This window comes from Haemaphysalis longicornis, unplaced genomic scaffold, assembly GCF_048455015.1.
Source record: "Haemaphysalis longicornis isolate Haplotype H1 unplaced genomic scaffold, Haemaphysalis longicornis Haplotype H1 scaffold_8, whole genome shotgun sequence".
In the NCBI taxonomy this organism is placed as follows: domain Eukaryota; kingdom Metazoa; phylum Arthropoda; class Arachnida; order Ixodida; family Ixodidae; genus Haemaphysalis; species Haemaphysalis longicornis.
The window spans coordinates 124,295,173-124,438,926 of record NW_027526445.1 but is presented as its reverse complement, the minus strand read 5'-3'; the positions used below and the strand labels follow the sequence as shown (position 1 = coordinate 124,438,926).

Here is a 143,754-nt window from a genome sequence, read left to right as displayed (position 1 = left end):
CAAAAGCAAACACAAATTAGGCAGAGCTTATAAGCTTGCCGAACGAGCTATTTGCGCCTAAATGTAATGCATATAAGAATTGTGCGGGAAACAGCAAAGTTACAAAAATACACGTAAACATAGAAGTATCGACGAGCACTGCTGTTGGTACTGGGCGCACTATGCCTTTTTTAGCTGCACAGCAGTCCGGCGCTTCGGAGATGTCTTACACTACGCTGGCCGATTGGCGTAAGGGACGTTGCCTTGCGTGACCCTGTTTTTCAAGCATACCCCACGTTTCACGAAGCGATTACTTTCTACCGTAACAAAAACAACCCAGGTGTAAATACGGTCAAAACCAAAGCAACGGCGGAAGGCTGCGTATGGTAGCGCCATCTGGGAGGTTTGACGGCAGCAAGGCTGCAGAGCCGAATGGCCCAGTGTAAGTTTGTATACGCGCCGTTATGACTTCATTGCAGACGTAACCAAAACACACGATTTGACGGGTGAATCAATATTTTAACCTAAATTGATTAATTTCTCACTGAATACGGCATCATTTGCTGCCGCGCAAGCGCTGGGGACGCTGTAAAACACGAAATCTTTCGAATAAAACAAACTTGTATTTTGTCTTCATGACTCCTTTAACATTTTACGCCACACGGTTTACAAACGGCGGGGTACGGGTAGCGAGTAGGTGAGGCAATACCGTCAAATAGACAAATTGAGCGCAATGAAAGGACGCGAATCAAGCACCGAATCGCAAGTCCGTTGCCTGCTTAGATGTGTAACATGACACAGTCGCACACACGTTGCACGGCCCAAATATTTACGTAAGAACGTCACTGGCTGTGTTGTTATCTTCTAGTGCAGGGGTCGTCGCCGAACGCCGATTGATTGGTTGTAGGGTTTAAAGGAGCCATGAAGAGAAAATACAACTTCGTGTAATTTGAAAGAACTAGGATTCAGTATCTCACTCAGCTCCATTACAGCCCCAAAGATGTTTTTTAACGACAAGAAAGCAAGAAGTATTTAAAAACTTTCAAATTTTGCGCCACAGTGACGTGTTATGAGCACGAATCACGTCATACGGGCCAACAATAAAACATAATTTCCAGTGCGTTAACTGCACGTTAGCATTCAAGTGATGCGGTCAAATGGAACTAGAGGCCCCATTACAGACGTCCAGTCATGTGTCGTCGCGACAGGTCAGTTAGGCGGCCGCCAATCGCAAAAACAAGGCTCCGTGACGTCATCGAAAAGTTGCGGGAAATTGGCTAGGGGATCGCGACTGCTTCACACGTTTTCTTTAATATCTCCGTTATTTGTTCGAAGATTGCGATGATATTGGTATCATTGTTATCGGGACTAAGCAGTCTTTCTAATAAACCTAACTTGTATTTTGTCTTCATGGCTCCTTTGACGCGCCGACGCAACGCAGGCGATGAGGCGCGCCGTAGTGGAGGGCTCCGGATTCATTTTGACCACCTGGGGATCTTTAACGTGCGCCGAAATATCGTACACACGGGCGTTTTTGCTTTTCGCCTCCATCAGAAAAGCGGCCGCCGTGGCCGGGAATCAAACCCGCGACCTCGTGCTCAGCAGCGCAACGCCTTAGCCACTGAGCCACTGCGGCGGGTCGTCGCTGAACGCCGACACGACAGTTTTGTCTCAAAAGGGATTGGACGGCGAGACAATAACAGATCAGAATTCATCACTTCCAGTTGCATGGTCCCCCATCTTCGCACTTCACCAGATTATTGTCAATTCGCTGATTTTTTGCTTTTTCCTTCAAAGCCACCCCCCCCCTCTCCTACCTGATTTTGCCGTCCAGCCTTCTGCCGTGTCGACTTAAAGAGACACTGAAGTGAATTTGTCAAGCTCCCGTTTTTGCTTGCACTGCGTAGACTGGCTCAAATTAGCACACTTTTCATCGTTTATTCGGTTGACAAATCGGTAATTATTTTACAAAGCGCGAAAGAAGAAAAACTACCATGCGCGGTTTGCGGCGGCCGCACCAACTAAAGCTGTGACGTTAGGAGGAGCGGGCACTGTGATTGGACGATGCCCAAGGTGAGCAACCAAACAAGTTTCGGTTTCGGTTTCGGTTTCGGTTCTGTAAAACACAACCGTTGGCGTTGTTGGATGGGCATTCTCAATAACTCAGTAATCATCGTACCGCGCTTCTGCCATGTTGTCAGCTGTAAAAATGCATAAAGATAAGCCTCCTAGGACGGATTGGAATCGTAGCATTCACTAGCCGAAACTTACGCAGTGCATGAACGCCCTCCGCGTACCCGCAGACGCCCAAATGTCATGCGCTTTTCCCCCATATTTGGAGCTTGCCTCCCTCATGCCTGTGTCGTAAAAAGCGTGTTCGCACTAGGCCAAGGGTCTGTTCATTCTGGCCTGTGCCCAGTGCCTGCAAGCAGTCGGTGCTTATGGCAACAGCACGCCAACGAGAACTCGCTAGCGCGCCAGTGCCAGCCTGCGCGCGTTTTGTGAACTAGTTCGTGGAGCCATGAACGTTGCGGCCCTTACAAAAATGGATTTTGAGTTTCAATTCTTTTCCTGTTGAGTTTTAATTGAATCAACAGAAACTTAATTCAAACTCAATTGGCTATTGAGATGTGTCAGTAGAAACTCAAAAGGATTTGTATTGAGAAAACGCAATACAAAAATAATTGACACCAGTCTATTGAAACTCTTTGGAGAACCAATTGACAAAACTCATCAGGCTGAAACATACACTTTGAAGGGCTATTTTTTTCAGCGCTGCCCACTGTGTCTGCTGAATTAAGACTACTAGGTTACTTTTATGTTTTTTTTATTATACATTGACATTTCTATTGAGTGCAGTCAATAAAAAGTCAACAAGGTTTCAATGGACAAAACTCAACAGAATATCAAATGACTTCGTTTAATTGAAACTCAATAGAGTTTCTACTGACAAAAATCAAGTAAAATTGAGAGTCGAGCTAGTTGGTGCTACGTTGTTTAAATATATACCAGTGTCCTTCTTTTTGTCCATGTTTTATGGTTCGAGCTTAATTTTCAAAGCTGATAAAACTCCTTAGGCCAGTAGCCTTTACCAGCAGCATCTTCGATTGATTGATTGATTGTAGGGTTTAACCAACACCACCTAGAACTGTTTAACGCGCCGACGCAACGCAGACGATGAGGCGCGCCGTAGTGGAGGGCTCCGGATTAATTTTGACCACCTGGGGATCTTTAACGTGCGCCGAAATCTCGCACACACGGGCGTTTTTGCTTTTCGCCTCCATCAGAGAAGCGGCCGCCGCGTCCGGGAATCGAACCCGCGACCTCGTGCTCAGCAGCGCAACGCCTGGCAGCATCTTCGCCCAAATAATAATTATACCTGCTAAGTGGGGAAATCAATTATATTGGACAATTTTTGACTGCATTTCCTCAAATACTGCCGCAACATGCTTTGCACAAAACAATGGAAATAAACATTGACAAAACTCTAGTGACTCATCTCTTCTGGCACGTGACTCCCGCGGAATCGTTTCCTTGCTATAGCAGCGCATTTTCTTCTTTATACCTTAGCACGCATTGACATAATGAGTGAGCAATCTCCACTACTGCTGCTAAGCTTCCGCTTTAGCGGCAGTGGACATATTCGAAGTCAGTCTTCCGGGAAAGTTGGAGCGGAATCATGTGAAGCATGCATATCTCGCCGGGAAAAAACGGAAAAGCGGGGGGGGGGGGGGGGGGGGGGGGGGGAGGCTACACATTCGGGTCCCAGTTCTGGGGACAAAAAAAAGTCGTCACTCCCCCTACCTCCTTTTCACACATACAATGCTGTGATACCTTGTGTTCCGGGAAGGTAGGTGGGGAGGAGGTACATTTAAAACGCGATTCAATCTGCTACATCTACAAAAGGCATATGTGACATCGCATCCTAGTGCGATGATTCAGTGTTTTTCTGTGGAGGCACGATACTAACAGCGCTGTTTTGCAGAAATGAATACTTATCTCACAAACCCAAACGCACAAGAATATTCCAGTGACGAAATTGTGCCTATAAACACTCAGAAAAAAAACAGCAAAACTTTGGTGTAAATCCCTAAACTTCGAAAAAAGAACAATTAAATTTTTGTACACAGCGAACTTTTGAAACAAGCGAACGCAGGCTTGGCCTCATCGTCGTTCACTCGTGAACTTCATTACTCCAGTTATCACTCGCGCACCCCGCCGTGGTCTGAGCCCAAGGACGCGAGTTCTATTCCCCGTCATACATAACTTTCCTTGAGGATACCGTGAACTGTCTATGATAACAACAGTAGAACAGCAATGTGGAATGCAGAGAATTCCACAAGGAGCAAACGCGCATCTACGCTCTATTAAAACAGGTGAAAACAGTTCTTTCACTGCAAAAGAACTCCGTACGCCAGTCCAAGGCGCCGCCGCTCACACGAACTGAACGAACGAACAAACGAAGAAAACAATGAAGAAAGACAAACTGAAGCGCTGATTAACAACTCATCTTTACTGCACAGGGTCACAAAAAGAAAGAACGAGCCTGACACTGCTTCACGCCACTACAAAAAAAAAAAGAGAAACCGAACAAATTAGTGGGCTGGCGTGCCGCTTGTTACACTCCGAACCGCTCTCTCGCTAACGATGTCAACACGTCCGCGGACTACGTTTCTCAAACACAAGCGCCTAGCAAATATCTTGCGCCCGCAAGCAGATCAAGAACTTTGAAGCTGTTTTCAAAGATTGGACTTTCCAGAATTCTTCCGTCCTCTCTCCTGCTGCAGTTCGCCGAAGCGGGCGCCCGGACACAAAAGACGTGCCATCCACCTCCACACCCGGCGATAACCAGTTCTTTTGGTTCCTCTGCACCCTCCCCCGCTAAGCGAAGTGACCACGCTGTCACGAATGTCTAGTACGCGGCGTTGCCACTGCCGCCAGTGGCGCTGACAGCCAACATTGCGACCTCGGCGGAGTTCGGTTATCTGCAATATAATATTATTACTGCTGCTAGAGGGGTTGGTAATAATTCTATAAAAGATTATTCTAAATATTAACATAGGACTCACAAGCCGCCGTAGGTTTTTTTGATATCTCGTGTCAATGTTTTCACGCTCAGTTTTCACAAGAATGCGTAGCTGTGGCATAGCCATCGCAAACCGACTTGAAACCAAGCCAATGTCGCTTGGTCGCAATCCCGGATGTGCGGGGTCCGGCGTGGTGCGGTCGTGCGGTCGTTCTCGCTGTTCTGTGCAAATTTATAGCTTTCCTCGTGTTGTTGGCGATTTATGTGCCGTGTGCGAATCTTTTCAACCAGCATCGAAGGTCAGACATTGCAGTGCAGCTGGCGATACATCGAATTTATTGAAGGAAAAGCCATCGTATGCGCTCTTCTACCGCCGGTGAACATCCTTTGTGTGTCGTGTTGTGTTTGTGCGCTGTGATCGTACGGTGAAGAAGCTTGCGAAGTGAGGTGTTACCATCCCTGTTAGCCACGCTTTGGAATCCGTCAATTTCACCACGTTGGGGCCCCGCTGGGAGCGACGTTGTTATAAGGTAAGTTCATTCTTTCCGAGCGCTCTTGTGCAGTGCGCGTCAGGCTTGTCAAGGGCAAGCGAGCACGCGGCTTCGGAGCATGCTGGCGACATCTGCTGATAGCTGCTGGGTTAGAAATAGCTTGCCATTGCGCGTGCGTGGATCTCGGACAGGCCCTGGCCGGTCGTCGTTCAGCTTTGGCCTCTAAAATTTGGAGACACCACCACCCGCAACGGGTGCTTCTTTTCTTCGTGCCAGCCGTGAGCGGTGACGCCGGAGATCAGTGCGTTATTTGACGCGGTGCATTATCACCCCAGGGACTTACCCAGGGACTTACGTAATCGCACAACAGGTTCGACCGAAATCCCTGCAGTGAATTCTTGTTGCGTGCTTTCCGTTTGGTGCGCTTGAGATGCAGAAGATTGGCGCTCGTTGCTTTATGCGATTACGTAACTGCCTGCGATAAACGCGTCAAACGGCGCGTCTATCTGGCCTGTCACCGCTCATGGCTGGCACTGGGGAAGACCAGTGCCCCTCGTGGGTGGTGGCGTCTGCAAATAACAGTGGCCCATGCGAAATGACGACCGGCCCGACCCTGTCCGAGATCCGCGCACGCGCAATGGCAAGCTATCTCTAACCCAGCAGTTATCAGCAGATGTCGCCAGCACGCTCCGGAGCCGTGCGCTCGCTTGCCCTAGACAAGCCTGACGCACACTGTACATTTCATCATGACAAATGTTGTGCAGACCTTCCTGAATGGCGATACTCACGACTTGGTTATTTGTCGGTATATGAACAGTGTTTTTATTCCCGCCGTCTCCAGATCGACCTAAAGGGTATGATTTCACTTCAGCCTTGCAAAAATACTGTACGTAAGTGTAACAAATTGAAGGGGGAGGCTATTGTACCGGCACACAACATTTTGACATCAATCAGTGTTTTATTGTCTTCCGCGCTGCTGTATTGCTTTCGCGTGTTCTATATTTGTATGTATCTTAAGCTAAAGATCTAACAAAACCTTTGAAGGCTATTGACGAATGAATAAAATCCCAGATGCAGTGCCGCTACAGAACGGAGCAGCAGCCATGAATTACCTAGTACGAAGTGTCATAAAAAAAGAAAGAACACCATGATGAAGATAAATAAAATGTTTGACGAACGAAGTTAACGAAAATGAAAAAAAAAAATGAAGGAGGTTGAATCAAACAAGTGCCTGTCGGATCAATAACAAACGCACGAATACTGTGCCATGCAAGCACACCTGACAGCGCTAGGCTGAGAGGCAGATCTACCAGTCACAAACAGGATAGTGTGTTCAACCAGTTAGGAGACATGGCGGTAAAATATACTTGCAAGCTAAAGTGCTGGCAGCCAGCAATATATTTGCGTATTAATTTGAACGATTGCTTGGAGAAAGAGCGTTCCCTGAGTGCAGAGCAGTGACAAATGTGGCCTAAACCGTATTTCATCCCAGCTAAAAAAATAATGCCCAAGAATATAACAAATTCATTGATTGCTTTTGGAAAATAGAGACTATGTATCCGCAGAAGGTAGGGTTTAAACCCAAAACATCTTTACACAAGTCTGATGTGTTACCTCGGCACCCTAAAGGCAAGCAGACACTTTGGCTTTAAAACCAATGCAGAAAAAAACCTGCTGCGTTAGTAGTAGTTGGAAACAGACTGCACACTGTTGTCATATATTAGTCTTTTACCACTAAGTGCCAATTCTCTCCATGTATCTTTCTGTGAATTTCTCATTTGCCAATTTTTGTCACAGGTGCTAGGCAGCTTGCGCTAGAACATGCACAGGCGTCAAACTTTCAAACTGATGAATACCAGTTTTGACTTAAGCACTTGCTCGACTTGCTAGCGTAAATTGAAATTTGCCATTGCTTCTAATCACAACCTGCTGACTGCCTTTCTCGGAGCAGTTTTGAATAAGTTGGGCTGAATGTGGTGTGAGTAATAGCAAAATCACTGAATAACATTTTGGCTGAATGTGGCATCAGACGTGCCACTGACTGATGCTACACCGGCATTGCGCGAGGGCTTAGTCAATCTGTTTTGACAGATGTTCAGCCTCTAGGAATTACCCAAATGATTGGTCGGCATGGTATCACTATACTGTTTTAGTGCTGCTAGTGTATAGAAAATCTCGCCAAGCAAAGGGATACAATCTTTTAAATTATTTCTCATTTACAGAAACTGATGTTTTTCCCCTCACCAAACAAAACTGTTTCGTGTTCTCCTTGTGTGTAAACTGGCATTAGACGGCCTTGTTATACTGGTATACCCCTCTGGCATTGTTATGATGAAGGCAAAAATGTGGATATACCCATGTCTCATATGATCCCTTTAAGCTGCTGCTTAGTGCTACTTGTTTGGTAAACGTACTGCAAGGCACACACCATACTTCAGCGTTACAAGAGTGTAAAAGACAGCGAAATTCAAGTTATGTATTTTTCCTGTCACGTTCTTTTTGCCACGTCTTTTTTCCATCACGGTTCATGTATTTTTTTCCACTAGTCGGTAAGCACAAAGTATTATGTGCTCATCCATTCATAAAGCCATTTGCGATGATTGCCTGATGTAGTAACTTTAGATTACAGTACCATCTGATCCTAGTTTTTTTTAATCAAGGCTTGTTTTGTAAACAAGTTCATGCAAGTTGACAATTTTCTAATTTTGTTTTACGAGATTTCAAGCATTAAAATTTCAAAAAACAAAATCCACAGGTTGACAGGTATGCTTTTGCACAGGTTTGGGGTTTCTCCTGTCAGGTAGTGGCTCTACCAGTCTTTATAGGCCTATTTGGATTTCTTTTGTGCCTGAAAGATGTGGAAGACATGATTACGGACCCATGCGGGTGATTTTTTGGCTCCCTGCCGCCTTGAAACATAGTCGTTCCTGTAGATTTCAGGTGCCTTAATGCGGAAGGCATTCAACTAAAGGCATTCCACTCCCTACCAATTGTAGAATTAATTGATGCGGCTAGCTTGGCTTACGGCATTAAAATCTGAGGAAAGCTTATACATTTGTTGAACTGCTATCTCCCTGCTTTCCAAACATACAAGCCAGGTAACTTTTAAAATAGCCAGGTACTTAAACCAGCATGCTTAATGAGAAGGGATGCAATCATCATTTCGTACTTGACTGGTGCAAACAAACAAGTCTGTTTCTTATATTTTGCAGGCTACACAGTCAAGTAGGCAAGTGGACCCTGCGAGGCTCCAGCCCTCCCGTGATGCTTTCGTGAGCAATAAAGCAAGCTTTGCCATGCAACACCTCACTATTTCGCCTGCTCATTGGACACCTTGACGACAGTTTTTAGAATGTTTTTGCAATATTGAAGCAGACTTAGTATATATTTAGTACAGTTAACTGAACTTTACTATGCAATTGTTGAAATAACTTGACAAAAAACTAACAGGAAATCAAACGGGCTGTCTTGAATATGCTCAGTAGGTTTTCATTTGACATTTCTCAACAGGAACTCAACAGGAGAATGAATAGAGAGTCAACACAGACTCAACTGGAACTCAACAGGCTTTTCTCAATAGACTTTCAATTGACACGTCACAACAGGAACTCAACAGGAAAAGTGTATTGAGACTCAACAGACAGTCAATTGAAAATCAACAGACATGTTGACTATAGTCAATAGACTTTCAATTGAAACTCAGCGTTGAGTTTCAATTGAAACGCGGCGGCCAATTTTCAACGAGAACTCAATACAAAATTTCTATTCAAAGTCAATTGACTGTCAACACAATGTACTGAGTAAAGTCAATTGACTTTCAATTCAATCTCAATAACCATTTTTGTAAGGGGGCCCAAAAAAAAGGTGAACTCAATATAGAAAACATCGGCGGAAAACGAAAAAGTTAACTTAAAAAAAAGCACGTACCCGCGGGGATTCGAACTCGTGACTTGCAAAATACTTGCGGTGGCATACCTAGCAACCCAGACCGCTCGGCCACGGAGCGGGCTCCGCTGGCAATGGTAATATAGGGTATATATTGTACAACCAGTTTACACTTTTAGTTAGTTTTGGCATTTCAAGCAGCTTAGGTGACTATTTGTTGTATTGCGCTCGTGCAGTAAGCGTCGCCCGAGTTTCCACAATAGCTCACGTCTAGCAATTGCATTCCGTAGACGGAAAAGCGTTCGCAGATGCGTAGTCGTGCTGCTGACCGCTGTGCTTGTTCGCCCAGCGCAAAAAAGTGCTTCCCGCACCCTAGTTTTACGCTGTACGGTAAAAATATCAGTTGATTTTATTTCCTTAGTACCTATATTGACTTCGCTGACTCTTCTCCCGCCTTCAAGAGGCCTTATATTTTCCTACTGGCATACCAGTCAGCGAAGCGTCGCATGTGCGCTTGTGCAGCGCTTGTGTGAAGCGACCTTGACTTGGAGCTAGATGCAGTGTACAAACTAACCAAGTAAAGAAAGGCAAATTCTACCATTCACAAACGTGTCCTGGCTTCGTTTCAACTGAGCGAACGAATTGCCGTCGGCGGCCGGCGGACGAAACGCTGGGCCGACTGACTGTCTGAAGGCCGGGGAGCCGTGCAGTAGCGCAGCCAATTGCAAGCTTATCCCCTCCTGATGTCACACGAAAACGCCGCAGAAAATGGGCGAGCGTAAAGAGAGGAGGACAGCATTTTCGAATTAATTTTTCTACTAAATAAAATCGCGTAAACGCGCCCAGGGTGGTCGAAACATGTCCTGGGGACTCCGGACTACGATTTGCGCAAGTAATCCCGCAATGTTTACATATCACTTCAGTGTCCCTATAAAGGGGCACTGACACAAAAATTTTGCATCTTGTTTTTTTTTTTTTTTTTTTGTTGCGATAAGTAGCTAGTGACCTACTTATAACCTGTAGAAACCTCATTTGCTTCAGCGTGCGACGGTTGTTTAATTAGAGGCATTTTCAATGCGGCCAGTCGCAGTTTCGGTTTCAGCGAGTGCCGCGAAACGATGGATTTTGTGTGAACAAAGCTGACCACGTGACCGTCGGAGGGATATCACAGAGCAGAGCCGCCATAGCACTGTCGAATCCGCATCGACGGCAGTTTCTGCGAATGCCCCCACGTACTGATCTCGTGAGGCACCTAATTAAAAAGCGACCGTGGATGTGACGCAGGCGCTGCGAGGGCAAATGCTACCGCGGTTAAAGAACGACGCGCGACGCTCGAGACGGTGGGAGAGAGAGAGAGAAATCGACTTTATTGGATCAAAAATCCTACGGAGGCTGCAGGCGGACCACGCAGGATCGCCCACAGCCCGACTATTCTAGGCCTGTCGTCAAGGCGCGGTGTCCCCCCGACCTCCACTCGGGCCGGCCGGACCGCCGGCGGTCCCCAGGGCTCGCATCCCTCGGTCCCGCGCGGCATCAGCCCGCCCTCGGGATTGCCGGGCGAGAGCCGCCTCGACCCGCTGGACTACCTGCAACTGCACTTCATAGTCTCTTGACTGCATAGCCCACACCACGTCCGTCGTTAAGCCCCCCGGGTGTGACCCGGGTGGACACAGGTCCGTAGTGCAGTCCCAGAGAATGTGGGTAAGAGTCGCTGTTGCACTTCCACACACACTGCACTGCTCACTGTCAAACACCTCCGGGCACACGTAGCGCGCCAGCGCCGGCGTGAGCACAGAGTTGGTTTGCAGCTGCCTAAACCGCACTGCCTGCTCTCGCGTGAGTCTTGGATGAGGCGGTGGCATGGTCTGGCGACCGGCACGGTACCAGTCCAACATCTCGGCGTATCCCAGCAGCGGGTCCGCCTCCTCTTCGTCCTCGCTCACCTCACTGGGGCCCGACATTTCGCTACACCGAACACTCGCACTCGCTGCACGCACCACACCGCCACTCACACGCCCCCCGGTCCGGCCTTCGTGCGGTTCCTCGGAGGCGTTCAGCGGGCCCGTCCCTCCGGCCGCCTCCGCGCGGTGGGTGAGAGCACGCGCGGCGGCGTCCGCCGTCTCGTTGCGGTTGGGGTGCGGGCCGCTGGTCGCGGGGGTGTGCGCCGGGAACCACTGAAGGTAGGTGGCCGGCACAGTGTCCGCTGCATTGGAGTCACTGCACTGCACTTCACAGATTTTCGCAGCACTTTTGCACACACGGTTGCGGGCGTAGCTCCTGATGGCAGAGCGGGAGTCGCTCGACACCGTGGAACACCTCTGGTCCGTAAGGGCGAGCGCTATTGCCGCTTCCTCAGCTTGCTACGCCGATCGCACTCGCACGCTGCACGCGCTGTAGATTTCCCCGGTGGTGGCCTTTACCACCACCGCCACGAACTTGTCTCTTGATCCGGCGTACCGTGCCGCGTCCACGAAGAGCGCGCCGGTGTCGCTAGCGTACGTGTCCGTAAGGGTTCTCGCTCTTGCCGCACGTCTTTCCGGGTTGTAGTTGGGGTTGACGTTGCGAGGTAGAGGCGTTACCCTCAGTCTCTGCAGGGTCCTCGACGGGAGCGCATGCTCCGCCTCTCGTAGCATAACCGCCTCGCTAGGTACACTTCGCCCATCGAGTCCCAGCCGGACGAGGATGTTCCTGCCCGTTCTGGTGGTCGAGAGTCGCTCCAGTTGCGCGGTCCTTTGCGCCTCGGCAATCTCTTCCATGGAGTTGTGAACGCCCAGCTCGAAGAGCCTTGCCGTGCTGGTACAGTCCAATAGACCCAGGGCCGCTTTGTAAGCCTTCCGTATTGCCGCATTGATTCGTTCTCGCTCTTGGACCTTCCACACGTGGAAGGCCCCCACGTACGCGACGTGGCTAATGGCAAACGACTGTACTAGCCGAAGCAAGCTGGCTTCTCTCATGCCCCGGTGTCTCGTCGCCACTCTCTTTATGAGGCGGCTGGCTGCCCCAATCTTGGTGGTCAGCCGGTTCACTGTGGCAGTATTGCCGCCGCTGGCTTCCAGAAGCATTCCGAGGACCCTGAGTACCTGCACTCTCGGTATGACTGTGCCGTCCCTCGTGCGGAGGGTAATTCCCTCGGCGCCGACGAGCGCTTGCTTTCGGTTCCTGCCAGGCGGAGGAATGACTAGTAGTTCCGACTTCTGTGGGGAGCACACGAGGCCAGTGCCGTCGAGGTGGTCCTCTATGGTATTGATGGCCGCCTGCAGCGTGTCCTCGATGTGACCGTCGCTCCCCCCGGGGACCCACAGCGTGATGTCGTCCGCATAGATGCTGTGGCGGACCTGCGGGACCTCCGAGAGCAGCTTGTTGGCCACCCCGATCATAACGAGATTGAATAGCAGGGGCGAGATGACCGAGCCCTGCGGCGTGCCAACGCTGCCCAGCTCTCGCTGTTCCAGTTGTAGGCCCCCGGCCTGGATCTTCGCAGTTCTCCCAGTCAGGAATTCTCGAATGTAGTCGTACGAGCGCTGGCCCAAGCCGAGGCTAGACACCTGCGCCAGGATAGCAGAATGCTTCACCTTATCGAAGGCGCTCTGTAGGTCGAGGCCCAGCACCGCCCTGTTGTCTTGCGAGTGGACGGGTCTGTCGATTATCTCGTGTCGCAGCATTAGCATGGCGTCTTGTGTGCTGAGCCTCTCCCTGAACCCCAGCATGGTTTCGGGGTAGAGGCCTTCGGACTGCAGGTAGCGTTGCCATCTGTTCTTTAGTACGTGTTCCAGGATCTTCCCCACGCAGGACGTGAGGGAGATCGGGCGCAGGTTGTCGATGCTTGGTGGCTTGCCCGGCTTGGGGATCAGCACGGTACGCGCGGTCTTCCATTGCTGGGGCAGCTTCCCGGCTAGCCAACAGCGGTTGTAGTACCGGGTGAGGTCGGCAATCGCCCCGTCGTTTAGGTTGCGTAGGGCTTTGTTTGGTATGAGGTCTGGGCCCGCCGCCGATTTGCAGTTCAACTCCTGCAGTACTGCCCGCACCTCCCATTCCTCGATGCAACTGTCGAGGCCTGGGTTGGGTGTGCCGCAATAGTCAGCATGTTTCTCCGTCGCCGTGCGTGGGAGGTACTTTTCGTTAATCTTTCTCACGGTCTCTCGTTCGCCGATCGACTTGACCGTAGTGGCCATGATCTGCGAGAGCCTGTGTTGTTGAAACCCTCGGGTGGAAGTGCTGTCGAGGAGGTGACGCAGGAGCTTCCAGGTCCGCCCGGTGTGCAGCTGCCCGTCCGCGGCGTTACAGACCGCGTGCCACTGCTGGGAGCTCAGCTCTTTGCTGTACTGCTCGATGGCTCTCCCCAGCTCCGCAACCCTCTTTCGAAGCTTACGATTGCCTCTCTGGCGCTTCCATCTGTTCTGTAGCGACCTCCTGGCCTCCAGCATATGAGCCAGGCGGCTGTCCATTTGCTGCGTGTCCTCGCTCGTCTCGACAGTATCGGTCGCTTCCTCGACCGCCTTCTTCAGTGACTCGGTCCACGCCTCGATGGCGGTGATATCCCCTACAGACGCATCCTGCATGACGGTGCGGAAGCGAGGCCAGTCCGTGACCCGGTGTTGGCGTACTCCTCTCCCGCGTGCGGGGGTCTGGCTGGTAGGGAGGATCATCTCAATAATGTAGTGGTCACTGCCCAAGTTTAGCCCAGTGTTTCTCCAGGTTACGAGGCCGCCAGCCCCTCGTACAAAGGAGAGGTCCGGGTTAGAGTCCCTCGTGATCGACGTGCCTATGCGCGTAGGGGTCTTCGGGTTCGTGAGCAGTGTAAAGCCCGCATTCATAGCGTCCTCGAGGAGCTCTCTGCCTTTAACGGTCGTGCGGCCATATCCCAACTCCTCGTGAGGCGCGTTGAAATCCCCGCAGACTACGGTCGTTGCATTGGGAGCAACCCTCGAGGCCTTGTAGAGAGGGGTCTTGAATTTCTGTTGAGTGTGTTTCGGATTACTGTAGATATTAAGCAGGAGGAAGGCCTCCTTTCGCTTCTTCCCGATCAGCACTTCAGTGGCGCAGTACTCGATGTTGCTCCTCCCCAGCAGGTTCCCGTGTTCGATGTAGATGAGGCCCTTCCTAATGAACGTGCACACCGCCTGCGCGGCTCCCTTTCCACACTCTCGAGCGCTCGGCGGGCTCGCGTGTACCCGGTAGCCAGGCAAGGACGGCGGGTTCTCCATATGTGTCTCCTGCACCATTATAACATCGGGCTGCCTATCGATGCCCTTCAAAAGCTGCTGCAGGACCGCCCTCCGGCACCGGAAGCCGTTGGCGTTCCAGTGCCAGACAACCAGACCGGAGCCCGGCCTCACTACTTTTGCGGGTTTTGCTGCCATGTCGATTGGACTGGTTGCTCAACGGTTGGGTTGCAGGTACTCGGTGCGGGTCCATCTTGCCCGAACTTCTTGTATAGGAAATCCCGTATCTCGGCGACTGCCAATTTCACCTCCTTCAGCTCCTTTTCGACTTTGTCTATCCGTGCCATGCAGCGCCTAATGCGCACTGCGTTGCTGACTCGCGATACCCTCCTGTTGCCAGATTTGACTCCCCTGTTTCGCTCTGTTTCGTCCATGTCCTCTTCCGAGTCCGATATTTCTGTCTCCGGGGATGCCGCCTCTTCATCCACTCGCTCGTCTGTGTCGGACACCGGCGGGGGCGTGGGTAGCCTGGGCTTTCTCTTCGGTTCTGGGGCCTTGCTCGACTTTTGTGGAACCGTCTTGCTCGTCTGTTGGGGTGGTTGTGCGGGTCCCGCCTCTGGAGACGCCGGCGGCACTGCCTGCACGTCTTGTTCCTGTCGACCCTTCTGTAGGTGACTCGGCGTCAGGGTGGGGGGGCACGCGGCTTGCCACGGGACCGCGACCGGCGGTTTCGTCCGCCCCTGAAGCTGCTGCTGTAGCAGGTTACTCAGATGCTTCACTTGCTTTTCCAAGCTTTCCATTCGTAGGTCCTGCTGCCTTCTCTCTTCCATCAACCTGGCGTTCGTCTCCCGTAGCGCTTGCATAGCGTCCGTTGGCTGCGGTTGCGGCCTTCCGTCTCGACTGTGTTGTCTCGCAGAGCGCTGAACCACGTCTGCCCACTGTACTCTCTCTCCCGATTGTGAACGCGAGCTTCGGCGACGACTGCCACTTGCACTGCGGCGCCTTCTGCTGTTGCTTCTACTGCGGCGCCTCACCGGCGCCGTTGGGTCGGCGCGCTCGGTGCTGGCGCGCGTGCAGCTGTCGTTCCTGCCCCTTTGACCTTTCGTTTCGAGAGGCGGGAAGCTAACGGTGCTCTTCCGAGGCACGTGTTCCGTTCTATGTGGAGCCGGCTGCGAGCGTTCCCAACGCCGCCTCTTCACCTCGTACGGCATCTTGAACCGGTTCGCACACCCCGGTGCGCCGGTCGGGTGTTTTCCGCCGCACAGCTTACAGTAAGGTTTGCAGTTCGCCTCGTGGTCTGCCTCGGGGTTGGGTTTGCCACACGCAAAGCATATACGCGTTTGCGGGTGCGGGCAGACGTCCTGACGGTGCCCGAGCTTACCACACCGGTGACACACTTGGTGGTGTTGACGATACAGGCAGCAGCGCACCACCGAGCTGCCGAACATGACCGTGTCGGGGACTCTGTGCCCCTGAAAGAGTATGATCACCACGGTGGAGCCTCCTATTCTCTGGGCGTCCACCACCATGGGGTTGCGTGCATTCACCACTCTTTCTCTGATCTCCTCGGGCGTGAGCTCGATCGCTATGTTATGTATTACCCCTTTGACCGTGCCCTTGGGCGCAGCCTCGTAAGCTCGGATCTCGTACGACCGGCCCTCAATGGGCAGTCTCTGTATCCTCGTATACTTCGCTATCCTCTGCGCATTCGGGGTGCTCAGTACTACTACGTTCTGCGCCGCGTTGACGCACACCGTGTCTTGCATGGATTCTTCCCTCGGAATGCCTGCCTCCGTCATGATCGCCTTCTCCAACTTGTACGCGTCGATGCGGCTCGCGTCCAAGCCGCCACGTGGCCTGAGTATAACCTTCCGCTCGTCGCGTGGAATGCTAGCCGGCATGCGTGCAGCCCTGGCCATGCTTTCGGTGACCTTCCGCGCAAAGTGCGCCTTAGAGTTAGGTGGGTCCTTCCTCTTACCGGTGCTGTCGCCGCCGACCCTCAGTCGCGAAGCCTCTCTTTGCCGTTGTATCTTCTCCACGGCGCGGGTCCATCCTGCCGTGTCTCCCGGTTGTAGGTCTTCACCCTCGACTCGGACGGCTAGGCGGCCGCCCGTCCGGTCGAGCATCTCGTCGGTGTTTTCTTGCACCTCTCCCTCAGTCGTCTCGAACTCACACTCCGTCTCCATCGCCGAGGCCATCCTCGCACGAACGGCCGCTGGTGCAGGGAACGGCGAACCCACCACCGCCTCGCTTAGGCTTAGCGAAGCGGCGGTTCGGGCTTGGCTTGAAGCGTCGATAGCGTGGTCACGGGTGGCCCTGGAAGCGTTAGGCGTACCTCCTCGGATGCCGAAACACCCCAGGAACGTCGTACACTTCTCAGGTAGGCGATAACTCGCGAGTATTCGGAGTTAGGTCATGAAAACCACGGAGCCGATGTGGAGATAGACTATTCGCTCCTAGGCGCACGTGCGCTCCGCCCTCGAGACGGTGGGTGGCAAGACGCGCGCTGGGAGCAGCCGGCCGGTCTGCCTGCAGGTCCGCCTACAGATGTGTTCGGCTTAGCACTGCGTCGGATATTCGAGTGCCGCTCTCGTAAGCGGTGCAGATGACAATTTTTAATGCAACCCGTCATCGCATCATTAACTCCATTCTCATGTAAGCCACCATGGTCGGGACTTGGGGACAATTTCGTGCAGCGGTAACAAGCTATCACTCGAGCTACCTGCGCCGGCCTGGGCCACTTCGCGGCCGTGGCCGCCGCCTGCACAGCGACCGTGCGGCTAGCTCAGTGGGCTTTTCGTGCCTCCGGCGCGTTTTCGCATCCAATGGTAATAAACAGTAATAGAAACAGAGTGCCTGGAATCGCTGAAGAACTTTGGTCGCGGCCAGCTGCCCGATTAGCTGACGAAATCACGGCGCCTCCGCCGCCAACGATCGGGTCGTTCGTTCTCGAGAGCAGAAGCTCCGCCCTCCGGCCCTCCGATTGGAGCGGCGAGCCGGGCGAGCCAGCGAAAAACGCCGGTAGTGCGGAAGCGGCAAACACAAACTCGTGACGTGTTTGGATGTTGTTTATTTACAATTGCGCGTGGTCCTCTTCTGGCTGCTCGGTTGCGTTTCGCACACTTCAAAATTGATTTTAAATATGTTCTAGGCTGTATTCGCCACTGATATTTTGCAGATGATGTATATGTGTTCCCACCAATCTATCGCCGAAGTTATCTCGCCTTCAAAATTTTGTGTTAGTGCCCCTTTAATGAAACTCGGCACTACACCTAGACACGTTGTCGATCCTTAGTTTAGTCTATTAAAGGGGCACTGACACAAAATTTTGAAGGCGAGATAACTCCGGAGATATATTGGTGGGAACACATATACATCATCTGCAAAATATCAGCGGTGAATACAGCCTAGAACATATTTAAAATCAATTTTGAAGTGTGCGAAACGCAACCGAGCGGCCAGCAGAGGACCACGCGCAAGTGTAAATAAACAACATCCAAGCACGTCACGAGTTTGTGTTTGCCGCTTCCGCACTGCCGGCTCGCCGCTCCAATCGGAGGGCCGGAGGGCGGAGCTTCTGCTCTCGAGAACGAACGACCCGATCGTTGGCGGCGGAGGCACTGGTCGGCGACTTTGGCTAGTTTCGGTTTCCGAAATTGTGGCGATCCTAGCGGCACGGTGCTGCGGCGTGGCCCTTCCCTTTCCCTCAGTGTTTCTATCTTTCCACACCGTCAACGCTTCCGCGCCTCCTCACGCATGCGCAACAGCTCACCGGCGCCAATATTTTTTTTTCTTTCTCTCGGCGCGCACGGCGGGCCAGTTCGGTACGTGCGTGAGCGAGCCGGCGTGCGAAGGGTTGCGCGGGTTGCCTAAACGCTTCCACGGGCGGAAAGTTTCGCTGCATTATAAAATACATTCGAATGTATTCTAAATATGGGGCAGCGGAGGAAGGAGTGTTACCACTCCTGCGCAGCTCTGTGGTGCAGCAACACAGGGCGGTACAGTTCGACCAAGTTTCTCGCCTTCTCCAAAGACGACAGGTAAGCAAATTAGCTTTGTACAAGTTATAGTGAATTCCTTAAAAGCCGACTGATTGCACTATTCTGTTTTCAAAATAATTCGCGCATGTAACGTGAAGTTAATGAGACATGTCACTCGTCTTGGAGTGGAAACTAATGTGCAAATATATCCCAGCTGTGCAGGTACGCAAAGTTTTAGTAGAAGTAAACGCGTCTTCGGCACGCACACACTTGCTCGCAAGATCAATTTGTGGTGGCATTGCCGCTTTTTGATGATTGCCTTAGTAACTGCTGGAACGTCGATTCAGTATACTTATCAAGGTATTTTTTGTTGTTTCGTGCAGCAGGTATGAGTCTAGGTTTGGGCCCCAAGTCGAGGATGGTTTGCGACTTCATTGGACGTTTCCTCCGGTGACTCTCCTCAATCCATCCAATGTCATCACGACGCACCTGCTCACAAAGAAGGCAAGCTCAACTGTACGCGCTTCTTGCCTTTCAGTGCGTACATACTACCACATCGATTGATGGCGTGGAGGTGCTGCGCCCTAAGCATTTTTTCCTCCCCCGTCTTGCTCCAAAACGTATATTTGCGGCGAAACTACTGCCAAGCGTTGCTTCAGAGCTCCGAAAAATCTGACGTAACTCCGCGGTGTTCAATGCAAGTCGATTTTCACATGAAGCAGTGGAAGGCCAAACCGAAATACATGCGTTGTCTGCAGCCGCCATTGCAAGCGTTTCGCTCATTAAAAAATAAATAAAACCAAGTAGCATTGCCGGCTTTGCTGTTCAATCTAAACTGCGCGCCCGCGCCTTGTCATCTTATCGCGAATGGGTTTGGTGTTCCATAGTTCTGAAGTTAGAATGGTCATGCCGTATCGGACAGGATGAGATAAGAGGCGCTGCCCAGACGCGAGTTAGAGGGTAGCTTGTAACAACCTGGCCGATATCTGCGGCTTAAAATACAGGAAAGCTTCTTTTTTTTTTCTGGGTGTCTTCTCCCCCCCCCCCCCCGCCTTCCCTCCCACCCCCGGTAAGCAGACTGTTAATTCACGGGCCATTAAAAGAAAAGACGGGTGCGTTCGATTTGTGTTCTGTGTTCTACGACGTGCACATGGTTGAGCATTGTTTTTGTACGTAGATATAATCCAGCAAAGAGTGTCTACAGTGCGGTCATTGTGTTGCAACAGTTTTTTATGGCTGCATTTTGTTGGTGTGAACATGATTTCTCGGAAGTGTATGCAGGTTAATGGGCGGGTCAACGCTTTCTTTCAGAGTTTGCGTTAACTCGCCCGAAAGGCAGGGCTTGAAGCATACGTGTGCGTGCTTTCTTTTAACATATAGATTCCCAATTATTGTGTCTCTGAACTGAAACGAATTTTTTTAATGTCTAAAGAACATTCCTGTCTCGAGGTGAGCCCAAGAAATAAGTATACACTAAGTGGAACTTTCAAGTTCTTTTCTTCTCCCGCCGCGGTGTGCGCGAAAAAAAAAATATGTGTAGGGACTAGAACTTTCGAAGTTCTTCTTTCGTAATCAAGTATTGTGTACCTAAATGTGTATTCATGGCTGTAACTTTTGCGCAACTTTAGACGGAGACCGATACAAAAAGGGACTCGAAGACCTATACCTGTCACCGTGTAAAGTTGCGCAAAAGTTACAGCCATGAATTAAGAATACCAACTAGCCCGCCTAACCGTGTTATTGTAAATGTGTATGTAGCACGTTTTCCCTATTGTACAATGTTGTATGCCTAAATTTGCATATGTCATATTTTTGCTTAGTCCAATACTGTGTACATAAAATGTATGTGCAATATATTGGTGTAGTACATGTGTTTTCATGACTTCGAATCAAAGACGTCCTCATATGAATTTTGAATAAATGCATAGCAAAAATAATGTTTGTGTAACACTCCAATTATTATCGCCACAAAGACAACAATTTGACACCAGAAAACGTACTATTACCTACATGTTTTCTTCGTTCAATTATTAAACACGTTACTGCACACATAACAAATGACGGGCGGCGGCCATTTCGAGTCATCGGCGCCGCTCGTCCAACTTTCGCGCCTGGTGCCATTGCCGAGCGGCCAATGAGGCAGCGACCGGCGGCAGACGCGAAAGTTGGACGAGCGTACGCCTGGCTGCCCCGGGATAAATGACGTCAGCAGCGTCCGCGACGTCAGCAAACGCCCTTTCCCCCTCACCACTCGTTGCCATGGCGATTAATGCAACGTTTCTCAGAGGCCACGTACTACTAGGGGAGGATTTGGCGCTGCTGGCGCGAATTACGTGGGACCACGGTGGATGCGAGAGAGGCCTCCCCGTGGCGGAGGCGCCGTGATTTCATCAGCTCATCGGGCAGCTGGCCGCGACCAAAGTTCTACAGCGATTCCAGGCACTCTGTTTCTATTACTTTTTATTACCATTGGATGCGGAAACGCGCCGGAAGCACGAAAAGCCCACTGAGCAAGCCGCACGGTCGCTGTGCAGGCGGCGGCCACGGCCGCGAAGTGGCCCACGCCGGCGCAGGTAGCTCGAGTGATAGCTTGTTACCGCTGCACGAAATTGTCCCCAAGTCCCGACCATGGTGGCTTACACAAGAAGGGAGTTAATGATGCCATGGCGGGTTGCATTAAAAATTGTCATCTGCACCGCTTACGAGAGCGGCACTCGAATATCCGCCGCAGTGCTAAGCCGAACACATCTGTAGGCGGACCTGTAGGCAGACCGGCCGGCTGCTCCCAGCGCGCGTCTTGCCACCCACCGTCTCGAGCGTCGCGCGTCGTTCGTTAGCCGCGGTAGCATTTGCACTCGCAGCGCCTGCGTCACATCCACGGTCGCTTTTTAATTAGGCGCCTCACGAGATCAGTACGGGGGGGCATTCGCAGAAACTGCCGTCGATGCGGATTCGACAGTGCTACGGCGGCTCTGCTCTGTAACTGTGATATCCCTCCGACGGTCACGTGGTCAGCTTTGTTCACACAAAATCCACAAAATCCATCGTTTCGCGGCACTCGCTGAAACCGAAACTGCGAATGGCCGCATTGAAAATGCCTCTAATTAAACAACCGTCGCACGCTGAAGCAAATTAGGTTTCTACAGGTTATAAGTAGGTCACTAGCTACTTATCGCAACAAAAAAAAACAAGATGCAAAAGTTTTGTGTCAGTGCCCCTTTAAGAGCGAACTTGGCTTATATGATGCAAGAGCGTAACTAAATACGGAGAGAGCATCAAGAAAACGCAACGGCGACAGTTCGCCCGACCACTTTGTTTTACAGCCACTACTTTCAGAATCACAAACATATTTGACGCTTATGACGCTCGCTGAATTATGTGACTGAGCCACGGAAAAAACGGCAAGCTAGCGCTGCAATATGTATTCGTAACGATGACGCAAATCAGCAGTGTTTATTGAAAATGCACGCATAAGTGCGCAGGTGCGCAAAAGTACGGCTCACCGGAGCGGACGAGCCTGCGGTCCGCGAGACTCGTTGGCATTTACGCGCGATCATCGCCGAGTGCGTTGCTCATCTTGTTTGATCAGCTGTTGTTGAAAAGTCCTTGTCACTAAGCGTATTATGATAAACAAGAAGCTTTCACTTCAAATTTCACTTCATACGACCATCGATCAGTGAATCTGCGAGTGGCAGAGCTCCGTCACCGCCCCAGCACTTTCTCGACACTGTAAACGTATTTAGCGCTGCAAAGCTTTTTTCCCTAAAGCGAAGGTGATCGCCGGCCGCGATCAGACGCGTCGGGGATGGTCTGGAGACTCTGTAGCAAAACAATCGGCAGCATCGAGCTCATCTTGCTTCTGTCAACACGGGATCCTATGGGACCCCCGCAGCTTTGTACCGTACTACACGGAAGTACTGCCCGAAAGCTCGGCATATTGCGGGGTTCGGCGTGCTATCTCTTGATTAGATCAGAGCGCGGGTCTGCGCGGCAGTGACGTAGTTGTGCGCTGGTTTTATCCGCGGGGAGCCGTATCTGTGTGTGCTTCTTTACTTGTATTACCTTGTCCAGATGCAAGTCCCTGCGTCGAATTTTCAAAAGTAGAAGGTAGAGCGCGCTTTCCTGCTCGCTCTAACTTCGGTGTCCTCTTCGTTTCAGTTGCAATAGGCCGACAGTGAGGGTCGACGCGAAGCCACATGAGCGAGCGTATGGGAGCTGCGCTCTAAAATTGATGTTACTGCAATAAAACATATTTCCAACTACCTATTCTCCTGTTACACTGCATCATTTTATGAATATGCGTTATTCGCAGTTTGGTTTACTACCGCCGATCAACACTTGAGCTTTTAAGGCCACCAAACATTTTTTTACCGTATTGACTCCCCTAACCCATATAGTTTCTCACTAGTAATATTGAGAAACTATGCACTAACCCATCTGCACGCATCCACAAATAGACAGACATACTCTATGCGTGATTATTCTTTGCCAACATGAAATCGCCCTTGATGGTTTCTCCGCGGCAATATTTTTCTTACGGCCGGAAGTCATCCCGTCAACACCTGGACCCCCATTTAAATACTATGGCCCATTACTATTAGTGCGTTTTAGTAGAGTATATATTTACGCTTAAATTTTGCATTCTTCTCATTATTATTATTCTTAGTTCAATATATGTATCAGTGGTAAACTAATATGCAGGTGCTTATTACCGTATTAAGGGAATGATTTGAATCAACGAAAGTGTTAAATAACACTGCTTCTCTCAACCTCCCTTAAATAGAATTTCAAGCCCGTGAACATACAACAAATTAAATGCGAAGAAACGGAATTCCTGGCTTTCGGAAGCGCTGCAACAAAACATTGGCTCCAATCCGCGCTGTGAAAGTGACCGGAAAGCAAAGCTTCAACGTTTTCGTTACCGCGGGAAATTGATTGATTTTGAGGGGTATAACAAAACATTTTTTCTGTGCCATACATATCCATTACGCACACAATGCAGTGACATGAAATGCAGATGATTCCACGCGCTTTCCAACGACACCAGTTTTAATAATGTTTTCATAAATAACGACTGCAAAAAAATTATCAAAATCAAAATTTTTGTCCCCGCGTTAGAGAAAATAAAAAATCGGAAGTTGTGTATAACAAACCACCAGCAGTAGAAAAAATTTAGAATATACATTTTGTAGGTAAACATTTCAAAAATCCGTCACAGAAAACAAATTGAATTTCGCTGTACAATTTGTCAAATATAAAATAAAAAGTTAGCACGTGGCGTGTCCGTGTCTTGCGGTGAAGCCCAACTTCCATTTCAAATTTTGCTATTTTGGATGGTTCTCTGAAAGAAATCTGGTGATTTGACATCATTAAAGGCCCCAATTAGCCTCCACGCGATGTAAAAACACCTTGTCAATGATTATGACCTGCATAATATTGAAGGCAAGCAAGCGATGCGAAAAAATCCGCTTGGAGTTGAAAATCAAACTCTGTGGTGGATGCTTGTTGACGTTCTGATCATCACTTATCAGTCAGAACTTTGATTTGCGGTTATTATCATGTTCTGACTCGTTATGGTAGCCATGCTTGCAGGGATAAGGTACGATGCGCTAGAATCGTGCCCAGCAAGCTTTCACCAAGCCGCCGTCGTGCTATAAAGCGAGTTTAGCACTACGAGCCTACTACATTGCAGCTCCACCTAACAATTTTGAAAACAAACAATTACAAAGCTGTTGGAGACTGTCAGAATAGATAGCTCTACTAAAAGCGACACTACACTTCCGGAAATACCCTCGGACAAACACGAAACTGGCCGGTGAGCAGCTGGGCTCCTATTCTCGACTGTAGAAATTTATTCCCAGGCAATTCACTATTTTTTTTTTTTTTTTGCGTAAGCACGACTTAAGCAATAAGCGACAGCGTAATTTGACGCTTCACTCATAAAGATCACAACCAAGATATCAAATATTGCCCATAAAAGATACAAAAATCCTTGGCATCTATTACAAAAATTTAGTTGGTAGCTGAGGTTGGCAAGGGATACACATTTCGGCAGGTCAAAATTGGCGTCAACACCAGAAGGCGATCGAGTAATGTTGATCCAAAAGCGAGCAAAAGGAGGATGTTGAGCTACAGAACATTACACAATCTTTTTAACTTATCTATTTATTTATTTCAATCGCTTTTAGTGACATAGTTGAGCTCTCTGCTTCAATGCAAGCTTTGCTGCGTTATCACCTTCCCGTCCGCCACGGCCGCCACGCTATCGTCTGCTGCTATGTTACAAGTTTATGGCGTGATCATATAAAAAGACAGCCGCGACCATCGCTTGTATGACACATAAGAGCAGCGAAGCGCTACGCCTGATAACCGCGGAGCGTACCGATGTCGCCCATTCACTCATTCGTCAAGCTCAACTTCAATCAGGGCTGTAATGAACAAAACAGCCACTTTCATTTGTTATTTTTCTCTTGAGTTCGATCATGTGACCCAGCAGCTTACTAGGACGAGTGTGGACAAATGCCATGCTTTGGGTTTTCTTTGTCATGGAGATGCTTGTACTGCCCTCATATGTTGTGGCTACGCCAAACAAATAATTTTTACTTTATTGCCAAACATTAAAGCGAAAGACTGCCCGTTATGCTCTCCGTGATCGCTGACTTGGAAAAAGTCGAAACTATTCTTTCTTTACGTATAAAACATGATTTAAACCGCGCGTCATGCGAAACTACGCCTGATGCAAATTCACCCAAATTTCGCGGTGCCGAAGGTCAGAGAAATTTTTTGCCCTATTTCGTGGCAAACGCAGCCGTCATTTTCGAGCTGTTACGTTACATTACGCCACTTTTACGCAGGCTGAAGTTGCCAATGACGGGTAGTTCCCGCCAGCTGTTTAAATTACGTCACGCCTTCTCAACCAATCACAGAGAGGGCGTGTATTACAAGCATTATTGTTGTTGAATTGCAAAGACATTAAGTCTAGTTTTTAATTGCCGGCCAAGAATTATGCGCTTTCAGCAAAGAGAAATACGGCAAACTTTAAAAACGGGTACCCGTAAACGTCATAAAACGTTAAAATGACGAAGGCACACACAACCGCTTTGTCAACGAGACGCACGTGAGCAAAACTGAAAGCCAATCAGAAACTACTTCCGCCAAATTCCTATTAAAGACTATATGGTCTTTCTTGGGCTACTTAAAACCAGAAATTTTGGTCTGTATGTCTGTCTGTCTGTCCGTCTGTCTGTCTGGGACTCGATTCAGCCACCTTGCCAAAGTTGTTGTTGTTTGAGGTTATTGGAGAGGAAATGGAGTGAGGAAAAAGCCCGGTAACTGTCTCTCAGAGCGGACACCTTAACTGGGTTTTGGTTAGGAGGGGGTAGGAGGAGGAGTGTAGGGGGTGGAAGGTGGTAGGAGGTAGAGGGAGGGTAGGTAGGGTTGAGCTTAGAGGAGCTCAGAGAGGCCGGAGGCTTCGACGAATTTGACGATGAGGGATGCTACTTTGAGGCGGGTGGAGTCCGGTCCATTTGGGAACTGCACATCTTGAAGTGTGGAGTGTGGTAGTCTGAGTCTTCTCAGTGCGTTGACGAGAGAGGTGCGAGGGGCGTCAAGGTGAGGGAATTCGCAGAGGAGGTGTTGAATTGCCTCATTTGCGCCTTGGAATAGGTGGCACAAGGGGGAACCTGTCTTTTCTAGTCGATGTCTGCGTTCGGCGGTCCAGGAGTAGCCTGTCCTGAGGCGGAGAAGGAGAGAGCGGTCTTTTCTGGAGAGGCCGTGGGCTGTGAGGGGGCGCGGAGGGCTTGTGTGGGAGACTCGGGGGTCGGGGTGGGATGTACTGAGTTAAAGGGGCCCTGAAAGGCATTTTGAGCACACTAAATGAAGTAGCGCAATCGTTAGATTGGGTCGTCAAGGTCATCTGGACCAAGTATTACTCTTTTACGCGCAGCGGAAAGCTCACACTTTTGTTGCAAAGTTTGTCGCTTTTTTCTCACCCTTTCCTTCGTGTTTTTGGACGCCGCCATCTTCACATGTCTACATCATCGATTCCCCGATGTTCGTCATGAGCTAGACATCCTGCTATTGGGCGGCTTTTTCACGCACTTCCGGCAAAGAGATGAGTCGTCTGCTCAGCGTCGACTCGCCGGCTGATCTGCCAGCGTAGTGCCGGAGTGCTTGGACATTTTACGACAAACGAAACAAGTGTAAACAAACGCTTAACCGTTCGTATTGAATGTAACACGGCCATAACACGACATGGATTACCGGAGTACGTTCCATAAAGAAAGCGTTGAAGCCCGTGGCACTTCTTTCGTGCAATCGCAGAGAACGCCCTGAGCCGAATGCCCTGGTTTGACGAATACATTTTTTTCCACTTCAAAACAATCCAGAGATGCGTTTCGAACGAACACAACGTCACAACATGCGTTGCAAGTCTGAACCGCGATTGACAGACGATGGGTTGCCTCCTCCTGCCCGTCGTAAATTCGGCACTCACCTCGCGCGCGGTTTGCGGGGACGAACAGCAAGTCACTTAACTCTGGCGCGCAAGCCGAGATGGCTTTTAGCCACGCACACTGCACATACCCCATGCGAGGTTGAGTCGTACGTCGCTCGAGAAAGATAATCCAGACCATGGGAAGCACTATCCACCCGCAGAAGCACAACGTCGCATTTCATCGCGAAACAAAGGCGTCCACAACACACACACCATCGCCTCCTGTAATGCCAAACGCATCTCACACTTCCTAATGAGAGTGAGTGGTACGTCTGCAGTGCCCACATGTCGCGAGGTGGGGCCCCGAGCTGAACCGGGATCACGCAAGCGTAACTGACCTCTGGGGCGGTTTGTGCCTTGTTGCCAAGGCAACCGATGTTGGAGATCGTCAAAGAAAGGCGCTCGCTCCAGCGCTAGAAAGCTCAGAGCCGCGCCGGAGCATGTTTTGCCAACGTTGCCGCTCTCCACCACGCGTCGCCCCAAGCTGAACTGGTCACATGATTGAAGCGTTTTGTGCACGGGTTCTGTATCGGTTTAAAATGTCTTTTTCACATGGCGCCGGCAGGAATTACCACCACCACAAAATAAGACCCGGCACCAACGGGGCCACTTCTGATACGGCGCTTTTTGGATAAACAGTGCGCGGTGCATGAAAGGGACCGAGCGCAAGATCCTCCCCAGCGGCTGCGAGTTCGCCGCCGATTAAAAGTCACGTGCTGCACTGCAGCAACGCACACCGCGAAAGGGCAAGGCCAGGCCACCGCACACATGCGGCCAGATTTTTCGTTCATTATCCATCCTTGAGCGGAGTGCGGAATTCATGGTGTCAACAAAACATGCCCGTAGCAGACGGCAGTCGGAGGAGCGTAATGCGGAAGTACGTCACCGCTGACTAGCACAGCATCATGGGAGGGAGTGCTCGCGCGCCGTCAACAGTTGAAAAGAGGAGGAAACGCGGCGCGACGATAATGCGCGGTTTTTGATTTACGATTTCTCAGCTAATACTCATCGCTTTAACAAAATTCTTGCGGGAGGAGATTGCTAATACATTGTCTTGTTTGGTTACATGTACATCCATGCATCGACGGAAGGTATTTCAGGACCCCTTTAATAATGTTGCGGGCCTCGTCGATTGGGAAGACGTCGAAGGACTGCTGGTGAGAGTTATGGGCAGCGCGGGCCAGGGCATCCGCTTTTAAACGCAGAGCATTTCAGTAACTCTCGATGTCACCCGCGTTGTCCCGTCGTAGTCCGCACCGTCGTTGTCCACACCCCTCCCCCTACACTATATAAAAGAAAATACTATCCGGCGCCAGGTTTCGATCCCTCGACCCTGCGGGCGGAACGCCATGTACATGGTGCTCTACCCCCTGCGCCACAAAGCCGACACAGAATGGGACGCTACGAACGCGCCTTATATCGTTGACTCGTTCAAATTACTGCTGACGAGCGCTCTCTCGTCAGCAGTTGCCACAAGTGCAACAACATTAACGTAACGCAAACTACTTAACGTCGTGCGCCCCCGGGAAATGCTCTACATTTGATCGTGCCCCTCGCGAGGGGGATGTTTCACTGCGTCGCCATGGGAACAGTTTGCCACGCTTTAGTTTCAGTTCTTTCTTTGCTGGGGTGCCGACGAGCGGCGCCACCTCCTCGCACTTCGCCACGGGAGGATCCGCGGCGGGGGCGAGAGATGGCGCTGGCGTCTCCGCGGCTGCGTCTGCGTCCTCCGCGGGCACCGGCGCCGGCGCGGGGTCATCGCCCTTCTTTAAAAAAATCCGTCCTCGTGAAGAAGAATTTCTGTCCCGGAACGAGAACCAATTATTTGCTAGGCAGTGGCTTCAAGGCAGCTAGATTGGAGCTCAGGCCCCGTCTACGTGAAGTGTTGTATGGGAGCTGTGTGTGGTGTGTAGGCATTCATGTTTTTGTGCATAGCTAAGCCCTCATTTACCCCTCATTTTCACCTCTGCCATCATATATACAGGCTTTTTTCCCCTTCCCCTTTCCACACATAAAGTAGCTGCGAGCTTGTGCCATGGGGGCGACCTATCTGCTTTTTTACTTAGAATTTGCTCTCCCTCCCTCCCTCCCTCCCTCCCTCTTCCCCCCTTTCTCTCTCTCTCTCTCTCTCTCTCCCCCCTGTACTTGCAACCTAGCAAGAGTATGGTAGGAGGACTAAGAGGTGTATGTCTCTGTAACCAGGCTCGACAACTAGAATGCACGTTTCACCGGAGAAACATGAACTCTACCAGGAACGGACCTAGAAAGAACAAAGCTCTGCAATTTCGGAGAAACTTAGGCCACCCACTCGCAAGGCAACTCATGGCGTGAATGTCAGCAGAGCGGCCTAGTGCTTTCAAGAGCACCGCAGTAGTCCACGTTCTCAGCGAAAATTCTGTAGAAGTGGTACATGTCACCATGAAAGCTAACGCACGATCCAAAAGATGCTAACACGCCTGGCTGTGCTCAAGCGTTTGGGTAGGGTAAGGAATTGCGGGAACGCCCGAGTAACAAGAATCCGGGCGCCGGAAATCAGAACGAAACATCACACATCCTAGCACTTTGCAGCGACCCAAACTGCTATCACCCAAATACGTACAGAAGCAAAGCAGCCCTGTTAAGACGACCAAAGACTAACACCACCCACCTGATAACTATAGGTCGCATGCTTTATCTATAAAAGCAATTGAGATTCGACACTCTATGCATTGTGGGAATACCTCAACCAATACCATGTACTGTATACATCTGCCCAGGTTTGGCTAAGAGCGGCCACTTTCTACTAGGAGCAACTATTCCTAATGTCACTCAGAGTGACTAAAGGATGCTGAAAACCTGTAATAGGGTCGTCTAGATCTATATTAACGCGAGAGAATTCCTACGCTCATTAAGCGATTTTCCGTGGGCGCTAGGCATACGCTGTGGTCGTGGGCCTCAGCCGTACTTATGAGTCCTGCTTATCACGCGTCCGCGGAAACGAGTCATCACTGTCAAGTGGAAACTACAACGGCGACACCGGGGAGCGTATGCCCCCATGCAGCTGGTACAGGGCCTAAAAAGGTAAAAAAAAATGAACATAGAGCTCTAAGTTGAACTGGGAGATGATAGTCACAAATGAGCTTAATGCACACTGCGCAATAATTTTAAATACTCACCGCCAAATGTGACCGTCTAAACCCGGTTTATATGTTCATACTTGTCAACTTTGTTGAACATGAACAAGACATTACGCAAATATAAGACCAAAATTGATACGCAAGGAATAGTTACAGTGTTCCTTTATTAAACATTTATGGATGCTAGGTTTTTCAATAGCAAATGATATTCTACATTTACTGCAGAAAACCAACCGCGGCCTGCTGTTGCCCGCGCCACCTACTGGCGACATATAAAAAATCACGCGGCAACAACAACGAAAGGTTCCACTAGCTAGGTTCTAGGTGCTGCTTGGAACGCACGTGAAGCACGGCCACGCGGTTCGATAAACCTTGAAGTCGGCCGCCTCGATTCACGGGCGTCTCCGCAGCGCTGGCATCGAGGAACCAGGCCTGTAGCAGTGGAACGCGGTAAATTCAAATCGCCTTGAGCAAACCTTTAGTGTGTTTACCTTTGGATGAGCGCGACGGAACAGGAACCGCATCGCATGAGAGGTAAGCGGGAAAGCAAAGTGGGGTATTTCCTTAGCAAATGTCTATAAAGACTATCGTCTTTTGACGACATTTGCAACGAAAGGAGCAGATACGCGGCCAATTTTTTTCCCCTGGGAATTTGTGAAGTCGAGAGTAGGCCCCTGGCGGTGTTCAAGGCCGACTGGAAGCGTTCTCCTCGTCTGAACTGATATCCGCCGACTCGGTGTTATATTTCGATTTCAGCGGAAGCTGTTATCGCAGAAGTAAGGCGTGGGTAAAGTGGGAGCACGAGCGGCATGCTTGTTTCGAGGAACAGGTTTCTCTATGGTAGCGGGCATGTAGCGGGCAACGGAGGTGCCATGGCAAATGAGCTTGTAGTTGGGTAACTGAATTTCGCAACGCAAAAACGAAACCGAAACTGTTGGAAATTGCCTGAAAATGCCAGGCATGCGGGGGACCGTCAAAAATAAATTTTGGGAGAATAAAGCGACCCTTTCTCCGAACCGAAGATCACTAGTGAATAGCTCGTGTCATTTCCAAATAATTATCTCCTCTCAACGCTAACTAATTACAAAGCTGACAATATTATCTGGTACTTGACTTGCCAGGAGCCTTTTGATAAAAAAAAAATGTGGTAATGCTGCCTAACCACGAGCGGCATGTTTTTTTTGTCTAGTGCAGCAGCCACGCCCCCTTCCACAAAAACACACGCTCCTCAGCTGGCAAAAAACACCGTAAGAAATCTCAATGTCGCCGGAGCAGGAAAATTTAAATTGATCCTAAAAGGGCAGTGCCTAGACTAACCACTGGCCGCATTAGGTGTACGATAAACTACTACAACATGTCCAATTGGCAATATGAATCATCGATCACCGGTGATCGATTTCAATAGGCGTGGTAACAAAAGAGCTAAAAGATATCCACAACAATTGCCCATGTGACGTCACCTGAATCTACACACGTGGCTCTGCAAAGAGTGAAACCAGAGATTCTGCCAGCCGTTACCTACAATTCACGGGTCGGCTTCCCGAACACAGCAGCAGCGTCGGCCACGGCTGGGCTAGAGCGGCGGACGCCGCCGTTGTAGCCCGGCCGAGCGTCGGCAGAAAGAAAACGGAGAGGAGCGTCTTTCGAAGGGTGAGACAGCGGAACCTAGCCATCCTGATGTGCTGGCTCGGTGCTACACCACCGCGCGACACGAGTGCGGACACCGAAACAATTCGGCATGTGAGCTTAGTGATTTCCATTTATGCCGATTAAAACTAGTTGGTTTAGTAATTAAGTTTGAGAATTGCGAGAAAACTCAGGGAACTTTTATAATCGCTACTTATCAAAACCAGTTGCTCCTTCGCCTTTTTGTAATACCTCTTAACTCCAATTTATAAAACGAAGTCTCATTCATTGCAAGCAGTGCGCAAAAGGTAGCGTTTCTCTGTCGAACAAGGTAATGAAGCTGTGCGAAGGAAGTGCGCAATGGACGTGAAGCTGCGCCAAAACAGGCCTAAAACAACCGATGCGTCCGCCGGCGAGCAGGCACTTTCGCGCGGGGAACGCTGGGTAAATTCGCCGCGCCATCTACAGTGTGCTCCGTGAGTGAAACCGTCTGCCCCCCCCCCCCCGCCCAGCCCTCCCCCCCCCCCTTTCCGCCTCCGCCGCGTCGAAAGTTTATTGTCCCGCACGCCGCGAAAGAACCGTTGGCTGATAAGAGAGAAAGCTTTGCTTTAAACGGGAGACAATTGCCTTATAATCAACAGCACACGGGATTATTGTCATGAGGCTGTGGCATGCGCAAAAAGAACCGCAATAGAACCGAACAAAACCGCGTGTCTGCCACGGGGCCAAGTCACACGTCGCTCAAGGGATAGTCAGGACGCTATCATCATCATCATCATCACCAGCCTGTCTACGCCCACTGCAGGGCAAAGGCCTCTCCCATATTTCTCCAATTAGCGCAGTCCTGTGCCAACTGTGACCAATTTATCCCTGTAAACCTCTTGATCTCATCTGCCCATCTAACTTTCTGTCGCCCCCTGCAACGCTTGCCTTCTCTAGGGATCCACTCTGTTACCCTTAAAGGGACCCTGCAACACTTGCCATCGACTACTAGTAATGTATTTAGGATAAAGTCTATTGTCCCAGAAATCTCCTAACGCAAGAATTACGAAAATCCGTTCACAATTAACGAACCTACGCGCGATGAGAAATCGCGCATAATCGTTCCCTCTCAACTCGACCGCGACAGCGCGACGAAAGCTGCGCGCTCTCTCCCGGAGAGGGGGGCGGCTCGCGGCGTTCTCTTCGGGGGCCTTCGATATATCACATGCCGGGTAGTTTTCTTCTTTGCTCCGCAACGCGGAGGGGCCTATTTCCGGTCTGGTGCCACAAAAAAGCAGGCATAGGTGCCTGCTCGCAAGTGCGCGCTCGGGCTGGTAGGGCGTTTTTGAAGCAATAAACGTTTGTAGTCGAGTGGTCCCGTTGAAAGGGAAGTATTGAGCTCATCACTCAAACTCCGCGCGCACTCAAAACACAAAAGAAACGGCAAAACTGTGCCTACAGGTTCAGGCATACAAGAGGTTCGTACACAGTGATGACGACGACGGAAATGGGAGAATCTAGCCGCGAAGTTGACCAGTGACAGCCGATCGGGCAGCCATGGCCTATGTGACGTCCCTTAGGCCATGCATAATGAGGACAACTGAAGAGAGAGCGGTTGGTTTTTCCGCGTCTTTCACATCGATTTGCGCGCTCACCGCTTCACGTGCACGTGTAATATTTGGCTCAGGTATTCCTGGCAGTGTAATCTAAACGTCGCGCAGGTTTACTTGCACTGCTCAAAGAGTGTTGCAGGGTCCCTTTAACGACCAACGGTTATCTTGCCTTCGCATTACATGCCCGGCCCACGTCCATTTCTTCTTCTTAATTTCTACTAGTATGTCCTTAACACGCGTTTGTTCCCTGACCCACCCTGCTCTCTTCTTGTCCCTTAATGTTACACCTATCATTTTCCGCTCCATTGCCCGCTGAGTCGTTCTCAATTTAAGTTGAACCCTCTTAGTGAGCCTCCAAGTTTCTGCCCCGTAGGTGAGTACCGGTAAGATGCAGATGTCATACACTTTCTTTTTCAAGGACAATGGAAGGCTGCCATTCATTATCTGAGAATGCCTGCCGTATGCACTCCACCCCATTCTGATCCTTCTAATTATCTCTGCCTCATGGTTGGGATCTGGGGTCACCACTTGGCCTAAGTAGATATATTCGCTTACGACTTCCATTGCCTCGCCACCTATCTCAAACCGCTGTGCTTTCCCGAGGTTATTGATCATTGCTTTAGTTTTCTGCATATTAATTTTCAGGCCCACGGTTCTACTCTGTTCACCCAGTGTGGAAAGCATGCTTTGCAATTCGTCCCCCGAGTTACTTAGCAAGGCAGCGTCATCAGCAAATCTGAGGTTACTGAGGTATTATCCATTAACCCTTACTCCCACCTGTTCCCAATCCAACGTTTTGAATACTTCTTGTAAACATGCTGTGAATAACATTGGAGAGATAGCGTCTCCTTGTCTGACGCCCTTCCTTATAGGTATTTTACTGCTCTCCTTATGGATGATGATGGTAGCTGTGGACCCCTTGAAGATATTTTGTAGACACCCTGGTTCCGTAGTGCCTGAATAGATTGTCCCAATTATCTCGTTAGTGGCAGCGTATGAATCCGTGTGCTGAGTGGTTTAAAAAATCAGTCGATGACGGCGTTTACGCGAAGAGCTAGTGACCGCGTACTCTAGAACAGCAGAATTTTGTTGGTACCCGAGGTGGCAACCCCCCCCCTCCCCCCAATCCTTTCATCTATCGTATGCCTAGAAGTCGCGACGTTTTCAGTCGTGATGAACAACTCAGAGGTTTTATGCGTGACAGCTTACGCTCATGAAAGGGCCGTAAAAGGCACTATATCCCTCACCATATCGGCCCTCGTATACCAGCTGCGTTGTCTTGGTGTTGGTCCGGGCCGCCTTGGCGTGCGCCCCAGGTCCGCCGTGGCCTCCCCTGGTCCGTCGTGGCCTGCGCCCCTGTTCCGCCGTTGGTTGGTTGGTTGGTTGGATCCTGAAGTCACGGCGCGTACCCACGCGGGGTATTGGCCAAGAAACTGTCTGTAATGATTATACTGTGACCCGGTTTATTTTAGAGAGAGACAAAAAGTGAAGTACGAGAAAAATATTGAGCGAAGAAAAATAAATCTTTGGATAGAACAGGATTGTCAGGAAAAGAAATTGCGAATGAAGACATAGCTGACTATACTCGGTTACAACTCAAGAACGGCACCACCTCATGTAGTGTATCACTCCGCCAAAGCGCCGGACCCGTGACGTCAGTGCGCGCGCGTTTTGAAAGGGGTTTGCTATGAATGCGTGATATCGTCTGCCTTGTCTCACGCAGCTTGTTTGTCGTCACCGGAGTCGTTTATAAGCATATTAAGTCCAAAAAATGACGGGAACAGCTCACGCCATGTTCAAAATATTCCCAGTAACGCCCTACTTGCGCCGCGCTGAGAAACATCCGGCTACGGTGATAAGGCACAGCGGCAACTTCCGGTGCCGTTCTTCAGTTGTCACCGAGTATAGCAGGGCATCCGGCCTGTCGCCGCAACAAAGGAGTGAGAGGCGATCACATCTCTGTGGCAATATCCTAGGACGGAAGCACCCAGGGAAAGAATAACGGTGAAAGATAAATGGAGATTCGGCCGAGTAAACGTGTATTCAATGTGCGTGCGTCGCATCGAAGAAAAGCTGCGGCAACTTAAAAGAAAGTGTTGTATAGTTTCGGGGGCCTTGCAGAAAGGGCATTGAGGAGATAAAGCCTGACCAGCTTTGTGTAAATAAAAATTTGTTGTTGTTGTTGTTCCTGGCGACTTGCCTCATACCCACGTGGGGGATTGGCCAGGAATCGGTCGTGAGAAGGGCTTCAATAAGTCGTTTCTTTGCTGCTGGCCCTTCGTTCGTTTCTTTTCCTTGCTGATGCTTGGTTGGTCTGTCAGTTGCTGCCTGTCAGTCAACTCTCTCTTGAGGCTGTTCACGCTTTGGGTGAGTTGCTGAATCATCGCTCTCAGCTCCGCATTTTCTTTGCGGATGTCCTCGTTCTCTTTGCGTAGTATACCTATCATGTCCTCTTCCTTGCTCTGGATTCGCTGTTTCTTGTGTCCCGCGCCCTTCTCTGGGTTTCCCCTCTTGCCGCCGGTGACGCGCACCGTGTCTGCCCAGCTCACTTTTTCTCCGGATGGCGATCGTCCGTGTCGAGTGCTGTTGTCGCGTCTTTGCCTTCTTTGTTTGCTAGTGTCCCGTGATTGCGAGCGGTTCCGAGAAGGCGTCCTTGGATTGTGCGCAGCTGGAGTGTCGAGCGGTGTAAAATTCCACGCTTGCGTCAGCTGTTCCTGTTCTTCTGCTTTGTGCCTTTCCCACTGCCGCTTACGCACCACGTACGGGGTCTTATATCTTGCACGACACTGTTTATCTCCTGTGAGGTGCTTATGCACCACAAAGCTTGCACTTAGGCGTGCACGTATGATCTTCTTTGGGGTTTTTCTCACCGCAGCCTCTGCATGCCCGCTCGTTTGGTGTTGGGCACACATCTTGACGATGTCCTACTCGGCCGCATTGGTGGCACACGTCTACTTGTTTACGATAAAGCTGACACTTGATGAGGGCGTTTCCATACCTGACATAGTTGGCAACCTTGCCTCCGCTGAAGGCTACGATGACTGTTGTTGACGTTCCGATGCATTTAGCGCCCAAGGCTAGCGGGTTCAGTTTGTTGACGATTCTTGCGTCTATGTCTCTCGGCGTTTCGCTGAGCGGGATGCCTCTAATTGCTCCTTTAACTGTGTCGTGCGGGGTCGTGCGATAGGCGCTTACCTCGTGTGGGTTTCCGCTGACGACGATGCCTTAAAGGGGGCCTGAGATGGTTTTCAAAGTGTTTTTGTTTGTGTCAGAAATCTACTCTATAGTTCTTGTAGAAACAAGTCCAAAAATAGTAATCATATTCGCTCACGCTAACAAAAGTTATTACCCCGACGAGACAGAACTATTTGTTGGCTCGGCGGCTTGCGATGACGACATAGTCCGACCTCGTCCGAGGCGAAGCACTCATTTCGTGGTTGGCCGCCGGAATGTCCGCGATTGTTGACGGCGGCGGTTTGGTTTAGAGCGTCGTCGTTACCATGGTTACTTCAGCGAGTGGGTCGCACATGAGACGACGACGTCCTTTTTTTTTTTTTAAGCTACGTTTTCAGTCTTTACGGACTTTGAGCAGGAGATACTGGTGATTGCGGAAGTCGACCTTGCATGCGCGAGAGTTTCCGTGAACGGTAACTTATTTTTGCCGTCGCTACATAGCGATACAGAGGCTAGAATTTCTACCGACTGTAGTAGCTAGCCCCCTGCGCCGGCGAAATGTACGTTCGCGTTTTGATTAGATTACCGGAAAGTTCCGAGTGAACGCCCTCCCCCGAAACATCGCCCACCCCCTTTTACGGGTGAAATATTCAATTTACTGAAAGACGCGCGCCCACCCCGTAAAATCCATGGCTTTAGCGCCGATGAGTGAACAAAACAAACCCGAATCATCTCTTCATGTGTAGATGCGGTCACTTAAGGCCGACCTCCATGCAGCGAAGTTTCTCGGCGAACTTGGCGCGGCGGACGCCGTGGTTTGACGCGCCGCTCAGTTTTCGTCCACCCCAACCTCCATGCAACGTGACCCGGCGAACGCCGCCGATGGAAGACAGGACAGGAAGTACAACGAAGTACGAGGCTGTGATTGGCTGCGGCCTCAAAATGCAGTTTGCCGCTTCCGGTCGCGTTCGCCGCCGCGCGTTCGACATCTAGCTTGCGTAGATCGCCGACGAACAGCCGTATTTTCGACGCCGGCGGCGGAGCGGCCGCCGCCGGGCGACGTTCGCCGCCTTTTCGCCTACATTTCGCTGCATGGAGGTCGGCCGTCCTTTCCGCACTTGACCCGAAATTTCGCCCATCTCGTATTTTTCACTTGATATCACTGTACTTAAATTTGGGTGGGCGTTCTTCCGGAACTTTACGGCACAGCAAATGCGCTGTGCTCTGCGCTTCATGCAAGCAATCTTAGTTGATGTTGTTTACTACATTCTTGCTAAATGATGATCAGGAGCACGATAAATGACAATTTTTTTTAGAATGAGTGAGCAAAATTTCCGCCCCTACTCCAGCTTCCCATGGTTCAGATGCCTTTATGAACTAGCATAGCTCTTTTATGCTTTCAAAATCGTCTTGGGCAAGGTAATATAGGTAACTGCGGAATCATTACAATATATCTTACTCATTTTATATCGAAATATTTAGCGGTGGCGTGAATTCTGGTTAATGCAATACTTGGTCCTAATTCTTCCCACTAGATGGCGGCGTCAACGTCATGTTTTCGTTTTTTTAAGCTCTACAGTAGAAGTATACGGCTCTTTTAAAAAAAAATTATTGTATTGTGAGAGTTCAATTTAAGAAGTCTAAGATTCAAGCCATTTCAAGCGTAAGCTATGGTCCCTAGAAATATGTGCTAGTCTGCCGTCCGCCGGCCGCAAAGGGGGCTCCTCCGTGATGCATGCAGCGGCGGCGCTGCAGTCAATCGGAGCGCGGTGGCCGGCCGGCGCGATGGGCAGCGGCGGACGGCGCTCTGCCGTGCCGCTGCTGCCTTCGTATTTCTGCCCTATTTCTGGGCGGGTTCAGCCAATTTTAACTGCCCCTTTTCGAACCCTATCCCTTTCTGTCGACAAACCAGATTAGCCAAATAAGTTGGTTCTTACCAGTACGAAGAGTTTTAACCGAAGCGTGAAGTGACAGGAGTACGTTTTCGCGTATTATGAAGGATCGAGTTTTCTAAAAACCGCGGAATCGTGTCGCTACGCTATTTCGATTTCGACGCATACTCGGGGGCTTCGGGAACACTGCCGGCACGGCATCGTTTTCCAGCTTGGAAACATCATGCGGGACTTCAGCTACATTACCAAGCAAACAACCGTTCTTTGTGAATATCCCCGCCGTTGTTAACTGATTGATTAGTCAGCGCCTGAAAATGTGTGTGTGGTGTGTCGGCGCTCCGCTTTTTTGTATGGCTCTTTGGAACCGTCTTTCTTTGCAAGTTTCCCAAGATGTTGTCCCCTGTACGCGTATGTAAATAAAGCAGCTCGAACCGGTGCCTTCTGACCTTTCGCATCGTTGATCTGAAGGCCCTTAAGCGCACGTCTTCGCGGCCCCCTCAGTTACGTCCAGTTAAATGGGAATCTGTTAAATGTAAATGCCGAATAAAAAAAACAAGACGTGTGCACATGCATACGAAGTTTTATCACCTTCAGTCATCAGATACAGTGATTTCTCCATAACTCGAACTCGGATATCTCGATATACCGATTAAGTCGAAACCTTTTTTTGCCGTGCATATACCTGCCATAGGCGCATTTTCCACCCTTTGTCTCGAAACGTCTATTCGGGGATCACGGATATCTCGAAATGTTGACAAAGAGGACGCAATGCAACATCCGCTGCAGGCAGCTGATAAGCTCTCGGTTAAAGCTTAGCTCCCATTACCCGCCGAACACTGTCGCGAACGGCAAATTTGCGCGGGGTACGCACTGTGCGCGGCCGACGTCCCGTTAGCGGAGTGCTGTCCGACGCCTACATTGTTGATATAGCTGGGGAAGACGCTTTTGATCATGTGGACGACGACGGGTCTCAAGAAGTGCCAAAAACGGCAGGAACAAGAAAAACATTAGCTTTGCCTGCTTCACAGCAAGATAGAATATCGTTGGCGGCCAACAGTTGATGCGGCATTGAGAAGCTCGAAAACACTTTTTTTGGGACCAGATGTGAAGGCGAAACAGGCGTGCATCACGTAGTTCTTTTTCCGCAATACCTAAAAAAATTGTTTTTTTTTTCTGCAAATTATTTTGCCTGTATTCCGGAAGCGTCCCTGTGCATTGGAGCGTTTGTTACCAGCACTAGCTCTTATTCCAGTGATCTGGCCATACATTTTTATCATTTCGCTTAACCCAACACTCCGCTTACCTCGAAATTTTCAAAAATTTGGGTACTATCAAACCTCTTTTGCGTGCCTGTAATTTTCGTGAATACCACGATTTGAAACATCCGCTAGCATTGGGTACGTGAAACTGATTTTTAATAACACCCGGCTGCAAATCAGTAACTTTGCTTGCATTCCTCATTGCACAGGTTCTTTTTGGTAACCCACACACTCGGAGGGAATTGCGAGACGCACGCGGGGAAAGCAAAACGGGTGAATATTTGTGCTATGGCCAATCATTATAACCGCGGCTGTTTAAAACCAAGGAGTAAAAATATTGAGGTTTATTTATACTGTCATGACCATATATACTTTGCTTTATCCCCCCTCCCCCCGCACTCTGCCCAAAGTATATAGGAACACGTTTTTGCTGGCACAACATTTTACTCAAGCTTTCGCTTTTCTTTTTGTCAGCCTACCAGCCGTCTGCGTGCTTGTCACCGTCAATGACGTTCGGGAATGACCCGGTAGTTTCGATGTGGAACAAACGCAGCTTCTGGTGCCGCAGGGAGCTCTTTTTGAACGGGATCTCACTGTCTGAACATTGATGGTTGAACGCGAAGCTTTCTTGTGAGCGATTCCTTGTCGTCTGAGTTTTGAATTTGACTCATTGAGCTTTCACTTTGGCTCGCACGCATTTTGGACTTATGATCGGGCCGGATTTGACATCGACCCTTTGCCGTTTCATTTCACGCGAAGAAAGCTTCGTGTTCAACCATCGTTGCGGAGTGGAGGAGTGGATAATTTTTCTGAGTGCACTCCTCTCCAAATCCCAACTGCTTTGACCATGTTGGAAATGCGCATTGAGATAGACGTCGGCTTGAAAACGCGATGGAGCCAGCTTCGATTCTGACCACGGGAAGCGTTTTTTTTTTTTTTTTCCTCTCACTTTACTCACGAACAGCACCATCGTCAGAGACAGTTGGCTTTCCTGCAGTCTTTTTAGAGGCGGCATCAGTGAGACATAGAAAGCTTCACTTTAATAATGGTTCAAGCGGTGGTAGTGAAACGGCTACGCTAGTTGGTGCGGTTTCATCCTTCGGTCTAACTCGCGAAATTCAGCGGCCGCAAAGAGGCTCCACTTCGCGAAAAACTCGAGGCGTGAAACTAAAATGTCTTATAGTGCTATCGTACCTTCAATTGTGAGCTGATGTACCTCGTACCATTCGATTTCACCGCTCTAAGTGGCCGACAAACCCCGATGCGCGCTCGCGCTCCGCGGCAGTAGCGCGCGGCACAGGCCGGCCGGCCGCTCTCACTCCGGCCGCTCGGGCGCTCCGATTGCTAGCAGCGCCCTCTGCGCAGCGCTGTGCGTGCATCAGCGGCGCGGACACGCCTTCCCATAGAGAAAGCGCTCGGACGGCAGACTAGCACAATTTCTAGGGACCATACGTAAGCGAACAGTTCTGGGCAACAAACGTTTGTGTCATTTGCTTTGCGACAAATTCGCCAGATGTCGCTACTCGGCAGAGCCGGTAGGCCGGAATGCAGAAACCGCAGAGTGCAATCCTTTCGTTTTCAGCGGCAAACGGCTACTCTTGCTTCATTTAACACGGTAAACGGTAAAGCGCGCTAAGGACACTTGGCAACAGGTTCATTCAGAAGGCCGGTGCAGCAAACCACACTTTCCTGCGATCATGACTTGATGGGAAGCAATGAAATGAAACTCTTTGGCAGTTGTCGTTACGGGATGAGCATGCTCTTGCCCTTGTCGCGACCGCCGCAGAGAATCAGCTGCTACAGCGTTTGGGCTTGAACTGATTTATTCAGCCCGCGTGAGCGCACTTGAGCGTGCGCCTCGTGATCACGAGCAGTGGCCGGCGTCGTCCAAGCGCTGCGTGCGGAGCTCCTCCTTCGTCGTCGGCGTGGCGCTCCCTTGGCGCGCCGTTCGTTACCACCTCTGAAACAACGTCGAGGCAACGCTCGAAACACAGATGGTGCAAAGAATCTATTCGGGTACAGCGTCCAAGAAAGCAAATGCAAAGAAAACTGATGATACTCTAACACCAGACACGGAGCTGAGCGATCACGCTGGCTGCAAGCGTCGTTGCTCCTGCGCTCACTGTATCCTTCCGCCGAGAACGGAGGAGTGTCAAGCCCGGTTTGGCCCGGTGTGTAAGTGCTTTACACTCCGGTATAAAACAAATATGTGTGACTATGTAAAAGCACCCACACACAAAAGATGTTTTTTGTAGCTTTCTGATGTTTTTACGCTCGTAAAAAATTGATTAAATCAAGAGCGCACAAACACGTCACGATTAGTTCAAGAAATAGCCGTTGCGCTCCGATACCATCGACCCCCAAAAAAACCCCATCTCAGGGGCCCTTTAAATACCTTCATGCACGAGGTCGCGGGTTCGATTCCCGGCCGCGGCGGCCGCTTTTCTGATGGAGGCGAAAAGCAAAAACGCCCGTGTGTACGAGATTTCGGCGCACGATAAAGATCCCCAGGTGGTCAAAATTAATCCGGAGCCCTCCACTACGGCGCGCCTCATCGCCTGCGTTGCGTCGGCGCGTTAAACCCCAGAATCAATCAATCAATTGAATACCTTCATAGCATCTTGCGTTCTCTTCTTTCGGCGTGCTGATGACGACGATGTTTTGTTGCGCGTTTATGCACATCGTGTCTTCCTTTCCGGCCTCCTCGGTGATCCCGCGGCTGCCACGTGTATGGCGGCCATTACGCCAACTAGTCCCGTCTTCGCCACGTGTATTCCGCCTCGTGGTGGGACTACAATCAAATTTCCTCCCTTGGCATCGCCGGCATCCTCGCTGCTTTGATTGCCGAGATCCTCGTATTTCTTGCCTGCTTTTCGGTTTTGCGTCTGTCGTCCCCTTCGTTGGTTGTTCCCGTCTTCTTCTGCCGACGCCTGGCGTATCGCTCGCCTGCGGTTCTCCATCCTGCTTCTTGGTTCAAATATTCCGGTGGGATTTCCTCTCCCTCCACTTGCACATATTTTCCATGGCCCTGGTCTTGAGTGCAGGTTTCCATCTCTTGCTGTAATGACGCTCCCTCGGGCGTGCCCAGACCCGTCTAGTCGTTCCTTGTTAGGCTTAGCGTTGCGTCGTCCAGCAATGACAGAAAAATCTAACAAAAAAAAAAAGTCCGCAAATTTTCACTTGCCTGTTGAGATTTTGGTATCCACTGATGTCGCTTAACTTCCCGTACACGCTGATATAGGTGGATGACCATTGTGGCTAATTAGCACAGCATAAAAAATAATTGAACCATCAATTGCGGAGCCGATGCGAGACACGTCCACTCACTTCGGCGATCGCCTCACACCGGATAAACCCGCACTGGTTCAGGTCTCTGGCGGCACAGCAGGTTATTGGCAGGCCCAGGCCAGCAGCTGGCCGCCGAATAATGCGGAGGCCGCTCGCTGAGACGTCCCCGCTCCCAGCTGTCCCCATGGCTTGCACGGTCAAAACCTCCCATATGCACACACGGCTGAAAAATTTGCTGTTTGATATTAGTACACTCTCACTATAGCAAAAGAAAAGAAATTGGCGCAGCAATTCCACTAGTGGTGCAAGGCTGGAGGAACAGCAGAGCTACAGGCCCCTCTCCCGTCGTTGGAGACCCGGCTGATGCACATCACATGGATTTCGCAAACGAATTGCCGCTGAAAGGTCACCATTACTGGCTGGCACGCGGATCGTTTTGTCCTCAGCCTTTCACATCTCTGCCAAAGTGGATCGCGTTAGCACCCGCTAGAACTCGCGGCAGCCGGCTTCGCGAACTCGGCGTCTGTGCTCCCCACTTCAGGTGCGAACGCACGTGAACTGGCGAGTAGAACAGCATGCCAGAAATCACACCGGTGATGCTGCGGCAGAGTGCTCTCGAAGGTCGAGCTGGGCGACGCCGGGCGCTCATCACGAGGCGCACGCTGACGTGCGTCCGGTATGTCTTTGTATTTGTGGCGAGCTCCTCACGTGACGCAAACCTTGCCGACGCCGGATGCTCCTCACGGGGCGCACGACCACGTGCGCTCGGTATTTTTCCTCGTTATTTTATTCTGGTAGCGCTGGACGGTGGAGCCAAAAACGCAGACAGCTCTGTTGTTAAAACAAACAAACAAAAAACGAAGTTAAGGGAACAGTAACGTAACGCAACGACATATGCTTTCGGTTTCGGTTTTGGTGTGCAGTCGACTTTTGACCCTGCCAGCTGCTGCGTGTTTCCGTCAATGGCGCTGCGGCGCCCAATGCCAGCGTTGCAGCAATGGCGAACACCACGAATGGGCCGGTCCAGGGACCGGGCTCTGAAGAAACAGGGTCCAAAATCAGCGGTCTTCCACAATCACAAGTGACCAGCGAACAGGATGCGTGCGCCGTTACGTGGGGATTCACCCTGGATCAGCTGTACAAAATGGCCACTGCGTTTTTCAAAGGTAAAACGCCCGCCCACTGCGACGAGGGCGAGCGCCTAACTCTTCCGGGCTTTCATGGACACGTCTTCTAATGCAGTCATCGCATTAACTTCCGCTTGTCTGTCATTTGACCTCTAAATCTGGGCTAAGCGACCCACGCCGCAAACCGCGGGACACACCGTCCCGAGCATTCACGCTCCGAAAGTCTCGCCAGAAACGTTGACAGCGCACTGGTGAACTGCATTTCGGCAATGAAAACCGTGTTACAGGAGTAAGAGAAAGTTTCACGTATTGCGGTAAAATCAACCTAAAGCGTGTTCTTAAAGCTCATGCCTTAAGAACACGCTGAATGTTATGCAATTGTTGTAACAAGCTGTGCTTCGAACAGGTGTCATATCAACAGTGCAGAAAGAAAGTCTAAACTCTAACAAGTTCTCGGGAAATGCGGCCCAGACAGCGGAATTGCGAGATCTGATGCAGTATCGTTAAGCTTTCTGTTGTTTACACCGACCTGTAAACAACTGCTAATCGCTATCTGTCCCGTCACTCGCTTCAAAGCTGTTGGCACCAGGCTCAAATGCTCGCTCTATTTTTTCATCTCCATTCTCCCCACCGTTATTTCAGAGCACGAAGGAAAAGCGTTTCACATCTCCTACGAGGATAAGGTCAATCTCGTCGCCTACACTTTGCAAGTAACGCACGGGCAGTACAACCAAGAAAAATGCCGACCTGTCGGCTACCTCGACGTCGTCGGCAGAGACAGGAGGTCTGTACCGATTACCTTCGCAGTCTCGATAGTGATAGCTTGCTTCGAGCTGTGAGCGCAAAACACGTCTTGTCATCTGTCAAAGCTGCATATACCTGCATTTCCACATATAGCATGCGTGGCCAAATCGATGTAGAACGGAGATTTTTCACACTTAAGCGCTAGTGTTTTGCGTTTCGTCGTTGAAGGGCACCTGGTGTGACGTTTTTGTGGGTGTTGTACCTTCCCACCCTGAAGGGCTTTTTGAGCAACGTTTTGCCTGGTGTCTTTCACGTCTGAGCAGCACATTGCAGCTTATGCATGCACAGGTGGAGGGGGGTTAGACGTGCCTGCGCAGCCATGCTTTATGGGCTCACTGATGACATGCCCGTTGTGCTGGTGGGAAGTTAGGGTCGGTGTGATGCACATGCATTAAAAGGGCCATGCAGACGAAGCACTAGTTTGGTTAATTTGAAAGATTGCCTCGTTAAAATCATACTGACACCACTTTTTAACACACACTTCGCTCAGATAAGCTATATAATTAGAAAAAAAGGAATGGCCGTGCGACCCACAAGCTCATTTCCCGCAACAGAAACTATGATGTCATATGCCCGGCTGTGCGATTGGCTGAGGCCTGCGAAAGCAAACGCAAATTTGGCAGGGTTGATAAGCTTGCCGAATGAGCTATTTGCGCTTCAATGTAAGCCGTATTCATTTCACACCAGTAAGAATGGTGCGGTAAACAATGAAAGTTGTGAAAATACACGTAAACATAGAAGCACCGATGCGCACTGCTGTTGGTACTGGGCGCACTATGCTTGTTTTAGCTGCACAGCACTCCGCCGCTTTGAAGTTGTTTTACAGGACACTGGCCGATTGGCGTAAGCGGCGTTGTCTTACGTGACCCTGTATGTCGAGCATCCCGAATGTTTCACAGAGCAATGACGTTCTACTGTAACAAAAACAAGCCAGGTGCAAATATGGTCAAAAACAATGCACCAGCATACAGCGGTCCGTGGCTCCTTATGGTAGAGCCATCTGGCGGGACTGACGGTAAGCAAGTCTTCAGGGCCTAATGGCGCACTGGAAGTTTGTTTCAATACCTGCCCTTCTGACATCATGGCAGACGACACGGAAACACATGATGTAGCAGGAGAATCAAAGTTTTAACATAAATTGATTAATTTCTCAGTGAATACGGCATCGTTTGCTGCCAGACAAGCGCTGGGGGCACCTGTAAAGCATAAAATCTTTCGAATAAAACAAATTTGTATTTTGTCTGCATTGCCGCTTTAAGGTGCCTATGGTTCTAGTGGACAGCCCCATGTTTGTCTGCTAGAATAAAGCTCGGGTCCTTCCAAACTTCATCGAGTTGATTGGCTAGGAAATATGCGGAATCGCAAATTGCCAACAAACGGGCTTTGTGTCAAGCCCTCTTTGGACTGTGCCCAGTTCCGCTGGTCATCCTTCTTCACAGAATGGAAGGACACTGAATTTTTTCGTGTATTTTTGCTTGCAGGCACGCGTGGATCTCGCTAGGCGACACAGACCGCGAGACCGCCATGAAGAAATTCATCGAGTTGCTCAATCTTAGGTGTCCCCTTTTCCGGCCGTTTGTGGAGGCCCACAAGGCTGACATGGAAGAGAAGGAGCGAAAAAGGTGAAGCTGGCGTATTGCTGAACTGGGACTTTAAAATTTTCTTTCTTTTTTAGTAAGCAGCAGAGTAAAAATTACATAGAGTCGACTCGCGATTATTCAAACTCTAAGGGACCCCAGGATTTTGTTTGAATTATCCGAAGTTTGAATTATCAGAAGTTCTCGTATAGTATATGACCCTGTGCAAGGTGACAGCACACATTATGTATAGGCATTGATTTTAACCACAGTTTTAAAATTTTCTAAGCGTTTTTGAACCCTCACTGCACTAAATGAACAGGAAGCAGAGGCTTAAGGTCCACAAGCTGAATGCTATGTGCGTCACTTTCGCAACCGCCATGTCGCTTTTCTTTTTTGTTGTTTGCTGACGCACGAATGCATGATTGTTGGTTTTTCTTTTTGTTTTTGCGACAGTGGCCAACGTGGTTTTGACCGCTTTGACAAGTGTAGGCAGTCAATCATGTTTAGATGTTTTTTTGAGGCCTGTTCATTGTTTTGGTTTCTAAAGTCGCATTATGAAAATGGTAAATAAGGCTAGAAAGTTCAGAAATGTCATGGTCTACCTTACTTGCGCTTCGTTTCAAACGCTTGTTTTAGTAGCAACGCCCTTTTCCTTCAAGGCTTGAGGCACTTATTTTTCATTTTTCGACTGTTATGATTATATAAGCACACCAATTTTCAAATAGTTGCAGGAAAGCAGCAGCTATTGTCCAATATGGACACGCAAAAAGTACAAATTAACTGAATGACGGAGTTTGAATTAAGTGGCTTTTAGATAAATTGAAAGGATAGTGGGCCAACCAAAAATTTGAATTTTGTTTGAATTAACCGAAAGTACGAATTGTCAGAGTTGTACGAATTGACGCATTGTCGTGAATTGTCATGAATTGTCGCGAATTGTCGCGAGTCTACAGTACAATAAAAAAAAACAAAGAACTATGGATAAAAGCTTGACCAACCAGCTGGTAATTATTTGGATGCCATGCGATTGTGTCATTGGTGTCGAAGAAGAAACGTTGACTAAAATTTTAGCTAATGAAATGACACAACCTTCTTGCTCTTGTTTAATAATGGTTACCAGTGTTTTGAACATGTTGTGCATATGAGTGTTGCTATGTGCATGCAAATGAAGCTCTTCCAAATTGCTGGTTCTTTCTTTATTTTCATTTTTACCAGCATCGCTTTTTGTCTGCAATGAACAAATGTGAGGCCCATTTGCGTGAGGCCATTTGCTTGGCTATGAATACGCTGGCAGTGTGGGCATCCTCTAGGAGGGGGGAAAATATAAAAACATGCTTGGTGCATTGACGTTTCAGTCTGGAAAATCAAATGCATAGTGCATAGTGGTGTGAAACGAGACTATTAACAAGAGTGCTGTATAATTGACATGACCGAAAGATTGCAAGCTAAGCTTTTGAGACTAGTTATAGTTATTAGAACCGCCTCAATAATAGCTCTATTTGATCTTATCTCCAAACCATATGTCATTGTGCTTGATAGTAATAGTTGCCCCTGGTTTAACGTCGCTGCCGTATAACCTGGTGTAGAATCGTTCTGCTGCTTTTATTATCTTGTCCATGCTGTGCATTATGTTACCTTGCACGTCTCTGAGTGCGTACATTCTGTCTTTGTCGATATCTGGCTTTCTCTTAGTTGCTTTTAGGCTCCCTCCTGTTTCCAGCATTAACCTCGGTCACTGCTGTGTTGTACGCACAAACGTTGATTGTTTTACATCTCTTAATCAGTTTCGACAGCTCGGCTAATTCAATCTGATCTGCATTACTCGACAGTTTTATGTTCTTACATTTCTCAGTTACGTAGTTGCTCCATTTCCTTAGTTTTATAGTTTGTTTCCTATATGTTGCTTCTCCTACAGGTGATGCAGGTTCCGTGATTGCCGTTGTTAGGTTGTCATTTAGCCTGTCTAAGCTATCCTCTTTCTCCTCATTTAGAAGTGCGAATTTGGAATTTGTTTTGTAGGGTTATTTTATGTTCCTGCATCCTGTCTCTGACTGACTTTTACTTTTTACGAGTCTCCTTCTTTCCCTTTTAGGGTTCAGCTTTACTTTGCACCTAACCATCCTATTGTTGCTGCTTGAACCTTGCCCATAGCACCTCTATGTCTTGCGCAATACCGGGGTTGTCACTTAAAATGAAGTCAACTTTTTTTTGTACCATCAGGACTTTTCCAAGTCCATTTCCTATTTTGTTTGCAAAGAACGTGTTCATTATCCTCAGGTTATTTCCTTTCTGCAAATCCCACCAGTGTATCTCCTCGACTGTTGCGACTGCCTATTCCAAAGTTTCCTAGTGACCTCTCTCCTATTTGCTTCTTACTAACCTTTGCCTTAGTCTCCCATCACAGTCGTGAACTATGTTGTTCCCTTCTTCATTGCTGATTTGAAGTCCTCGTAGAAACTTTCTATGCCATCATCATCATAGTTTGCTGTTGGCAGATAGGCTTGTACTATCTTTAACTGGTATCGCTTGTTTAGCTTGAACACATTAAGTGCAACTCCTTTGCTAATGCTGAAGAATACTTCCATGTTCCCTGCTTAAGGGGGGGCACTGATCTTAAAACAGCTCCTTTCAATTTCTGATTAAACTCTGTGAAATTTTCCAGTCTGGCTGCTTTGTCCCCACTGATTTCAAATATGCCATTATTTTTTGAGTAAGTCAATTATTTCCCAAGATAATTAGAGATAATTGGTCATTCTTGGAGAAGCAGTAGACAAAACAGTGGTAGTCGCAAAACTGCAATCTTTATATATTTTCCAATATTATGAACCCTGGAGAATGCTACAATCGAATTGGTTTTTCGATCCACTGTTTCGAACTAATGTTGCAGCTCGTTAAACTTTCGTGGCACCAGTGGCAAGGAACCATTCTTAAAGGAGCACTGACACGAAAATTTTGTTACACTTTTATTGCTTTTATCGATGCTTAGTGGTCTGGCCAACCTGAAACAGCACTTCAAATACTTCAGCGCGCGATAGTTAATTATATTGAATTGCCTGAAAATCGTTTGTTTCAAATTCCCGCGCTTTCATCCCGAACAGCGCATATGACAGAATCCCGGCCTGACCTCACCGCTTTGTGCGGACGTCACCGGCGCCCGCTTGAAAGGGTGTTGCGCCCGCTCGCCGCTCGTGGGGCCGCGCACGTGAAGTGACGTCACGAGTTTTTGACAAGCGCTGTTGCGTCACTTTTTTTTTGGCTTCACGGGGTGATGTCACGCTGATGTCCATTTTGCGGAGTGCCGCTCCGCGCGCTGCTCCGTCGGCGCCATAAATGAGATCCAATTGAACTATGTTCTTCGCGTCGCAGGCCGCTCATATTTAAGCCAGGGTATTCTGTTGAGTGAAGGAAGCAGGCGGCCGCTTTTCTGATGGAAGCGAAAAGGAAAAACGCCCGTGTGTACGAGATTTCGGCGCACGTTAAAGATCCCCAGGCGGTCAAAATTAATCCGGAGCTTTCCACTACGGCGCGCCTCATCGCCTGCGCTGCGTCGGCGCGTTAAACCCTACAATCAATCAATCAATCGAGTGAAGGAAGCGAACTGTGCAATAATATTAACGCCGAAAATTGGTGTCAGTGCTCCTTTAATGCCCATCTCAAACACCAAAGTTTGATGAGCCGTAAAATTAGTCCCAAGTGGAACATCAAAAAACGATTCTCTTGTTGCATTCACCAGGGTTCATATTATTGGAAAATGTAAAGATTATGCAGTTTTGCAGGTATGGAAGTGCTGCTCCAACTGCTCCAAACTGCTCCAAGACGAAACTTCTGCTCCATGCTGCTCCAAATGGTCATTTTAAGGGATTTTTGCTCCAAACGTGCGCCGAAGGGGCATTTCGAAAGCATTTGGTAGCACTTCTAATCATCTGGTGCAAAACCGAAACTGAAAATAAACTTGTGTCTAATGTCACCTTTACTTAAAGATACAAGTCCAGCCTGCTTGTAAGCAGAGTTTGTTGCGATGTGTCCGCGCATCTGTAAACATGGCCGCCTTCTTTATCTGCGATTGTCCACGGCTTTATTTATGGCTTTACGGCCACCCCGTGGCATTGCCATGTTTGTCATGAAGACCATATGAATGGGTCTTTTTGGCGTGTGCTAGTCTTGTTAACATTGTAGAGCTAGTCTTATTCGGTTTTGTCTTTTTCTAATGTTTTTCTGCAATAATTTTCTATTACATGTCGCATCGGTCCAACTCCAACGTTGTTCTGGTGTATCTCAACTATGTATACAGACATATACTGGATACATATACTGGAAGTTAAAATGTTCAATTTTAAAATGTGACATAAGGATGACTGTGGTCTTGTGGCTTTTGCTCTAATTGTGCTTGCCCTGTTTTAGTTTTTGGTTACAAGTGGAAATATGTGTTTTAAAACTAGGACAGTTTAGTGATGTACCTCAAGTATTTTTATCCTAAAGTTGAAGGCAGCAAAGATCTTGTTCTGATTTTTGGAATGATGTGACTACTGCATTTGTTCGCTGGTGTTTACATGCACTATCCTGCATAGTAAATATTGGAAACTTTGATGGTTTCCTTCTGAATTATGCTCACCCTTATAACTGTAGAAACATATTTTGGCATCTGCTCCAAAGTGGCTTATGTCTGCTCCAAACTGGAATTTTGCCTGCTCCAACAGCTGCTCCAAGAAGTAAAATGCCGCTTCCATCACTGGTTTTGTTACCAGCACTGTTTTATCCTCTGTTCCTCCAAAAATTACTAATTATCTCTAATTATCTTGGGAAATATTTGACTTACTCAAAAAATAATGGCATATTTGAAATCAGTGGAAAAACGGCAGCAAGACTGGCAAGTTTCCAAAAGTTTACTTTGAAATTAAAAGAAGAAGTTCTAAGAGCCATGTCCCCCCTTAAAAACCGACTCTGTGTTCTTTCTTCTCTTGAGGTCTTCGGTAGCACAGAATATGCTTGCTAGTGAGCTCCTTGACGCCTCCTCCCCTTCTTCTAACTTCACCCAATCCTATTACATCCCACTTAATCTCCGAGAGCTCTTCTAGGAATACAGCCAAGCTTCCCTCGCTTGACAGGGTTCGCAAGAGAAGCTTAGTTGTACTTTTGGCAGCCCTGTAGAGGTGACTTTAGGTGTTAGCTGCAGTGGGCGAGACACTCTAGATGCCTGCTAGAAAACAGCACAAATACAGGTGACGGACAAGCGTGGAAGGTCACAGGCCACATGTGTGCATTCGTATGCGACCTTCAGTCTGTTTGGTGCCGTCTGTACGTCGATGCATTTGACGGCCGTTGCCTGGCCAAAGTTATTTATGCCCTTGGTGCTTTTTTTCCTTTGCTCCAGGAAGGAGGAAGAGGAGGAGAGGAGGAGAGAGGAGGAGGAAGAGAGGGAGAGGCAAAGGTTAGAAGAAGAAGTCTCGCGGCAGGAGCAGGAACGGCTCAAGCAGCTCGAGCAAAAGTGAGTGTGGTTCCTTCTGAAATGCAGGGGAAGTTTTGTGGGACACAACTTGTCTGTTATGTCTGAGAGGTGATTTTCAGGCAGAGGGGTATGCAGAATATTATTTGTTTATTTGTGTAATTTATTTTTTGATACTGTAACCCTCACTTGAGGGTCATTGCAGGGAAAGGTATAAAACAAGCTAGCTATGGACAGTAACAAGAACGCCGTCAGGTTTCGTGTTGCTGGTAGTACAGTTCCAGTGAGAACTATTAAAATTCTTTAATGTTCAAGCTTGCGACAACATACTTTGGCCATCCATTCCACGTTTCTGTACTATGAAGAAAAAAGAATGTTTGAACCCTCCCACACAAGCACAATGGAGCTCATTTCAACTATGGTTGAATGGAGTACATCGTTTGGTGGGGGAAGGTTGTTGTACAAGCGTGTCTCTTTTTATCTTTGTTCCAGTTCCAGTAGTGTTTTTTTCTTCTTTCTTTCTTTCTTTCAGCATTTCCAGCTTGAGGTAGGGAGTGTATGAACTGGGAAAAGGGGTGGGGGGGAAGGAATTGGCAAACAAGAATCTTTACATATAGTGGGTCTCCTCTGCATAATGTTCTAGTACTTTGTGTTTTCTGCAGAGCATTTAAACTGGCCTGATCGTTGAATGGGAGCATAACGCATCACTCGTATCACTCGTGCCAGTAAAAAAAATTCCGGGCCATCTCCACTCACGTGAAACCTGGGGAGGAACGAAGCATGCAGTGCATAAATGTATTCACTGCCTTAGCGTTTTTGCAAATGGAGATGAAACCGTTGTGGGGTAGAGGTATACAGCTTTGTTGTAAAAGCCTGTCGTCTTTGAAGCGCGAAGTGTTCTAGTGTGAGGTGCAAACGAGTGTCCCGGTGTTTTAGTGCCATGACTAAATGAGACAACGATTAGGACGACGACAGGAGATGCCAACAGCCCCAACCCCTAAGGGGCTTCACCCCTGAAAAATAATCATTAGCTATTATACTAGTGGTACCTGGTGATTCTCAGGTCTTTTAATATTGCAACGGGTGTAGCCGATTCTGAAGGATTCGTAAAAAACGTGAAATTTGGCCTGAAGTCCAGATTTTCACTATGAGGTGTTGCTTTGTTCAAACTCTCAAATTACTGTGTAGGCATTAATGAGCATTGCATATATGAGTAGAGACCAGTTCGATATATGAACAAAGCTGCGTGGTAATCAGGAATTTCTGAAAAAAAAACACTTTAGGCTTTTTTTACTTCCTTAACAGTGTAATAAAGACAATGGAGTTTTACTGAGGCCCTGAGTCATGGATAGGAATGTGGATGTTGCACAGTTCTCGACAAAGCCACTTAACGAGGGAGCCTAAGTCACCGTGGCATTCAGCCTTGTTGCATGAAGCTTCAGGAATGAACTACAGTCAAACGTCAATGTAACAAAGTCGGTAAAATTCGCAGTTTACTTCGTTACATTGAAATTTTGCTACATTTAAATTTGTGGTTAAAATGAGGTGTTCACCGTGTAAAGCGGTTTATGCAAACAAAAACGTGGCGTGCATACACAACTAGCGCACTGTTTCTGTTTCTATCAGAGTGTAATCATTTACGTGTGCATCAGCGTGAATCATATGGAGCGAGCGTCTTCTACACGCAAAAATGCGCCTCGCAAGCCACAGGTCACTGACGCCACAGGTCACTGAAAGAAGTTTGTCTGTATCGATAGATTACGTTGTCAAGAATCTAAGCACACCATTCTCGCAACCAGCAAATGTTAAATAAGGCGGAAAATGCCATAAACATGAAAACAGGCGATGACGCCCAGTACGCTTCCACGTGTAACGGGTTTGTGACGTCACGATAACTCTGCATGGCGAGAGCTTATTGGAGGTGCATCTATGAGTTTTTTCCTCAAATAAACAGTTCCGAAGTTGTTGAGCGTAAACGTAAATACCAGATTTTGATAAACGTAAATCAAAACATTCCGTGAGATCAACGTATTTAAAAAAAAAAACAGACTACCACTTTTATGCTGCCACGCAGGCTGCTTTCCTCACTATTCCGTCAGCCATCATTCTTTCAGTTTCAATTTCGAAAAGTATTGGTGCGCAGTTACGTAGTGAAGTTATTGGATTCAATATTAACGTGTGTGTATATTTGGAACAGGGAAAAGACAAACCAAGCGATGGTGTGCACCATCGTTTGGTTTGTCTTTTTACTGTCCTGTCCCTCGTCCAGATATGCAGCGCACGTTAATATTGAATCCAAGAACACGCCAACCAGCCCCTAAGCAAGCCTTTGTTAACTAGTGAAATCAATAACCTACAACAGTGGACGCCAGAGCTTCTGCAAGCAATAAACCCGGCAGGAAGTGGCTAAAGTCCCTTCATTAGAAGCTGCAAAAGGAACAAGACGCACTGGAGGTGGTTGAGCCGACCTGCCTGATCTTCCAATCTCCCGTTCTCCGCACGCGTATCGGATGTTGCTATCGGTATTGCGTGCTTGCGACCTGTTTGAACATAATTGCCTGTGAAATTAACTTAGTGCGAGCGGTTAGCTGACCGATCCGCCTTTGTGCTTTGCCGTTGACCTCAAGCCACCGTTGATAATCCGTAAAGCGTGTGTCGCTCTGTCCTTGTGTTAGAGCCAGGAGAAGTGCGGCCAATGCCGTGAAGAGTGTTTATTTCACAGGTTTGTGCCGCGCGAGAGAAGGTACTAATATGAGATGGCTGTGATCGCCGGCGCCGGCCGGGAGCTCGGGAAGCAGGGCTTGATATTTGAAGCGGCACTTGTTGCTTCAGAAGAGGCTTCGCTGGCAGCCGGCTGGACGGGGTCTGGGAATCGAGAGTACTGAGGCGGGCACACCAGCCCCTCGAACATCTAAAAGCATTTGTCATTCCATTGGTGGAAAATCACAAACTTCAAAGCCAGCCTCCTTGGCCAGAGAAAGGTTGCCGTAGTCGGCCATGCCGCGCCGCTGCTTCCGGTGTCTCGCTCCAATCTGTGACACAGTGGCTTCGTCATGGGAAAATGAGAGGGAAGTGGGTAAGAGAAATGCCAGCTTTCTTTTCTTCTTTCTCAGCCAATAATGCCTCGTTGCTTGTCGAACAAAAGCTGCGAGTGCTACGAAACGTAGGAACTTTCAGTTTAAAATAAAATTTCATTCAGCCTTTGGGGTCCCTTTAGTGGCATAAGTTTACATTACTGGCGAAAAGAAACAGAAGGAAACTTAAAGCAATAAAATATTCCAACCTCTTTCGTCAGTCATAGCCATATTTGGCTGTAATGAACTCAGACTCGAAACAAGCGGCATAAGAATGTTTCGCATTAGTAGGCAATTTTCTGAATTTCCGCAGAAATTTTGTTTAGAATGCACCAACTAGCCCAAGTCCACACATTGCTATACGATGGTCAGTAGAGGCCTTTTAAGGTTACTGAACTGCTTTGCGTGAGGTTGATTGCAATAAGGTCATGCATGAGTCTGCAGCGAAATGTCTCCATGTATGTCAGAACTTCTGTGGCTTGAAGTACACCCTGTTGCAAGCGGTTGCAAATTTTTGCCTTTAGCCAGTGACATTTGTGTGTATATGCCAACTTGTTTAAAAGATAAGCCTTGGCACTATGAATTTTTCATAGTTCGGATCTCTTAAAAAAAAAAAAAAGCAGTTGTTCTGGGCTGTGCAGGTAAAGCCAGAAGCTGAAAGCTAGGATACTAGGATTTAAAGCTAGGATAGAAAGCTAGGATATAAAGCCTCAGTTAAGAAACATTGTTGCATGATTGTAGTGACGCCTCTAGTTTCATTTGATCGTATCATGTGATTGCTATAGGCAGTCAATAGACTGATGAATTTCTTTTTAGCGCTTGCTTTTATATCGTCATTGTAGCACGAAATTTGAAAGATTTTAATATTTCTTGTATTCGGTTGGTTAAAAAGCATCTTTCGTGGCAGGAACTGAGCTCAGTGCATTACCAAAGGCTAGTTCTTTCAATTTGAACAAATCTCTATTTTGTCGTCATGGCCTCTTTCATGTAGAGCATGGTTTCTCAAAGTGGGTTCCGCGGAACCTAGGGGTTCCGCAGGCCCCTCCTCAGGGTTCCGCGAGCCACTGATAAATTTTCCCTGGTTCCGCAGTCACAAAGTCTTATATGGTGAACTTGAGGTGCGATCGATCTAAGGAACCCTCATTACTCACGCCCTTGTGTCAGTAAGAACATCTCGGCGCATAACCGAAACGCGCGTGCTGCTCAATAAATCTCGCCAGCAGCTTGTAGCCAGCCAGACTCCGAAAACGGGCAACGTGGTTAAACTATTGCACTTGAATCTCGGTCTTATATTACCCCCATGCGCATTTCTCCTGTTTAGGGATAGGTGCCGCTAGCGTACGCATTCGCGTAAAGTCGACGAAAAAAAAACGATACCCTTGCTTGATTTTGAATTTATTGCACGTTAATGAAGCATGAACGGAATGAAAAATGGCAGTAGGGGGGGGGGGGGGTTCCTTGGCACTTAACGGAACTTAGCAGGGTTCCCTGGGACCAACATGCTTGAGAACCCCTGATGTAGAGGAAACAACTGATGATGCAGACTTGCATAAGCTAGTGACCCGCACAAAACTTGGTGGTAGCCAGCTTTTTTTTTTTTTTTTTTCGCTACGTTGTATATGAACTTATTCTCTCGATGACCTCAGACATGCACTGCTTGTTTTTCTTTTTAAGGTGCAGCGTTTGCGAAGCCCAGTTATTTCTTTTTTCTCACCTTTTGGGGTGTATTTCGCTGACAGGAAGAAGACACAATGATTGTTCCTCTAAGTGCCATATGTCGGACTACACGTGTTTCACTCTCAAAAAGCATGAAGAAAAGAAGGGAATTTGAAGTTTGTGGTGATAGAAATGTCTGGGAAATTTCTAGACGATTGTGGTGCATGCATCCAACGTTCTGTCTTGGCCATCTGGTTCGATCAGCTTGGTGTTTTTTTCCTTTCTCTTTTTTTTTTAATGCATAAACATTCTTTTCTGAGCACCGCAACGCGAACAGTGTAATACCCTGCGTCTGCTCAGCAATGCATGGTTGGTGAAGCTAAAACTTTTAATGGTTGTAATATTTTAAATGCAGATCATTGTAATTAAAAAAGAAGCAAAACGAAAGAAATATAACCAAACAAGGACTCACCAAATTTGGCCCACTATAGCCAAATCTGGCAACCATCATCCATCACACAGAAATAAAAATAGAACATACTAGGAAAATTGAAAATGAGGTATTGAAATCTTGGTGCTCTACCTGTTCCAGAGCACTCACATGATTAGCTAAAAAAATAAATAAAAGTAACACAAAAATAAAAAATGAAAATGAACGAAATCACCAAATTGTGTCTAATTTAGCACCCTCATGTGATTAACTAACATGAAAACTGGCGTATACAGATTACAAAAAAACTTAAAAAGAGCTTGCAGAAGGGAGGCAATGCTTGCACATGCTTTTCGCTTAATGATGGGGCATTTCTGCTACATGAAAATAAACAAAATACAGCTAAGGACTACTATAATGCAGATGATGTTATTAAATAAAATAAATACCCGCCGCGGTGGCTCAGTGGCTAAGGCGTTGCGCTGCTGAGCACGAGGTCGCGGGTTCGATTCCCGGCCGCGGCGGCCGCTTTTCTGATGGAGGCGAAAAGCAAAAACGCCCGTGTGTACGAGATTTCGGCGCACGATAAAGATCCCCAGGTGGTCAAAATTAATCCGGAGCCCTCCACTACGGCGCGCCTCATCGCCTGCGTTGCGTCGGCGCGTTAAACCCCACAATCAATCAATAAAATAAATGATATTTAAAGCACACTTACCTCCCAGAACAGAAGGTGCTGACAGAAAACGGGAGGCAGTTATTGATGTGTGCAAACATGAGTGAATTCTGTAGTTGAGGTATGTATTTTGCATAGTAGTGAAATGTTAAAGTAGCGAGGTGTAGTTACATTACTGTTAATTATTAACATTAACAACTTGTGTTAACTGCGTTGTCTCTAGTGTGCTTAGGCCCACTTGCGACATAATAAACTGTGCTAGCAGCTTTTTAAAACTTGCTGTTCAAAAAAATAAAAAATAAAGAAGGTAGCTAGAGTACCCATGAAATGAGGTTTATTTGTAAACTATGTTCTTAAGGTTTAAGAATGCTAAAAGTTTGCATGTTGAAAGAAATGTAGGAACATACAGTGTGTCAGAACAATAAACGAGCGTCCTCGGACAATTTTTTATTCATGAACAGCCAGATCCTTCGTCTGCTATCAATTTATGCTTTTCTTTATGGCGTTTATATCACTGAGAAGATATACTACCACGAAATGCGACTATCTCGCGCAGTTTTTAGTGCAACGAAGCAAGCCGTTTCTAAAAAAAAATTGCGTTCATTTATTGTTGAAACGCTGTGCATATGAAATTTACGTATGAAATTCGAACCATCTTGCCTTGATCGTCTGTGCTCCGAATTTGACCAAATATCGAAATTTTGGCGCAGTATAGCCGAAGTATGCGTGTTTACTTGGATTCTTCGTGAGCAGCTTGGCCATCGAAGCCCGATTTAAAATGCCAGTGGGCTTAATTTAGCGCAATTGTAAGTGCGAAAAATATGGTGTGCGTCTCGTGCGGTGACCGCGTCGTCTGCTACGGTTGAGGCTGTCTCAGCTGTCTGTGGCGCCTATCTGCCCGGTTGTGATTACCTTGTAACTTTGCTTACGCGTTTGTAACTTACGCGTTTTACTTTCAAAAAGGCGTAGTATTTCGGAGCTGCGCCTCTTGTGAGGTCGAAAAACGAAGTTCGTGTACTGTGCTTTCCTGAGCAGCGCGCCATTCGCCGCGCACTGACTGCGTTTCCCGTCTCGGCCGCCAGGCGCCGTCGCGTCGCTAGCGTCGCTCTCACGGGATCCCTCCCCGCGGATATCGGTCGCGCCAGGCGCTCATCGGCCGTAGTGCGCGATTCTGTCCCCTTCGCATTTACGTTTTCGAACTGTTCAAAGGAAGCTCCGGCTCGCGGAAGAAGCGAAATTGTAGAATTCCGTCGTTCCGACGTTCCGGCCTGCCGGCAACAGCGCCCGACTGCGCAGGAGCTTCGGACACAGTGGGTCGGCTTCCTACAGGTGCATATCCGCTCATCTGCAGTAGGCATAGCAACGGACTCGCGGCGCGTTTTCTTGGCAAAACCTTAAGCAGTTTGTGCAGCAGGCGCGCGTCAATCTGCTTTTTAAGATAAATACACCGCGTTTTGGGCTCGTCTTCGAAGCGACTGTCTCTGGTAGCGCAGGGGTTGGCTTTGTCACGGCACACGTATGTCTTGCGGGAGAGCGATCTTCTCAGGGGCATCAGCGGAGCGAGTTTTGGCGTGTTTGTTTATTTTTGCGGTCGCGTCTTTTTTTTTTTCTTTTCGCGCGAAATGCGAAACGAAAGTGTTTCGCCGCGGTAGTGAAGACTGCTAAGAGGTTGGCGAAAGCGAGGAGAGCGCTGAGCCGTACGCGCGGTTGTTCGTCGTGTCTGTTTTGTTTATTATGGTGAGCGCCAAAGGCCCGCGACTCGGGCAGTCAGGTGCGGCGCTAGCTGGCATGGCACGCTGCTGGACGGTATCGATCGGAGCGGAATGTCTTGCCCGGCGTTGGCGCGCGTTATTGACTTCCACGAGGCGCCCAGTCTCGTTTGTGCGAGCGTGCGGTCGGTAGTTGCTGCGCGGATCGTTGGCGTACGAAGCGGCGTCGTGTCGATGTGTGCGGGCCGGCCGACACGTGTAATTAGCCGCGATGAGAAAAAAAGAAGGTGGAGGGGAAGGGGTGCATGAAATACGTCAGATGCCAAGTACTTCTGCGTTCACTTGGCTCAGTGGCTAAGCTAGGCGCTATGCTGTAGAGCCCAAGGACGCTTGTTCGATCCCGGCCTATTCAGATGGAGGCGACAAGCGAAAACTCCCGCGTGCCGAGATTTCGGCGCACGTTAAAGATCCCAGGGTAGTCAAAAATTAATCCGGAGCCCTGCTACACTTAGGCGCTCCTCGCAGCTCACGTCAAACGCCCAAAATTTGCGTTCTTGAATGCGGGCACTTTCTCCGTGATAGGCCTTCGTGAATGCAGCCACGGCGATTGCAATGTTAAGGAGATCGCGAATATATATATTTTCTGATAATTAGAGAGTTATAAACGCTGTAAAATATTATTCGGTATTTTTTTTTTCACGTGCTATTTTTTTTACTGTCTGGATTTGTTGACGGGTAAGCAAAAATTAATTTTAGTTCTTTATAAAATAACTTCTGATGCCTAGTCAAGACGGTGGTGCATATTTAGGCCATTCATGGGGCCAAATATGGTACAGCATTATGGCCTGACGGTAAGGCATTACACAAAGAGCTTTTGGGGGATGGAGGCTTTGAAAGGTGCAGCCAAAAGTGCAGTACAGGTGGAGTCAAAAGTAATTGGAACATGGTCTCAAAAATTTGAACGAATTTCTTCTTCCGGAAACTGCCTGGCTGCACTGGTGTGTGTTAAACAGAGTCTTCCGTAATTGGCAAAGCTTCCTGTAAACCAGTAATGGCTGTCATGAAGCCAGTACAAAAAATATTTTGTGATATTCACAAATCCTTGGTCCAATTACGTATGACCGCACCTGTATCTTGTACCACGTGGCGGTGTGTCATTGAAGTTTCTGCACTAGGTCGCACATTTGGTCTTCTTTCATGTGACAGGAACTTCGTTTCTTCAGGTTAGAAATGTTTGCTGGACATGCTGTTTCTGCCATTTCATTTTGTTCGCAACGCTTTGATGGCAGTACCGCTGCTTTAATGACATGCAGTGCAAACTTGTCGTTGCCACTGTGTAGAACTGAGGCATGGTAATTTTGAATTTGGCCACACTGTGCGCGCGAAGACTGTGTTGAAAGATTGCTCTTTTTCCCCTTTCTTGCATTCTTTGCTCCAGGCGGTTAATACAGGAGGCCCTCAACAGGCAAACTTACCATCAGTTCAAGGCCTATGCAGAACAGCAGTTTCCTGGCAACCCCGAGCAGGTCAGTCGCTATACTTTCTCAAGTGTTTCAGTCACATTACGAGCTGGTTCCTGTGTGCGTGCATTGCCCATTCAGTATTGGTCCTGGTGCTTGCAGGTGTGAGTACCGGTGCCATGTACCTACCCACATTGCTGCTTGCGCCTTTTCAAATTTATTTTACCCTTAAAGCAGCCACAAATATAACATGCAAGTGTGTTTTAAAGGGACCCTGCAACACTTTTTTCGACTTTCACAAAATCTTAAAATGCTTGCAGAGCGTGGTCATACAACACATCCCCTGCTTAGATTAGGAGGTCGCAAAGTACCTCAACCAAAAAATTACAGCTATGCCCATCAGGTGACTTAGAAACTTGCTCAGCAGATTTTTCTTTTTCCCGGTCTTGGCTTTCTTTGATCGCTGGAATGAAGTCGTTACAGCGGTGTAAGCAGCTATTGGCTGGCTTTCCTTCAGATGCAGCAATGAACACATTCGAGAGCCACTTCAAAAAGAAAGCCACAAGAGCAAGGCAGAAACGGAAGGCGAATAGTTCTGCTGCGATGAGCAAATCACACAGTGCCACTTCGTGCTGGTGGTAACCATAACTTTCACAGTGCTTCCTGGCCTGAAGAAAAGAGTGAAAGCATTTGTCAGAAGTGTTGCAGAGTCCCTTCAATTCGAAAGGACTAGCCTTTCGTAACTTCGCCGGTACCATTGCAGTCACGAGAGATGTTTTTTTCACAAACGATAACTGCAGGCAACATTATAAAATGATTACAGCGATGCAATAGAGCAGTGGTTCTCGGCCATGACTGCCCCGGGGACCCCTTTTGGGCTTCCTTAAAGTGATGGGGCACCCCACGATGGAGAATACATTGATTAGTGTCATAATGTCAAGCAATTATGAGCTTGCATTGCTTACATCGCCCACAAACTTGTCCAATTCTCGCCTTTTCTGCTTGACCTTAATGACAATGCGCGTCATAATGGTAAACAATTTGCTCTTAAATCTAAAAGTCTTCTAAACAGCTATATACTGCTTTTCTACGTCTGTTTTTTTTTTTCCTTCGTTACCATAGCTGGCGTGTTGTGAAAAAAGCAGATGCTAAAATGTGCGCTGTGGAGAAAATTAACGTACATGTAATGCGGCGAAGCCACTTTTTGCATTGCAAGCAATTGCTGGCAAAATCAAGAAAAGAATGGCGGGTGGGGGGGAGTTTTAAGGGAGGCTTTGTCACGGACCCCTAAAATGCTCTAGCAGACCCCCATTTTAGAACCGCTGCAATAGAGGGAACACCAACAACATAGGTATCAGTGAGTTAACTGCTCCTTAGCACTCAAGTGGTGCGATCAAACGGAGGCCCCGCTACAATTGCCCGGTCGTGCTACTTGGCAGTGGCTTAGGTTGGCGCAAGCAAGATTCTGTAACGTCACATAGAGACTTGGCCGGAAAGTGGCCGGGGGACTTTCCGCTGCTTTGATGTTTTTTGATGTCTCGATTTTTTGTCTGGGGTGAAGTTGGACGGAGCAGTGTAATGAACCAAGCTTGTATTTTTGTCTTCATGGATTCTCTAAAGGGGCCATAAGACAAAATACAAGTTTGTTTTATTTGGAAGTTTTGGTGTTTTATAGTGCCCCCAGCGCTTGTCCGGCAGCTGTATTCATTTAGGAATTAAACAATTTAGGGCAAAATATTAATTTTTCCACTAAATCGTCTGTTTTGTGATGTCAGCGATGATATAGCCGGGGCAGGTGCTTGAAACGATTGTTACTACGGTGACTAGGGCTGCAGCGAACGGCCAAACGAGTTTTGTTGCCTCATTTACCATTCGTCCTCCCAGATGGCGCCACGAGGAGGGCTGTCAGCGCTCACTCTCACTTTGTTTTCAACTGGATTTGTACCTGGATGATTTTAAATGCGAATGCATTTCTTAGCCGCAGGTTGTCTTGCGTCATTGAGCGGCGTGCGCCTAGCAACAGCTGTGGCGCGCGCCTAGCAACCGGAGCAGGTGCGGAGTAGCGGAGGGCAAGGGGAGAGGAGGAGCGCGCTCGGCGTGTGAGGGCGCTCGCATCGCGGAGCTCGGGCGGAGTAGCGGAGAGTGAGTGGAGAGGAGGAGCGCGCTCGGCGTGTGAGGGCGCTCGCATCGCGGAGCTCGGGGCGAAGAGAGAGCTCGCGCGCGGGCTGGCGCGGGTCTCTCTCTCCTCTCCGCGTACCCCTCTCCGCTCGCTGCGCATATAAATGCAGGGAGCGCGCGCCTCTCTCCGTGACTGCTTGCCGACTGGCGCCTTGATAGCAATGGAAGTCGGTGAAGTTGAATCCCTCGCGGCAACGATACCCCAAAGAAGAATTCGGTGCACCCAATGCATTCGCATTTCCGCACGATCCCCTTCGGGGAGCTGGGGGGATTTTTTTGTTACGGTTGATAGGAATCGTTTTGTGGAACATTGGGTATGCTCGACGAAGAGAGCCACCGAAGACAATGTTGCTTATGCCAGTTGGCCAGTGTAAGCTCAACGCGTTGGACGACTGTGCAGCTATAATGCATAGTGGGCACAGTGCGCACTGGTGCTGCCGTGTTTTCGTGCGTATTCGTAACTTTCATTGTTTTTCACACCATTCTTACTGCTATAAAAAGAATATTCATCATATTTAAGTGCAAGTTTTTTTTTTATTTTTTATTTATTTTGCCCTCAGAGCCAAAGGCATTACAGAGGGGAGTGGTAAAAAAAAGGCAGAAAATGAAGTAGCATGGTCACAACAATGTGGTGTGCATAAAAAGGAAAATAAAAGATAAAACAAATTAGTATTATTGCAACAATGTGGTCACATAAACAGAGATGAAACATCAGATATTTCCTGCATAAACAATACTGGCTAGGGCACCTCGGTATAATTGGTTCTCAATGATAGCCGCAGTTTCAGCTGGAAAGTAGTTCCATACCAAGGATGAGCGTGGCAAGAATGACTGAGTGGCAGATTTGGTACGCTAATAGTTAATGCCCACCTTGTGATGGTTGTAGGCTCTGCCCTGTAAGCGATTGTGATGGTTGTAAGCCCTGCCTAAAATTCACGAGATTGTAAGACCTGCAAGAGCCTAAAAGAGCTTACCTACCTAAGATCTGTTTAGGGCTGAGGCAGGTAAACCTAAAGCATACCTGCCTAAGCAGGGCTTGCAAGATTGTAAGCCCTAGCTAACTTTCATTCTCTTCTGACGGCCTCAGCCTATCGCAGAGCTGCCCGTTATATGTCATAGGTTCTAGTGTGGGAAATGAGCTAGTGGGTCGCGTGGCCATTCTTTGGTTTCGTCATTATGCAGCTTAGGTATTTTAGTGAATATTGCGTTAAAAGTGGTATCAGTGTCAGAGGCGATATTTCGAATGAACCAAACTTGTATTGTTTCTTCATGGCCCTAAGGTACTCATGAGGCGTACATGCCTTCTTGGTCTGCTTTACCCTCAAAATGTCCATAGGATGTCTACGAGATGTTTATTGTCCTTGAGGTGCCTGTGAGGCATATATTAGTTTTTGGCTCACGTCGCCCGTGAGATGTCTGAGATGTCCATAGGATGTCCGTGGGACGTCTACGAGACGTTTGTCTTCTTCCTGTGCGCAGCAAGGGGTGCTGATCCTGCAGCTGCAGGAGCAGCACTACCACCAGTACATGCAGCAGGTGCTCACGCAGCAGCAGAAGGCACAGCAGCAGCAGCAGCAGCAGGCGGGAGGGATGGCCGACGGCAGTGGAGGGGACCACGTGGAGGGAGGGGGAGGAGGAGGAGGGACGCCCCTCAAGAAGACGGACCAGCAGCAGCCCGCCGAGAACGGGGATGGTGGAGACGCTGACGACCGGGGGAGCAAGGACGAGAGCTCGGGTGACGACGAATCCACCGAGGAGTGCGGACAGGGTGCGTGCTCTGTCTATTAACTCGCTAGGTCAATAATCCGGCATCCGTGGTGCACAGATTGCACACACTAAAATAACTTGTTGCTGGGCATTACGGTCAGGAAACACAGTTGGTGCAGATAAACAGAACACAAGGAAGGGGACACAGACAGATGCTACTTCGAGCTGTTTATGTCTTGTGTTCACTGGAAAGGCATGTATGCAGGCAACCATGGAAGTGCGCCGTCACTGGTTACGTTGGGTTCCGCGGGATGGCGGTACTTATCCGTGCTAAGCACATGATGTCTGTTCGACGTTCCAAACTCTACCCCAGCGAACGCAAAGTATTCCCTTGAGTTCATTGTGAGTGTGATTAAAAACATCTCTGTTGACACCACCGTTGAGAATCAGGTTGAAACGGAGCACACAACACACGCCGGTGGTTTTTTTTTTTTCGGCATGTGGGCGCAGTGGCACAAGTCGCACCATGTCTGTGGCGCTGCGGCCATGTCTGTGGCCCTTTCCAGTGTTGCCAAGCGAAGAAATTGACAGCTAAACTTTCCAATGAAAACCACCTATACGAAACCCCTGGCATCATGCTTTTATAACCTCTATCCAGATATGCACAATGAAACATTGTACGTGTGCCTGCGTGGTTCATTGAAGGAATTTATCTAGAAACCATGCCTCAGCTTTGCACTCATAACCGTGTTTAGATTGCATGCAAAGTGGTCGATGGCTCAAAGGATGAAGAAACAGTGTAGTTGGGTTGAAAAGAAAGCTGAGTAAATTTGGGTCCTGTTGGGGGATCTCCAAAGCGAGGGATCTCCAAAGTGCCAGACTAGCACAAATCTGAAACTCCATTGCAACTAAGTGGCTTGTGCAGACTAAGGTTGGTCGCAGCGAATTCACTGTGGCAGGGTGTACTAAGAACATGTACTGAGGCCTGAAGGAGTAATTGGAACATGCTAATTACAGAAGTAGCAACTAGGGGAGTAGCAAAGTATGGTTCCAGTAAATGCTCTCTCTGCTTAGTGATGCAGGTATGTGCCATGTCATAGTAGCATGGAGAAGAAAAGGACCCAAAAGAAAAGGGGGATGATGGTACAGGCTCGTGGACAATGATAAATACCAGAAGAAACTGGAAATGAGACTCGTTTTTGTAGTACCCAAAACCCAAACAATATACACACAAGCAAGAAAAAACAATGAGGAGCTAATAAACGATGCGAAAACGGCAACAAAGCGATATAGAAACATCACAGCAAGCCGGCCTAGTTGGAAACGATTCATGATTGGACTTGCGCAAAACAAACGGGGACGAGGAAGGAACGACAAGGACGAGCGCACTCTAACAACTGGTTTAATTTCTTGGAAGAAAGACATACCCCACAGACCTGCGTACAACATCTCGGTAAAAGCTTTACAGCGCACACACATCACATACGTAGATCAGCGTCTACAAAAAAGGCGTCAGCAGCGTCAATTCCTTATCTAACAAGGCCACAGAAGGGTGGCTGATGCACTTGTCTTTGTGCTGTGAGATCAAAAACGCTTCCACAATCTCTCTTGAATTTTGTTTAGGATGCGAAAACAACACCGAAGTTCTCTAAGATAGGTGCGCAATCACTTCTTTTGTGACATGTACATGGCCTTTCGCACCGTCTAAAAAAGGTGGCAGAGAACTATGATGTGAAAGTGGTTTTCTCGGCAAAAAACAAAATAGGAAGTGTGTGTTCAAGGGTAAAACAGAAATATGAAGAGAAAGACAAATACAACCATATATGCAATGTCAAACACAAGCTTCCATTTGTTGAATGTGTAAAAAACGTGGTTTATAGGATACCCTTGCTATGTGGGCACGTGTATGTTGGACAAACCGGAAGGTGCCTGAATATAAGATTAAGAGAACATGCTCCAAGTTTAAAAGGAAAGCCTTACACACACTTGGCCACGCATTGTAAAAAATGTAAAAGAAGTGATTGCGCACCTATCTTAGAGGAAACTTCGGTGTTGTTTTCGCATCCTAAACAAAATTCAAGAGAGATTGTGGAAGCGTTTTTAATCTCACAGCACAAAGACAAGTGCATCAGCCACCCTTCTGTGGCCTTGTTAGATAAGGAATTGACGCTGCTGACGCCTTTTTTGTAGACGCTGATCTACGTATGTGATGTGTGTGCGCTGTAAAGCTTTTACCGAGATGTTGTACGCAGGTCTGTGGGGTATATATGTCTTTCTTCCAAGAAATTAAACCAGTTGTTAGAGTGCGCAAGTCCAATCATGAACGATATAGAAAACCATAAATAGTCCAAGCTGAAGTCCGGGTCAAAGTCAAAGTCCGGGGAAGAAGGAAGAGGACAACATAGTACGCGTTTGTAACTGGTACAGGTCCGTAGCAGCGTTGAAATGTCGAGGTAATGTGTCGAGGCCGCGGTGATAGAGCGTGCTCCCAGCTCCTGTTGCACAGTTGTGGCGAATGCAGCTGTCTTGGGGCGTCGCCGTCTTTCACTAATGCATGGCCGCCCGACTTCCTTGTGGATGAGAAGTTCTGGAAGCTACGGTTGTGGAGGACCTCTTGGGACGCGGCACGGGTCCAGTCACCCGACCGCCGTGCATCCCGGTCACGCCCCACACTCACACTTCCTTGGTGTTCTTTTTCTGCGGGGACGCTTCCCTGCTACTGGCCGCTGTCACTGGCCACTCCGAGGCATTCAAACAAACACATTTCCCCACCCCACTAGAGCCCACATTCTGGCCCCCACCCTGTACTCCTCGCAATGCTGCTTCTGCGAGGCTCCGGGAACCCTCTACCATATCATGATGTGGGGCTGTGATAAGAACGCCCACCTACCACCCCTCTGCCTTTCCCCTCCCCTGAGCACCGGGAGAGAGCACTGTCCAGCTCGGACCCTGACGACCAGCTTTGGCTGGTGCAGCGAGCCCAAGAAGCCGGACGGACTCAAGGGGTCCTGGAATGAGGACTCTTCCCCAGGGCGGACTGTTTTTGAGACACGTTTATTCCTTCTCCTTCGTTTCCTCGTGCCAGAGCTCTTGCTCCTAGAGTACCCACTCTGTAAGCTCGTCGCCGCTTAAGCCTCAGCATTTCCCCAATTGAATTAGCTCTGCCGTGTCCGTGTCGGGTTTTAAGGGTATACACAGCCAAATAGTCTCGTCCTGCCGTGGACGCCAATTATTGTTGAGCTCGTGGACAATAATAAATACCAGAAGAAACTGGAAACGCGACCAATATATGTAGTTGATGGTAATGAGAGGGGAGAGATGAGAGGTGCCTGACAGATGCTAATGAGAGCACCCGTTTTCCAATTGACACTACTATTGCTTTTGCAGTCAGTACATCATAAGGACTGATGAGGTCCTCGTAACCTTTTGTTTACAACAACATTGTAGACAGTAGGAGGTTTCAGGGGAGACGAACAGTTATGCACAGGACAGTTTAACCTAATGCCTGACATAAGAAAAACAGCTGGAAATGCATACAAAATCATAAATTAACCGTACTAAACTTAGTCATGCGTCACACTCGAAACAAGATGTTACTTAAGAATCGGCATATAGGCACTGTAATGCATCTGTGTCCTGATGCATACTAATACGCTTTTAAAAAAATGAGCAAATAGGACACCGAATTTTGACGTGTTTCCCCAAAGCAATTAGGATGAGCAGTGCCGACCTAATAGAGCAGGCAGGTGGTTCCAATCACGCCACGTTTTTGGTAGAAGATAATTGTAGTGCATTACAGTGTTTTGGTGAAAATAATGAAAACTTGCAAATGGTGGCTGAGGCTTTGGGATATGCAATGGGGCTGGTTGTAACCAGTGTGATTTAAGTACCAGATTATGGTGACTCGCTTTATGCCGCACTTCAAGGCGACGAAACTACCGGCATGTGGCAAAATAAGAAAGGTTAAGAGTTGATTTCGTGGTGGTCACACCGCGCATGTGCTGATAGTTAAAAAGTGTGAATCTCGAGGAATGGTTTTGCACAGCTCAGTTTCTATTAGGTAGTGTTACGTAGCCAGGCTCACATACTAATTTAGAATTCTTAAGCTTTGGGTGAATGTAGGTTATATATACTACCTGATGAAATTCCTTCTGTGGTGCCCTTAGATGGTACGTAATGAATGGGGAGTTACCAGGACAACTTGTTACGGCAGTATTACTCAGGTCAGACTGAACCAAGTGATTGTCAAGTAGTAATTTTATGGTACAGAACTCTGTCTTCGGCAAAGTGGCAAACTGAAGAAATTTTACAAGGTAGGTTATGTTAGGAAAAATGAAGGTCCCATTACAGAGCCCTGTGGTATGCCTGAATGCACAACTTCAAGAGAGTCAGTCATTAGTAGACACGAACTGTACGTAGTTGGAAACACCTGAACCAACTTTAGGATTTATGGATCACTTTTTGAATGACCTATTTAAATTGTAGTACCGTATTTATTTGATTATAAGGTGGTCACGATGATAAGGCGAGGGTGCAATTGGGAGAGTAAAAAAAATTACCATATATAGATACTTAGCTTCAAATATAAGGCGGGGTATGACTTTGAGAGTATGGATTTTGGAAAAAACCTCGCCTTATATTGGAATAAATACGGTAGTTACTGATTTACTTTATGAACTGCTTTAGTGAAATCTATGAATATACATTCAATCAGTGAATAATGGCGGGTAACTAATCCATGCAATGCCTTGTCGGTACAAGAGTGATGCATCGATGCTTCTGTCTGCCTGTCTGTGTGTGTGCGTGTGTGCATTTCTCCACAAACTGTCGTGAAGAGATGACATCCTTCCATTTGAGTACATGACTAAAGAGCTGCAATCGTTTGAACATCCACTTTACAATGTAGCTGATGGTGACGTGAGCTTGGAACGTTTGATGTTATTTCAGCCCTGCCCCCCATTGCTACGGCCTCCATGTGGACTCGCAAGGACATCAAGGAGTTCAAGGAGGGCATCCGCAAGGAAGGCAGCAACGGAATCCTCAAGGTGGGGGCATTATTGCGTTTGAAGTTCGTTCTAATCTTCTAATGTTTTCAATATGCTGTTGCGCGGTGACCTCTTTAAAGAGGCCATGAAGACAGAGTACAGTCAGGGCTAACTGAAAATAACTTACCTATGGTTACTCACTCAGCTCCATTTTCACTACAAAAGACAGTTTTTAACAGCGGAGCTCCTGTTGCTAGCTGTAATGTGTGCAAGGTCATCAAAAAAAAAACCTTTGGTCATAGTTACTCCGGCCGTTTATTCCACACGTGAGCATGTGCTTTACGAGGAGCACCCGGCGTTGTCCAGGCTTGCGCGTGGCGTTCACAAAAAACTACAAAGATGTCAATTCACATGCGTCCGCACCTCAAGTGGGGAGCACAAGACAGCTCGCACTACAGGCGCCCAGTTCGTGAAGCCGTTTGGTTGCCTACAGTTCTAGCGTGTGCTGACGCATTCCACTTTGGGAGAAATGTGAAGGCCTGAGGACAAAATGATCCGGGCCTGCCTGTCATGCATGAGGAAAGCGACGGTATAGATGGATATGACGATGACTATTACTGCCACAGTGAAAAGCGATGACAGAACGTGTAGATGAACAATTTCGAACCTAATGCAACGCGTGGAGGTGTGTCCTTCAGCGCTTACATAGACGGAAATCCTCCAGCTCCGCTGTGGTTCAAGTCTTGCATAACTTACTGCACGCTTCGGCAATTTTTTTTTTATTATTCTGAGAAAATTCAACAATTATCGAAGGTATTTTAAAAATTCTTGTGATTTGACATCAGCAGTGATGCAATAGAAGAAACTAAGAACCGTAGTTACTAGTGCGTTAAGTCCACGTTAGAATTTAAACGATATGTTCAAGCGGAACTAGAGGCTCCACTACATCGCCCAGTCATGTTTCTTGGCGGGTTGCCGATACCAAAAACAAGGTTTTGTGACATCACCAAGACGTCGCTGGGAAGCCCCAAAGCAGGGTTGGGATTTGGTGGAGAGGGCCGACGGATAGCCCACCACGATTGCACTCACCAGTTGTCTGTTGCCCTTCTCGTCATCCTAGACGTTGTGACCGATTTATTTTCTGGGGGAACGGGGTCATTCAAGTTAGCAAGACATGACCGTGTGTGTGCGTATGTGCCCCTTCGCAAGAGGGAGGGAATGGGCGACACCCACGTTCCCCTTCCCTCCTTGGCCACCCAGGTGGGCCACGGGGAGGTGGTGACGGTGCGGGTGCCAACGCACCCCAACGGCAACTGCCTCTTCTGGGAGTTTGCCACGGACAGCTACGACCTGGGCTTCGGCATCTACTTCGAGTGGACCACCGAGCCGGGCAACCAGATGTCCGTCCACGTCAGCGAGAGCGAGGAGGAGGACGACGAGGAGGAGGGTGAGCCGCTAGTGTTGACCTGGTGTACAACTAGTGCAAAGTAAGAGCAAGCGATGGAGCTGTAGCCGGTTGGTGGCAGCTTCCTGAGAAACTTGGTGTGTGCGCAGTGCAGAACCATCACAGATCTGTAGATTTCATCTATGTCCACGAGGCTCAAAATGCCTGCAAGGCAGCATCCCCACAGATTTTGTAATAAGGAGACTTTGAATTGTCTCACAGCGCTCTTTTCAACTCTGTGTGGTTAAAAGTTTCCTTCAGGGAGCAGTTCTTAGAATGTATATTGGTGTATAGTAGCAGTCAGTGTACATTTTGGCACCATGCTACTGCATGGTGTGTTTCAGCAGCTTTTTACTCGTATAATGGTGATGTTAGTCACCAGGGTCTAGGGAGTCAACAACTGCTTTTGTTTTTGGTGAAACTTTCTGTCATAGACGTACGATACATGCATAGCTGCACGAAGAAACTTTTCACAAATTTGCGCTGTCTTAACGGTTTGTTGTCATAGAAAGATCTGATTTGTTCAAATACCTTACAGGCCCAGCAGAGCATCAGGTAAGGGGAAGGTGCGACGGAATAACGATAGATGTTAGAAAATAGCTAAACCGTTTCATAAATACACTTCAGTGGGTCAGGTTAGAAATAAGTGACATAGAATAATATGGTAGAGTAGAACAGTGCCACTTGCCTCTCTTGAATCTGTTCTTGGCATTCGAGAAGTGAATTGAGGATGTCTCTGTGAGAGTACGGTCATAGTGAAATGAAGAGTGAACATGAAAATATGAACCAGAACTTGCAGAATCGATGAATCTTTCGTGGGGATCACACGATGCGGTTGTGGTATATTTTGAAAGTCACATTTGCAAACCTTGTTACTGTCGGCGAGTTACGCGACAGTTCGACTTGCGTGGAAAGAAATTGCACTATTTGTGTGTTCTGGTTCATATTGCCGTGAACAACAATGCCTTATTTGTTTGTTTATTAGTAGGCATGGCCACACTCGACCACGTTATCTTGTGTTTCGTGCAAAGCACATGTGCCATTGTTCTTTTGCATGCCGTATTGGCAAGCTCGATAGGGAAAGGGCGAAGCTTTACGGTTTTTTTCGTAGACTGTTCTCGCCTCATCGACAGTGTTCTTGTCCCAGTACGATGTTTCCAGAAACGGGATCGAACGCCCCAGCATTCGATTTGCCGACGCTTGTCTGTGCACATCACTTTCTTGACTGCTTATTACGCTGCTTGTGTTTTCGTTAAGTTTATTGCGGAGCACAAGTTCACTCCAACAGGCGTTCATCTCTTCAAGAACCTTGCTTCAGTCTCCACTGCGTGACAATATTATAGCGGTTACACTTCCTTCATCTCTTCAAGAACCTCGCTTCAGTCTCCACTGCGTGACAATATTATAGCGGTTACACTTCCTTTGCCCACGTCTGTACATCTCCCATAACATGCCACATTCTACGCTTTTAGAAATTCCTTCCATAGAGAAGGATAAGTGATCGATTCCCCGGTGTAAAGGAGTACTGACATGAAAATTTCATGTTCCAATTTTATTGCTTTTATCGATGCTTAATGGTCTGGCGAACCCGAAACAGCACTTTAAATACTTCAGCGCGCGATAATTACATTGAACGGCCTGATAATCGTTTGCTTCAAATTCCCGCGCTTTCATCCCGAAGAGCGCGTGCGACAGAATCCTGGCATGACCTCACCGCTTTGTGCGGATGTCAAAACACTGCAGAGGCCGGTGGGTGCGTCGTTTCGACCACGCCGCTGCCGGAGCTGAATGGCTGAGCTGCCTGAAGGTGCTAGGCCTACCATTGTGGGCGAAATTCGATGACCGCTTTAAATAAAACTCCTGACGGCGACTTCTATTGCGATTCCGGGCTATATTATCGCTTCCTTTCCCCTGTGTGGAACTTTATTTTTGCCAACAGTGCCTGCCTTTCTGGGCAGCGGCTATGCCTGTAGCTCTGGCTATGTGCACCGGTTTGTGAATGCACCCGCTTGCTGCTCGCGGGGCCGCGCGTGTGAAGTGACATCACGAGTTTTTGACGAGAAGTGTTCGCGTCACTTCTTTTGGCTACCACGGGATGATGTCACGCTGATGTCCATTTGCTGAGTGCCGCTCTGTCGTCGGCGCGATAAACGAGATCCATTTAAAGTATGTTCTTCGCGTCGCAGGCCGCTCATATTTCAGCCAGGGTATTCTGTTGAGTAAAGGAAGCGAACTGTGCAATAATATTAACGTCGAAAATTGGTGTCAGCACTCCTTCAAAATCCGATCCTTCCATCTCTCTTCCGAACAGAGGAGCCCTCGGCGGAGGGCGGCGACGTGGAGAAGGGCTCGCAGGGAGACCCGCGCGGCGGCTCAGCCAGCCAGTCGTCCATGAGCCTGGTGATCCCGGTGTTCCGCCGCGACTGCCACGAGGAGGTGTACGCGGGCAGCCACCTCTACCCGGGCCAGGGGGTGTACCTGCTCAAGTTCGACAACTCCTACTCCCTGTGGCGCTCAAAGACCCTCTACTACCGCGTCTACTACACCCGATGAGCCTGACACCCGCTCTCGTCGCCAGCCCCGTCTGTTATTAAGCACTGCGAACTCTCGTGTGTCTCTAACCGGAACTCGCACTGTGGCCGCTCCTCTTCGACCCTTCCCCCACACCCTCCGTCTCTTCTGTTGGAACGAAGACATTTGGGGTTAGAGAGCACCCAAGTGGAGGTGAACGGTGCTAAGGATGACTTGTTGTAGCTCTGACAAAAACGCGACGAGTGGTTTGGGATTGCGCGCTCTTGCAGGAAAAGGGGGTGTGTGTGAACGGTTTTAGTAGTGACACACCTGTGCTGTCTTTTTTTCTTTTGTGTAGGGAGAGGGCCAGTTTTTAAAGCGATGAGCGCGCACAGGGGGAATAGAAATTTTTCAAAGGGCATAAACTACCTACTTAGGACAAGAAATCTTCAATCTGTGGAATTTGTAGATATTTCTGGGCCTATTGCAACGTTTTGAAGAGCACAGTGGAGAGCTGGGGGGGAGCCTTGGTACAACATCACGCAGCACTAAAATGAGGTAGACCAGTCACACTACGCGTGCGACTGATGCAAGAGTAAGACACATTGGCGAGCAGAGTATATGTTTAGGGCAAACCAACATCAGATTGAGTGCGGAATTTGTGCAGATGAATAAAACGGTTGTCTGGGCGGCGAAATTTAAATTTCCAACAGTTTTTTGGCAAAGGCTTATACAGTGGCGTTTTTCCAGAAACAAAACCATGAACTGCTCTTTTTTTGAGCTTTTCCGGGTATGTTCTCTGTCACTGCAGCATGTTTTGCGTGTGCCTCAGACCCATCATATTTTATTTTCTATGCTTTTTTCGACACCTACTTCTACGCATCCTTGACGCCGATTACATAGCAATCCCACAAATAATGCCCTCCCCACCCCCTTCATCTTTTTAGAGCAGAGTTTCAATTTGTGCAGTTTTTCTTTTTTGGAATTTTTGAGTGTGTGTCATGAAAAACGAGGAGCATACAACCAAAGGGCCATACATAAGAATCTGGGTCTGCGTTTTTCTTAACAGAAATTTGCAATTGCAATCTTTTTTTCCCCTTCTCATCCCCTAAACACATTTCAGCAGGCTCATTATGTCGGCATTAGTATACATAGAAATTTCTACAAAGAGCCGCTCATGCATTTCGTAAAGAGTTAATTTTTTTTTTACCACTTGCTGCGACTTGCATAATGAGGGTGTAAAGAAAATGTAAATGTAGAGGCCTGAAATGTAAGGGCTTGCAAAGCACTGTTCTTGATGTGGGACTACAAGTTGTATGAGAGACATGCAGAAAAGTGCTCGTTCTTTGCTTGGCCTGTGCGAGGGCTTTTCCCCAGCACAAATGAATGCCCAAAAGTAACTCCCATGTCCCAACAGTGTTTAAAGTGTGCCCAGGCAACGCCATCTCATTGCATCCACACATTCTCCCTCATTGTTATAATGCGTGTGCAACATTACACGCTCCGACTTGCTTGTTTCGGTCGATGGATGGGTAGTCATGAGCAAAAGTTTATGGACCACAAGAGTGTCAATTCCAGAGATTTCTCAGCTACTCCCCTTTGCACGTCGATAGTTCCAACTCCTAGCTTATCATAAAAACAAGCAAATTATCTCCCGACTGCCTTGCGAAGGGGGAATTCCCTCTAATTGCCACTGTTGTGGTCTGCAAAATTTTTTCTCATGTCTGTACATAGTGCTGTAGCACCAATGTGTTGGCGTTAAATTAGCCATAATTATCTCCTTCTGGCCCTGTTTGCTTTCAGGCAAGGAAAAAACAATTTCAATAGCAACTTTATCTTACAGTGTTTGCTTTCAGCTAGATAATCTTTTTCCAATTTTCCAAAGCTTTGTGCTGCGAAGTTTTTCCCATCCTTATCTCAGGTTCGATGCTACTACAGTTCCTTGCGCTGCGAACAGGAGGCCACTTCCCCCATTATCAATTCTGGCATAGGCCTCGACACAATAGACAATTGTCAACCAAGATATTGCGTGAAGATTCCTTCCAGCTTTCAAAAGTGGCAGAAAATGCATTGTCGCTATGCAGATTCCTTCATTGGGGTGTTAGGATTTCTTGGCGTTGAGTAAAAACACACAACCCAATGGCCCTCGCTATGCGAGAAATGTGACATACGTCATGCGACCGCGCAGCGTGATAAATTTTTGCACCACTACCCAAAGTTTGGCAGAATCGGGAAGGAGGGGGAAGGGGGGGGGGGGGGGGGGGGAAGGGAGGGGGAGGAAGGAAGCTCACTAAAGTGCGACTTGAAAGTAGCGAAGCTGCACGCAAGCCTCATTACCATCACGACAGTTTAAGTCCACGATTCCAGCCAATTTGCTTTTTATTCGCTACCACAATGACCTTTACTCCATCAGTGTTGCTAAAGTGTCTGTCTTCTTCATTTTTTTTGGAAGTGATGATCATTGTACATCACTTTGGAGGGGCGTACACTATAACGTGTGTTTCTCGTTGCAAGCAAAGTTGCCACGATTACGGCGAACGCTGGATTTTTTTGCCAATCTTTGTTTTGTTTGTTCTACCTAAGCTTTGCCCACCCCGGCGCAGGAAAGAACAAGAAACTGTCGAAAACCTGTCTCATGAATACGACAGACGGCCGTACAGGTTGACGAACATTTGCACAACATAGTAGTACGACTTGTTGCACGTTGACCGACACGAAAGCACACATGTTCAAATGCACCACTGTTCCCTGTGGTCACAGTCCCATCAACTGCTCTGAACACAGTTTCAAGAGGCAGGGTGCTATTTCTCGCGGCCAAGCAGCACCGGCTTGTAGAGAATGGGTGAACGCACAACATTCACTGAAGTTCACTCAACACGTCCTCTCATCACTGGCCAAGAAAACTTTTTAACCTGTTGTAGCTCCCTGCAACTTGTTTTAATGTAGTTCTGAGCAACACACAAGAGCTTTCCGCGCATGCATAGCACATCGCCGTGTGAAGATTCTGCAGAAAAGGAACACGCTTTGATTCGAAAAATGTTTTCGTCGTCAAAAATGCCTTTAAAGGGGGTAGCGGGTGTTTAAATAAAGTGTATTGCTTGTCATAGTGCGAACGCTTTTGTGGCTAGCAAAGTTGACAGACTTGTAAAGCTCTTTCTTTCGGTGCATACTCCCCTTCAATGATCTGCTAGGGGTTGCTTTCAGATACTATAAGCTGTGGCTACCAGCTTCTTGCTGTTGAAACACCTCAGAGTGGCTTGTGGGATTGTTAAACGGATGTACACTAGGAGTTGCTTAACTACGAGACGCAACTTGGTGTGCTCAACACGCCTGTCTCACTGTCCTCCCGCATGCCACATCATATATACTGTAAGATAAGAAGTGTAATGTGAATAAATTATTATGAACAGAGCACACGCTTATGTGGCTTGGTCGTGTGGGGCGTCGGCAGTGGGCTGTGGTACGTTTCGACTTTATACTGCGGCGAGAGAGGTAGAGAGAGAGAGACTTCTTTGCTGCGTGCTTGTACAAAAGGAAAATAAATAGCTTTACTGAGTGGCTTTAGCGGTGCTCTTCTTCTTGTCTTTCTTTTTGAGTCCGTCGATGTTTCCCTTGAGCAGGTTGGCGTACGCCTGGAAAAAAGAAAAGCGTTGGGCTCAGTGCAATGCGCAAGGCAAGTGTATACCAACTGTATACCGACCAGGGAGCAAGGAAGGAGATCGCATGATACACACAAGCTACAACGCACCAAACTCTTGCCTGCGAACTGAATTCTGGTTTTTACGCAAACACACAATGTTCCTGATTTGAAGATGAACTACCCTGATATGTGCCAGACGTACTTAAAAAGCTGACTGGTTGACAAAATCTTCGCAATTGCAAACTCCAGCCCTTCACTAGAACATTACTGGCTCCCATCAAGCTACTTCCGATGCAGGTGGTCCAGCAGAATTCTGCACCACTTTTAAGGGGGGACACTGGTCTTGAGGACCAAACAAATTAACAAAAAATCAACTTTCTGTAGTAATTTTATTTGCAGTCTGCAGGTCCTGAAGAATGTACCTGCAAAATTTTATAGCTGTATCATAAGTATTTGTGAGGCTGTTGCCCTTTAAAGTTGCCTAAATGACCATTTTCACCTATGTTTCCAAACTTCGTGCCTTGTTTTCTCAGGACCACATTTTTTTTTCCCACGAGGTTAACTGTCGGGTACAGTATCTAGGGATGTGTACTGGTCAGATTTGTATCATTTTTGCAGCATTTTAAAGCTTAAGAACTGAACAGTGCAATAAAAGCATTAAAATCTAGAAGTTACTGTTGCACAACTTTTCTTGCAGTTTGTTTTACGCAAACATTGGAAATCGATGAACTGTCTTTTCATAAGTTTACCACAGTTGCAGAAACAATGCTACAATTGCTGCTGTGGTATAGTTGCACTCTCTGGTCCTTCTAAAGGACAAAGGAATAAAAAGTATTCCAGTATTTCATAGGTTGATAGTAAAAAAATTACCTGAAATGGAATGGCATAACATGTCGCACAACTCTGAGCTTACACCACCTAGTAGATGAAACCAAACTGCATATTTGTGCTCAGGTCGTTAAGACACAATGTGTAAGTCTCAAGCACATAGGATAAAAAATAACAAAAATGTCCTCAAGACCAGTGTCCCCCTTAAATGCGTCTTTCAAAATGAAAATAGAAGTTTTTCTGTTCAAAATTTTTTGCGGTTTCAACGCAGCGAAGCTACACCTGGAGTCGCACCCCACTGATGGAAAGCTGCAGATTAACGTAGACCACCTGTGGATTTTCTGACACGTCGAGAAATCCTGACATAAGGTATTACAGCAAAGCTTGCAGACTCTCACTGATGATGTCTGTAGTCCACCCAAAACGCACTGCAGGAAAGCCAACTTTCTCTACAATGATGATGACACTAAGTGAAGAAAGCAAACGCTTTGTGTGGTCGGAATCAAACCTGGGTCCCTCGTGTTATGAAGCCGACATCTATAGCTTGTATTCACTTGCGAGGCACGCATGCAGGCAACCATGTGAGTGCGCCGTCACTGGTTACGTCGGGCTCCGCGGGATGGCGGTACTTGCCCGTGCTAAGCACGTGATGTGGGCTGGACGTTCCAAACTCTACCCCACAAAATGCAAAGTAATGCCTCGAGTCCAATGAGAGTGTGGTTAATAACATCTCTGTTGACACCACCGTTGAGAATAGAGTTGAACGGAGCAGAAAACACACGCCGGTGTCTTTTTTTTTTCTTCGGCGTGCGGGCGCAGTGGCCCAAGCCGCGCCATGTCCGTGGCGCATCGGCCATGTCTGTGGCCGTTTCAGTGTTGCCAAGCGAAGAAATTGACAGCTAAACTTTTCAACGAATACCACCTATAGGATTGCGCTATTCCGGCGCAGCTGAAGCAGTGTGGATTTTGAAAGCGGTGCATGGACGTGAAAACTTAAGAAAAATCACGCCCCCCTCCATCTAACGATAATGATGGTTGGAGACCACAACGAAGGAATCCCTCATCAAAAAGCTTCGCGTTCAACCGTCGTTGTCTTTGACGAAGGAGTGCATGATTCTTGTTTCTTTCAGTAAAACGGCTGAGTGAAACGGCAGCCCAAACGTCTTCTGGAATTAAAGGCATTAGAAAACTTCAAGGGGCTGCACAAGTTCTCTCAAGTTTGCATCACAGGAGTGCAGTCTGCTTACAATGCACTCACTTCTGCATATTGCCCAAAGAAACATTGACAGCTAGGTGAATGACACTTACTTTCAAGACGCTATGTTTAGCATGCTACCACTTGCAAGCTTTAGTGTGCACACAATTTATAACATCTCGGACCCAATCGATACTCCACAACATACTGAAATGTCAGTTTGCCTTTTTGCAAACGCTCCAGAATTGGCCAGAATGCAGAATGCGATGAGAAAGATAAAAATGGAGCTTCTCAAGGATGTGTATGCTAGTACTGTAAGAGAGAGGAGAAACCTATGCCACAGCCAAAGACGTTAACTGTCGGCTATGCTTTTGGCTTTGGCTATACCACTCAACCAGGAAGAGTACCTACATCAAGCAGATGGAGGTTGAAATGGAAGTAGTAAGTGACGCAGATATGGGAATATCTTTTGCTGCAGGTAGCAATACATCGCACTGGTAAAAAAACTGTCACCAACTGTACTGCTGGGGTGGGAAGGGTTTGCACATGAGTGTTCGAAGAGAATGGGTTCTTCCAAGACCGACTAGGGGATGAACGATTGTCAACTGGAAGGCCCCACCTTACAAAGCTATTACAGCTTTTTTTTTGGTTGCAAACGATGCTTTGTTTGGATTGAAATAGTACATCATTAAAGGAGTACTGCCACGAAATTTCAAGGCTGGGATAACTATGAAAAAAGGCTTTCTTTGTATATGGAGATCTATCTCTCCCAGCTTTTACAACTGTAGCCGTTTAGTTTAACATATTTTAAACCCATTTTAATCTTTGCGTACTACACGTGAAAGCTCAGAATGGATACCGTTTCGTAATCGGCATCAGTGTGATGCCATCTGCTCCTCCTGGCCCCAAACTGCCGACGTGAGGGCTCCTGAGACGCGGCCGATGCACTGGCTGCGTGCGGTTGGCGCGCACTGTGCTGCCGTGTATATCAAGTCACGGTTTTGGGACCAACGTCATGTTGACTGACGTGTGCTGGAAACCACGGCCCGTCTGGCCGCTAGGGCTACCAACTCTTCAATAAAGGCAGTCGGGACGAGTAAGGGGACGAGGAGCAGTAGCGTACCCTAGCATGGGGAGGCAACGAAATCAGTTTCCTTTATTGCGGTATCTTCCATACACATCCATTGTTTCCTTATTGTTGCGGCCTCCTGAAGTGGTACTTCAGCTGGTTAAGTTCTGCTCGCAACACTTACTCTTGTTGGAGAATGTGCTCGTAAAAGTTCTCGAACTTCATGTGGAAGTTCAGCTTTACCTGCAGTTCTGCCTGGACAAGTTTGTGCTAACTTCGTGTTCCGCAGCGTGATGCGCCTCGTTGAACGTGCATTGGGGATCACATAAAAATTACTAACTGGATGGTCCGGGACTAATGCGGGACATCTAGCTGCCCCGACAGGGACGGCGCGGGACTCTGGACATTGTATGAAAAGTCAGGATAGTCCTGCAAAATCCAAGACGGTTGGTAACCCTACTGGGCGCGTGTGCGCCCACTCCGGCGGCAGGGGTGCGACGAGAATGGCGACGTTACGAGTGCCTTCCTGTCATGGCGGCCGCCTCAGTGTTTGTTTTGTCAGGAAATGGACACAGACAAACGAGGCTGCAAATAATTATTCATGCTGCGACCGTCTAATGTGCCATTCTATGATTAGTAGGCTGGTAGGCACCCATTGCAGTGGGGGGAAAAAAAAAAAGAAAAAAGAAACGAATGCAAAAAGTTTGTGTCAGTACTCCTTTAAAGCTGATACAGTCGAATCCACTTATAACGATACCGTTTAGAACAATATATCAGCTGTAACGATGAACAGCTATGGCACCATCAACTTTTGTATTCTTTCTACAATAAAATAAACCGCTTATTACAATGCTCTAGTGCCAGGATATCGGATATAACGATTGAATGCGGTTATATTGTGCACCAAAAGTGCAACAGTGACGACTTTAATGATGCGGTTGCGCAGCCTACTCAGGTAGTGTCTTCGTAGGAGGCCCAATGCGTGACGCAGTCCCTCAGGGACTTCGTTTCCGCCAAGGAAATTTACCTCAGCTAGGTGAAGCACCTATAGATGCTCTTGGAAAAGATTTGCACTAGCTTCACACGCGGCAAATAAAGGTGACCGACTGTGGCTATTGTTCCACAAATTAGTAGTAGTACGACCTTGCTGGCATGCGAATAAAATGTTTTGAGCTCTGTTCCGTCTTTTTATTTTGCAACCCGCTTATAACAATTGTCGGTTATAACGATGGGATTTCCTTGGCACTTGGATACTGTTATAAGTGGACTAGACTGTACACTGTTCTCTCATTTCTCTGCTAAGTGAGATTGTTAAATCTCCCGCTGGCTATGCACCAGTCATAATCATCATCATGTAGATTTCGCGTGTCATTAAATCTGTCATCCCCGCTAAGAGCAGCCATGGCCCAGGTCTCAATTCGGTCGTTCTTCCGTTAATAGAGATAACACGCTACACACTCTGGAGAGAAACCATTGAGAAAGTTGTTCAAGCAAGGGAGATGCTGCCACCTAGGAGGAAGTGCAGAAAATATCTGCAATTCCCAAGCACGGCGACTGACAGACAGACAGCTCGTGTAGCCAACTATGCCAGTAATTTCAGGCCTCTTGCTGTATACAGACACCGACAGTATCAAGGGTACTGTAGTTCTCATGTTTACCAGCATAAATCTGATTACTGTAACTGTATGACAATGTGAAACATTTGATCAAAATCCAAATTGAAACAAATCTTACCAGCAGTTGTAGTAAAAATAGCAGTTATGAAATGTATAAGAGCTGACGCTCTCACATACATTAATTTCAAATGTACATGCCTCACTGTTTCAGAAAAGCTTGTACACAACCTCCATTCGCCATTCATGTCACAAATCCCGCGGGAAACAATATATGAGGCGGTGAAATGCGCTGCTGCCATTTTCTGCGGTAGTAAGGAACTGTCGCCGTAGTGAGTGGTATATTTGCATTCACAGTACAACAGCAACCAATCAATAGAGGCCAACTTGCCCTACACTGTAATGTCCTTGAGAAACACAGATACTCACTGCAACCCCCCTCCCCATTCCAGTGCAATACTGTTTCGACCCAACATAATCATCAGCCTATCTACGCCCACTGCAGGGCAAAGGCCTCTCCCATAGATCTCCAATTATCCCCGTGCTGTGCTAATTGCTACCAATATACTGACCACTAACAAAGCAACTGATTAGAACCACAAGTGTACACGACCAAGGAGGAGGTTAAAAACAACGTGCACGTACCAACTGAAACCTGTTGACGTCCTTGGCGTTGATCTGCAAAACGAGAACTCGTTGAGAACATGCATTCAATCACTACAGTTCAATAAGTTTATTTCTTTTCGCTGTCTGTTACTGAGAACTCACCACTGTGGCAATCTTTTTTGATCCAGCGTGCGCCCTCAGCAGACACTTGTACTCTGTAGGTGGCGGGATCGGATTAGCAGCAAGCTTCTCTGGCCTTGGCTTCGGCTTGACACGGCCGTCATCTGTGCGACAGTTGGATGACAAGTCTCGCTTGAGCATTGAAACACACACACACACACACACACACACACACCAGTGCAGCTACTTTTTTGTTGTTTCCTGTCGATGCAACACCTGCCCCAGGTTATAGAATGCTGTGAAGGAAAGTTTGACATCCACCTAAATGCAGCCATACGGCTACAAAGGAAAGCTATACAGCTTTCTCAGAAACTTCGCAGTTGAAAAATTCGTCCTGGTCCAGGATCCTTGTGCAGGCATTACAGACAACTTCGCATCATGTTACTAATAAGCAAAGGATTATTTTAATTCCTCCTAAGTACCCCCTCTCTACCCCCACCATGAGTAATTAACATATGTTTGCAGAATGTAAGCACTTGCAAACAACAACAACAACAACAACAACAACAAAAACTTCCTCCAGGATCGAAACATTCTGCGATTTTTAGTGACGCTCAACTCGCATGAATCGTTTCGAGGCAAAAAAAAAAAAAAAAAACACAATAGGGCAGCCAGGATATTTTTCTTTTTTTTTTTTTTTGAGCGAAGCATACGAAGCTTAACAAGCACTTCGTTCTGTAGAGAAATGAGCTAATTAATGCTTACTGATCAACAGGATTCTTACTACTTGCACATTCCAAACGCAGACTGAATGGGCAAGCCACAGCTGTCATCGCAATGAAACCTTCCTGCTCAGTACTTCTTTCGGCACAAAGCGACCCTTGAATTTTAACTCGCTAAAAATTAAAACAATCAAATAAACAAACGCCGGGTCCTCAGCCGACATTCCCAAGCGAGAAAGAGAAAAAAGTCGTCTGCAGCTTGCACAACTTACATCGCTTCATGGTGATGTAGACAGAGCCGGAACTTCTGTACTTTTGGAACAATTTCGTCAACTCGCTGAGGAACTGAAAATGCGCAAGATTTTCGCATGAATGGAAGCGAAACGACAAATCGTACACCGTACAATACGCGTGCGGCAGCGAACACTTGCGTGCGTGTACTATTCCGTTCACCGTGCAACTGGACTAAGGAGGGCCTAGCACGTAATATGACTTCTACAGATCCTTAGGCATCTGCTTCCGTGCAAAGATTGTCATTAAATACTCACAGACTCATTTTCGAGTAGGACCATGCTGCAGCAAGCGAAAAACACACACGGCAATGAACCGAATGAACCGGAAAAAGGCAGCAATTTGGTCACGTGACAAAACTGTCCATTCTTGTTCACTGGTTACAACTTCTACACTCGCAATTTTAATTTTATTTTGCTTTAGTTACAAACAAAACTTCTATTGTTGAAGTAAAAACAATTTCTTTGATTATATTGGTATACTACGTTTAGGTGTTTTAACGAAAGCAATGTAGCGCTACCTGGCTTAGAATATTAGAGTTTATTGTACAACAAGCCTGGCTCGAGGAAAGCCGCCAAATACAGGGTTCCGTAAATTGGCGTCTGTCCGCGATCCGTATTTTCAGTGTGGTATTTTGCTCGTTCGACGGCTGAAAACAAAGAAATGGGGGATGTGCTGGTTGCCACTCCCGAGCTCTCGGAAGAAGAGGCAAGCCTCTATGATCGACAGATACGTCTGTGGGGATTAGAGTCCCAAAAACGGTAAATGAAGTGTTTATGTTTGCACGTCGGGATCAGTGGTCCGGACACTTCGTGCGACGTTTCATGTAACGCCAGTTCGTAAAAACATTTCCGTCAAGCCCAGTTTCGTCGTTTGCCGTTGAGTTGGAAGTTGCTTCATCAAACGCGTTTTGTCGGATGCCTCCTTGAATGTTTCCCATGGCCGCTGTGCCTGTATCATTCAACGAAAGATTGTGTAGAATGTCCAATCCCATTTGCTTTTGGAAATCAGGATACTCAGAAACTACCGGCACGGCTTCTGTCAGTAGTAAACGGTTCGGTTTAGAAGTAAGAAAAGAAATGGACTGCATTATTGAACGCATCTGGGGGTTCACTGGCATTCAACCCAGTCCCGCGGATGTGAATGTAGAGAGGGAGAATAGGATTGGGTTTAGAATTAGAAAAAAAGTATAAAGAGCTAAAGAACAGATAGAAAAGGAACCCCCCCTCACCCCCCCCCCCCCCCAAACACACACGCACACCTACCTTTCTGTAAAAAAATTACAGATGAAACAGTTAAAAACTTTTATAAGCGCGCGGGCAGCGAAATCCACGGCGAAAGTCAACGTGCAACAATCGTTGTCTTTGGCTGTGCATTCCACGTGCTTACGTTCTTCAATGCTGAATTTTAGTATTGCTGATAGCGTTAATCCCTCGTCACATTATGAGACAAGAACGCTGAACCTATTAACTTCATATGTACGTTTATGCTTAGCTCTCCGAAAAAATCGACAGTATGGAGATGGTATATTTGTTACAAGCGGCATGTTATTATTATTATTATTATTTTTCAAAGCGCAAGGATATCTTAAAGGGAAGCTGAAGCGCTTTCCAAAAAATTTGAGTTAGATTAACAGTTCTATAGTTTCTTGTGCGCTGATTCCGAATATCACATTGAAATTTATCGTACATGAGTCCAAGTGGTATTTATCTTGCAAAAAGCGCGGCCCCGTTTGAAAGACGCGCGCTTTTCGTCTTGACGCCCCTGATTGGATGCGCCCGTCATGACGTCAAAGAAGGACACCCTTCGGCGGCGGGTTTTCAGAAGCATTGCGAACGATCGCACGGTTGCCTTTGCGGCAATTTAGCTTGCAGTTTAGTTTTCGCACATGACTGGAATATTGTTTTATAATTTCCAGTGCTGTTGGTTCAATTATCTCGGAGCTTAAATTTGCTTTACACGGCAGAGAACCCCAAAGCAGTGACTGTGACGTCGACTAGTGGGTTCCATCAAAATGTTTTTGAATTAGGCAACCAGCATAGGGGGATTTTATACCTTATGTTAATATTAGGTACTGCCTTAACTGTTTCGTATTGTACACAAAACCATTTATGCCGAAGATTAATGGGAGTTTTATAAACAATCTACCAGCAAAAAGCACGCACGTGCACTGCGCGAAAAAATAGTGTTCATGCGCTGTAAACGTATATGCGAGACACATCTTGCCGGTACACGCATAAACCAACAAGCAGACTCTGCTTCCGCATTTCCTTTGGTCGTTGTCGCCCACCCCAGCCCCGTCACTCATCCCTGTACACAGACCCACACGCGCGCGCCATTTCGGCAGCAGCGCAACGGCGCCTCTGCGATTGCTAGCTGCACTTCGATGAATGGCGTCTTACTGCTTCACATGTCCTCCATGTTCACATGCATTTATTCTGAAAACACTGCAGCATACTAGTGCCTGCTCAGCATTATTGGCTGAAGTAGGGCTTGATTTTCGCTTGTGCGTTGCGCATTCTGCTACAATATTACGGCCACCTCGTTATAATTAACAGACCAGTCAGACAAGGCAGTTACGTTGTAGTTACGTTACTTTAGGTAACAATCACCAAACGTTTGTGATAATGAATTGTTGGCCTGTTCCAGAATTTCTAGATTTAAGCATTTACCGCGCTAGTCGGACAGAGGCTGTATATTTACTCTTCGCTCCTAATTTTTTTAGTATCATCATTATATATATCACCGACTATCACTGGAGCACACTTGAGGTTCAGTGACAACAAGTGCTTGCCAGGTTAATAATATGCAGCCACACGGAATCTTGGGAAAAAAATTAGGCCCCCGCAGTCAACACAAATTATGGCACGGTGGTGGTTCGGAGTGGTGTTTTCTTTTAATTCCAGACAAACATCACCTTATCGTGACATGTATACTTGCAAAATAAGTAATCTGGTTGTCTTGGTTCTTTTACTTTGTAGGAATACTGTTTACCTCTTAGCCGGGAGAGAACTTCTATCAGGATTGGCCCCTTGTTTTAGTTTCGCCAAAAAATTGTTTTTTTTTAACACTGTCCCGAGCCCATAGGGAAAGAAAACCGACGCGTTTAACGAAACAAGTATTTCCTGAACAAATGTGACTTGGTTTCTGGAATGGAACGAAACATCCCCGGCCAAAGTACAGCAGTATTCCCCATCCTTCCTAAATCTAGAATCTAATGTGAACATTCACGTCCGTCTAATAAAAAAAAAAAACGCATTGGAGCAGTTTACAAAGTATTTAACGTAGTGTAGTATATTCTCTGTCATCAAGCACAGCCACCTCGGCTGTCGCTTCCGTATGTTATCAAGCATCCCGGCGTGGCATTATTCTGCTTAGGAATACGGCATGATAACGTATGCCTCGTTTGGCGTTCGTGCATACTTTTTGAACACGAAAATTGTACAAATGAGTGCTATCAACCAAGTATCATTCACAAGGAAACACGGTGAAAAGAGCATGGCCGAGGCGGCTGATCCGGCCGGAAGTCCAGGTATGACGTTTTTCAGCCGGTTTTCGCCTGCGCTCTTTGGTCTTCCGGCATAGCGCGGCGAGATGGGGGCGGGGCATTGGGCCAATTTTATTTGCTCATTGCTCCGCTTCTATTGCATGTATTGTGAAAATATTTCGTACACATGAACTATTCGATGTGTACTTGCTGGTAGTCAACTTTTCTTTTAATTCTAAAACCGCTTCACCTTCCCTTTAACCTGTGTCGGCAGCAGCTGTGGATGTGGCCTGTCCAATTCTTAATGAAAAAAGTTCCAGTAAGCATGACAGAATAGCTTCAAATAAAACTGTACCTTGCTTACCATTATCATCATCGTCAGGAGCTAGTAATGAATCTCATGATGGCATTACTTGGCCAACGTGTACTTGCCAATGGCCACACAGGAAAAAAAGTTTAGGGCACCTAAGCACTCCGTATGATGTACCTACTTAATGTGAAAGTATTACGGTTGAATTGCTGAGCTAATATGGTGGATTTGCTCTACTTTTCTTGATTGTAAGGGTTTAACGCGCCGGTGCAACGCAGGCGATGAGGCGGGCCGTAGTGGAGGGCTCCGGATTAATTTCGACCACCTGGGGATCTTTAACAAGCGTGAAAATCTCGTACCCACGGCTGTGATTCCGGCGCACGTTAAAGATCCCCGAGTGGTCAAAAATTAATCCTGAGCCTTTTCTTTGCTACTTCTGTAATTAGCGAATTCCTTCTGTAGGCTCCAGTACATGTCTCTAACACAAGTTTCTTTGTCAAAGGCGACAACGTGCTCGACTTGCATTCTGTGGGTCCGGGGTCGTAACCTCACACTCAAATTCACGCAATTTCTTTTCAGCTCAGTTGTTTCGCTTGTGTTCTTTTTGCACCATTAACAATTTCGTGCGGCGTTTCTTGGTCACACCAACGATGACACCGGGTTTCTGACCTGCCAAGTCAGTTAATGCTTTCACACTGTCAAAAAGAAAAAGAAGAAAAGATCACTCGTGTTGAATCCTGAATCCTGAATCGTGCATCTCTGATTACAGGCTGCGAGCCGTGCGGGTTCTTCTGGCCGGACTAAACGGGCTCGGAGCGGAGGTTGCCAAAAATCTGGTTCTGGCTGGCATCAAGTCCATTACCCTGTTAGATCACAGAAAGGTAATAACTTCGCAGCTTTGTGCATCCAGGTGGGTGTGGTTTATGCAATACAGCGTGCATTGCTTTGTGCAGGTCGCAGAAGCCGACTTCTCCACTCAGTTCATGATTGCAAGGGGCGACGTCGGCGAAAATGTGAGTCTTTTTGCGATGTGCTCATGTGGGGTGTTGATACGACTTGCGTTGCCCGCGTAAAATGGGTATTTCAGTGTCACTTTGGGGATCTGCATAATTAACGGGCCATGAAGAGGAAATACAACTTCGTTTAATTTGAATGAACTAGGATTCAGTATCTCACTCCGCTCCATTACAGCCACAAAAAATGTTTTTTTAACGAAAAAAAAAAAAGCCAGAAGTATTTAAAAACTTTCAAATTTTGCGCCACAGTGACGTGTTATGAGCAAGAATGACGTCATACGAGCCAACAATAAAACAATTTTCAGTGCGTTAACTGCACGTTTAAGTAAGTACAAATGAATGAAAGAATGAATGGATGGATGGATGGACGCCTTCAACCTTTTAGGAAGTTCTAAACGTTCCTCATAATTTTTCCCCGCCTGTAATTCGCAGAGAGCGCACAGCTCAGTGTTGTACGCGGGCAACCTGAACCCGATGGTGGAAGTCGAGGGCGAGGATGGCCAGCTGGCGGACAAGGGCGAGGAGTACCTGGGCAAGTTCGACGTGGTCTGCTGCTGTGACAGCCTCCCCCGAGAAGCGCTGGTCAAAGTCAACGCCCTCTGTCGCAAACGAGGGGTGAAGTTCTACTGCGGCCACACGTGGGGCTTCTTCGGCTACTTCTTCAGCGACCTCATCGAGCACTCCTACACGCAGTGAGCGAGTGTCACCCCCCTCTTCTCCTTCTGGTCCTTTATATAGAAAAATCAGAGCCCTTTCACCCTGTCGAGATGGGAGACCAGCGAAGCTGCTGGGTGCTCTGGTGTGATTTGCTGTGTAGAGGCTTAGTTACATTGGGGGTTTGCTGTGCTGAATTGATAAGGACAGTGGTGAGATCTTTACGTCACAGACTAAGGACAGGCGCAGTTAAGGGGGAGCACTGGTCTTAAACCAAAAAAACTTATTTTTATAGTTATGATTATGGATATCGGGGGATGTATGTGTGTAGTTTCTCATTCTGGTTGTAGATATAAAATTTGTTTTTGTGTAAAACGGCTATAATCAAGTTTATACCCATTTTTATATTTTATTTTGTGACAGCTTTTGTAAAAATACTGCTGGAGAGATGCAGCTGAACAAGGTGCAGTGAACTGTGCACAAATCAAAGAGTGCAATAAGACTAACATCATCATTCTATCTGGTCTGTAGCAGAATTATAGCCACTTGAAGTTCGGGCTTGAAAAGTAGGAACCAGAAAAACCGGTTTTCCTTTCCAAGCCCAAACTTAAAACAGTCGGAACTTCTGCTACAAACCAGATAGAATGATGATGTTAGCCTTATTGCACTCTTTGATTTGTGCACACTTCACTGGTACCTTGTCCAGCGGCATCTCTCCAGCAGTATTTTTACCAAAGCTGTCACAAAATAAAATATAAAAATGGAAATAAACTTGATTATACTCGTTTTACACAGAAACAAATTTTATATCTACAACCAGAATGAGAAACTACATATGTGCCCCAATTTTCATCATCATAACTGTATAGATAAAGTTTTCGATCGAAGACTTCCGTGCTCGCGTAATAGTTGTCTCTAGTGGGCCGCACAGGTGGCCTTTGAAGAGCGTGCGGCATTGCGCCATGTCAGGGGCGAGATGGATAAGGGCTTGCGTTCAGGCTAGTTGGTATTCCATAACATTCATCTTAAGCGACTTGTCCTTGTCTTCTGTGTCAGTGTGTTTTTTGTGCGCTTAATACCCCTGTCACACGGGCACTTTCAATCGCGATTGAAGTGAATCGCGATCGAGTTTTCGAGCGCGCTCGACGCACTGCCGCTGCTACACGGCCCGTTTCAATCGTGATCGAAAAGTTGCACCGGTTGCACTCGTGTACGCTAGATGCTACGCTAAAATTGTACTTGGGGCCGGCGTCTGGTAACTTCTTGCAGTCGTAGGTATACGTAACTATGCAAACGTTACCTCAGCTTATTTGGGTCAAGTTATTCGACACAATTTGCGGTGTTAGTTTAAGTTGTCACCTTCTGTGCCATTGCTGAGCGGGGAAGAAAGTATCGCTGCTTTCGTTCGGTCGCGCTTGGAAGCCTCGATCGCGCTTGAGAAACCAGGATTGAGTTCGAGCGGGATCAAGCTCGATCGCGATTGAAACTACCGTGTAGCATGCGCCCGACCCGGATTGAGCTCGATCCGGATCGACTCAATCGCAATTGAAAGTGCCCGTGTGACAGGGGTATACGATGAACGTTAAGTGAGACGGATGCCACACGTGGCCAGGAGTATGGACGACTCAGGAAAAAGGTGGCAGTGGTGGAGAGGAGTACAAAGTGGGGCTGAATCGTAGTTCTTCAGTACATGGCCTTGCCTCACTGCACAACACACAATGTGGGGCAGCCAGCTTACAAAGACGAAGCTTACACCGATACCCTGAAAGTCGGCTTCACCTCTCGAAACACATGTAGTGCTGGGGAGACATTCCCCAGGGGCAATACTAGCCGTCATATATTAAAACAAGACATTTTTTTAAAAAGTTTTCATAAATTAATTTTATGTGCCTAACATACATTGCTGTCAGCGCGTGACCCTGGGATCCTAGCCACATACACCTGTGCAGTAAAAGCGATTCATGTGACATTCGGGGTTAGCTTTTGCGTTGACGGGGCTTGTGACCATGAACTGCGGCACTTGAAGTCGAGGTGAAGAAAGTTATATAAGGGTCAGCTAAATGCCTTATCAGGTTAATGTTTTTGTTATGGCCGAAAAATGGCCCATTTTGAGTGCTTCCACAAAACATTTGTTTTCGCTTGAGCTAGTCAACATATTTAGCATTGCTATGCATGAAATTGGAGCTTATAGTTTGCTGTTTCGAACTCATAAAAGAAGTTCTGTGAAAGGTGCAATTTTTAGCAGTTTATTGGTTGAATAAATAGAACAAAATGCACAAGAAGGTATACACACAACACATATAGGCGATTGTACTAAGCCTAAAAACTATTTTAGAAATTCTGAGATGTGAAAGTTGTTTATAAGTTCCTAAGCTGCCGTATTTATTCGAATCTAGGCCAGCCTCGATTCTAAGCCGACCCCCGAAAGTCCAAAGCCACACAAAAAAAAAAAAAACTTACTTCAAATGTAGGCCGAACAAAAAGGCGAGGGCAGCGTTCACAAAAAGAAAACACGTTTATTGAACATGAAGATGCGTTGCTGGAACTCAATCAGTTTCTCTTCAAAATCACCGGGCAACTTCTGGGCGATTGAGGTTCGACGATGGAGGCTAAAGCCAAAGCGCTTAATGAATTTCTGTAGCCAGCCCCGACTGGCTTCGAAGTGTGCCCGCGATAAGCCTTGTTTCCTTGAAAGCTCCCTTGCTTTTGCCTGGAGCACTTCCGTCGTTACTGGGAGGGCAGCTGCTCGCTTCGTCCAAACGAAGTAGGCCAATGCCATCTCGATTTCGTGGTGACGGCCTTCTCGTGCCGTCACCACGAAATGGAGATGCCATCCTCGTTGTGGCGCACACAAATATCCTCTCCCATTGCGTCCTCCAACGACGGACATTTTTTTCATCCACGCCGAAGCCCCGCCCGGCTTGAACATTCGACGACAACTCCGCGGCTAAAACAACTTTTCTTTTAAAAGCGGCACTATAATGGCACCGCTTGTTTGGTCCATTGCGCTGTCAAAACCAAACGCCACACCACATGCGGGCCACTATCCGCGCAGTTCAAAATGGCGGCATCGCCCCCAGCTATGGCCCCTTAAGTGGCTACTGGCTCGTCTAGTAATGGCTACAATACTTTCTTTTCCGGGTGGCGCTAGCTGCGCGCCACTTCCCTCAATTTCACTTGGAAATTGGCGCGTGTTTCAAAATCCTCGAATCCAAGCCGACCCTGGAGTTTGATATATCAGTATTTCAAAAAAACTATCGGCTTAGATTCGAATAAATATGGCATGATTCAGTACATACATCAATGCTGTATGCCAAGTTTTGGATTTTTGTGAGCCTACCAACAAAGTGGCCCTGACGGCTGTCCCACTACGCAAAGCCACTGGAGAGTAAGTCGGTCTCTCTAAAATATTCAAGCACACTTGTTTGTATTTTCATACAAAATCCTGATCACTTCAGTGGTAAAAGCAAGAGAAAAAAATTCAGCGCTCTTGAGAAGCGGTTCACGTCGCTCCACAGTGCTACTCTGACATGAGCAACAGGCTATCTTGAAGCTGATAATGCGATATGGCGCGGTGCATTTGGAAAAATATCGCCACCGCACATTGTCAAGACCCTACACATTAAACCAAAGCCAGTCGTCCGATAAACAGGCACGTTTTGTTTATAAATACAGTGCAAAGTAAAAAAATTAGCAGTGGCTTAGCTCGGCTATGCCAGGATAAATGTAGCGTGAGCTAAGGTTCAGCTGGTTATTCTTAGGTTTCCTGGTTGTCTAGGATTAGCTGATTATGCTTACTGCTGCTAAAACGATTTCCAATCCAATTCAATCCAGTCCAATCCAGTCCAGTCCGGTCAAGTCCAGTCCAGTCAGTGCTCCTCGCGCATGCGCACCACGGCTCCTCAGGAGCCACGCGAAACGGCTATCACGCAACGGAGGTGCACAGCTAGGCACGCGCCGGCGCCAGTGCGTCTGCCACGGCTATGACGTCACTCCTCTGGAATGCGCAGACCGGCGAATGAGCAGACCGAATTCTCTACACACCCGTACTCCAATTGGATTGAATTTCAATCCAATTTAATTCAGTACAAGCCAATCCAATTCAAGCCGATTTTATCCGATCCAAAGCAATCCAATGCTCCTCGCGCTTGCGCAGAACGGCCCTTCACGGCCCACGCGAAACTGCTCAACCTCGGCCAGTGTAGCTTACGTTACAAAAATGAACTGTACTCCTAGCACTTGGCGAAGTCTGAGGCCGTTGAATGGGAGCATCTTCATCAGACTTAAAATCTGGTGAACCCACTTCATTGCTGGAGTCATCACTGTAGCTGGAGTAAGAAAAATCAGCAGCTCCAGCTGCCGAAGTCCCTGCCACGGCTGTCTGCTTTTGCAGAGCACGCCGTGAGGTGGACGCCATCTTTGCGCAAGCTGCCGCTTTTCCTGGTTCAAATTTCACTCTTCACACCGTCTCCGCACCGGAAATTTAAACAAAAGATAATAAAATTGAAAAATCAGTTGCCACTAAATATGCCAGATGGTGTTAGTTGTCCGCAAGGTGCCGTTTTTCGCTTTTGTGGGACATTTGAAATTATCGGAACTCTGTGTCCGATGGCCTATGGGGCTGTAAGGAAAAAGTTGAAGCCTAGAATTTCTGGGCTCTGTGCGTAACCAATAAATAAAGAAACATTTTTTAAGACGAAGGGTGGGTTCACAAGTGCTGTCCTCCATGTGCTGTCTTTCTCAGCAACTTGATGACATCAGCTATGATGGCACAGTGGCGAGTCTTCGAAAAGGGAATTTAAGGGATTGTGAGCAAGCTTAACATGCGGAACTGCAGCTGATTGAGAAAAATGTCAATATTTTCGACGAAATAGGCAGAAAATTACGAGTTTCAGTGACGGAGATAGCATCAGAGCATATTGCGAACCATTGGAACGGTGCTGCTGTGGTTCCGAAGGTAGTTGGGAAGCTGCCACTCTTCACTCTTCCGAGCTTTACAATGTAATTAGCAATGGCAATGAGTGGCCATACCCGGCAGTTTTGTGGAGTCCTGGTATACAATCTGCCGGTGTCGGTCCTATTCATTATTGGTTGCTGAAGTGCATTGCGGCATTTGAAAGAGCAGTGAATACTGCACCGTATCATCATCATCAGCCTATCTACGCCCACTGCAGGGCGAAGGCCTCTCCCATTAATCTCCAACTATCCCGGTCCTGTGCTAACTGCGACCAATTTATCCCCGCAAACTTCTTCATCTCATCTGCCCATCTAACTACTTTCTGCCGTCCCCTGCAACGCTTGCCTTCTCTAGGGATCCACTCTGTTACCCTTAATGACCAATGGTTATCTTGCCTTCGCATTACATGCCCTGCACACGTCCATTTCTTCTTAATTTCTACTAATATGTCCTGAACAAGCATTTATTTCTTGACCCACTCCGCTCTCTTCTTGTCCCTTAATCAGGGGTGAGACAGCTGCGCATATTGCGCAGATTTGATACAAATTTGTTTTTCTGCGCCAGGCTGCTCCAAAAGCTTGAAAATTGGTAAAATTGCGCCAAACTGCTCCAAAACAGTCTGAAAGCCAACGATTTTAACGCTCCAATCAGTTTCAGTGGGGATTACCCCCAAGGTGATGCTGTTTGTAAAAATTGATTGATCATTCAATAAAACCCCCGCATGAAATGGTCCCCGAAATAGTTTTTTCGGAAGTCACAATGTCGGGTTTCACATGTTATATTCTGTATGTTTTAAAGCTTTCCCATCGAAAATAATTGCAAAGTCCTGTCTAAAAATGCTAACGTTTCCTGAGGCGAAAAAACTTGTTTAAGGTAATGACAAAACGGCAATTTTCTGAGCGCCGTATCTCCGGAACGACCATCTTGGTATGGTGAAGATCGGAAAACATGGCCAGCGGGCGAAGAAGTTGCTCGTAGTTCAGACAAGTTCACTCTAGTTCAGGCAGACCGCTCTTCGCAGATTTCTACGGTGCTTTTGGTTATGGGGGTGGCTAGGTTTACATTTAGTTGTTTGATCTGTTACGGGAAGTTGCGCCACTCGAAAGGTGGAGTTCATAAAAAAACGCGGTGCTTGCGAATTCGCCACGTTTCGTGTGAGGCGCGGTTGGCTCTTGAAGTAAAATTTTGGACTCATTGCGTTGTTTTAAAACGCGGAGTTAGTGCTGCCTTTGACAGCGAGCTTGCGAACGGCGGGAATGGGACGGTTGACACTTCAAAATTTAATGCCAAAACCGAGATGGCTAAACATCAACGTTACTCAACTTGCGATCGATCGTAGTGAACGTGCACCTTACAATGTTTGAAATGGGAAAGCTGGTAGGGTGCGACGACTCACCTCGCTTTGAGCAACTTTTTCCGTGGCTCTACACCTGTGCTTAAAGCCGAGTCTGGGATTACAGAAATAATAATTTCGGCATTCCCAGGATAATAAAAATGCCTTACGATTGCTTAGTTTTTCAATTCGGTATTTTCAACGGAACTCCATGCTATCTATACATAGAGCCTAAGAATTTAAAAATGGTTGGTAAAAAGGTAGTGCATTTGGCACCTCGTGATACTGTGGTAGAAAAACTTTATTAAGAGGCTGTTTAAGTGTTATGTACGTTCAAAACCGATTAAAAAGTGCTGTTTCCCCTTCGAGTTGCCAAAAATTTGATATATTGGGCACCTAAGGTGACATAATAAATGCCGTTAACTGCTCCAAACCAAGGTTCTTCTGCTCCAAAATCGAGATTTCGCTGCTCCAAAAACTGCTCCCAAACTTGATTCAGCTGTCTCACCCCTGCTTAATGTTACACCTATCATCTTCCGCTCCATTGCCCGCTGAGTCGTTCTCAATTTAAGTTGAACCCTCTTAGTGAGACTCCAAGTTTCTGCCCCATAGGTGAGTACCGGTAAGATGCAGCTGTCATACACTTTCTTCTTCGGGGGCAACGGTAGGCTGCCATTCATTATCTGAGAATGCCTGCTGAGTGCTCTGCACCCCATTCTTATCCTTCTAATTATCTGTGCCTCATGGTATCTGCCGTATGTGCACCGTATCTGCCCAGGGAGAGAAACCATATGACGCTGGGCTGCCGCTTGACACTGTTAATTTCACTCAATTGTAAAAGGTCTAGGAGCATAGTTTTAGATATTGCAGCTTAAAACCGCACTGGTGATGGCTTGTTATGAACACTGGAGGACAGTCATGTTTGCACGTTTTTGCGAGCCAAGCATCAGAGAGTGCGCGGTCACTGCAATTCAAATGTCGGGATTCTGTGGCCTGCCCAAAGGTGGGAAGTGGGAGAGGCACCTATCTTTTCTGCGAGAACAGAGGCAGCTCGACATGCATCCGAAACTTCTTGTCAAGCATCCCATTTGCTTTGCGTTCCCCAAAACCTCTAACCTCTAATCAGTTTCTGTTAGGTGCTTTTAGCCTGAAACCTCTCATCTAAGTTCCCATTGGGTGAGCTGCTGCTGCGTGCTCCCGCTGCTCCCAAACAGAGGGTGTAGGACACAAAGGTCGCACGAGGGTCGACAAAGGTTGCAAGCTGGCTAGGGGGGGGGGGGGGGGGAGACGCTTAACAGTGCCGATCAAGTGTTCTCTGCACCGATGAAAGTTTGTCAAGCTCTTCCAAAAACCAAACAGTCCTTCTTGGACATGCCGTGCGAGCTCTTGAGGCAACTCTGTGCATAGATCCCCCTTCCAGCAAATAAAAGAAGGGCCCTTCCTTGTTCTGTAACAACCCTTGACTGAAAGTTGTTTTTTCTTTTCTTCAGAATTTTTGTGGTCCATGCACTTGATTCGAGAATGACAAAGAGCTGTCCTGGTGCAATACTCGGTGAAGTTACACGACCTGTAAACAGCCACCCCTGTAGCAAACAGCCTTGGCACTTTCTTTCTTGATGGTTTCCGAAACAAAGCGCGCATTATAATTTAGCAAACGTGGTAGCCGAGTTGAGCAGCATGACGTGACCGTAGTTAAAGACACGACAGCTTCGCATCTCACTGGCTCGGTTGCTAGCGAGGGAGACGTTAGGTTGACGCCCGACTTGCTCGCTTCTCTGCCTGAAGCACCCACTGCACAGCATCTGTGGCCTGTCATCACTTGTGTGTATTGTAAAATGGATTGGGCAGTGAGTGCACCTCTGAGGATGTGGCTAAAGAGAATTGAATGGGAATGATGGCAGCGCCATGGCGGCATTTGTGGGCAACAAAAAGAGTAACAAACAGCCAATGCCGCTGCTCAAGCGAGCAAATGTTACCTCTGGTGGGGTTAGAATGAAAATCACGATACGAAGACAAAATAATGAGACACAAAGACAACGAATGCAATGCACAAGAGGATGACAAAAGAATAAGACAAAGACAAAGAATGCAAGGCAGCAGACAAAGACAAAAGAATAAGAGGCAGAGACAAAGAATGAAAATCACGAGACAAAAACAAAAGAATACGACACAAAGACAGAATGCACGGCAGGAGGCAAAGACATAGAATGCGTAGCACGAGACAATAGGAGACAGACAACGAATGCAAAGCAGAAATTCTGTGTCATGGACATCAATCCTGTGCACGGCGTGGGCATCAGGCCGAGCCTCAAGTTTACAGGGGACAGGGATGAGATGCCCACACATTCTAAATGTCTACCAGTGAATCTTCAAATACATTTTTTTCTGTGCCTTCCCCCCCTTCTCTTCTTGCTGATAGTCATGTTCTTGCATTGAATGTTCAGTAATGGGTTACAAGCTGCTCTTCCATCATCTATTTGCTCTCTATAAGTAGGCCAGACTTGATGAGAATTGAGTAAAGGAGGCTGGAAATTGGGACTGTGCTAATGCCCCTTCCCCCACCCAACTTCCTCCTGTTTTGCTAGGTGGTGTTGCCTCCATGTTTGAATGAAATTGGAGGCAAATTCTAGGGGTGCACTTGCTCGTTAGTAATGATGTGGGAGTCCTTCAAATCAGGGTTCGCACAGGTCCTTTAAAACCTTGAAAACCCTTGAATTTAGAAGTGCCTATTTCAAGGCCTTGAAAGTCCTGGAATTTTTAAATGGTCCTTGAAAACCCTTGATTTTCCTGGAGAGAATCAATGGCCCTGTCTTTTCGCGAGAATTTAAAGTGTTTTATCGTGGATTTTAGGTGTTAACAAATGTAAAGAAACATTGCAACAATCAATTTCAGTGTATTGCGTGAAACGGCAACAAGTTTGGTGAATTTTCGTTATGAGGCAGCATTGCGAGCAGGCACTTCTCAATCCAATCCAGTGAAAGCCGGCTTGTGTTCTCTATCTTGTCTAGTCTGTGGACGCTCGCTCATTGCATGTTTGCTGTGCCGCCTCATACGCTCCATCTGCGTTTGCTTTTACGTGCAAATGGCAGACGTGTACATAGTTTGTCCTGCCTTGCAGCAACACTCGCCGATTTAATTTCATCTGATACCCTTGCTGACAAAGCAAGAGATGCAGGCGAGATTTTGAAATAAGACAGCCTGAGCAAAACAGCAAGAAAAAAGAAAAACACCAATCATGAAGTAAAAAAAGGTGGGGGAGCATTCGTGAACCCGTTAGCGCCTATCTAAATGTGCACTAATGTGCTTAGGTATTGTGCAATAAAAAAACTTTAGCATTGTGTTGAAAAAGTTCTAAATAATCTCAGATAAAACATTAGATTGGGACCTTGAAAATGTGTTTTCTGGTCCTTGAAAGTCCTTGAAAATCCTTGAATTTTTGCTTTTGAAGCCTGTACGAACCCTGTTCATTCACTAGTATTATTGTGTCCTATATGAGTACAGTTGTATTGTATATCTGGGTTCAGGGTTAACAGGGAAAAAGATATGTGTTTGAAAAGTTGCTGTAGTCTGTCCTAACCTGTGGGCTGTAAGCGTGAGGGTACCGGCTAGTTGGTAATTCATTAACTTCACAGCACGGGAATAGACCAGGGGCAACAAGACGGGGATAGCGCTTGTTTGTAGTCCCTCTTGTTGTCCCTGGTCTGTTTTCGCGCTATGAAGCTGTGTGCATAAATTTTGCTCTTGCTTGTTTTTTCCTCCAACAGAGAAGTGCCGGTGCATCCTGGAACAAAAGGTGGTGGCCTCAAGGGGCCCAGCCTTGAAAATAATGGGAAGGCGGAACAGGTTGCGAGCATTCTGATCAAAAAAGTGAGCAAGGCTTGAGTTCTTGCTAATTGGTTGAGCATTGTGCTTAATCTGATGGGCCGTGTTGGTCTTGACTGTAGCATGTTTTGTAAGTTGCGTGCAGGGTGGCATTTTGCTGAGTGAGGCTGAGCACCAAGGGTGAATACAGTCAAATCTTTTTACTGCAAACCCCAGATTGGCGAATTTCTCAAATTTATGAATATTTAAAAATTCCCGCCCAATTGCCTATATTTTCAATGTAAAAATATTTCGAAACTACGAATTTCAACATAGCGTGTGTTTTAGAATAACGTACGTAATTTATTGTACTCATTATAATTGAGGTGTATCAGCATTACGAATTCGGCCAAAAGTAACAGTGTCGCAACTCTCGCGTGACACAGAAACCGCCGTTTCTCTGTAGCGCGGTAGCTATCATCATCACCATGTCGAGTGCCAACAGCTAGCGCCACCACAAAGCTGTGGTTTTATGTGCAGTAGGCTAGCAGGCCTAGCTGCACTTGCCTTTCTTCTCCCTCTATGTGTTGGGTGACGGTGGCCGGTCGGTCGTTCTTCACGCCAATAACGTGTGCAGGCAGGTATTTCCTTGTTGTAGGTGATTTTGGTGCAAATATCTAAAGATGAATGCAGCTAGTGACAAAGCAAAGAAGAAGCAAGAGCATTTATTTCCTGTAGTGGTGACGACGACGCGAAGGAAGGCGAGTGTGGTTCACCGAACACAGAAGAAGATGAGATCGTGTCGAAGATTGGTGTTTTAGTGAGCATGAACAAATTCCGCACTTTCATTGCTCAATGCAGTGACGTACTCAATGAGGTATTGTGCAAAATGGAATATGTAGAGGCATTGGCAGCAGCGGCAGCGCACTGAGCAACTGATCGAGATTACCATCTAATTTACTGCAGTTACTTCGTCCGGTGCCCGATCGTCCAAGCTTGCTTCTCGAGGTGCTGCTTCATCGCCGGATGCCCTGATTGCTGCCGCGGTCTACATTGCTCGTGGTGCCTTCGGAGACTGCGCAGCTGTACCCACGGCTGCGTTTCCGGTGACATCACCACTGGGCGGCACCGGCATCGTCAAGCAACGCTATAAAGGACCGGCACTGTCGACGGGGTGCCATTGGCAGCAGCGGCAGCGCACTGAGCAACTGACCGAGATTACCATCTAATTTACTGCAGTTACTTCGTCCGGTGCCCGATCGTCCAAGCTTGCTTCTCGAGGTGCTGCTTCATCGCCGGATGCCCTGATTGCTGCCGCGGTCTACATTGCTCGTGGCGCCTTCGGAGACTGCGCAGCTGTACCCACGGCTGCGTTTCCGGTGACATCACCACTGGGCGGCACCGGCATCGTCAAGCAACGCTATAAAGGACCGGCACTGTCGACGGGGTGCCATTGGCAGCAGCGGCAGCGCACTGAGCAACTGACCGAGATTACCATCTAATTTACTGCAGGTTGGTTTTCACGCCATTTGCGATTCTTTCGTTTCTCAATTGCTGTCGCTGCTGCCGATGTTCGCATTTTGAGCCTGTCTAAGTGTCTTCTAACTCTGTCCAAAATGCCAACGAACGCTGAACTAGCAAAGAGAGTAGAAGAACTCGAGGAGAAGCTGAAAACTAAGACTTTGGTGGATTCGGTGTTTGCAAGAATTTTGTTGAAGCTGCATGATTCTGGTTTCGATGCGGTGCAATTGAAGAAAGAAGTGGATGACCTTGTTGCTAGCGCAAAATTTACGGAAAAACTTGTTGAGGAACTAAGGCAAGACAACGCTGCCCTGACGTCAGAAAACAAATCACTGAAGTCTGAGAACCGCATGATGTCTAAGAAAATAGCTGAAATGGAACAATATTCCCGGCTCAACAACGTCGAGATCAGAGGTGTACCGTGTACACAAGGGGAGGACTGTGTCGCGATCTTGCAAACGGTGGGCGAAAAGATCGGATGCCCGGTGTCACCATCTGACCTCGACATCGTTCACCGTGTTCCTACAGCGAAGGAATGCGACAAAAACCTTCTTGCGCGATTCTGTTCAAGAGATAAGAAGTCGGAATTCATCAGCAAGGCCCGAAAGGCGAAGCTCTGCCTGAGCGACATCAACATAATACAGACACCTGACAGTCCCGTGTATGTAAATGAACATTTGACCCCTGCGAACAAGGCTCTCTTTTCTAAGGCTCTGGTTCAAAAGAAAGAGAAAAATTGGATGTTCTTGTGGACAGCTAACTGCCAAATAAAAGCTCGCAAGACAACCAACAGTAAAGTATACAGGATACGCGATGAGGCTGATCTGGCTAAAATAAACTACCGTATTTACACGATTGTAAGTCGACTCGAATGTAGGTCGACCCCCCAAAAATAACACCTCTCAAAAAAAAAAAAAAAAAAAATGCCAGCGCCGCTTAGAAAATCGTATCACAAAGAGAAGCTTTTCCGTCGACCCACACGGCGGCTCTCCACAAGAGTGGTGCGCTCGCGGTATGCGCGGTATTTGTTAAAAAAGAAAAGCTTTTGTATAGGCACCCGGAATAACCATGCGCCGTGGGTTGAGCGGGAAAAAACATTCGCTGCGAGATGACAACCATCGAAGCAACCGGAAGCGGCCACTGCCGCCACTGCCGCGCGATACCAAAACAAACATGGCGGCTGACGGAAGCGGCCGCTCGCGAGTTCTTTTGAGCGACTAACCTCCCACCATCGCGTTCGGAAGTGTACTGAACAATCTGATATGATTTGGGCTACGTTAGCGCCGCGCATTGAATCAAGGGATTTGCTAATACTCATTTTGTTTATTAGAGACGAATAAAACGCTTCTTGACGCGTTTTTGCACGCGATTCGTGCGCGGCGACGCCCGCGTCAACGATTCCGCGCGCGCGCGGCAGCTTCTACTGGTTTTACCTCGGTATTACGGTATTACGCGTGACGAGCGCGGCAGTGGGAGAAGCCTGACAAAGAGCGCGCCTCCCATTGGGGAGGCGCGCTCTTCATGCCGGCAGTTTGAAAGCGCTCGGGAGTCGGGACAGCTGGCTGGCGCCGCCGGAGATGTTTAGGCTTACCACGGTGGCTGCGCGGATGATGCTAGTGGTCGTTTTCGACCACATTTCTCCTTTCCTGCTCAAACGCCTTTGTTTGTGCCTTCAGTGATATCTTAAAGTGCGGTTAGAAGCGGTCGCTGAAGCTACGCGCACCTCTGCGCGGCTGGTGACGCCGCCATGTTGCCGCCGCCGATCGCGTAGCGCGCGCGGGTGGCATTCGCGGCAGTGTCAGCGCGGCGCATTTTCGCGAGCACAAAACGCCCCATGCGGTTCACGCTTTAGACCATAACCATGGGAAAGAGGGTGCAAAGCTGTCCCCAACTCGTAGCACCCCCGATTTCTCGTTTCTCTTGCCGTTACTAGCGGTAGACGGTTCCATTTCGATTCTAAGTCGACCCCCAAACATTGGATTGTCATATTTGAAAAAAAGGGTCGACCTACAATCGTGTAAATACGGTAACTGGCTCCCATTGTACATAATGCGCATGCGCCAGCCATGTCTTCCTCGTCGTCTCTTCTGTCACCAGCGCAACTAAACTCGTTTTTAGGAAATAACTCCAGCTCTTTCATTCATTTTAATGCCAGAAGCCTTAGAAAACATTTTGATGAATTCCATAATCTTCTTTCCACGTTTACGAACCCCTTCTCAGTAATTGCAATTACAGAAACTTGGTTATCTGAAGATGATAGAAATCTGTTTTGTTTTCCTTCCTACACGCCATATTACAGTCACAGGTTATCTAGCAATTATGGTGGCGCAGCCATATACGTATCATCCAACAGTTCCTGCAAACGACGGTTTGATCTTGAATTAAATACGCTTCACTGTGAATCCGTCTGGCTTGAATTTGAGCATACTTTTCTTAATCTAGATAACAAACGATTCATATTAGGCTGTATTTACCGCTCACCATCTTCTCCTGTCCCTGAATTTTGCACGAACTTGCAACGCTCCCTAAATGTTATTTCCCTTGAAAATAAAAATGCTATTATCATGGGTGACATCAACATTAATTTACTAGACGATTTGTCCTCTAACTCAGTCAACTATCTAGCTGCACTAAATAGCTTCGGGTATGAATGTTTAATCAGTCTTCCAACCAGACCAACCAGCAATAGCAATGGGTCCCTCATTGATCATGCATTTTCAAATCTATTCACGGCACCGGACGCAGGTGTGCTAGAAGTTAATATTACTGATCACTATCCCATATTTCTGCGTGTCGATTCCGTTGCAAAGCGTAATTCACCTTCCTTTATTCGGCGTACATTGGACAAACAGAAACTTATCGATGCCGTTGCTAACACTGACTGGTCTGAAGTTTATCTTAAAGCCGACGCACAAGAAGCTTTCACTCTCTTTTCATCTTTGCTCCTATCACATGTTCAATCCTGTACAGATAAACAAAAATGCAAAAAAATAATAGCGTCACCAGCAAATCCATGGCTGACGAACGGATTGCTAACAGACATGCGCAAACGTGACAACCTCTACAAAAAAACTAAAAGGCAACCGTTTAACACGAACTTGCTTGCTCGTTACAAAAAATTTTGCAACCTAATAAACATGCAGCTAAAAGAAGCTAAAAGAAAGTATTATGAGCAAAAAATAACTGAGGCCGGAAATAGTACGAGAAAAAAATGGGAAATCATTAATTCCTTTTTGAATAGAAACACACATTCGGATAAAATAACTACAGTTGTTCACAATGATGTCACTTACAGTAACCCAACTGACATCGCTGATCAGTTTGCGAGGTTCTTCTTTAACGCTGAGTCCTCCCTACCTCCATTAAATGAAGCGGTCTTGGATCGCCTACCCCATTCGTTCTTTCTGTTTCCCACGACTCCAGATGAAATAATCAGCGTAATAGGTACCTTAAAAATGACAAGTGCTGGCCTTGATGGCATTCATTCCTCCCATATAAAAATGGTAGCTCAATTTATATCAAATGTATTCTGTTCGATTGTGAATTTAATGTTTAAATCTGGTGTTTTCCCGCATGAACTGAAGCAGGGTAAAATCATCCCCGTACATAAAAAAGGAGATACTTCGTCACTGAATAACTACCGCCCCATTTGCATCTTACCCTTTTTAAGCAAAGTAATTGAAAAACTGATCTCTACACGTCTCGCAAATTACCTGAACAAATTTAATATACTATCTCCCTGTCAATTTGGCTTCCGTTCCGGCTACTCCAGTGACCTTGCGCTAATTTCACTTACTGATCAATTAAAAAGTGCTATCGACAGCGGTTACTATGCGGGAAGCGTTTTCATCGACCTAACTAAAGCTTTCGATACGATCAATCATCACATTCTTTTTCATAAACTTGAAGCACTTGGTATAACTGGCCCACCGTTACTATTATTGCGTAGCTATCTACATAACCGTACACAGAAGGTGGTAATTTCAAATGCGTATTCCTCAACCAAATTATCTAACATTGGCGTACCCCAGGGCTCCATTCTGGGGCCCCTTTTGTTTTTACTCTATATAAATGATTTGCCGAATTGCCTCTCTTCATCCAGTTGCATATTATACGCAGACGACACCACAATTTTTAACTCCGATACGAGTGTTACGTCCTTAACTGAAAAACTAAATTCCGACCTGTCACAACTGACTCGGTGGTGCAGTAATAACATGTTACAAATTAATGCGTCTAAGACAAAATTTGTTGTCTTCTCGTCACCGCAAAAACCTTTACCTTCTATCCCTCCCGTTAAAATTGCTCGCAATGACATCCCTGTAAGCGACTGCTGTAGATTCCTAGGCGTTGAACTCGATAGTAACTTGAAATACCACCGACACATAGCATATATTAGGAAAAAAATGACGTATGGCGTTAGAATACTGATTAAATCCCGCTGTTATTTCAATCCCTCAATACTAATGTCACTGTATTTTTCTTTTGTTCATTCACACATTTCTTACTGTATTACTTCATGGGGTAACACTTACACCACTCATCTTACTTCAGTTCAGACAATTCAAAACCAAGCGATAAGAATTGCCACATCAAGCCCATTTCTCACTAACGCTACGTCATTGCTTCACGAAAACAATATATTAACTGTAACCGAACTAGTTAAATATAACCTTGGTATTTATATGTATAGAATTATAAACAATCAACTTCCGCACTTAAATGCGATTCCATCAAATAGGAATGTCACAAGGTTTGCCTTAAACCATAACTTTCTCTTGCCAAAAGTTCGCACTAATTACGGCAAGCAAACCGTTTATTTTTCTGGAATTTCTTTTTGGAATAGTTTTCCTTCTGACATTAAAGCATCCTGCTCCCTGAATGTCCTTAAATCGAAGTTAAAAAATCATATCATGTCAACAAACTAGCCTGTTTTTCTGTTTCTTAATTGTTTCTTCATCATTGTGAGTAGCGTTCTGTAATCACTTGTTTATGTAATAAGCGTGTTATTGGTTTTCAATTGTTTCTGTGAGATTATAAGTGTATATTCCTACTTTATTTGTCTCGATTGCATTTTACTGTAGTTCTGTCTCTGCTATATACATTACAATTTTTTTTTCACTTCTACATTGTACAAGAGGTCCCCTTACAGTCTCCGACTATGGGACCTCTTTCTGTATATCTTGCACATGTCATCTGAATTTTGCACAATAAACCTTTTCTGATTTCTGATTTCTGATTCCTGATCGGTTGTGCGGGCTGAATGCACGAGAAGAAAATAACTGATTCCTTCAGATAAAGCAGCTTTAACTCTTTCAGGACCGCTCCATAGGCCATCGATCACATATGATCGATGGTTTCGCGAGCCTGCAGAATACAAATTTTCGCTCGATGGAACACCTAGCGACATCTAGGAGATAATTTGAAAACTGGAGTTTTCTCTTTTGTGAAGTTTCTTTTTTTATCGCCAGGCGGCAACGTATCAGATATTCTATTCTGATGGGCAGTGGTTTCAAATGTAAACAAACATGGCGTCATACTCGCGCGAGCGCGATAAGAAATCCGCCTCGTCTCGTCTCGCATATCTTCGCCTTCTACTGTGGATTTTAATGATGAGAGAGGCAGTGAAGAGTCGGAATGTGGCTTTAGAGATCGGATTTCAGCTCGAGTGAGGATTCGGGTGTCGATCAGCCTGGAACATCAAATCGCGCTCAAAGGTGGGTGTTGGTTTCGGTTTCAATTGGCTCTGGAGTACATATGTGCGCTCGAAATATGTTCTGGTTGGTTTATATTTGTTCGCTACGGTGTTAACTACCTATGGTGGTGATCTCCTGCCACCAGTGCAGAAACGGATGAAGTTTTCGCCGAGACGAGAGCCCGGCGTGTACCTGGGCGACGACGTAGCCATGGCCTTAGTGCCAAAGAGATCACACACAAAACAAAAAACCAGTTACACCTAGCCGCATCAAACTCTTGCGATGAAGAAACAAAGCATTGTGTTAGATTTTGTATATCCTGAAATAATTTTATTATTTATTAATATTTTTATATTTACGCTTTTTTCTATCTTTTTCTGTAGTTTTTTTACAAAGTTCTTACTTTCAGATTTTTTCATGGTTCTATCGTTAGCGTTGAAGTAACACTTGGTATTGTATGTCAAAGAACATATAATTAGCTGCATTTTGGTATATGCTAAGGCAGGATGGTGCCTTTGCTTTATGTAATAAAAAATTTGTACCGCGACCTCCCTTTTTCATCACTTTTTCCGGCGGTCCCGAAAGAGTTAAAGTGAGCGCAACATTTTTATTTGAGAGTTTGCCCGTCTGCACATGTGTCTACTGCTAACATACGTCATTTTCATTCCTAGGTTTGAGCCTTGGCTTATAACCGTTAGTTTTTCATTACAATGCTATTTCGAAATAGCGAACGATTTTTGGTCCAGTGTGATTCATTATATCGAGATTTGACTGTACTTCATTCCCTGAATGGGTCAACAAAATGGTCGCAATTAGCCGTGCCTTTTGTGCTCGCATTATTACTGCACTCTATTAAGGTGTGAGTACCGAGCAGTGTGGCTCTTGAATTTGGCTGTAATTAAATGTCTTTTTGGGGGAGGGGTGGTGATGAACGTTGAGTGTGGTGGTGCCGTTGTCACAGCTACCTGAAAATTTGATTGATTAGCAACACGTGGCACTGGTGATCTGGCCACTTGGCTATGACAGGAGAAAGGAGCGGAAGAACGTGACATGAAGCATTCGCGTGTTGGCCTTCCTGATTGATTGATTGAGTGGTGTCTGGCTTCAACTCAGCTGAATGCATATTGCCAGATGAAATGTAGGTTTTTAGCCTTTAAAAACTGGCGAGCACCGGGTAGATGGTGTGCACTCTCTTTCTTGCAGGGGTTCATTAATTGTTGGTTGCCATAATGAATATGTCGGCGTACTCGTCTGAGGGTACGTTTGTCTGCACTCATTTTTACTCTGTGGTGTATGAGTATGATGGTATTTGGTGTAGTGTACGCTTAATCCCTCAGTTGTAAAGTTTGATTCTGGCTGCATTGGCCACTTTCCAGGTGGGGGCGAAAAGCGAAAATGCCTGTGTGTTGCGGTTTTGGTTCCCCAGTTCGTCCTCCAGTTTGTTAATGCCGTGCAGAGCCCTCCACACCGGCACGCCTTCTTTTTGCATCGAGGATCATCAGAGCGGCCCATTCACAATTGTAGCTTTTTGATGTTAGGGAAAGTGGGGAAGAAAATTAACTGTGGGCATCCCTGGCGGGAATAGATACCGTTTACGAATGATGGCTTCATGTTGTGGAGGTTAGCAGTTCGATTCTTCCAGGGCGCGTCCTTTTTTTCTTTATTAAGCTGCCTTTGGCATTTTTAGAAACTTAAAGGGAATATTTCGACAGAAGAAACACCCCTGACTCAGGCAGAATAGTCAAAGCTCCTTCACTGGGTCTGCTTACTGAACACTGCCGTTGATTCTGGGCATGGAGGTTCAGTTAGCCACACTGAGAGCAACTCAGCGGCGGCGGGTAGCATGCTTTTAAAATTTTCAAGAGAATATTTAAAAATACATATACAATCTAAACTTATACAAATATTTGTTTTAAAAGGTTTTCAATAAGCGAATAAACGTTTCAGCAGTTTCAGTAGCTGCAAGGTTCGGAGGTCACGTGACGGGACACATATTCTGGTGTCGTGTTTCTACACTGCGAACCGCCACCCTTCCGATTTCAGGAAGTTTAGTGCCAAATTGAAATTATTTCTTCCAATTTGTTTACAAATTGTTTGTTGTTACCCGACTACATAAAACGCTGGCTTTCATATGAGCTAGGGAACATATACGCGACAAAAATTGGTGGTCTGTCGCTTTAAGGGCGGGGCACTTTAGGGTCCCAGCTTGGCCTCATTGCTCGTCCGAGGTCATGGTGTCACACACCCTAACAGAGGCTTTCAAGATCATGGCTTCCTTTGCTCAGGGTCGAACATGGGTCCCTCGTGTTGCGAAGCTGATGGCCATCCCATTGAGCCGCAGAGAACGCACATTACTCATACAGAAAGTGTTTGGGGTGATCCTTGTGCTGCACCGTTGCCACATAGGTTTCTGTTGCTATGCCACGAATAAGTACACAACAACATAAAATAAGAAAAAGGTCAGGAAATAATGCATTAAGTACCCCAAAATAACGAAAACTCAGTTCAGTGTTTCTTGATAGTCCTTTTCAGGGGCTTTAGCGCCCTCTCTTGACCACTTTCGGTACCAACACCAGGCTAATACTGAAACGAGTCAAGAGAGGGCGCCACAGGCCTTTAGTGAAATATGCTGTTGGGCTAGTTGGTGCATATTGCTTCAAGAAAACGAGCGCTACAAACCAGGACAGAAAAAATGAAGAATGACGACACAGATGCGCTTCTGTCTCGTCGTTCTTCGTTTTTTCTGTCCTGGTTTGTAGTGCTCGTTTTCTTGAAGTGAAGCGCCACAGGCCCTCTGGCGAATCACTGCTCTGCACTTCACAGCTTTCACGTTGAGGGGAACTGCTATAAAATTTTTGTGACCCGCTCCCTCCCTCCAGGTAATGACGTGTGTCCCACTGTCAAAAGCGCTTCAAGTCAAAGCTGGGAAGGCCGGCACCGGCCTGGACAGGAAGACCTCGCCTTACTTCTTCCTGCTGCATGGTAGGTCTGCTTGCCAGGTACTGGGAACTTTGCCGGAAGTTGTGCTCTTGTTCGGGCCGACCTTTTTGTGAGCATGCCATCCCGATGTGTATGTATGCAGTGGAACTCGCTTCAGCCATACCTGGCTGGGTGACCAAAGTGGTATGTTCAAAATGGCAGTACGGCTTAAACCAGTTGCGGGTTAAGAATGATGGATACAGACGCGGGCTCGACTCCCGGCCGCGGCGGCCGCTTTACTGATGGAGGCAAAAGCAAAAAACGCCCATGTGTTTGAGATTTAGGTGCATGTTAAAGATCCCCAGGTGATCAAAATTAATCCGAAGCCTTCCACTACTGCGTGCCTCACCGCCTGAGTAGCGTCGGTGCGTTAAACCCCATAATAAATCAATCGATCAATCAAGGATGTTGGATACGGGAGTCTGATGTGACTCCTCCTTAACATGAAAGCAAACAGCTTAATGAGTGGACATGTTTAAAGGAGTCTTCGCTGACTGTCAGCGCAACCTGTGAATCACTGCATTAGAACACTGCAGTGCTGCATCGTCTCAGCGGCTGGTAATCTTGCAGTGCTAATCACCGCTCCAGCATTTGTAAGCTGTAGGTAATTAGAATAGGCAGAATCTGAGCTAGTTGGATCATACTTGAATTATCTGTGTACCCAGTTAAATTTAGGCTGACCAGTATTAATTCTGTAGGTAAATATTTGTGGCAGGAAATGACCTCAAGTTCTGCTGTCATGAACTGCATTGATGTTTTAAAGACTGCACCAATGTTTTTCAGCTTGTGTATGTGTGTGAAAGGAGACTGGTATGCAGGTGTAGTGCACTTTTCCCTACGGCTCACTGTCAGTGGGGCCACCTGAATTCAGCAGTGCTGGGCCCACAGTTACAGCATTCCTGCATAGCGGGTGTTAACTTATCGACTTCACCAAATGCGCTTGTCGCACTTCGTTCTTTGGATGATTGTCATGCATGACGCTGGCAACCCACCCCAGCTTCACGAAACGCAAAGCCGACGGCAGAGCCGAACAAATGTGGAACAAAGCAGCGCAATGGTGTGCTTCTTCTTCTTTCTTTATTATTATTATTTTTTTTAATATGCTCTAGCTGCCCTTCTGCCAAATAAATTAACTCTTTCGTTACCGCGGGAAATTGACCAATTTTGAAGGGTCTAACAAAACATTTTTTTGTGCTATACATATTGGTTAGGCACACATTGCAGTGATATGCAATGCAGATTATTACACGCGCTTTCCAATGACACCAGTTTTAATAATGTTTTCATAAATAATGATTCCGAAAAAAATTATCGAATTCGAAATTTTTGTCCACACGTCGAAGAAAAAAGAAAAAAGTAAGTTGTGTATAATAAACCACCTGTAGTATAAAAAAATTTAGAATATACATTTTGCAGGTAGACATTTCAAAAACCCGTCCTAGAAAAAAAATTGAGTTGCGCAGTAAAATTTGTCAGATATAAAAGAAAATGTTAGCCCACGTGGTGCCCGTGCCATGTGGTGAAGCCCAACCTGTATGTCAAGTTTTGCTATTTTGGATAGTTCTCTAGAAGAAATCTGGTGGTTTGACATTATTAAAGGCCCAAATTAGCCTCCACGTGATGTAAAAACACCTTGTCAATGATTATGACCGGCACAATATTGAAGGCAAGCAAGCGATGTGAAAAAATCCACTTGGAGTTGAGAACCAAACTCTTTGGTGGATGCTTGTTGATGTTCTGATGATCACTTATCAGTCAGAACTTTCATTTGCGGTTTATTATCATGTTCTGACTCACTATGGTGGTCCTGCTTGCAGGAATAAGGTACGATGCGCTATAATCATGCCCAGCAAGCCTTCACCAAGCCGCCGTCGGGCTGTGAAGCGAGTTCAGCACTACGAGCCTACTACATTGCAGCGCCACCTAACAATTTCGAAAAGAAACAAATACAAGGCTGTTGGAGACTTTGTCAGAATAGACAGTACTACTAAGAAGCGACACTAGACCTCCGGAAATACCCTCATATGAAAACGAAACTGGCCAGCTGGCGGTGTTCAAGGCCAATTGGAAGTGTTCTCCTCGTCTGAACTGTTACCCGACGACTTGGTGTTATCGTTTTACTTTCAGCGGAAGCTGTTATCCCAGAAGCAAGGCATAGATAAAGTGGAAGCGCGAGCGGCATGCTTGTTTTGAGGAGCAGTAGCGGGCAACGGAGGTGCCATGGCAAATGAGGTTGTAGTTGGGTAACTGCGTAGTAGCGCCAAATATGAATTTCGCAATGCGAAAACGAAACCGAAACTGCTGGAAACTGGTTGAAAATGTCAGGTACACTTGCTAGACATGCGGGGGACCATCAGAAATAAGCTTTGGGAGAATAAAGCTGCCCTTCGTCCGAACCAAAGATCATTAGTGAATAGCTGGGGCCATTTTCAAGTAATTATCACCTCTCAACGCTGTCGGATTACAAAGCTGACCCCATTATTTTGTATTTGACTTGCCAGGAGCCTTTTCAGAAAAAAAATATTATGCTAATGCAGCCTAACCACGACCTGCATCCTTTTTTCTCAAGTGCAGCAGCCACGCCCCCTTCCTCATGAATACGCGCACCTCAGCTCGCAAAAAACGCCGCCAAAAATCTCAGTGTCGCCGGAGCGGGAAAATTTAAACTGATTCTACAAGGGCAGTGCCTAGACTAATCACTGGCTGCATTAGGTGTACGAGAAACAACTACAACATGTCGAAATAGGCAATATAAATCATCGATCACCGGTGATCGATTTGAATAGGCGTGGTAACGAAAGAGTTAAACAATCATTATTATCATCGATTCGTCTCTATTGTCTCCATCGTGGTTGTTTGGCACTGCTGTGAGCATGACCCGGTCTGGTGGTCGCTTTAGCTTGCACCAGCCAGCGTGCGTTACAGGGCTGGCCAAGTTTCAACTGCTGTGTTGAATTTATTCGTGCCGCTGGAAAATTAGATTTCAAAGTGCGGGTGCTCGGTTCTGTGCTCGCAAATCAAAGAGATGAGGGCAGCATTGCCTAAACCTGTTGAAGGCGTCTAAACGAGTTGAAGAGGCCTTGTGAGGGGTGCAGCCCTAAACCAATGTTTTACCTCTCTTGCGCTCCTAAACATACTCTTGTTTGTGGTGCCTGCCTTGTCACACTTTCATCGGTGTGATTGTCAGACTGCTTGTTAGTACTCGTTACCCGCCTCGTCGCACTGAAAAGCACCGTCGTCATTCCACTCCAGTCACTTGTGGTTGAGGTAGAAAGTTGGGCAAGCCGGAAACCATTCATCTTCGACTAAAGCGCCAAACAAATGCAACAAAGGAGAAAAAAGACAACTGGTGCTTTAATCGAAGGTGAGTGCCCTTGTCACTGATTATAAAATTATAGCACAACTGAAACAACGACACACAAATAGACGACGGGACAAGCGGGACAATTTTATAATCAGTATGCAACAACTTGACCAACAGTTTGTTTCACTGAAGCACTTGTCACTGTTCACATGGCTTACAAATTGGCAGTTGTCGTTGATCGCCTCGTGCAATGACGGAATTGCTCGTGACAATGAGTGGCACAACCCGTGTCTCGCATTGCTTCCCTTCTATGTTGCAGTCGACATACGCTTGATGTTTGTCTTCTTCTTCTTGTTTCTTTGTTTCCCTTTTTGCAGTGGTGCTCCGTTTTTACGACAGGCACCAAGCGCCCCCCCGTCAATGCGACAGGGCGGAGCTCGTCAACTTGAGGGACGAGGTGGCCGGAGAACTGGGAGTCGACAAGGAGCGCATCCCTGACAGCCTCTTTGAGTGAGTCTTTTGCATTTTTACAGCGTTGGCAACGGCATCTTGGATTGCAGAATGCATGACGGGCGGTGTAGTTGATTCAAATTTAGCGTGTGCTGCATACTCGGGCGGTGACAGGGACAGAGCGACAGACAAACCATGGGCTGGTGTGCACCAACGTATGGTTTGTCTGTTTTGGTGTCCGTGTCTCTCGCCGGACTATGCAGCGTGCGCTAAATTTGAACTCAAGACTACCAACTAGCCACTACGCAAGCCTTTGTTAGTGTAGTCGATGTTTGCTGAAGAGCTTACCGTATTTGCACGATTGTAACGCGCCGGTAAGTTTATTCATGAAAAACTCAAAAATCAAAAAAATTTATCCTAAAAAATAACTTAAGAATAAATTTTTGCACCAGCTTGATAAGGTATGCCCACTGATCTCCACCAGAGTTGCTGGATGGCGCTTCGAGCTCTCCGGCGCACGGCCGCCGGAAGTTCGAGCGCTCGTCCCGGAAGTCGGGCCGTTCCAGCATAGCGCATGCTACGCACGGGCTGGTTTCGCACGCATTCCGCCAAAAATGCCTGCTTGTTGCGCCGTCAACTGCACAAGCAGACCAGAGTAGTCGTCTGGGAAGACGTTCCCTTTGGAAGTATTACAATATTATGTACGACGTGCGTGATACACAGCAAAACGCAAATGTCAAATCAGTGTCGTTTTTAAGCTGTGGTTCTTGTTAGGCAGATTCCCTCGCTCTAAGCCGGATTTATACCGGCGTTGGGTGGCAAACTTATACCCTAGTTACACGGCAAAAGTAACCGAAGTTAAGTTTAACCGTGGTTACTAAACTTTAACCGCGGTTATCGCAAACTGCGGTTTTGGATGTTATACGCGAAATCGCAAGTTTGGTGACCGCAGTCACTTGATTATGATCGCAACAAAAATAAATTACCACACTTTTAACTTCACGATAAAAAACAAATGAGAAGCAGTGTAGACAAAAAGAAATATCGTTAAAGCATTCGCTTCTGACACAAACGCAACGCACTCGTGCGCGGCGAGAAGAGGGGCTTCCCCAACAGCTCGCAACCGGCTTGGTTTGCTTAGGTCTGTTCGGTGTTGGGAACTTTCAGCTTAGCATCGCGGCAGATATGTGACCACCGCTATCTCTACAACTGCGAATTACAATTCATAGCACAATTTTTCACCGCACTAACATCCGTTTTCTCGCATGCGGAAGTTATTTTCTGCGATCAGATTGATTTCGAAGAGCGGCGATGCGATAAGCTGTTGCTGCCGTGGTCTGGGCCGGTTCGGGCCGCAAGCAGTGCCGTGCGGGCAGGCGCGCCGGCGTGTTTGCAGGCACGGCCGACGCGTGCGCCGATCGTTTCCAAGTGCTGAAAACGCTTCAAGATTGCCTGCTATATCCATTTTTGGCAGACGACGCGCGGAATTTACAAATTTAGCACGGCTTTTGTCGTAGTTGATCGGGCGGATCGGGAAACGAGCCGCTGCTGACGGGCAGTCGCGCTGATTGCGAGAGCGATGCAAAGAACGCAAGCGCGTCTTGGGGACAGCTTTGGGGCACCCGCTATTTGAGAACCTTCGTCTCTTCCGAACGCCAGGTGATTTTTTTTCGCCTCCGCTGATGCGCCGCCACTTGCGTCCGAACTGACTTGTGTGATTTTGAGCAATGCGGCGGCGGAAACTGCGGTTAGCGTGACCGAACTGAGGTGGCCAAGCTGCAGTTTGCGTTAACCATTGGTAGCGACGTAACCGCAGTTTCGTCTGTCGTGTAACGCAGCAAAGTGCGGTTTTGTCTAACCGCGGTTCGCTTAAGCGTGGTTAACTGTGCCCGTGTAACCAGGGTATTAGGAAGGGACAAATGGGCTCCATCTCCAGGCAGCAGGCTCTGCAGTGACCACTTTACTGACAACTGTTCTGACAGAACGGGCGCACGAACTCGGCTACAGCCCGACGCCGTGCCCACGTTGTTTTCTTTCTAGCATAAATCCCTAGTATAAATTTCTAGCATAAATCCCGTTGGCGCTGCGTCGTCTCCTCTCAAACCACGACCCCAGTGACATTTTCGTTCTTCTTTGCAATTAAATTCTGCTTCATATTAACGTCGCATATTTCGGTATAGCATAAGTTGCGATCTGAACGCGATGTGTATAGCCAAAATGCAGTAAAGTGAGAACAAAATGCCAAAATGCGCCAATTGGGACGCTTATCAGCGGTTGAAAAGCGTAGCAGCGCCTGACTTCCGGGACGAGCCGTCGAACTTCCGGTGGCCGTGCGCGCGCCCGGCCGCGACAGCGGCGAAGCGCCATCCAGCAACTAAGTGGAGATCAGTGGGTATGCCCAATAGAACCTGTCGCCTAAATTTACTCACGTGTCATTGACGGATTGTCTTGGATTGAATTGAGTGGGATTTTGGGAGGAGTTTGTGTCTATGGCGATGCCCCTGGACACTTTGAAGGCGATTTCAGGTTTGCGCCCCATTGTAGCGCGTACAACAAATTTGAAGGCTACTTGTAGCTAAACAGCGTGCACGTTAGAATCGTGCAAATGCGGTACGTATGTCCCACTTGACATTTGTGTCACGGTTGCAATGGTCATAGCCAGTTGCGGCAGGAAACTTTCTTCTCGGGGACAATCAGAGCTGAGCTCCAATTGCTCTGAGACAAAGTGTTTTGTCATTTGCGCTGCTGAGCACAAGGTCACGGGTTCGATTCCCGGCCACGGCGGCCGCTTTTCTGATGGAGGCGAAAAGCAAAAACGCCCGTGTGCACGAGATTTAGGCGCACGTTAAAGATTCCCAGGAGGTTGAAATTAACCTAGAGCCCTCCACTACGGCGCGCCTCATCGCCTGCGTTGCATTGGCACGTTAAACCCTCAATAAATCTATCAATGAAAGTGTTTGTCATTGCTGCGTGCTGCATGTCTCGCGGTGAATAAGAGCACGCTAGAACTTGCTTTGCGTTTGGGTAACCATATGCATTAGCACTATGCTCGCAGCTACTTGATAGCATCGACAGAAGTTTAGCTTGTGCCTCATCACTGTAGCCGACTGTTCCTCCGTACAGCGGATAGAGCACATTACTGCGAGTATTTTGAATGCGACCCGAGTCGTTTCCATGATTTTTCAGAAAACTTCAGATCTGCTCATAAACTACAGCAGCGGCGACAAATCAGCTATGTGAGAAGAGGCAATCTCCTTTCAAAATCTGTGCATGTTGACATCCATGTACATCGGTGTAGCGGTTTTATGCACCACATGGGCCACTGGCGTTCTTAATTTGTATCCAAGTATAGAAGTGTAGGAATATTTGTAAACTTGAATAACTCCTCACTAGTCCTTGCAATCCGATTCAATTTGCAGCGCAGTGTTACCGATCAGTGTATTCAGAGTTTTCAAACCATTAACAGCCGACCCTGCCGAGTGGCGTGTGAACTTTCAAGCTTCACCTGCATGGTGTGCCGATTCGAGTTGGCTTTGCCGTATAATGCGGAAGCAGTGCAAATAAGCTTGTGTGCAAACCTTGCGCAAAACAAGTGTATGCAAACTGCAATGTATATTAGCTGAAGTAAAAGGCCACTGGCATAAAGTTTGTCACAAAGCTTGTTGGCTTGCAGTAAGGTAATGGTCGTACTAGCTGAGGCTGTGTTTTCGGTTACTGGAGGGACCGTTCAAATATACCGTATTTATTCGTTTATAAGGCTATCACGATCATAAAGCAAGGGTGCAATTTGGAGAGTAAAAAAAGAAAAATGGTATATTTCTACCAATATAAGGCTATAGAAACGAAGAAAGGAAGGCAGTTAAATTCCTATCTTTCAGCAAAGCAGACACCAAGTATTTATCAACTATCTCCGCACAAAGACATTTATTCTGAGCGAGACGACAGATGCACCCAGAAGCTGCTGTCCTCAGAGGTGGTGGTATCCGAGTCTCTTCCTACTTGCGCATTTGAAGAGGTCAGCGTCCTCGGTGCCGTCAAGAGCATTATAAATGCAGCACTGGTGGAATAACGCCGTTACCATGCCTTGGGGGGTCGCTGCCCAAGCGTACACCATAGAGTTTCATACTAATATATACTAGAGGGAAATCTGGCGCTGCATTCCCGGGCTGCCGTGGGAGGCGCCATTGCAGCTAGCGACGTTCCTCGTCTACTTGGCTTGGTTAGGCGCATGGCTTCTTTTTTGTCTCGAAGCCAAAACCAACAAAAATGGGTAACATTGTTTTCATGTTCATCTTGCAGGAAGCTTCTAAATAATCCCTGACAAATTTGATTAATCTTCTGCAGTAATATTGCTGCTTTTATGCAGCCAGAGGCAACTTTCCAGCCTGTTCGTGAGCCATTCCAAGGACAAGTGGAACGTGCCTGCCCGGTACATGACGGAACGCTCGCTGAAGCGCAGCTCCCCTACCCTAGACAGTGGCGCCAGATTTCCCTCTAGTGTATATTAGTATGAAACTCTATGGCGTCCACGACCCACTGGGTGAGCATACAGAGTACGCACATTTTAGAAGCACTGAGAAAGAAAATCTTGTAGGAGGGACTCCAAGCACTCCAACAAAAAAGGCAAAATGGCGTCCTGTCATAACTTGTTTATAAGTTTTGTGGCTACTACTGGCTTGAAGCGGCTATCGCTGGCTGAGCTTGGGGACGTGGTCGCAGGCGTCTGCTGCCATGGCGTATGCTGTATCGCGAGCTGTTTAGCACACTTGCAGCTGCCAAAACTTGGCAATTACTATCTGCAACCTGAGTTTGAGTAAAATTTTATTTTGAAACGTTTTTTACATTTCTATCAGTGTTGTTGGGCTCTTTTGGAAGCTTTAAAATGGTCAAAAGATGGAAACCAAAACTTTCGCACCAAAATCGCCATATCGCTGTACTGAGTGGGGTATGACTTTGAGACTACGGATTCTGGAAAAAAACAAAAAAACCTTGCCTTATATTCGAATAAATACAGTACTTCCTCTATACACAGTATGTCAGGAACCTGCATTTCTTAATTACAAGGTATTCCGAATCTGCGTTCTACTCTTTTGTGCTCTTGTCTTAATCTGTTTGTAGTAGTTCTGCTATTTGCTTATCAAGTACATGCACGTGCACTCACTTGCGTTTAAAGGAGTACTGACACCGAATTTTGACGTCTAAAAAATGATATATAATTGGCTTCAGTAGTTTGTACAGATGCCTCACAGAAATTTTTGCAGCGATCTGAGGCCGGAATCACATCTAAAATTGATTTTGATTGTCCCGGCCGCGAGCTTCCACAAATCGGCAGCACTAGCGAAATCGCTTTCGGCGTGACGAAACATCGGCCTGCGTGTCTGGCCGGTTCAGGGTGACGTCATATAGTCGTTTTCGGAACTGGAAACGATATCCTGCGCTGCTGTTGTCGGTGGTATTCGTTTGGGCCGGAGACGTACGGGTGTAGCTGTGTGAGCAATGCTTGTAAACTTTGCGCATTTTGCGTGTTCGACGTCTTTGCTCTTCAGTTCGTGGCCGGCGCATGGTGTTCCCTTGCAGTGGTGCTGAAAACTGCGCGGTGCCGGCACCGCGCAGTGCGCGATGTCGACGCGCACCGCGGCAACGCGGCGGTGCGCGTCGCTGAGCTCAACCAAGTTGTGCTATGGCAAGCTCGCGGAATGCGAAGTACTGCTCGTGAAAGCCTGTCCGAGCAAATCGACGATGACGCCAAGATGCATTATTTTCCACGCGACGACATGCAGCGTTAAACGTGGACTGAGTTCGTGCGCGGCGGTAGCCGCAAGAACTGTCGCTCAAGCCAGCGGGCTCGGCATTGCTCGGTCAGCCTGGGTGTTGGGAACTTCAGGCTCAGTATCGTGGTGAATATTTGATCACCGGTATCTGTACAACTGCGAATGACCATCCATTACACAACTTTTCACTGCACTATCAGCCCCTTTATTTTGGCGATAAGTTCCGTTTCAGCCATCGGTGACCAAGACATCTGCCGTCGCCTGTTTTGATTCTAGCGCGCAGGTGGCTCAATCTTTTGGCCGCTCGCCGCACCGCGGTGCCGGCAGTGCGGGCAGTGCTGGGTCGGAGCTCCGAACCTCCGCTGCCGGTCAGCGTAGGCTTACCATCGCGGCAAATATCTGAACGCCGCTTTTAAATTCAGCGCTGATAACAACCCCTAGCACAATTTTTCAACACACTAACATCTACTTTCTCGCATGTGGAACTTCTTTTTCACGATCAGATTGATTAGAAGAGTGGCGGCAAGCTGTTGCTATCACGGTCTGCGCCGGTTCGAGCCGCAGTGATATTAAAAAACGGACGACGGCAAAGACATCGCCGGCCTAATCGCCTGGCCAAATAAAGTTGTTCTGTCTGTCGGGTGGCAGTGACTCAACCGAGTCTGACGATTCAGATGACATGTCGACTGCGCGGGCGAGTGTGGACCATGTGCAAATTAGTGCAATCGTAGCAGACGATGCAGCGAACGTCCCTGACGTCACGGGTAAGACCGTGACGTAAGGCTGGCCCGCTTGCAGGCTGTCCTTCGAACGGCCATTTTCCCGTGCGGCGACCGAATTTGAAACTGGGTGCACTAAACGTGCTATAATTAATTCTGTGTTGGCGGCTGACGGCTTTCAATTCGATTTTCGTAATTACTGGGCCAATAGGTATTCTTTACACCATAAAAACTGAAAGCGAGAAATATCGTGTCAGTACTCCTTTAAACCTGTCTATGTTATCTCTCTTTTTTTTTGTACCTATGTTCTAGAAGCTCTACACATAACAGAGCAAAGATACTTATGTTCGGAAATATTCTATTCAATTCTCAGTCAGTTTTAATGTTTGTGTTTGAAAAATATTTGACTCAGACAGTTTTTACTACCCCGTTTTGCCACGTATTAGTCGACCCCTCTAGTTTTCATGTGCACCAACAACACCAAAAAAAAGAATCACAAGTGAATTTGTGAATGAACAAAAAAAAAACTGACTTGCATTCCCGCTGTGGATGCTAGCGACCTAGGCCTGGCCATCACTGCCGTCGCAGAGCCAACGAAACAAAAGCAAACAAACAAAAAAAATATCGGAAAGCAATTGGTGACAGAACCAAAAAGTGACTTCAGTTCAAGAGCGGTAGCTAGAAGCCTATGCCTATTTGTCGCTGTCATCATCGGAGGTGGCTGGCTCAAGCGGCACCGAAATTGAGCAATTCACGAAGGTGTCACCCACCATGTCATCAGGTCGGCCATTCGAGGTGTCGTTAACCCACTGGGCGACTGCGCTTGGGGCTTGTCCTCCTGTTTCATGCACTCATCCACTGTTGTACAGTGCTCCGATGCAGTCCTTAAAGCGCTTTTTGGGGGATACATTGATAAGTGGCAGTATCGGCGTCATCCCGCCCGGCATTACGATGAGGTTGCATTCGGCGTTGGTCACAGCCTTCTTGACGCGGTCGGTCATGTGGCCGCAGAAGAAGTCCAGCGCAACCGTGCTCCAAGGCTTCAGCAGAGCTTGTGGACACCTGCACCACACCATCCGAAACCACTCGGGCATGAGAAACCGTTCTCGTTCACCTGCGTTATGACTTTGGGTGGGAACGTCTCCTTCGGCAGGGTTTTCCACTTGAAAACAACGAAGGGTGAAAGCTTGGGGCTGTCTGCTGTACAGCAGAACATTACCGTGAAGCGGTTGTGCTCGTTGCCTGTTGTTAGGTGGCGGACCTGACGCTCTTCTTTTTCGGCGACGGTTCTCCTACTTGGCACATCGAACCGGATCGCCATTCGGTCGACATTGCCGATCTGGCCGAGCAGGAAGAACCCCCGCCACCTCCTCAGGTCCTTGACGTTCCGCCGACACTCAAGCCACTTCTCGTTGTACGTCTGGGAGCTTTTGCGAAACAGTTGTGTGAAGCCGGAGGCTGAGCCTGTACCACTTCATAAAGTTCGTGACCCATTTTTTGGACATCTTGAACTCGCTGGATGTTTGGGTCATTACTGAATAATTTGAGCCGCTAAACAACGGGGACCAGAAGGAACACGTAGGCACAGAGACAAGGCTCCACTTCCAACTAAACTTTATTAGTGAAAAACCCTAGGTTAAATACACTGTTCTGACATCATGAAAATGTTACACCTACAACGTGTGCAAGCCTACATGTGTCCATGTAAGAACTCGAGTTCTTTGAGTGATAATGCGACCGACGGTGTACTGATGCACTTGTTTCCTGCCTTATGAATGAAGTACGCCTCCACATTTGGGTCTTTAGGGTCATTAGCGACGTCCTGTGACTTCATCTCGATGTCCTCATGCGACGCGCTAAGGCTTTCCTTCCGCTGCATGTGTACCCACTCCAGAACTTTCTCCTCGACGGCTGGGTACTGTCCCTGCTTTGGCCCGCGTAACGACCGATGCGTACCAGTGCACGCGAAGGTCCAATATTTCTGCTGCCGCCACCCCTGAACACACTTCTTGGAGACGCCGAACTCTCTTTCGGCAGTGACATTGTTATTGTCCTCAGCAAACAAAATCACTTTGCGCTTGAACACCGAGCTGTATTGGCGTTGAGCTTGTGGGGGCATTGTTACGGTAGGTCAGGAAAGGTCACCAACGCCTCCTCAGCCTCACCGCCTGCAACGCAGAGAAAGAACGCTCTAGAATCTCAACCATCCAAAATGGTGAGCAACTCAGAACTGGCTAGATAAGGTTTTCTAGTGGCTTTAGTTGTCTCCAGAAACATTTTTTGAACTGTCGGCAAATTTGAATTTTTAGCGGATGGCAGAGACGACCCCACGTATAGGTCGACTCCGCGTATAAATGGACCCCCCTAATTTTGGAAAGTTAATTTGTTTAAAAAAAAGGTCGACTTATACGCGGCAATATAAAGTAATTATATTCAATTTTCAGTCCCGAATTCATATTCACACACCTCTATTTAGTACACAGATTGCCATGAAAGGATGTTTATCTTTTGTTTTGGTCAATGACAGGACACGTGCTCTTGTAACTTTTTTCAAGTCAGCGTTCAAGTGCCCATCGTCACTGGCTTGGCAGTTATTGTTTCGAGCATTATTGCTATCCAGAACCTATAATTCACTGTTCAAGAAACTACTCCTGTGTTAAAAAATCTGAAGGAAAGAGGAATACCGTGATAGTGCGTAGCCCTCTGGCTGCATCTGTTGTACTCGCAGAGAGTTTCCCTGGGCTCTCTTACGTGGCTCATTTAAGGCGCGGTCACACTATCCTGACCATTGGCCGATTTGGTCGGCCAACACCGTGTCGGCGAGCTGTCAGCGGCCATGTCACATCGCGCCGACGCCGACCATAGGCCAACCGTCTGCGTCGGCGAGAAAGCGGCGAGGCGTCGGCGTTGTGTCGGCCTAGTGTGACAGTCATGGGACTTCACTGCAGTACACAAGGGCAATGCGGGAGGGCCGACTTTATGAAGACGGAAGTCGCTCTAAAGGCCCGTTCACACTTGCGACAAGAGCGACAAAAGCGACAAGAGCGACGTGATTTCTGTCGCTCCAGTCGCTCGGCATCGCGCTTGTCGCGGCGACGAGAGCGATCGGTCTCGACCAAATTTTGTCGCCGCCGTCGCTGCTGCGACGGAAGAAGAAGGCTACATTTCCTGACGTCATATCCTGCCAAAGCACCCTTCTCCCTCCTCCGCGAACGGCGTGAGGAGGAAGAAAAAAAAAACGGCGGGCAAATCGACATCGCACACATCGGAACATCCTCCCTGTTCTGTGGGAACACCGCACTATGCCACCGCGCGTTGCAGTTCTGCCCGAAGGCGAGATGTCGTTCTCGACTGAAATGATGATCGATATGATCAAAGAGCACCCAATTCTGTTCGATAAAGGGCACCTACAATATAAAAATACCCATTACAAAGACCGACTGTTTGACAAGATCGGAAAGGACCTCGGTGGACTGAGTGGTACGTACACGTGTTTGCATTTTTTAAGCGCCCGGCAGCTATTCTGTGGGGGTGGCTTTGCGCCAGCAGGGTATAGTTAGTTCCGCGCACAGAAATAACATTTCAGACACCTTGTTTCGAAATTCTAGTACTAGATCCGCGAGGCCAAGCTGCCGTGGAAAATTGTTTACTAGTGTGTAATGAAAAATTGTGTGCACGTGCTAAGCTTGGTGTCTGTACACAGAAAACAATTGTACTGCTAAAGAAGTGTCGCGCGGAACTGAAATTCAGGACTGGTAAAGTAAGAGCAAATATGTACAAAGTACACCACCATATAGGTTGTGAATTCGTGATGGCTTCCTGCATGTCTGCACTGGGGAAGCAATTTATTTTAGCACATTTTCCCGCAGGAGCAGCTGTGCCAAAGAAGTTCAAATATTTGAAGGACACGTACGGCAGAATCAAAATGCAACTGATAAAAGGCATGAAGAGTGGAAACGGCGCAAAGGACATCAAGGACGTCAAGTGGAAGTATTTCACGCAGATGACTCAAATTATGGAGCCGTCTTCCGAAGAGCCAGTGTAAGCTTCTGATTGAATTTTTTTCAAGCTGCTGTTGAAACTACATTTGCTTATCAAAGGAGTGTGTCCAAAATTAAAAAAAAACTAGTGCCCAAGAAATTCAAAGTATTTAAGGAGGAGGGGTGGATGTTTATTAGAGTGGAAAACAAAGCAAGAGTGGTAAATGATACTCCATGCATTTCACGTGCACTGAGCATGCATCAAAAAGTTGTTTTCCAAAACATAATTAATTGCATTCTTTTTCAGTTGTGTGCATGCTGCTATAGAAAAAGTTACCCTGCAACTTTTTAACTGAAACTTCAAAACTTCTTTTGCAGTGTATGCTCCAATATCACATTCACAAACTCTCAGCGGTAAGTAACAAGACGTATGCACATTTAAAGATCAAAGGAAGGTTGTTTGCTCCAAAGCAACACGTGGGTTATGAGGAGTGTTGCAGTGGTGTGCTACGGATTGCTTGTTTTGTTAAGGTTGTGTAAATTATAACACAGGAAATTGTAGCAGGTTTTTGATGAACCTGTGGCCATGGCGGGGGCACGATATTTTATTCCAGATAGCATTCACCATTTTAGTGTATATACACGAATATCAAAGCACTAACATGGTGAGTTAAACCGAAAAAGATCATGAGAAGAAAAAAAGACTATAAAATATCACAACACAGATAGCACACAATAAATGTGTACATGCTGAGCACAATGAAGGCAGCAGGGGAAAAAAAAAAGACCCCCCCCCCCAAAAAAAAAAGCATTGACCATAGAAATTCGTATCTCCTACAGATTGCACATGTTCCACAATTCCTCACGTACCGTACAACCATTTAGTGTTTGTACACGACTATCGAAGCACCCACAAGGTCATTTAGAGTATGCAGTATTGCACAAAGCACAGTGGGCAACCCAAAAAGGTCATGAGAAGAAAAAACACTATAAAATATGACCGGAATATTGTGTCCCCACCTGTACATCCCAAGCACAGTCGGCACATGTGCTAGTCAGCCAACTGGATTGATTACGTTACTTTGTGTACCACTGCAGACAACCAGCTGAAATGGAAGAAGGAGTGCTCGCTGCTTTCGAAGTAGTTGTGTCAGAAAATGACAGCGACGGCTTCATGGAGGACATTGAGGGCACGCGGAGTGGCCTCCTGCTATGTGGGAGCCCAGAAGGAGAAGTTGATGGGTAACTACAGTCGCTAGAAATTACCACTAACAAGTTGTACCTCCAGTGGACAAATGACAGGGAAAAAATGTCTCTTTTTATTCAGCTATGAAAGCCCAGGGCCAGTGCAAATGAGCACCGGGCTACAGCTACGCCCATCCCCTGCTGCTGAAAGGTAAGCTTATTTTGTAACAATATGTCTAGTAGTATTGTGGAGTATTTATATACACAGTTCACGTTAAAACGTGGAATACATTTGCCTTTTGTTTATGCACAGCTTGAATTGTTGGCACAAGTATTTATTAGAGCTTATTTTCATTTGCTTTACACAAGGGTTGCCAGGCCAAGAAAGGTCCCAAGGCTGTCCAAGAAGACACAGAGGTAAGATAACAATTATTCATACGGAAACTATTATACCAGTAACATATATTTCAATGCTTTATTTGCCCAGAGACAGCAGAGAAGACGCTGCCTTCAACAGTGGCAGCTGCCTGCCTGACCCACCTCCACACCCTCCGCAACAAAACGCTGCAGCGGAATGACCATGTACAGTCGGTAAAACGCTTGTCTATAACAGCGATTTCGATTTCAACGAGCTACATTCGAAAACTGCGGAAACATACTCGTTCCAAACATGTCGGAGGCAAAAGCGAAGGGCTAAGACTTCAGAATTCCGCAGTAGTTTTATTCAAATCCCGCTCCGGCGGGGCAGGATAGGGCTAAGAGTACGAAAGCTGTGTTATAGACAAGCCTTTTACCGGCTGTACACTACTCGTGCATGGCGCTTGCGGAACAAATCCGGACTTTGCCACCAATTAAAAGACAGGAAGTAATTTTTCAAATGCAAGGTCTAGTACACAACAAAGTCATGGAGGCTCTCACAGAAGGAGGCATGTGAACTACAATGCTAAAAGAAATCAGTCTCATATTACTATTTCTTTTTCTGGTATTCCATTATTTTTCTTGCACACTCTTGTCTTTTGCTTTCGTTAGTTCCTTGTACTTTAACTTAATGTCTTCATGCTTATATTGCCACTAATTTTTCTACTTTGCCTTTTTTTTAGGGGTGTGCGAATATTCGAAACTTCGAATATTCGATTCGAATTTTTTAGTATTCGATTCGATTCGAATGACACTTTTATGGTTCGAAATATTCGAACCACCCAAAACTAAAAAAAAAAAAAAAAAAATCAGAGCGTGTCTTAGCAGCAAAGTGGCGAAGCATGTACGTGGCGAACGGTACGTGCTTTCGCAGACTGTATCGGTGTTGTTGTTTTCTGCTCACGAAAACGCTCTGCGCACGCCCAACGCGCGCTGACACCGCCGCGAAACCACCCCCACGCTGCGCGCGGCGCGGCCGGCGGCGTCAACATGGCGTCGGCTCCAGCCGCCAACGTTCCAGCCGCGAAGTGGCGCGGGCGCTCGAGCGACCGTTTCTAACCGCTCTTTAAAATGCGACTCAAGGGAGACACGAAGTTTCTTGTGCGGTAAAGGAGCTGATAATGCATGCGAAAACGTTACCATAAAACATCACCCGCGCCGCTAGAAAGCGCCCGTAAAATATTTAAATATTTGCCGGGGTGCTAAGCCTAACCATCTCCGGCGGAGCCAAGCCGGCTGTCTCGATCTCATCGCAAGTAGTCAGGCTCCTCCATTCTGCCGCGCGCGTCGTGCGTCATTTTCTGACCGAGGTAGGCGCTACCGCAGGCGCGAAATCGTCGATGCGGGCGTAAAAATGCAGCGCTCGCTGAGCCGAGGCGAGCGAATCGCGTGCAAAAACGCACCATGCGGTTCACGCTTGACTGTTGCGGCGTTTAGCGAGCTTGGGCCACTTGGGCGCAGCGAGTGAGGAGATGAGCGCGAAGCTTTACGTGCTCCAGAAAGGACTGCTTTGCGACATGTGGGGTTAAAAAAAGCAGAAAAAATCACGAATTTCTTCACGCGAAAGTAAGAGAAGAAATAAACGAAAACTTTTTTCAGCGCTCAATTTTTTGGTCTGTGTTGGTTCATACGAATTTCGGATGATACGAATATTTTTCGCGGTCCCGCAAGATTAGTATCATCGAGATTTTACTGTATCAGCGCGCGGCAATGTGCACGGGCTCGGGCATGCCAGCCACTAGTGCCTCAAGTGAGCGGCTACTTTCGGTATCTGGTCGAGTCGTGACGAGCAGGAGGTTGTCACTGCTCCCCGAACATTTCGAGCAGTGAACCTTTCTCCATGTTAACATTTAAGTGAGTGCAGACCTTAACCTGTTGAGTGCAATGGTATTGTGTAATTTCTAATTTTACTTTGTATGATTTGTTGTGCAATAAAGTTGCAGTTTTTGTGTCTCTAGATGGTGAAAACTTTAATTTTACAAAAAACAATAAGTATTCGTATTCGAAAAATATTCGAAAAATATTCGATTCGATTCGAACTTTGTTTTTATTATTCGAATTTGCTTCGAAATTAAAAAAATTGATATTCGCACACCCCTACTTTTTTTTGTGTTCCTGTCACAAGCCATTTTGTACTATTAGCATGCGTGCAATGTTTATGTTCAATTTTTCAAATAAACTTCCATTAAAAACAACTTGCCTCTTTATGCCTTGCTGCTTCTTATCATGGCCTCTTGCCAAGGAACTTGCCCTTCATTGACCAAATACTTGCACAGCTTGTCCCTCATGTTGTAAGCAGCCCTGGATCAAATGAAACATAAAAAGAAAGATCGTAATTGTAATTTTACGATTCCCTCGTTCAGCACAAACCGAACTTTTCACAGCGGCACTATTAGCATTCGTCACAACAAAACTGTACTTGAAGATCATACCTTGTAGAGCGGTGGGAGGTGGTCAGGGGATCCTCCAAGGCACCATTATTATTGTCCTCATTGCGCCAACTGCCTTCAACTAGTCGTCCCTGCCAGTCCTCATGGTCAGTCAAGCCTGATTGGCAGTATACCGTGCGGAAGGCAGCAGGCTCCAACATCAGGAAGTTGTGGAGTGTGACGCAGGCTCCTGTGATTCTCGTGATGTTTTTTTCGTTGGCTTTGAACGGCCGTCGAAGAATGCGCCACCTTTGCGCCAAAATTCTGAATGTGTTTTCAATGATCCGGCGTGCCCTACTCAACCTATAATTGAAAATTCTCTTCTTTTCGACTTCTGTGAGCTGTTGGCTGCTGCCAACGTCACCAGCGACTGAGTGCAGGCCTAGAAAACAACAAAGGCAGAATTTTACGAAACAATTAGGTGGAGGTGGCTGGTACCACGCTGATATTTGGAGTGCACTGCATGCTTCTTCTAGCAGCCACTATCCTGGACACAGTAAATTCCCGTCCGACAGCAAATTAACTGTAGATTAGCTGCACACATGGCAGCAAACCTGTAATCAGGAAAGCAGCGCATGCAACAATTGTGAGGCCTTCTACATACTTATGTATTGTAGCATACATTACGTTTAATTGTCCTTATGGTTTCACCACGCTGACTGCACGCTTTATAGCCATATTTCATTAGATACTTGTACACGTTTACATAGGAACGTTGAAGCGTTCTACTATACCAGAACAGACGTGAGAACTTACTCTTTCTTGAGTACGGCCTCATCAGGTACGTTTTGAGGGGGAAGGCCTCATCCCCCACAAAGAAATACGGCGTGTTGCCAATGCCACAGAGTGGTGTGTCAGCTGGGAGTCCTTGCTCTCCTCTTTCCAGAGCTATATGGAACTCACTGCGGCCAAAAATACCGCCGTCCGATTCACTGCCGTGGTGCCCGAACTCCACGTATAGGAACCTGGTGCATGAAAGTAGACATATGAATGGTAAAAATTATCTGTCCAACATGAGGACTCGCTTCTCTCGACTGTTTACGATCTCTGGTTGTGGTTTATATACCTGCTTTTTATTTATATACTACCCACCTCTGGTTTATTTAGGTGGTAGATAAGTGCGATCAATGTTGAGTTAAGAGACTATTCATGCAGGCACATTTCTTTTTTTGCCAATTTTGGGCTTGAAAAGTGCACACATCAGCTCATACATGGCATGATTGACTTGCTTTCAGGTAGGCTTTCTGCCAGTATAAGTTAGAGGTATGCTTTTATTATTGCTTTGCTGGAAGCGGCAGCTGGTAACCAGCAAAAAACTGAATGAGTTAGATAACAGTAAGATGTGAAATATTTGGGTCTTTGCAACACTCTCTACTTTTTACAGGCATGTTTTTACTTCTAAATTCTTCCCCCCACCCAACTGTGCACGCAAGGCACTGTAATAGTAGCACTACTGAGAAGCCGGTACCTGTAATGTGCGTCGCTAATAGCCAGCATGGACTTGCTAAAAACTTTCTTGTAGTTGTGGTCCAAGCTGCCCGAGTTGTCCGTGCACTCAATGTTAATGTGCTTGCCATCCATTGCCCCTAGGCAATGGGGCATGTTCCAGAACTCCTCGAAGTCTTCAGCAACCTGAAGAAAACAATTATGCACATTGTGCAGTTATTTCACATATACTATGTAGAAAATTTACAAAAATGCATCTCAAGGTGTGGTTGTGCATAACGCAAGTACGGCTACTAACTTACCTTTTCCCACTCAGCCGGTGATGAAGGCAGCACAACATACAGGGGACCGACGATATCCCAGATGGCCTGGCATACCTCTGAAATTAGCTGGCAGGAGGTCGATCGGCCGGTCAAGAAATTGAACGAAGACGACCGCAGCGTCTCTCCTGCAGCTAAAAATCTGTGCAGAAAAGAATTCAATGCAAAGCATTACAGTAAATCTCAGGGTAGCTTTTGTAGTAATATAAACAGCTTGTCACTATAAAAGCATAGCATATGCATGTCGCTGTCCTTTTCTCAGCGGTAACAGTGCTTGTATAATTATGTGCGTCTGCGTGTGCAGCACACACACGCACACATGTACATATCACAATTCTTTGATTATGGGGCTTAGCGCGCCGAAACTACGCTGTTTATGAGGCGCGCCGTAGCGGAGGGCTCCAGATTAATTTCGACCACCTGGGGATTTTTAACGTGCGCCGAAATCTCGACACACGCCGAAATCTCGTCACACCTGTGCAGTTCTATAAATTTTACGAATTTCGTCAGACCATGGACGTTACCTGATGGTTTGCGCCAAGCGGTGCTCTGCGGCTGTCGCTTTTCGAAACCGCGTGTCCCGCTTTGTAATGCGGGGGCTCACAAGCTTGAGCAGCGAGTCAAACGTTTGCGGGGCCATCCGCAAGTAGCTGGAAAGAGGGCATGAAACCATAGAGGAGACTTTTAAGTTTGTCACATAGCAAGTAATAACCAGAAAACGAAATCTCTGATAAGAACTTACTCTCTGTACCACTCTACGTCACGGGAACGAAGGAGTGGCAAAAGGTTGTTCCCTTGGCCCAACCTATCGCGCTCTTGGAGGCAGGGACGCACCCAGTAGCGTCGTTTTTTTTTTTTTTTTTTTGGCGGTTCCTGCATAACTTCATGTAGCTCCATCATGCAGGTGGAAAGTAAGATCAGCGTGATCTGCTCTTCTTCCGCCAAATCCATTCTGGCGAAATGATGGGCCAGAAGAGACAGAAATAGCGTTCCGCTGGGCCAGCAGACGATGACCAAAACACAAGAAGCGCGCCGCTTCAAAACGCCGCTTTGGCGCCGACACACCTGCGAACTCTCGCGAAATTCGTGATACTCCGAGACCTTGAAACCGAAACTCCCGTGAAGTCTCGTTCTAAGCGAGAAACAATAACAAGAAAAGCAAAAATACGGTCGTCGCCGTCGCCCGTGTCGCTGGCAAGTGTGAACCAGGGGCGCTATTCTCGAGTTTTGTCCCTTTTGCGTCCCTTTTAAAAGTGTCCCTTTTGACAAGCCCTGATTGGCTAAAAGCAAAGAACCGGAAGTGACGTAACGCAAGCGCGGCAAACCTACTGCCAATGCTCATTGCTTAACCGGAAGTACGTCACGAGGAAGGGGCTCAAAAGGGACGTTTTCAAAAGGGACAGTTACGAGAATACCGCCCCAGGGCTCGCAAGCTTGGACGTTCCCTGTCTTCCCTATAGGCGGCGTAAAAATCGACGCCCCACGTGACCAACCTTGACCAACCTAAAGCGCTGTTTTCGACCATCAAGCCCACCAGACGGCGCAGGCAAAATGTTACTTTTGGTATAGAATACAAAACATTCATTCCGTGACTCAAAGAGCCCACACAGTTCGCTTACAATGTGTTATTTAAAAATACTATTAACAAGTTCCGCATCAAACATCCGTTGAGCAAAAATGTACGCAACTTTTTACGAACAGCCGACTGGTGCACCACCTTGTTTCTGAATTCGCAACCACAAAGCCGCCAATTCAAATTGAAACCGCTGCAACGGCCGACCGTTTCAATGTGCGCGGAGGACCGGTTTCGTGACTGTTATTGCTGTTATGTGCTTTTGCGTCCATCAGTTGTTGAGAGGACTGGCAAAACACGAGAATTGAGTGCTTGTGGAATGACAAATGTGGGAAATTCCGCATCGGAAGGCAGCTGTCGAGGCCAGAATATTCGATTCTTCAAACAGAAGGTGAGTGTTATGCACTCCGCTAGAAAGACGGTGCAAAGGAAACCGTTGTCGCCGTCAATACTTCATTTGTGCCCTTCGTTCGAAATCTTAGCGCAAGTGAACGAGTTGTTATGGCAAAAAAAAAAATGTTGTCACGAAAGCGACGTACAATTGCAGCGATCGAAATGAAATGATGTGCTGGCCTCTGTAAACTTGCGGATGTCAATAAACGATTTGTTCTCACTTGCTGCTCACTGTGGTCTGTGCCAGTCGAGGCCATCTGGTCACCTGGCGTAACATCACTTCACTAGCGCGGCGCAAGTAAACACGCGACCAGCGTGCCAGCCAGGAGCCAGCAGGAGCAGCCACGGCCGGACTCGACGCCCCTTTCGCGCGCGGGAGGAGGAGAGTCGAGTCCTGCCGTGGAGCAGCGAGCCGGCGGCCGCCGTGCGAGGGCAGCCATGTTATTAAGGAGCTCAAGCGGCCTGTGCAAAAAGCATCCGCCATGTTTACAAAGCCGTGTTTACAGCGCCGTCAAGCGGGCGTACTGGGTAGTTCACGACGCCGCCACTACGCTTTTTCTGGCACTACAGGCAAAGCTAGACCTTTGCTTCTCTAAAATCCTCCCTGTTCTGTGTGTGAACACCGAGAGTGGCGGTCGCTCCAGTCGCGTCGCTGCGCGACGTCGCTCTTGTCGCAAGTGTGAACGGGCCTTTAAGTGGGCACCATGATTGTGCTCACCAAGCCTCTTTTGTGTCAGCTTCACTGCTGTACATAAGTGCATTGCTGGGAAGATGTCTAATTGGGACTAAATAGCAGTCTTGCATCAAACTGTGAATTTCGTGGGGCCTTTATGCATACCTAGGAGCGCATCATATGACACATTACATAGACGGAAATATTTCAGAAGGAAGCAGCTTAAGAGTGCTTGCTCATGACAAGGTTCCTGGCCGAGTGCAGGCGTTTGATTCGCTGACTGGGACCGCGCATGTCAACTTTGTCAGGCTGCTTTTCTGACACCTGTTTGTCTTTTTTGGGGGCAAAGCCCCTTAGGGGCTCGGCCTGTTGTCGTCTCACGTCGTCGTCATAACCGTCATCTCAGATAGTCACGGTACTAAAACACGGGGTGACTCATTTACGCCTCACGCTAGAGAGCTTTGTGCTTCAAAGACAAGAGACCTTTACAGAAAAGCTGTATACCTCTACCCCCCAACGGTTTCATCTCCTTTGGCAAAAACACGAAGGTGCCAACAATACGCTTATACACTGCATGCTTTGCCCCTCCCCAGGTTTCACGTTAGTGGAAGATGGCCTGGGATTTTTTTAAACTTATTCTTTACGGTGCACAGGCTCGTTGAAATAAACGTTTTTCGCCATGGTTCAGGCTTGGGCGAGGTGTTTCATGGTTAACAAAGATGGGAACAGCGCAAAATGGATGCTACATAGGATGAAAGAAAAAAAAAAGCTTGTGGTTGTCCTTTTTTTTCCCGTCTTGTGCATTGTCCATTTTGCGCTGTTCCCTTCTTTGTTAAACTTTTTCAGTGTTTCGAGAAAGACTACCTTGTCATTGCAGTAGTATGCAAGTTCACTCTAAATGGGAAGCTGCAGCTGAGCTTATTTTGGCCAGCACTTACCTGGGCGGACATTGTCTCCGACAGCCTCTCAGCCCAATTTCACCAACTTTTTGGAGATATGGGGGTTTTTATTTCTTTGTCTGAGCAACTTGCATAGAATGCACAGTAAACGATATCTTTTCATTTGCAGGTTAATTGAAGTAATAGAGTGCTTGATACTTGAAAAGGAGCTTGCGATTGGAGGGCATGTGTTGATGGCTCAACATTCCTGTGTTGTCATAGTTATTGCAAATATCAGCTTGAAAATATTCTCACTATTTTTCCGGGGAGCAAGTTGTTACATTGTTGACACGTGCTGCACAATATTGGCTGGGCCATATTTTCCGTAACCAAAATATTGTTTTACTGTGGGAGGGGTGGGAATGCAGGAGATGGGCTTTTTCCAGTGCCAGCAAGGTGCTTGTCCGTGGCTGGGTGAGCAGGGACGCTAGTCGTCAGCTAAAATTGTGGGGCAGAGGAGGGATTTCTTGGCAGTTCTGCCGCATTAGTGACAACAGGCATATGAAGGGAGGGGGAACCAATGCACTAGCATTGAGTGGTTCCGTGAGAGAAACCCGGCGCTCTGCTTCCGCTGCAAGCTTCAGCTTTGCCTTCCTGTATGTATATAATACACTCGTCAAAGGGATCGTGAACCCGCTGCTCAAGGTGTAGAAGGGCAGGTCATCTTCTATCGTCGTAGCACAATCACCACTTTGTTGACTCATGTCTGGCCTATTTGATGAGGGGTCCGTACCTTGTTCATGCAAGAGAACGTAAAAATGTTGACGGCAATAGCAAGGCATCTTGGTATGGGTGTATGCGTGTGAAACAATGCTCACCTAGAGCCAGGCAGCCATTTTATTCTGTAATAAAGCTACAGTGAGCTTGAGTTTTTCACACAGTGTGGAGACCCATTTGGCCAAGTGCAGCTCTGTAGTCCTTTACCTCTTGTAGACGTCTGAACGAGGGTTTCAGTGCCTTCTCGTGACCTTTTCAGAACCATTGACCGAGAGATGTGCGCGACCTGTGCTGTTGTCGGTGGGGTCTTGGCCCAGGACATCATCAAGGTGATTCATTTCGCTTCCTCGTTTTGCTGCTGCATGCAGGCTAGTCTGGTTTTAAAGGGACGCTGAAGTCAATCTACAAGTGGCTATGGATCGATAGATTAGCTCATGGAGAGCACGAACGTACCACTCGTTGCGCAGCTTTGTTTAAAATAAGCTGGAGAATACAGTAAGAACCCGCGTATACTAATACAAACCCGCTTATAATACGAGGTGTAATTCGGGGACAGCAAAATCAGAAAAAAGTTTTCTTCCGCATATAATGCGAGGTAAAGAGCACAGAAAACATTTATTTGCACTGCAGGCACTGGCACTGTCTCCCGACGTCCGTTCAGTCACCTGATGGTCTCGGCACATAAAATAACTTTTCTTTTAATTGCAGCCGAATACCACCTTCGCGCACCCGACATCATGATAGACTTGCGGTGAACGTGCCGATCCTTCGCGTGGTCAAAACAATCAAAATGGTGCTGGCTGAGAAAAGCAGCAGCCAGCCAACGCCACCGCAAGATGGCGCACCCTCCGCTGAAACCGAAACCGAAAGTGCAAATTTTCAGCTGAAAGCTCTGGGATCCACATATAATACGAGGCACAAATTTTACATAGTAAAATTTAGAAAAAAAACTCGTACTACAGTCGAACCCCGCTACAACGAACGCCGCTTCAACGAAATTTCCGCTTCAACGAAATATTTCCAATTCCCCGTCAGCCAGCCATAGAAGTCCATGCAACAAAGTCCTCGCCACAACGAACCATTTGTCAGGCTTGCTTTCACTTCAACGAAATTTTCGATGATTTGGGCTGGGTTTGAACAATTATTTTACAATAAAATAAGCATAGCGCCAGCTATCTGTAACTTTTTATACATTCAGGACGCTTAGTTTCACCGAAAACATGCGCAATGCGGCCACACCGCCACAAAAAAAAAAAAAATTCATAGGCGGACGCCATTGTTTGATGGTGATAACGATGTGGCTGGCCGTCTTTACATGAGGCGCAGGCCCGGTTCGCCAAGCCGGAGCTACAGCCAATCCGTATCCAGTTGAAATCGCACAAATGTGCTCCGCTGCTGGCGCGGCGCCGTCATGTATGCGTTGTGAGCAGCTGTCCTTGCCGTTTTCCTTCTACCATTCTTAATAGCCAAGAGCAAAAATCATGTTTGCGTGTTTGGTCTTGAAGCCAAGTCATCCTATCTTAGTCATGAGCGCGCAGTTGTGTTAAATGCAAGCGCGCGCGTCTAACCTGCCAAGGTCAGTAGCTGCCGCGCCGTGTCAGATGATAAGATAACGGCACTGCTCCTGCTACAAGTGAGAGGGGGGCTTCCGCCGGCCTAGCAGCTATCTGCAAGTAATCGGCTCGGTGGACACGCCTTGTTGTACAGCAATACGTTTTGCGCCTGCATTTCTTCACCCCACTCCGCAACGCGTTCTTCGCGTGCAGTGAAAGAACAGATAACCATTGGTATGTTTGTTATCCGAATAAACATGACGTTATTGCGCGTCACTCCTTTTTCTAAACATATTATTATGCTGCCAATGATGCGGAAGCATACGGGGCTATTTTTCTGGCCTTTCCGTGGTGTGTTGCGGCAGATTTCGCCTCAACGAATTTTCGCTTCAACGAAATTTTTCGCACGTCCCGTCAATTTCGTTGTAGCGGGATTCGACTGTATACGCAGGTTTTTATGGTAGTGAAAACATGAAGACGGGGGCTGCCATTTCTGGCGATACTGTGCACCTTGCACGGAAGTGCTTATACCATCTGGCATGTGCATCTTTGCTGGCTGCTGCCGCATGATGCTACCCGTCCATACTTTGGGGTGAAGCGTGTGAGCTACACACGAGCAGTTGGTTTGACGCCAACATTTGCGGGGCCTCAAAAAGACGATATGTTTTCCTTCAACAAAGTGCCAATACTGATCATGCGCCCCGTGAAGGAACATTTTGCTTAGTGGTTCATAGCTGTAAAGGACGTGGGAGTACGGGAAAGCACAACCGATCTGAACAAAACTGACCAAACTGCTTGTTGCTGCATGGTAGCGTTGCATCCGTGTGCTATCTATACCGCTGTATACATCATCGCTGGCTCGCTCGCTTCCGGTTTATCGGGATGCAAACAGCGGCTGCAGTCGCTGCTTGCATCACGTTTGATCAGCGCTTTATTTGTGATTTCTCAGCAATGTAAGCATTTTTCAGCACCGAATCAACGGTAAAATGGCTGCAGGAAAGTCAGACTTTTGTTTAAAACCAACTTGGTGGTTGCCTTCAGTGTCCCTTTAATTAAGTGTTGTAGCGTTGGTAATGCCAATGTCTTTTCAATGAGGGAAGATGATGAAGGAAATACCGTATTTAGTCGCGTAATGAACCCACTTTTTTTCCAGAAAGTTCGGCATTAATTTGGGAGGAGGCTTCATTATGCGGGAAAAAATTGCAACAGATTTTTTAAAAGTTGAAATTCCACACAATAAATTTTCTAAGAGGAGCGCGCCAGAGCCTTACCATTTTCGTAAAAACACGTGGCTGATTATGTAATGGAAGTTATTTTGGTTTCTGAACATGCCAGTGGCCCCCTACTCGCCATGGAGCTGTCCTCCACTAAAGTTGCTTGCGGCTTCACATTTGTTGTCGGCCCACAGCGCACCGTCTTCCGTGCTGTCAAGGCACTCCAAAACTTCTTTTCTCACACCCGGAAACTTCCCTTTTTTGGGCCCACGAAACACATGATGATCCTTGTTCTCCGATTAAAAACCTTGTTTTCGCCCGTAGCGTACACGCAGTGGGTCAATATTGAAGTGCCGCCCAGCCGCACGGTTTCCATGTGCATCAACGCATGCTCCACCACCTTCAGTTTAAAATTGTCTGTGCAGCTCATGTATTGGCCCATTGTACGGCACACACCAGAAGCACAAAAGAAGGTCGGAACACAGCTGAACAACACCACCACAGAGTGTCATGGCCAGGTCGCGGGACAGCAAGAGCAGGGGAGTGCAGAGTACGTTTAGTGCTTTGTTCGCACGCCGCCAAAACCAGCCAGAATGGCAAAGAGCAGAAAAGGAGTGGGGAGTGCGCTTTGCGCTTTATTTGCACGCCGCAATGTTTTTATGGCGCAAGGTTTGTTTTGTGTTCAGCAGGTGGCGCACTGCAAGCGCGCAATTTTTAAAATGTGAGCCACAGCATTCCCGCTCACGTCTCTGCTTACTGTTGAGATTTCTTTTTGTTGGGATGCGTTTTTAGCATTTCTGCGCAAACTGTAGCATGATATCAAGTTACTGCGATCGTCTACAGCAGCAGCAACCATGCTGAGACAAAAACAAATCTCTGCTGCATTTTTTATTCAAAGTGACAAAAAAAGTAAATTCTCAAGAAAAAAAGAGGGGGGGAGAGTTCATTACACGAGTGGGTTCATTATGCGAGTAAACACGGTAGGTGGGCGATCACTATGCCTCTCCGTCATGGTTTATTCTCATGGCGCGAGATCTTTCTCCAATACTGTGACTTGCCTACGCGGTAGTCCATCTTCTGCTAGGATGTGAGGAGGAGGGTAGCTGCTGTAAGGTACGGTTGTTTCCTCTTCAGCGTGGCATCCCCCTCCGTAACTTGTCGGGGCCTTCTTCTGTTAGGGTGGATTTTGTTGGGCTTACTACAACGAGTAAACAAATTATTCACGCCATTGTAATTTATTAGACTGCAGGGGCCTTGGCCAAGCATCTCTTTTTTTTAGTTTTTTAATTGTGCTTGTTTCAGCCCTCCAGAACCAGCTGTGTGCCATTGTGTGAAAAAATGTTTTCGATTTTAAAAGAACAAACAAGACAAATTTATTTGTGCCTACAAGACAAATTTACAAACGTGCAAAAACATTGCTTCAGAGCACCCAAGACTGAGACAGAATTTGTGTTGTGATATGGCTTAAAACTGTGACTGAACAGCAGGCGATTTACAAACTCATTGTAGCTACCTAATAATCACCATCAAACAATGGTCAAACATTGTTTGTGCATGTCCACAACGTTATGAATATACAATTTTGAAGTCCTAGAATCCAATGTACAGATAATTCTACAGATAATTCTACAGACAGATACAGGCAAATTCTAGTTTTTCTTTTACAAACATTTCATTGAAACAAAATTATACAGGGAGGGCTGTTTGCTCATGAGGGAACGTGTATGCATTACCTTTTACAGGCAACTAACAGGAAATGCAAAGTCCTCCATTGTAGTGGGAATTTCGTTGAAGTGAACATTGTTGTTGTGAGATTTGACTCTGCTCGTTATTTGAAGGTCTGTACCAATGTGATGGTGCGGGCCGGACTTGTACTTCATGTTTGTGTTTGTCATTGTATGTTGTTTGGGCCTGGTCTCACTCAGTTTCAGAAAAGCAGCTCGGGGGCCTGTAACGTTCAGTCCTCCCTATGTTCCTTTTTTTTTTCCAGGTGGCATCGTGTAAGGATCCACCGCTGAAGAACTTCTTTCTCTTTGACGGCGTCGAGTGCTGTGGACTTGAGGAGAACATCGGCCGATGAATGTTGGACGGTCAACTCTGCGTCAAATAAACGAGGCCAGCAGTGCTGATGCATTATGTTGCTTAACGATAGCTGAACAGTGGACGCAAGAAGTGAATTGGGCAGTATCGAAGAAGAGCGTTCCCGGTCGAACCTTGCAATTACAAAACCGCTGGGGAAGGCCGAAAAATTCGATTTTGTGAGGATTTCCTTGCCGCGAGATGAAACATAACCGACAGGAAAATCACCATGAACCAAATATTTATTTCCAAAAGTCAGCTATGTAGTATTACTTTGTGAGCTTTACCTTGCAGCAACTCCGCACCTCAGCTCTCACAGTACAAGAAGTGGTTCATTGCTAGTCGTTGGTGTGCGCGGCTAAGAACGACAGAATCATGTCAAACACATCCAAAACATTTTGCGGGATTGCCTTCTCTGCATGTTTTTCTCCTTGGTTCTTGGCACCGAGCATGCCCAAGCATCCAAGTGGAAACCAGCTTCTGTTAAAAACTTTGCCAGAGAGTGGCACCTTGCTGTTCTATTGCTGTTCGCAACACGAAGCGAGTACTGCTTTGTCGACGTCCAGAAAGGCTGCTTGCCTCACTGTTTTGTTTTCCGCATGTTTGCTGTGACAGAGTGGTGGCCTTGTTTTTCAGAATGGTATGGTAGAGCGTGAGCTGCTTGTGGTTTTTATTACCACTGTCACACAGCAAATATAATGTCATTCAAAGTGAACGACATTGACTTGGCAATTACATTCGATTTGGCTGTGGGAGTCATAACGGTGAAACAAATGGCATTTGGTAGTGATAGCAGTGATGGTTAGCAAGCTCGCAAAATTATAAAATTACAGTTCAAGTGCGTCTAGGATGTTTTATGCATATTATTTCTTAACAAGACAAATAATTGTTTTTTATAATTAACGAGAAAAATATCGCTGTTTTAAGTGACATCAGTTGACATAGCAAACTGAGACAAGTCCCCAAAAAACTCATATCAGGGTTGGGGAAAGATTTTTTGTAAGTACTTGTTTGTCTTTCTTTATTTGGAAAACAATATGAAGGGGCATACTGACAGTCTTTGGAAACAATATTTTTTAGTTTATTACTGAACTTTCTTGTCTAGTGAAATGCCACATCTACCAAGACTACATTTGGCCGCTAAATGAGCTCTCCAACCTCATTTAGCTGCTAAATGTGATTTGCCTCAAATGTCATTCGCTATTTTTGTGTAGTGTTGAACTAATGACATTTGCTCTAAACGTCAATACATCTGCCGTGTGAAACAGGTATAACTCAACACTTGGGCCACTGACTTGGGAAATTATGGCTCTCGTATCTCGTAGCGATAACAACTTCTGCGTTTGGGCTGGTGGAAGCATCTTATTGAGAGTGAACGTGCCGATTGCCACACCCACAAAAATGCATGCTTGCTGTTCAGCGGTAGCCAAGCAGCTTCGCCTAAGCCCAGGCCACGTTGTGAGTTCCCATCCTGACCAAAATTGTATCGCCCCCTGGTGGTGTTGCTGTGAGGCTGCCTCCGCGGCTGCCTGCTGTAGGGTTGTTTTTGTAAACAAATATGGTGGTGGCCGTGCAAACTGTTAGCCTCAAATGGGTAGACAAAAATGCCACCCGTGCAGTGAACTTCGTTAATGCGGGATCACTGTCCCAAAACATTTTGTTGTTGAGAGATTTTTACAGATTTGAAATGCGTGGGCTTCTATCGACACTTGCCAGGCATCCGAAAATATATCGTTGCCACGGGAATTTCATTATTGCAAAGTATTGCTTACAAGGAATTAATTTTGATTACCAGTGAGTTTGCTCTGAGGGTTTTTTGCTTAATATGAGGGCATGTCTCTATTACACACACACACACAAAAGATAAATCAATTGCACTCTCGCACGAGTGTGATTGTTGAACGGAACCTGTTCAGGAACTTTCGGACTTTCGCATTGTAAACTTCTCCCCATGGTCATGTTACTTGTACATTTACCAGTGTAACTAATTAATTAACTGAGCCATCTTTCTCTGGTAATTAACAAAGAAATATTGTTTCAACAGGGTCTCTTCTTCATATTTATGCATTTCTCAGGGGTGCCACATTTTACTCACGAGTTAAATGAGATGTTTGATTGCATTATCCGTATTGAAATAAAAACCTGTGTTCGCTTTGGCTTAGCTCTGTCTGCAAGTACCTTTGCTGTGGTGACAGATTGCTATTGCAGCTTCATCACTTTATTTTACGCATTCTGCTGCAGTGAAGGGGGGGAAGGGGGGGGGGGGATAACCTGGAAATTCTTCAAGTGTGGAGTTTTGTGACCTAATGAGGAGACCATGAACCTGCAGCAGACATTTATAGTTTATAGAATGCTGTGTTGTAATAAATCTCTCCGTCTTGACATGAAAGGTTGCCAAGTCAGTTCGTCAATACACTGAAAGAAGGAATGTATGTATCCTATCGGTTCAGCAAGGCTTCCCTACACATTTCACTGTCTGAATTACCTTGCTGTACAAAACGATTTCATGTTTTAAAATGAGAACGGTATTTGGTGTGTAGAGGTGTGCTTCAATTTAACATTAAGGCAATATGTGACTGTTGTACAAGAAGTCCAGAGCCCCTCCTCCACTCTGTAAATGGCTTGGACAGAACGGTATATATTGGATCAGAAAAAAAAATTTATCAGCACCTCTGTACGGAACAGGGATGCACACGTAGCTTGTAGGGTTAAGACACATTAAAGAATCATGGTTGTTTATTGCCTTTCTCCCTCAGCGATCCTAGCCCTAACCTCTGGATTGGCTTGCCTTTGTCGTTTTGCTGGGATTTCTAATGGCCGAAACTCGGGATTATCTCACCGAGCATGCGCATGTTCATGCGCCCACTCCCACTGGCATTCCGCAGGGCTGCCAGCTTTTCGGTGGAGCGTACCAACCGTGGCCTACCCATGGCACAGCCGGCGTTGAACTGGCTGGCTGTTGAGAAACGCGCGGACTGAGCGAACCTCCCTTCCCTTTCTCTAGCAGGAGAAAGCACCTGTGATTGGCTGGGAGTATGGCGTGATCCCGCTGCAGGAGTGAGAATAGGGGGATTTGACGTACGGGGACAACACTGATGGCGAAATTCAGCCAATTCAAGCTTCAAAAGCGACGCGGGACCCGATCATAAACATGTGTACTTCACTGAGGTGGCCACTGGTTCCAACAAAGGCGCTGCCGATGATGATGATTAGTGGCTTTCCCTTTGCATCGGGGTGTCGGTTGTCAGCAACCGACTTGCCTGTTTTATTATGTTTACTTGCCCTACTCTCAGCTAACCTATAGATTTGCTTCCTCCCGCCCATCTCTTCCGATCTGCTATAACTCTCTGTTGTGTAACGTTAGGCAACGTTACGCACATGCGGCTAAGAGGAGGAAAATATTCCACGTTTTGATCGGCTCCTGAAACCACTGTCAGTTGGGGACAAAAGTTAGGGACATTTAGGGAATTTGTTGTCGCTGCGAGCAGGCTTGTTGTGGCCTCACACGTCGCCTCCTAGGGAATTCCGTGTTAAGAAGCTGAATGCCGGCGTCTAGCAGCAGATGACGCAAGAAACGGCTAGAACTTACACTTCCTTTGTAATTAGTTGTTTTGACGGGTGTCTTGTTTGACGATATTTTTTTTATGAATGCGGAGCGTGCCTGCCTGACTGTGTCCGTGGTATCACCCCGTGTCCTGCGCTAGTTCCTGTATGCTTATAAACTTGAACATTTATTTCTCCTCTGTGTGGCCCTAATATTACTGCTGTGCCGCACCAACCAATCATCAGACTTGGAGGACGTCTTCATTATTTCTCCGACACTGAATTACCTCTGCACTTAAGTTTCTTGCTTCTTTCAAGAACGATGAAACAAATCAAAGAAAAATTCGATGCAGAGCTGCGAGATTTCCTAGAAGCGCGCACGTGTACCGGCCGGGGTATCGCAATAGCACTTTTACTTGTGCAGTCTGCCACTTTTAAACTAAAAAAAAAACCTAGAATGAGATATTGCCCCTTCAAGTCAGTTTCCAAATGTGGTCATTCCAAAATGCATTGGCGATAGATGGTAGCGTAGCTTATTTAGTGGCTCTTAGTCTAAACAAATTTGTGTTTTGCAAGATGCTTGATTGCTATGACACTAGCCGGAGTAACCGATCTAGAGAAAGCATTAGATTGCCTCCAACTTACAGGCTTCAAGAGCAGATGTAAAGTCCAGTATTAAAATATGCAAAATTTTTAGAACCTGCTGTTGTAAGTGAACCTGCAGTGTAGCATCTCAATCTTTAATCATGTGCTCTTGTGAAGACCTTTTAAAATGTTCCTCGGACAAATGAATTATAACTTTTCAGCTTGAGAGGTGCAACTTGAAATGGTTGTGAATGTTGGCTACCTGGCAGTTCGTTGTTTAAACTGCAGCATAAATATCAGATAAGAGACGAGGTGCGATGCAAGTACTCGTGTATTGTCCTCCATATTATTTCCACGTTCCTGGGCTATTTTCCACTATTTCCACGTTCCTGCAATATGTAGAAGGAATATACCAAATAAAAGAGACAGTTTTTAGTTTTATTTATTCCCAGCTCCACAGCCATACAAAATGCCAGATCTCAGAGGTGCCCAGCACAAATGTTGTAGGTGCATCCAGATGCTCGTTGAGACCTTTACCACTGAAAAGTAAAAAAGAAATACCATTTTGAAAACTGGTCAAGCACTACACATATTTCCTTAGGAGCCTCCCATTCAAAATTAAAATGACCAAATAGCTTAAACACAGTAAAACTATTATTGTGTTCCTTGCAGCGCCGTGTTTGTCACCTCTTCTTTCTTTCTGTCTGTGTCGGTAGCGCTGTTAATATGAACAAGTACCAACTCGCCCAGTCTTCCGTTTTAGCTTGCATGTACGTTTTTTTAATATGCGTATGGATACTGACGTTTCTGCTGTATTTTTTTTTTCTTTTCTTTTTTTCTTATACGCACGTGGCAGAATTCTCTTGTTATTATTCTTCA

The 143,754-nt window shown here is 47.1% G+C and overlaps 3 protein-coding genes, 1 long non-coding RNA gene and 1 pseudogene across 4 annotated transcripts; 4 read left to right on the top strand and 1 right to left on the bottom strand.

The window, feature by feature from the left end:
• The first annotated feature begins 5,050 nt into the window (after positions 1-5,050).
• On the top strand, positions 5,051-8,805 carry LOC144149072 (uncharacterized). The gene is made up of 2 exons (XR_013318166.1): positions 5,051-5,535; positions 8,709-8,805. It is a non-coding gene; the product is annotated as an uncharacterized LOC144149072 (long non-coding RNA).
• Positions 8,806-43,927: 35,122 nt separating this feature from the next.
• On the top strand, positions 43,928-77,312 carry LOC144149293 (Golgi resident protein GCP60). Its single transcript, XM_077680859.1, has 9 exons — positions 43,928-44,133; positions 44,737-44,878; positions 46,380-46,520; positions 51,850-51,963; positions 60,902-60,989; positions 64,581-64,869; positions 69,756-69,853; positions 71,054-71,240; positions 73,549-77,312. Exons 1-9 carry the CDS (start codon positions 43,965-43,967, stop codon positions 73,788-73,790), a joined length of 1,470 nt encoding a protein of 489 aa, XP_077536985.1. The 5' UTR covers positions 43,928-43,964; the 3' UTR covers positions 73,791-77,312.
• Srp14 (signal recognition particle 14) lies at positions 77,272-84,208 on the bottom strand. Its single transcript, XM_077680861.1, has 5 exons — positions 84,090-84,208; positions 83,814-83,886; positions 82,862-82,983; positions 82,739-82,771; positions 77,272-77,380 (listed from the first exon to the last, which is right to left on the bottom strand). The coding sequence occupies exons 1-5, from the start codon at positions 84,111-84,113 to the stop codon at positions 77,297-77,299; spliced, it is 336 nt and encodes a 111-aa protein (XP_077536987.1). The 5' UTR covers positions 84,114-84,208; the 3' UTR covers positions 77,272-77,296.
• A 170-nt stretch (positions 84,209-84,378) lies between these two features.
• On the top strand, positions 84,379-138,797 carry LOC144149294 (SUMO-activating enzyme subunit 1-like). The gene is made up of 9 exons (XM_077680860.1): positions 84,379-84,593; positions 88,399-88,510; positions 88,583-88,642; positions 89,078-89,337; positions 99,354-99,456; positions 109,487-109,589; positions 113,268-113,400; positions 134,161-134,230; positions 138,659-138,797. Exons 1-9 carry the CDS (start codon positions 84,496-84,498, stop codon positions 138,746-138,748), a joined length of 1,029 nt encoding a protein of 342 aa, XP_077536986.1. The 5' UTR covers positions 84,379-84,495; the 3' UTR covers positions 138,749-138,797.
• LOC144149689 (uncharacterized) lies at positions 123,108-123,875 on the top strand (annotated as a pseudogene).
• Positions 138,798-143,754: the final 4,957 nt, after the last annotated feature.

Coding starts and splice junctions, on each gene's coding strand:
- LOC144149293 (XM_077680859.1), top strand. CDS start 43,965: ATGGCGAACACCACGAATGGGCCGGTCCAGGGACCGGGCTCTGAAGAA. Junction 60,990..64,580: donor TTCCTGGCAACCCCGAGCAG/GTCAGTCGCTAT, acceptor TCCTGTGCGCAG/CAAGGGGTGCTGATCCTGCA. Junction 69,854..71,053: donor GCAGCAACGGAATCCTCAAG/GTGGGGGCATTA, acceptor TTGGCCACCCAG/GTGGGCCACGGGGAGGTGGT.
- Srp14 (XM_077680861.1), bottom strand. CDS start 84,113: ATGGTCCTACTCGAAAATGAGTCT. Junction 83,887..84,089: donor TCCTACTCGAAAATGAGTCT/GTGAGTATTTAA, acceptor GCGCATTTTCAG/TTCCTCAGCGAGTTGACGAA. Junction 82,772..82,861: donor CAAAAAAGATTGCCACAGTG/GTGAGTTCTCAG, acceptor CTCGTTTTGCAG/ATCAACGCCAAGGACGTCAA.
- LOC144149294 (XM_077680860.1), top strand. CDS start 84,496: ATGGGGGATGTGCTGGTTGCCACTCCCGAGCTCTCGGAAGAAGAGGCA. Junction 84,594..88,398: donor GGATTAGAGTCCCAAAAACG/GTAAATGAAGTG, acceptor CTCTGATTACAG/GCTGCGAGCCGTGCGGGTTC. Junction 89,338..99,353: donor ATCGAGCACTCCTACACGCA/GTGAGCGAGTGT, acceptor TTCCTCCAACAG/AGAAGTGCCGGTGCATCCTG.